We start from the raw sequence: 142,133 nt of genomic DNA on the forward strand, positions 1-142,133 counted from the left end.
CCATGTATGTTAAAGAAACTAGTTAATAGGCTTGACTCCTACAAAAAGATAGAGACGCTTAACAAGGTTGGTTTGAGTCTTGGTTCACTCAGTCTCCCTGGATGACTACCCTACTCTCTGCTACAGCTGGGCCATTATTAATAATTTTCTTGGTTTTAGTTTTTGGACCCTGTGTGACTGAGACAACAGTACCAGTCAGTTAGGACAACTGGGGAGGCCAAATACAAGACTTGATATCAAAATTCTAAGATTAGAATTATTTAGTAGAAGGAGAAGGGAATGAAAGGAGAATTATACGAATTCTAGGTTTGGAGATACAAAATTAAAAGAATAAACCCCAAAAGGCCACAGATACAAAATTAAAAGAATAAACCCCAAAAGGTCACAGACCGAGGGCTAAGCCCTACAGCCAGGACTAGCAGGCCATAAAGATAAAGGAGCACAGGAAACACTGTCTAGGCAGGACTGGCAAGCCATAAAGATAAGGAAAGGAATGCAGAACAGACCAGGAGTACTGGATCTGACTCACAGGCCACCTGGCAGGAAGAGATAAGCCCCCAGCCCCCGACATCCAGGACACCCCAAACCTGCCAATGTGTGTAGCTATACTTTATTACCTCATCAGGTGAAATAGCCAATCATATGTGAACATGTCTATGTGCCTCGTTTGAATCCACCAATCCCTGTAACTATGCATCTGCTTCTGTACGCCCGCTTCTGCTTCCCCAATTCCTATAAAAGCCCCATGCTGGAGCTGCTGGGCGCGCAAGTCCTCCGAAGAGACTGTGTGCCCGCAGGTACCTGTGTTTTCCAATAAACCCTCTTGCTGATTGCATCCGAGTGGACTCGGCTCGGTCATTGGGCGCTTAGGACTCCTCCTGAGGGAAAGGTCCTCTTTGGGGGTCTTTCAGTACAATGTCCAATTTTCTGAGGAACTGCTAGACTGATTTCCAGAGTGGTTGTACCAGCTTGCAATCCCACCAACAATGGAGGAGTATTCCTCTTTCTCTACATCACCACCAACATCTGTTGTCACCTGAGTTTTTTATATTAGCCATTCTGACTAGTGTGGGTTGTAATCTCAGGGTTATTTTGATTTACATTTCCCTGATGATTAATGATGTTGAACATTTCTTTAAGTGTTTCTCAGTCATTAGAGATTCCTCGGTTGAGAATTCTTTGTTTTGCTCTGTGCCCCACTCTTTTATAAGGTTCTCTGGAGTCTACCTTCTTGAGTTCTTTGTATATATTTGATATTGTAGCCCTCTATCAGATGTTGAATTGGTAAAGATCTTTTCCCAATCTGTTAGTTGCCATTTTCTCCTATTTACAGTGTATTTTGTCTTACAAAAGCTTTGCAATTTTATGAGGTTTCATCTGTCAATTGTTGATCTTAGAGCCTAAGCCACTGCTGTCCTGTTCAGGAAATTTTTGCCTGTGCCCAAGTGTTCGAGGCTTTTCTCCACTTTCTCTTCTATTAGATTCAGTGTATCTAGTTTCATGTGGAGGTCCTTGATCCACTTGGGCTTGAGATTTGTACAAGGCAATATGGATGGATCAATTTCGTTCTACATGCTGACCTCCAGTTGAACCAGCACCATTTTTTGAAAATGCTCTCCTTTTTCCATTGAATGGTTTTAGCTCCTTTGTCAAAGATCAACTGACCGTAGGTGTGTAGGCCCATTTCTGGGTCTTCAATTCTTTTCTATTGATCTGACTGTCTCTGTACCAATATCTTATAGTTTTTATCACTACTACTCTGTAATACTGCTTGAGGTCAGGGATAGGGATTCCCCCTGGAAGTTCTTTTATTGTTGAGAACAGTTTGTTTGCTATCCGGGTTTTTTGCTTTTCCAAATGAATATGCAAATTGCTCTGTCTAACTCTATGAAAAATTGAGTTGGAATTTTGATGGGGATTGTATTGAATCTGTAGATTGCTTTTGGTAAAATGGCCATTTTTACTATATTACCAATCCATGAAAATGGAAGATCTTTCCATCTTCTGAGATCTTCTTCAATTTCTTTCTTCAGAGACTTGAAGTTCTTGTCATACAGATATTTCACTTGCTTGGTTAGAGTTACACCAAGGAATTTTATATTGTTTGTGACTATTGTGAAGGGTGTCATTTCCCTAATTTCTTTCTCAGCCTATTTATCCTTTGAGTATAGGAAGGCTATTGATTTTTTTGAGTTAATTTTATATTCAACCACTTTGCTGAAGTTGTTTATCAGCTGTAGGAGTTCTCTGGTGGAATTTTTGGGATCACATAAGTATACTATCTTATCATCTGAAAATAGTGATATTTTGACTTCTTCCTTTCAAATTTGTATCCCTTTGACCTCCTTTTGTTATCTAATCACTCTGGCTAGAAATAAGAGTACTACACTGAATAGGTAGGGAGAGAGTGGGCAGCCTTGTCTAGTCCCTAATTTTAGTGTGATTACTTCAAGTTTCTCTCCATTTAGTTTGATATTGGCTACTTGTTTGCTATATATTGCTTTTACTATATTTAGGTATAAGCCTTGAATTCCTGATTTTTCCAAGACTTTTATCATAAAGGGGTGTTGGATTTTATCAAATGCTTTCTCAGCCTCTAATAAGATGATCATGCTTTTTTCCCTTTGAGTTTGTTTACATAGTGTATTATATTGATGGGTTTCCATATATTGAACCATCCCTGCATTCCTAGGATAAAGCCTACTTGATTATGGTGAATGATCCTTTGGATTTTTCTTGGATTCAGTTTGCGAGAATTTATTGAGAATTTTTACATTCATATTCACAAGGGAAATTGGTCTGAAGTTCTTTTTCTTTGAGAAATGCACAAAACAATGAAAGAATTTTAAAAGCAGTAAAGGAAAAAGGTCAAGTAACATATAAAGGCAGACTTATTAGAATTACACCACACTTGGCACCAGAGACTATGAAAGCCAGAAGATCCTGGGGAGATGTCATACAGACACTAAGGGAACACAAATGCTAGCCCAGGCTACTATATCCAGAAAAACTCTCAAATAACATAGATGGAGAAACCAAGATATTCCATGACAAAACCAAATTTACACAATATCTTTCCACAAATCCAGCCCTACAAAGTGTAATAGATGGAAAAACTCCAACACAAGGAGGAGAGCTACACCCTAGAAAAAGGAAGGAAGTAATCTTCTTCCAACAAACCCAAAATAAGAAAGCCACATAAACATAATTCTACCTCTAACAATAAAATAATAGGAAGCAACAATCGCTTTTCCTTATATCTCTTAACAACAATGGACTCAATTCCCCAATAAAAAGACATAGACAAACTGACTGGATATGTAAACGGGACCCAGCATTTGCTGCATACAGAAAATGCTCCTCAGTGACAAAGACAGACACTACGTCAAAGTAAAAGGTTGGAAAAAAATTTCCAACCAAATAGTCCCAAGAAACAAGCTGAAGTAGCCATTCTAATATCAAATAAAATTGACTTTCAACCAAAAGTTATCAAAAACGATATGGAAGGACACTTCATACTCACCAAGGGAAGTCTACCAAGATGAACTCTCAATTCTGAACATCTATGCCCCAATTATACAGACACTCACATTCATAAAAGAAACATTACTAAAGCTCAAAAAATGCATTGCACCACACATAATAATAGTGGGAGACTTGAACACCCCACTACAAAAGTCTATACGCAATCAAACTGGAAAATCTGAATGAAATGGACAATTTTCTAGATAGATACTGGGTACTAAAGTTAAAACAGGATCAGATAAACCATATAAACAGTCCCATAACCCCTAAAGAAATTAGAAGCAGTCATTAAAAAGTCTCCCAACTAAAAAAGCCAGTACCAGATGGGTTTAGTGCAGAATTCTATCTGACCTTCAAAAAAGACGTAATACCAAAGTATTTTCAAAGTATTCCACAAAATAGAAACAGAAGGAATACTACCCCAATTTGTTCTATGAAGCCACAATTACATTTATACCTAAACCACACAAAGACCCAACAAACAAAGAGAACTGCAGACCAGTTTCTCTTATGAATAGCAATGCAAAAATACTCAATAACCATCTTGCAAACTCAATCCTAGAACATATCAACACAATCATCCATCATGATCAAGTAGACTTCATCCCAGGGCTGCAGGGATGGTTCGATATACGGAAATCCATCAAAATGATCCACTACATAAACTCAAAGAAAAAGAAACATGATCCTTTCATTAGATGCTGAGGAAGCATTTGATAGTAAGTGCTTTAAAAGAAGGCCTTTAACAAAACTGGAATGGGACTCTACAAACAGTATTATGGAGCCCGCATTAACCCTTTCTTGGTAATAGTAGGCAATCACTGATCTAAATCTCTTAAAAATAGAAAGCTTGCAAATTCTGTCATTTTGCACGCCATCCTACACATCAATTACAAAGTTGTAAGTAGAAATCTGGAAGTCCAGTCCCTGATCTTCTGAAGGAACATTAGTGACTGTGCCCACGGCCTTCCTTTCTCTCTTCTTCTTTACGTTTCTATGACATTGGAACTATTTGTGCATTGGTTTATTTGGCTAAAATCATTGTAATTTCCCATTTGAAATATCCTTAAAGTAGAAGAATTTAATTACAACAGATGACTAGGACCCTACTTATTATAACAAATGTGCCATGATAACAAGTCTAAAAGAGTTATATGAAATTTTTGTCATTATCTTTACTATTCTTCTAAAAGTTTTCAAAAACATATGTTTTTTAAACACCGCAGTATTTCTCAAGTATACTTTATTTGTAAATTGGACTCAGCTGTGGCACACAGCTTAATATATGCTAGTCAGTCAGCTAGTCAGAATGAAACATAAACACACATGATTATTTCAGTTATGCAGAAAACACAATTATTAATACTCAACACCTTTTCTTTTTATTTAGTTATTTATGAAGATTCTCACTGTGTAGCTAAGGTTGGCCTCAAACTCATGATCATCCTGCCTCACCTTCCCCAGTGCTGAAATCATAAATGTGTGCCACCATTCCCATCACATCATTCTTTCTTGATTTAAAAAAAAAGTGTTAGCAGTTTAGGTATGAAAGAATATTTTTCTCAGTTTAATGGAGGCTGTTTATAAAACATTCATAGTTCATTATATCAATGGAGAACAAAGAACATCTCTCTGCAAAGATGTACAAGGCAGGAAAGTCAAGTTATCATTTTTATTTTGTATACCACTGGAAATAGTAATGGAAGCAATCCGATAATAAAGAGAAATAAAAGATACCAAAACCAGAGAAAAGGAAGTGCAATTATTGTCCTTTGTAAATGCTACAATTATTGAGGTAAAAAAAAAATCCCACTAAAATAATCTGTTAGAATCAACATGGAAACATAGTAAACAGTCAGTTACGAAACCGATCTATAAAGACCAATAACATTTCTCTTCACAAATAACAACCTATGTGAGAGAGAAACTAAGGAAACCATTTCATTTACAACAACATTTACAAAGTGGGAATGGGATAAGGAGGTAAAATCACGATGATATGTTCCCTCCCTCCTGTGAAGATTGCTATTATAGAACAGAAGAGAGTCAGGCTTGGTAACACATGTCTGTAAACCCAGGATTTAGCAGACTGAGTCAGTAGGGGAGTAAATTCCAGCCCTGAACAACAAAGATGAGCTAACAAATGTTGACAAGGGCAGAGGAAGAAATAAACTCTTTTTTTTGGGTATACACCACAGGAGCTGTCACTTCCAGCTATGAGGACATGCTCACTCTCAAGGTCATTGCGTCATTATTTACAAAGGTAAGGTACAAAAACACAGTACATGTCCATTAATAGATATAGATGTATTACATATATACATCAGACTTTATGTGTTTTATATATCACATAGAAAAGAGATATAGTTGATGTATGTGTATATATAAGTATATACATGGAATATTACCCAACCTTAAAAAGAAAGCCATTTGCCACAAAGCGGAGGGACATAAATGACTTCATGCTATAAGAACCAAATCTGGATCCTAGAAGAAAACTACTGCATGAGGACACTATCTCCGAAAGATTTCACAAAGACTCAGATATGCATAAAGGGAGAATAACATAGTGGATATAATAAAACCACAGTTGAGGGGGGTGTGAAATAGAGACAGTTTAATGAATTCAAAATAGTAGATGTAGGTCAAACAAGTCTAGAACCCTGAAATGCGTGACATGAGAACCAGAGGGATGCTGAGTATTTAGACCATTATGACGAGCTAGTGTACCTGGCAACCACACCCTACCTTCCTCTGGCATGACTCTGCTATTACTCACATGAACGTCTGCTCCATTTAGAAGGCTTTGCCCAAGGAATTGATCACAGTCATTCTGACATTACAAAAAGTGGACCAATCTGAAAAAAAGTTATGCTAAGAAACAGAAAAACAGAAAGAGAAAAATAGACCCAAATAACAGTTTGAGTCTCAGCGTCTAGGGAAGCTTTCCCTTGGATGTCCCACATCTGGTCTGTGGCAAACATTCCCAGTACTATTGCTCAGGAGGTACTGGAAAGGGAGAGTGAGCAACATGGCCACCTCGACATTCCTGTGGTCAGGGCTGCTAGCAGACTGCTGTTACCACTTAGGATTTCCATGTGATCATCGGATAACAGCCAGCCGTTTCCTTAACCACAGAGGACACATATCAAGTTCCTCATGCCATCTGCTAAATCTTCTTTGTCTTGATTTGAGAAGAAGAAGGAAATACTTGCCTACCCGCCCCTAAAGAGATAAGACTTAGCATAACCCTCCCCCCAAAAATCCCTGCAAATACTGGAGCCATGTCCACTTCCTACCCTTTGATGGACTTAGGGTAGGCGAGTGGTTTCAGAATGTATCCGGGTCCTTGGCTACTCCTTGGGAAGTTAAGTTGCACAGAAACTTAACTGCTTGCTCCCTCAGAGTGCAGAAGCAGTCATATTTCTGTGTCTCGGCAGAAACATCAATTCTGACATTTTGTTGTGTGTGAGTGAGCTCCACCATCTCATATTTTGTGAAGAAAAAAAAATTGGATACTGTTTCAGTGTCTCCAACATTTTCTCAGAATTCAAAATGAAAGAGATGATCCGAGGATAATCATAGGTAAGAAGAACCAAGCCCATACTTTTATTATATGATGAACTTTGAAGGGTTTAGAGGAAAGATGATTAAGGTATATAAAATTAAGGATAAAGAAATTATAGTCTCTTAAAAGTAAATACCCAGCTATATTCTTCACATTGAAGAACGATTACAGATTATACCCCAGGGGATGGTGTCATGCTGATTCATGTAAATTCATGACAAGTTTGACTTGGCTAGCAAGGCAGATGAACCTAAGTCTTGGCAGAAGGAGTTATTAGATATTTTAAAGGATAATGGAAAATGATAGGTTTTTTGGGGTGAGGTTTTTGATGTCTTTTTTTAAACAGAAGAACCTGGTTTTTTTTTTCCAGATAATTTGGCCAAATCTTTCTCTACAATAAGCATGTAGATATTTCCATAGACTGTGAACTCTCTGAACATATGACTGTTGAGTCTATCATTCCTCCACCTTTTCCCTGGTCCCCTATGCTGTTTCTCACAGTTTTGTTTAGACAACAGAATGTCTCCAGAAGAAAGCGTTACCAATAGTAGTTTCCACCTTCTGTTTAGAACAAGGAGAGACACATTTTGAACCCATAACTGAAGTACAGCTGGGCGCGCCTAGGTTTGAGGTTTTGAAAGACCTTGAAATGTTTCCTCCCCTGTGCCACCCACAGAATTTCCTGAATTTGATTTTAATATCCTCTAGAATCCTGTAGTTAAAGAGAAAAGCTTCAAAGGTTCTGAGAGTCTGCTGGTTTCTGGAAGGTTTTTATTGGCTGTGAGTTATGATTGAAATTATCTATTTGCTATTCAGTTTAATATGTTAAGAGAGATTTCTAAATGGGCTGCCTCAGGTTTTGTGGGGCTGACTAGAATAATAATGTAAAAACTGCATGGCAATGTAGGAGACAAAAGATAAGGTCAAGGGAAAACTGCTCGATAATTGTGTAAAAAAAATTAAGAAATATTTTAGTGTTTTAGTCAAATATTCTCCCCCTTCTTCAGCTCTGGAAATTGTTGCCTTTGTGTTTTCCAAGCACAAGGAATGAATTCTAACATGTGTATACATAAAATATACATACATACCACATACATATTCATCTCTGTCACATGAGGCATAGCTTCACATTTCAGGGAAAGAGAAAAATACTTTTGGAGAAGAAAATCAATATTTGCATATAGATAAATACATTTCCATAAAATTCCCAGCTTGCTGTTTGTCTCAGCATCCTGAGGCCCTTCAGTGAATAGATGGTCAGAACTACATTCTTCTTCATCTCAGGAACTGTGCTGTGGTTTATTCTACAGGTAGAATGTGAAACATGTTGAATATCCTTAGTGCAAAAGTCTTCGCGTGTAGGAATCCCAGTATGCATCCCTGCCTTGGCAGACCCAAACAAGACTCATAGGAGAGGACATTTTAAGCAAACTGTGATAAGCTATTGGCTGAGAAGATTATATGGTTCAATCTGATATTTCTGCAAGAGCTAATTCAAAGAGCCAAGGCATCATTCCAGCAGACAGAGTTGAAAAGAGGCTTATCTGTATAACTCATCTTTCCTGTGTGAGATTGGCTTCTATAGCCATAGGCTTGTGAGCTTGTCAGACAGCTGGTCTGGCTAATGATGACCCTGGGGAGGCAACACCCATGATCTACATTTCTCCATCCCTGTTTGCAAAATAGCCAGATTAGTCCTAGAAATAGTCTGAGAAGAAAACTACTTTCCCAGGATGTGTGTTGTTCAATCCTCTGGTCAGCAACACCCTTGAGTAAAGTGACAATAATTCATTGTCTACACACCAGAATTGTACTGGAGATGAACAATGGAAGCATGGGATTCCTTACAGCCTGAAGACATGAGAAAATGAAAGTATAGCTTTCATGTTGCTTTTCACTAAGACGCAAATGTCCCAAGCTGCCTTTCTGGACTGTGGCTGCCTCTCTGGACTGTGGCTGCCTCTTTTGTAAATGCAGTAGGTTAGTCCCCCTTCCTGTGATTAATTTTGATTGTCCACTGGTGCTTAGGTTGAGAAATGCATAAGAGATTAGAAAATCATACTTTGGGAAGTGCTTGAGAGAGTATTATAGAGGCAAGGGGCAAGTGGGACAGAAAGGCAGCCAACACCAGTGTCTAGGAGGTACATCTAGAACAAGAGCAGGAGGAGGAAGCCAGCCAGTATGGTCCTTCTCTCTGCTCCATTTCTCTGTTGCTAAGAGATGAGCAGCTGCCCGTCATATGTTCTTGTCACCATGATGTTCTACCTGGCCAGCAATACAGTCAAGTGGCCATGGACTGATACCTCAGAAACTGTGAGCCGAAATCAACCTTTCCTCAAACTGTTGCTTCTCAGGTGTTCTTCACCTAACCAGAAAAGACTGCTATGGTTTGGAAATGCCTTCTACAAGTTCATGCTTTGAACATTTGGCTCCAGCTGGTAGTGCTTTTTGGAGAAGTTTTATACCTTTGGGACGACAGGGCTTAGGAGAAGGAAGTCACCAGAGATGTAGGGAATTCTTGGGGTATGATATCCCTGGGCAGTGTCTGGCTGCTTATCTACACTTTGGTCTACCATTATGTGAACAGCCTCAACCCTATGCTCCCACCACTATAAACTGAGGTGACCTACCACCTCTTCCCTATCTCGATAGATGGAAAAGATGAACCAAAATAAATTTGTCTTTGAGAAATTGTCACAGTAGCACAAAAGTAGCTCAATTCCTGCTCCCAAAGAGGATTTTGCTTCCCAACTGAACAATCTCTGATCCAGTGCACATCCATCCTTTGATCTCTTCACTTCCACTTTCCTTTCCTAGTGCTAGCCAACAGGCTCTACATCTAGGAAGACCCTCTTCAAAACCAAAAGCCATATAAATTCTCTGGATATGCAATGTAATTGCCTTCACTGTTTCAACTCTATCTTGAATTGGAAACTAAACATTCAAGCTATTAAATACTAAACTTATCAAACTGTATTTTACATTCCAAAGTATAGCAGTAAGATTTATTTATTCTGCTAACTTTCCAACTTTCTTTTCATCCCCGCCCCCCTTTACTAAACATGTTCTGTTTAACCACACCTGTCATGGAGACTGAACTGCCACAAAATCCCTTATTTAACACCCGAGAGCAGATTTGTTCTGCCTGTACTCTATTGAGCTGTTTTTCTTGGAAGCTGACTCCATCTGAGGTTTCTACTAATGAATTTTCCTCATCATTCTCTACTAACTTGAAGCAGTTAAATGTCTTTTTAATTATTTCCTCTCTTGAATTCTCTGGCACTACTTCTATGCCTTCATGATTGCCTTTTTATTTCCTTCACTGATTCAACTATCTCTTACTTTCACTAAGATTTTACTATATAACAGTTACTCTAAAAACTAACCTGCTTCTATGTCTTCTATGTTGATGACACTTAATAGTTACTTGTGGCCTTCTAGTTGTAGTGATGTGAATGAGAATGACTTCCATAAGCTCATATGGTTGCATGCATGATTCAAAGTTCATGGAACTGATTGGGAAGGACTAAAAGGTGTGGCCTTGTTGGAAGAGGCATGTTACTAAGGGTAGGTTTTGAGGTCTTAAAAGTCTACACAATTATCTATCTATCTATCTATCTATCTATCTATCTATCTATCTATCTATCTACCTATCTACCTATCTTTCTATCCCTCTGACTCTCTGTTTCTCTTCTGTGTCTCTGTCCGTCTCTTTCTTTCTGTGTCTCTGTCTCTGTCTCTGTCTCTATCTGTGTGTGTGTGTGTGTGTGTGTGTGTGTGTGTGTGTGTGTGTGTGTGTGTGTGTGTGTGTCATGGTTGTTGTCTCAACATGCAGCCTGCCTGCTGTTATGCTCCTTGCCAGGATGGTCCTGAACTTACCCTCTGACACTTAAGTAAGACCTAAATTAAATGATTCCTTTTGTAAGTTGCCTTGGTTATGATGCATTATTACAGCAGTAGCAAAGTAACTAAGACACTACTCTAAAGCCCTAACAAAACTCAAAGACTTGGCTGCTGAAGTTTTCTCATTAGATACTATGTTCTCATTATCTTTCTAGCCCTCAAGCCAATTACTCTACAGCCTTTCCTTTTTAAGATTTCTCTCTATATATCTGTCTTTCTCCTTCCCTCCCCCCCCTCTCTGTCTCTCTCTGTCTCTCTCTCTCTGTCTCTCTCTCTGTCTCTCTCTGTCTCTGTCTCTCTCCCCCCCCCCCACCAGAGAGGCCAGAAGTGGATGTCAGATCCTCTGGTGCTGGAGATATGGGCAGTTATAAGCGTCCTGATGCAGATAATGAGAACTAAATTCAGGTTCACTGGAAGGTTCACCAATTAGCCATCTCTCCAGGCCAGCCAATCCTTATTGTTTCCTATGTGATGAATACAAACACTATCATAGGGACATGGAAACATTCGCTATACACTTTAGCTAATAAAGATGAACATATAGTCTTTTTTTTTAAAATTTCAGACACAATATGAGGAACTAGGAACACAATGATAAAACATACCCCTTAATTGGTTTACCACAGGACACTCTCTATGACATTGCTTATTTGCTTGTTTTCCCCATGATCTCTTCAAGTGAGACTCAAAATACGTTTTCTGGAACTATCCTCTGAGATAGTTCTGAGATAGATAACACTGAGAAAAGCCACACACTCATACTTAAAATCTCAACTACTATGTCACTTTTTTCATTTATTGGTTTCTATGTTCTGTCAAATATTCTTCACAATGTTCCTCTATATATTATATATATTACTATTATATACAATCATATTATTAATATGTAATTATATATTATTAATTTATATTATTTATATACATATATAAATACTATATATTAACTGGATGTCAAGCAATCAAAAAGAAGCACACATTAAGTCACTAAGCCACCTTTCATCACCCATCTGCATTTTATAAGATGCCACATGGAGTTTGAAATGGGTTCAAAAATCTTTTGTGAATCTTTCTATAAAATAATTTTTACTACATTTATCTATTTATTTATAGGATGAGGTCATGTACACGTGAGTGTGGAGGCCAGAGGACAACATGCATGTATCTTACACGAGACAGTTCACTTCTCCTGCACAGGAAAACCGGGAATGGAACTCATGTCATCAGGCCTTGTTGCAAGCACTCTTACCCAGTGAGCTATCTCGTCAGCCCCATGGTGAATCTGCATTCCACCACTTATTGGGTAGGTGACCTCAGATAAGTTATTTAGTGGTTCATGCCTCAATATCCTTATTAGTAATCTGCACGTTCTTTTCTACTCTTTTGTTCCTGTAGACATAAGAATAAAGTAGAACCATGTGTGTGAAGATGTGTGGTATTGTTATACCACAATAACGGATATCACCTGATATTATGGCTAAATTTCATTTTTGTTGTTACTATCCCTATTGATATTGCTGCTACCTGTCAAACAGTACCAAGGACAGGAGAAATGGGCTAGTAGACAAGGAATCTGAATCTTTCAGAGAAGGAGCAGGCGGGATGTGTTGGTCAGATTCCTTCAGGCATAAGTACGATAAAGGAGGTCTGGGATAAGCAGATCAGAGCAAAAACATAGGTCAGGAAGCTATTTTAAATCACAGCATGAGAACAGAGAATCTGGAAAGGGGATTTGGTCAGAGAATGAACTAAGTAAGCACCACAGATCAGATCATGGAATCAAACTTGAATGGAAAAAAAATAACAGAAAATAAGCCAGCACTGTTTATTGGAATAGAGACCAAAAAAACAAAAAAAACAAAAACAACCAGGACAATTTTCCAAGGGGTTTTATGTTCCCTCTGTCCTGCCTACTTTTAAAGCCATTGTTAACTTCTATTGTGCCATCAATCAGTTCTAGGAAGAGTAATGTCTAATTCCACAGGTCCAGCTACTGTCGTGTTTAAACTGGGAGTTTCTCAGCACTATTCTGGAGACCATCAGTCATGTAAGATACTATGCATCTGTGCCCCCTTGATGCTCCCTTGGTGTCGTCCCACACACTATGGCACTGACCATGTTGGTTCTCCCACATGGATTTTCTTCGTCCCTTGAATCATGTAAATGGGAGGTATCTTTAAAGGTATCCCCTTCATCCTTTCTTCCAAAGCTCATTTCCGTCTAATGCCACCTCTGACTTATAATCCACCAGTTTGTTTAACCACAGACAGGGATGTAGTTTGCCCTCTGCTGAAAAGCCTGTACCACAAATCACTCCAAGTACACTGTGGTGAAAAGAAAAAATGAGCCTGTGTTTGAGTTCAGATTCAAATTTATCACTCATGGTATTTTTTAAGTTGTCTTCCCAAAATATCAATTGCCTCTTCTGTAACATTTAAGGACTAATCTACTACAGAAATGCTACAGACATTTGGAAATTTGTCTCCCTTCCTCCATTATATTCCTAGACTTGAAAAATCCCTGCCTATTATATGACCACCCTATTAAAAAGAGTTCTTAGGAACCCATTCCAGAGTTGATGACAAAGAACCCACTTGGTTCACTTGCCTGCTACTGACTTCACACACCAAGAAGCCTGCATGCTATCTTGTGACTGCAGTGAATGGCAGAGAGGAATTCTAGAGCCCATCCCATGTCTCCCCAGTTTCTCCCACCCCACTACACTAATGAGAGACCATATGGTGTCCTGAACCCCCACTTCCAGATAGAAAACCCCAGAGTAGCCTCCTCCCCATGTATTGCCTCCTGAGATTGGTGTGGTGTCCTGTCCCTGCCCCCATGGAGCACCACCTTCTCCCATTGTGACCCCTTTTTTACCCAATGCCACCTGTGAACCCTCTATGGATCCCCCCACCCAGACTTCTAATGGTACAAAAGGTTTACTCTTGGAACCAGATGTTGTTTTTACCTATAGCTAGCTGAGCTGGGAGCTCTGTTGACACCCTATTTCCACACCAACACAGAGGTGCCCTAGGATTGAATGACAAGCACCATTCGGCTGGACTACAACTTAACAAGTTGGGGTAATAGCAAACAAAGATCCGAGTGTGGAATCAATGAAAGTAAAGCCACATGTCCTTACCAAGAGACACCACCAAGGACTTGACTCAAAACTCCTAAGTCATGTTGCAAATACACAGCAGTATAAATAGTAAAGATGATGTTTTAAACTCGGTAGTGTCCCCAGAAGAAGCACAGAAAAAAAATGTGATGGCACTCCACTTAAAAATTCATGAAATATAGGATAATCACTCTGAAATTTTGTCTTTTCTGAACAAATTTTTTTGTTATAGGAAGAAATGTAGATAGAAGCATAAATGTAGTATGTGTGATATATGTTTTTGTTGTATTTAAATATGTATGTATATGTATTCCAGTAAAGGTTTATATGCAATCACGTGTGGCTGGCTAAATTAACTTTAGGGGCTGAGCCTGCTGGTTTCTGATCTCGGGAGAGAAATACTTCCCAAGCTTAGGTGGCTCTCAGAATTATATGTGGCACCAGTTAAAATTTTTGATTTTTTTCATCATGAAACTTTTTAAGTATTTTAATTTTGGACACTGTCAAGCATATATTTATTGTGAGCTTGTAAAAATATTTGCATTGGTCTGAGATGTATCTCAGTAATAAAGCATTTGCTTCATCTACACAAGGCTCTGAGTTTGATAATCCAGCACTGCAGAAAGTTTGTATTTAAGCTATTTTAATTTCTGTCTTTAGAGTAATTACATGTTTGATTATCTTTTATATTTAACTACCTACAGAGATTGACATTTTTATATTATTTATATTTTAAAAGGCTTACGAAAAATATAGGCATATAAGAAAGGCAGCCAACACATTCAAATTCCCATTACAATGTATCTAATGCAGTTTTTAAGTCACTTAAAGCAACTGCCATTAGTCCATTATAAACAATGGCATTTCATCTTGTGTATTTTTAAAGTGCTAAATAAAATTAAACCATTTTCAAGTAGTATGTCCTTAGAATCTAAAGGTCCCTTTTTTAAAAGCAACAAAGGAACCTGGATATTTTTCCTAACTAGCAGAATGTCCCAGTTGTAAACATTTACCAAGTAGCCTTGTGTTTTTGTTTAATTGTAACCATGTCTGTGCTATTGTTTACAAATGCTTTCCTTCTGCATAGCCAGTGCCTTGTTCAATGGGGTGTATGAATGGGATTCTCAGGGATTTTATTCAGTATCTTTTTTTAAACAGAATAGGAGGTAAGTTATTCCCTTGAGTTTGTCCCTGTTTATTTTGTTTGATTTTTTTATTTTAAATTTTATCTATTTAGAATTGTTTGTTGGGTTTGTTGCTGCTGTTGTTGCTGACTAACCTAACGTATATAATCTTATAAAGATGGATTTTGCTATGGTATAATTTTTCCATAATATAATTCAGATTGAGAGCCTGAATCTCTAAATCAACCATTTTTTGTACTATAATCTGAATTTCACTGTCAATTTTTAACCATCTTCCTCTGCCCCATACCCAATAAACCTACAGCATAACACCTCCTGTCCACTGAACCCACTGGCTTTGCAATGCTCATTTCCCTTCTTCCTAGCCTCATTTCCATAGTCCACCCCTAAGTCACTTCCTCACATGACCCTCAGTCCCCCTGTCCCACCCGACTTGTTGAAATTTTTTTTTAGAAATATTGCTTATCTTTATTGTTTTCAGATATGTTGGGGTTTTTTCCCATCTTTATTAACTTGAGTATTTCTTATTTACATTTCGATTGTTATTCTCCTTCCCAGTTTCCAGGGCCAACATCCCCCTAATCCCTCTTTAGCTAAATCTTAGTCTGCCTGGTCCACGTAGCTGAATAATCTCGCTTCAAGTCATGACCAGCTCTAGGTGGGTTCTCCATTCTGTCTGATGGTCTTATCAAACCATCGTTCTGTCCTATGAGGTAACTGGATCATAATTTCCTTTCAATCTCCCTCCTGTTTAACTTCACCCTTAGCTGATAAGCTTGCCACGGTGATTATTTTGAATCCTGAATTAACTAGTGTTATTTCTCTGTGTGATCATATCCAGTAGCTCTTCTTTCCCATTGGAAATAGCACATCCCTTACCATGACCTGTGTGATCGGCCCGCCTCACCTGTATCTCCCCTCCATTGTTTCTCCTAACTTACTGTCTTCCTTGTCATTCTGCTTAAAGCACCAAGCAATCTTACACCCCTGAACATTTCTACTTTCTGCTTCCTCTTCCTAGACACGCTTTGCTGGATATATTGACATGACTCTCTCCTTTGCTGCCCTTTATCTTTGTCTAAATATTACCTTCCCATTGAGGCTGTCCTTTGCCATTATGTACAAGTATGGATCCCCTCTTCCATGAAACTTCCTTTCTCCATATTACTTGGCTTCATATGGATACCATATGCTTTGCTTATTTATTTTGTTTATTGTCTATACCTACATACTAGAATGTAAACCATTTATAAGTGAGGCTGTGTCCCTGTTTTAGGGTTGTTGAAATTCCAGTACCTAGAATGATATCTGATACAAAGAGGGTAGTTAATAAACATCCATTAAACGGATGGATTATGTATGTATGTATGTATGTATGTATGTATGTATGTATGCATGTATAGATAGAATGATGGATAGATGTATGTATATATGTATGTATAGATGGAAGGATGGATGGAAGAATGGATGGATGGGTGGGTGGATAGATAGATGAATAAATGGATATATGTATGCATAGATGGATGTATGTATAGATGGATGGATGGATGGATGGATGGATGGATGGATGGATGGATGGATGGATGGATAGAGCACCTTTATGAAAGGTGCTGAGTATAAACCTTACCTATTGGTTGGCTAGTTCATGTCAGGGTGCCGGTTCAATCACTAACAATGATCATTAAATCCAAATTTATATTTTATTATCAAAAAAGAAAAGTTGATGAAATTTGTAACAATGATATTGACCTGATAAGGCTGAGGAGGAATAGCCAGTGCTGTGCCTGACAGGAGCACCTGAGGGCACTGCCCAGCACCAAACAAAGAAGCTACTGTATCCCACTTTCAGTGCATAGCTCAAAAGGAAAGGTTTGCCCTTTGTCCTTTTAGAAAATCATGAGACACTCAAAAATTGTCAGAACTATGAACGTTGTGTATGCCCAAATCCCACTGACTAATGATACAAAAGCACCCACAAATGCCCTCCATGTTTCTTAAGTTAAATAGTACCTCTGGGCAGGATAGATAGATGAAGATAGATAGATAGATAGATAGATAGATAGATAGATAGATAGATAGATAGATAGATAGATAATTGATAGATAGATAGACAGTAGATATGTAGCTAGATTAATTTATCATTTAATCAATAAATAAAATCAATATTTGTTATGCCATTATTCATCAAAAGTACTTTTATCTATTTGGGTCAAGTTATATAGATCACTGTCATTAATGCATTGTAAGGTGTTCAATTAGTGATTATAATTGAGTAGTGACTTAGGAAATATTTTTTTTGTGGGGCAGGCTCTGAATGGGTGTTCCTTCAGTCTCTGTTTTAATCTTTGCCTCCCTATTCCCTGCCAAGGGTATTCTTGTTCCCCTTTTAAAGGAGGAGTGAAGCATTCACATTTTGATCATCCGTCTTGAGTTTCATGTGTTCTAGGCATCTAGGGTAATTCAACCATTTGGGCTAATAGCCACTTATCAATGAGTGCATACCATCTGTGTTTTTCTGTGATTGGGTTACCTCACTCAGGGTGATATTTTCCAGTTCCAACCATTTGCCTACGAATTTCATAAAGCCGTTGTTTTTGATAGCTGAGTAATATTCCATTGTGTAGATGTACCACATTTTCTGTATCCATTCCTCTATTGAAGGGCATCTGGGTTCTTTCCAGCTTCTGGCTATTATAAATAAGGCTGCTATGAACATAGTGGAGCAAGGAAATATTTTAATTAAAATATAAGTTTGCAGGCTAGAGATATGGCTCAGTGCATAAAGTACTTGCTAAGCAAGTGTGAGGACTAAGGTTAGATTCCCGGCACCCACATAAAGCTGGAAGGTCATGGCACTCCATTTGTTATTCCAACCTCTGAGGTAGAGATAGGGGATCCCCACGGCAAGGTCACTACCAAGAATAGCCAAATGGCTGAGCTCCTGGGTTCAGCAAGAGCCCATGTCTCAGTAAGTAAAGTAAAGACAAACCAAGGAAGAGAGCAGATTTCAAAGTCTACCTTCCACACTGAAACACACACATGTATGTGCACTTGCACACAGTGAAATGACACTCATGATAACATGCATACATACATACACATATACATACAAAAATTAAGAAAAATGCTTTCAATTTCCCCTTGCAAGGGTTATTAAGTAATATAAATGTAACATAAATTATTGGGTTTATAAATCATGTTTAAATTCCCTATTCTGTCTCAGTACTCAGAATAAGAAAGCAGAAAAGCACTGAAAAATATTCAATAAATTCAAACCATTAAAATGAAATCTGCCCCCCCCCGAAAGTTTGAAAAGATTTATGGTAAAAATATTGGTTCGACATTAAGTCAATAAAATTAACCTTTCATGACTCTGTTGGAAAACACTACAAAATTTAATGATCCTGTAATAGAAGGGACTTGTGGGTTCTTATAAGTTTATTAGCACTAAATTCAAACACAAGCATGGTCTTGCTCAACTTGTGGTATCACCTTTTATCATCGTCCAATTAGTTCACTAGAATTTTTAATATGGAGACATCACTATAAGCTAACAAAAATCTATGTAAGAGTTTGTTACTGTTTTTGTTTTTACTGTCTTGCAAGCTCAGTCTGTCTTTGGTAACAATGCTGGGTTGCAGTTGATAGCCAGAGATGTAAAACTGAATCCAATTAGTTACCTAAGTATTGTCTGTTAATTCCAGAACATGCAGAGCTACGGTGGGTAGGAAGGTAGAGAGTGATAAATGGAGGCACAGCTCTCTCTTCTTACAGCACTGGCATATGGAGGCCAGAATTCAGCTACCATCTTCCACTATTTCATTTTCTTTTTTTTTTTTCACTATTTCATTTTCTAAACAGATGTTTCAGTTCTACAAACCTGTACCTAGAGCAGTGCTTAGATGTTCCCGGTTTCTCTAGTAGGCTATAAGTGCCTTTCGATTGGGATCATGATGGAATCGTCATCATAAATCCCACAAAACCACCTTAATTAGACCTATCGATGCACATGGTCCCAACGTAGTACTTTAATCCTAGTTGGCACTTAATAAACAGCACTGGCTGTTTAAACGGCTGAGTAACAGTGAACAAGCATTAAATACTATGGAAAGTCTTGATAGCAGAATTGGGGAATCACTCCTACATAACAGAACAACCTTGTGGGAAGGGGTCTTCTGTCCTTGTTGACTAATTGCAATGCTGTGTTAATTTCAGAAAAAAATGAGCATCCCTGCCAGGTCCTGAATTTACTGCTTCAAAGCTTGTAAAATAGAAAATGAAAGTCCAGAATTTTAATGAGCTTGTTTTAAGCACAAGCTGTGTTGGCTACTATATGGCATTTTTTTTTTTTTTGGTTCTTTTTTTTTTTTTCCGGAGCTGGGGACCGAACCCAGGGCCTTGCGCTTCTTAGGCAAGGGCTCTACCACTGAGCTAAATCCCCAACCCCACACTATATGGCATTTTTATTAGTCGTGACTCTAAAGTAGGAAGGGACTGGGGTCCAAAAGACTTCTTTAAGTAGAAAGACTGAATTTTGCAACTGAATTTTAGTTTGAAAATAAGTATGTAAAAAAAAAAGACCTTCCCATTTACTAATGCTAATTGTGATTATTTGAATGAGAACGGGCCCCCATTGGCTTGTACGTGTGAATATTTGACTCCCAGTTGGTGGGCTGTTGGGGAAGGATTAGGTGTGACCCGGTTGAAGGAGGTGTGTAATTGGGGATGGGCTTTGAAGTTTCAAAGGCTCACAGCAGGCAGAGTCTTCTCCCTCACTCTGACTGCATCTTTCAAATCCAGTATTGCTCTCAGCTACTGCTCTAGCATCACGTGAGCTGCCGTGCTCTCAGCCATCATCACGGACTAGCCTTGACATGCCAAGCAAACCCCCAATCAAATGCTTTCTTTCATAAGTGTCGGTGTTCCTTCTCAGCAATAGTACAGCAACTAAGACACTAATCAAGCTTACACTGTGCATATACTTCTATTATTACTAATATTGCTGTCATGTACTGCAATGTACTGATATACAATACCAAATTATGTTGTCTGTAAAGTTATGATAAACTCTACCAAAATATTTTCCAAAATATGATTCTTGGAATTTAAAACAAAAAAAAATGTGGAATCCAAAGCTTCATCCACAAGAATCTTGGGAATCTGGTTTTAATATTCTCCTAAGAGGCTTCTTGTTGAATCTTTTCCATAGAACATGGCTATCAATAAGACCAGGTTCCTATAAAAAAAAAGTCATTCATAATTTCTAAAAAAAAAAAAAATCGTAGGACACATTCTCTACCACCAAAGTACCTTCTTTTTGCAGTAAAGGCTCCCCAACTTTATGTTCCCAGAAAAGTTCTTAAGCTAAGAAAAATTGCTCCTGGGAAAAAAAGGAAAGGAGTGTGCTCTCTAGAGATGTGGATAGAGGCTATGGCTGGCAGAGAGTGTATTCAACTCTAGTGTCTGTCTCAGAAACTAAAGACTACAGGAGTACTTCTTGTGCCCACTCATTTCTCTACCACTACTATATTGGCTACTCTTCTGTGGCTGTGAGAAAATGCCATCACCAAGAGTAACTTGATGAGGAGTTTATTTTGGTGTACAGTTCCAGAGAGTTGGTGTCCATCATAGCAGAGAAGTGAGCTGAGCATTCAACAACATACAAGAAACAGAGGAAGACTGGAAATGGGACAAGACTTATCTCTGAGCTAGTCCCAAGTTCATACTTCCTCCAGCACTTAAAGTCAGGGACCACGACAAGCTCTATCTGTCCCTTTTTCTGTCTGTCTGTCTGTCTATCCATCTATCTATTATCTATTACCTATTTATCATGTATCTCTCTTTTTAATCTATCTACCTATCTAGCTATCTCTCATTAGCACAACCCCATCCAAGCTACCTATTTCTCTACTCTCTACAGCTGACCTTTACAAATTCTCTCTTCTCCCAGCCTCACTAAAAAAATTCACAGCCTCAGAGTTTTCTGTCCCTGAAGCCTGAGGTTAAATGCCTGCCTGATTTCTTATTATCATTATGCAAAATAAATGAATAGGTGCTGGAGGTGCGACTCAGAGCTAAGAGCACTCGCTGCTCTTGCAGAGAACCCAGAAGTCCCAGCTCCCTCATAGTGGCTTACAACCATCTTTAACTTCAACTCCAACCCTATTCTGGCATCCACAAACACTAGGCATGTACACGGAAAACATACAGACTGACAAACAGACACATAAAATAGAAATAAAATAAATGGTAGCTAAAAAGCCTCCCCTATCTGCATTGTCTAACCCCTTATAGGTAGAATAGACAGATAAAAATATAGACAATTACCTTCAGCAAATATTTTTAGCTTAATGTGCCTCAAATATCATAGGAGACATATCTGTACCTTATTTGTTTAACATTCTTCCTGTACTTCTTATTTGTGAAATACGCTAGCTCTGACTGGGGCAAAGGGAAGTAGACAATAGTCAAGTGGCATGGTAAACATTTGTGTGCACAGAGGTCTGCAGTGAGAACCATCTACATGTGAGGAAGTCCCAACCAAGCTACCTATTCTCTACTATCTGCAGCTGACCTTGATTACAAATGCTCTCCTTTCCCAGCCTGCATTTTTCCCAGTAAAAAATATATGGTCTGGACTCCTCTGGACATGTCACCTCAGAAGCAGAGGATCTACCAGAGAGGGAATAGACTAGAACCCTTCTCAAAGAACAAAATGAAACAAACAAAACTATTGATAAAATAATTCTTTAAAAATGAGAACAAAGAAATGATAAGAAAACATGGAAAGGAGAGGAAAGTTATTTCTTGCTGAAGTACAGTCAAAAATGATTTTGAACTAAGGCAGAAGGGGTGATGAATACCCTTAATCCCAGTACTGGAGAGACTAAGGAGGGGATACCAGGAGTTTGAGACTATCCATGGCTACAGAGCAAGATGTTATATACATACATGTGTGTGTGTGTGTGTTTTATATACATTACATATGTGTTATATATATTTTATATGATTTGTATATATGTTTTCTGTTTTGAGTGTGTTTACATATGCTTTATATATGTTATATATGTATACATATACATGTGTATAAATATTTTATATTTATATTATTTATATATATATATTTGCATGTATACATTTTGACCAATATCTGCTTCCCTAGACCACTTTAAAGACAGCAATCATCAATATCTGACTAAAAAGAACATATATAATTGTGAACATATATGTCAACTTATTTATTTAAGCAGTTCCTCTTTCCTAGAACACGTATTTGTGAATAATCTAGAATAATCCATTCTGGTGGAAGCTGGCTCTAGTATTTCCTTTTTGCTGGAGAAGGAGCCCACAGCCCTGGGAATGCCAGGCAAACACTTTACCTGGAAGTTACATCCTCAGTCCTTGATTTTTAAAGACAGCATTTCCCTTTGTACTCCAAGATGTGTGCTTTTGCCTTTCCCCCACATCCCAAGCACTGGGGTTGTAGGCATAAGCCACCAGACCTGACTTGTTCTCTTCCTCTTTAGAGTATTGGAATGCAGCCTCCATGCCCCTCAGGTCTCAAGGTTCCATAGCATCATGTGTGTTGTTCTCAGCAGCAGGATGTCAGTGAAGAACCAGTGGATGGATGGACATACATAATCTCCCTCTCTCTCTGTGTCTCTGTCTCTGTCTCTGTCTCTCTGTCTCTCTCTCTCTCTGTCCCTCCCTCTGTGTGCTTTAGAGCAGAGGTTATAAACCTGTGGGTTGTGACCTCTTCGTGACCCCTTACACAGGGGTAACCTAAAAACACGGTGTTTAGACAGGGTTCTCTAGAGTCACAGAACTTATGGAATGTCTCTATATATTAAGAGTGATTTTTGGAATGACTGCCCTCTCCCACCCCCCAAAAAAGGAGGTTCCAACAGATGTGATGGCAAGTAAGCCTATGCAGGTGAAGAAGAAGAAGAGTCCCTCCTTCTATTGTCCTTATGCAGGCCTCCAGCAGAAGCTATGACCCAGATTAAAAAATCCATAGGCAAATGGAGGGAACTGGAAAATATCATCCTGAGTGAGGTAACCCAATCACAGAAAAACACACATGGTATGCACTCATTGATGAAGTGGCTATTAGGGATTGGGGATTTAGCTCAGTGGTAGGGGTTCGGTCCTCAGCTCCAAAAAAAAAAAAAAAAAAAAAAAAAAAAAAAAAAAGATAAGTGGCTATTAGCCCAAATGCTTGAATTGCCCTAGATACACAGAACACATGAAACTCAAGAAGGATGACCAAAATGTGAATGCTTCACTCCTTCTTTAAAAGGGGAACGAGAATACCCTTGGGAAGGAATAGAGAGGCAAAGATTAAAACAGAGACAGAAGGAACACCCATTCAGAGCCTGCCCCACATGTGGCCCATACATATACAGCCACCCAATTAGACAAGATGGATGAAGCAAAGAAATGCAGGCTGACAGGAACCGGATGTAGATCTCTCCTGAGAGACACAGCCAGAATACAGCAAATACAGAGGCGAATGCCAGCAGCAAACCACTGAACTGAGAACGGGACCCCCGTTGAAGGAATCAGAGAAAGGACTGGAAGAGCTTGAAGGGTCTCGAGACCCCATATGAACAACAATGCCAACAAACCAGAGCTTCCAGGGACTAAGCCACTACCCAAAGACTATACATGGACTGACCCTGGGCTCCTACCTCATAGGTAGCAATGAATAGCCTAGTAAGAGCACCAGTGGAAGGGGAAGACCTTGGTCCTGCCAAGACTGAATCCCCAGTGAACGGGATTCTTGTGGGGAGGGCGGCAATGGGGGGAGGATGGGGAGGGGAACACCCATATAGAAGGGGAGGGGGAGGGGCTAGGGGGATGTTGGCCTGGAAACCAGGAAAGGGAATAACAATCGAAATTTAAATAAGAAATACTCAAGTTAATAAAAAAAAAAAATAGAGGGGGTTGGGGATTTAGCTCAGTGGTAGAGTGCTTGCCTAGCAAGTGCAAGGCCCTGGGTTCGGTCCCCAGCTCCGAAAAAAAAATAAATAAATAAAATAAAATAAAATAAAAAAATAGAAAAAAAAATAAATAAAGGCAGGAACATGGCAGCATCCAGGCAGGCATGGTGCAGGAGGAGCTGAGAGTTCTAGATCTTCATCTGAAGGCTGCTAGCAGAATACTGACTTCCAGGCAGCTAGAATCAGGGTCTGAAAGCCCACATCCAGTAGTGACACACTTACTCCAACAAGGCCATACCTCTCCTAGTAGGGCAACTCCCTGGGCCAGATATATTCAAATCATCACACCCTGCTTCCATGAAGCAGCTATAGAAGAACATTCTCAGTATCAATTTCAGGCCTCCACATTTACATGCATACAAAAGGGCAGGTAGGCATACAGGCACGAGCACATGCACACAAACACACACACACACACACACACACACACACACACACACATGAGCACACAAAGAGGAAAAATATTAGAAGAACATAAATCACATAAAAAGAAAAGGGAAAGGTGTACTTAAAGGTTACTTACCAAAAATTTTGGAAGAAGTCAAAGCATCCTTATTTGCGGATGAACATGGTTGCTTACATAAAAGAGTCCCTAACAACTCTACCAGAAAACTCATAAAACAGCAAAGTGTTGGAATATAAAATTAACACACAAAAATACATATAAAACCACACAAAAATCGGTAGCGTACCTATATGGCAATATCAAACTGATGAGGAAGAAATCAAGGAAATAGTTCCTTTCACTATTACCTTAAAAATACCTTGGGAAGGGCTGGAGAGATGGCTCAGCGGTTAAGAACACCTGACTGCTCTTCCAGAGGTACTGAGTTCAATTCCCAGCAACCACATGGTGGCTCACAACCATCTGTAAAGAGATCCGATGCCCTCTTCTGGTGTATCTGAAGACAGCTACAGTGTACTTATATATAATAAATGAATAAATAAATCTTTAAAAAAATACCTTGGGAAAAAATCAAGAAAATTAAATACCTCTACAATGAAAACTTTACATATTCAAGATAGAAAGTGAAGAGTCTAAAAATGAAAAGTCATTCCATGCTCAAATATCGGAAGAATTAATATTGTAAAAATGGCTACCTGCCTTAGTTTGGGTTTCGATTGCTGCAATGAAAACACCATGAATTTTGCAGGCAAATGGATGGATCTTGAGACTATCGTCCTGAGTGAGGTAACCCAGACGTACCAGGACATGCATGCTATGTCCTCACTGATAAGTGGATATTAGCCATCAAATACAGAATACTCATACTACACACCACAGACCCAAAGAAGCTAAACAAGAAGAAAGGCACAAGAAAGAATGCTTGGATCTCATTTAGAAGGGGGAATAAAATAGTCATGAGACAGATGGACGGAAGGAACTGGAAGGGAGAAGGATGGGGATGAGAATGGAGAGGGTTCGTGATCAGGTGTGGGGAAGGACAGGAGAGATGGCCAGATGGCCATGAAAATGAAAGGAAATCTGAACTTGACTGGAGTTGGGGGGTGGGGACCATCTCTAGGATGAGACAGACACCTGGGATAGGAGAATTGCCTAAGAATTGATTAATGGGGGTAACCCTAACTGTGACTCCCAACATTGGGAATATGGAACTTGAAGAGGCTACTTTCTGTGGCCAGGCAGGAACCCCAGTGGATCAAAAGAGACACCAACAAAACCTTCAACCCAAATTTATCCTGTCTACAAGAAATGCAGGCCTGGAGGAATGGAGCAGAGACCGAGGGAATGGCCAACTAACAACCCATCCAACCTGAGACCCATCCCATGTGCAAGCACCAATCCCTGACACCATTATGCTTGCAGACAGGGACATGCTGTCCTCTGAGAAGTTCCACCCAGCAGCGGACTCAGACAGATGCAGATACTCACAGCCACACAATGGATGGAGTTTGGGGACTTTCATGGAAGAACAGGAGGAAGGATTGCAGCCTTTGAGGTGATATGATAATACCTCCACAGGAAGACCAACAGAGTCAACTAACCTGGACCCTTGGGGCTCTCAGTCTGAACCATCAACCAAAGAAGATACATGTGGGTCCTGAACAACTGGAGTAGGGCCTACCCCAAAGCTGCTGCCTGCATGTGGATATGTTCTTCTAGATGGGCTGCCTTGTCTGGCCTCAGTGGGAGAGGAAGTGCCTAGCCTTGCAGAGACTTGAAGTGAGGTGAGGGTGGGATATCCAGAGGGGAACTCCACCTGCTCAGAGGAGAAGAAGGGGGATGGGGAAGGATTGTAGAAGGGGGAGACTGGGAATGGAGCAGTGAGCGGACTGTAAAGCGAATAAGTAAAAAGTAAAGTTACGTTTAAAACACCAAAAAAAAAAAAATGTGGACCACCATGCTGTTCTTTATTTGCAACTTGGCCTGTCCTAGGCTGGCTTTGAGCTTAGACATCTGCTTGCCTCTGTCTCCTGGGACTAAAGGCATGAACTACCTTGCCTGAGCCTAAATTTTTCATGGCCACTGTGCCTCAAGATCTGGATCAAAAGTCTGTGTCTTCCAGTCTCAAGATCTGGATCACAGGTGTGCACTCCACTTCGGGATTGTAGTTCATTCTAGAAATAGTCAAGTTGACAACTGGGAATAGCCATCACACATTGAAAAATGCAGATATTTACATTATGATCCATAGGAATACCAAAATTACAGTTATGAGGTAGCGATAAAAAATATTTTATGGTTGGGTATAACCACAACATAAGGAACAGCATAAAAAAGGGCCAAGGCAATGGGAAACACGGGTTTAAAGGGTAGCAGGATGATCTTCTGAAAAACACTGGAGATCTACACTTAGCAAAGGTCCAATCCGCCCCCGGTTGAGCCACATTTGGAGTTACTGTTTTCAATTAACTTGACTCCCACAACTTTTTCTTTTAAACACAAGATGGATAACATTATGAAAAAAAATATACTGGACCTGGTACAAATTGTTAGCCAAACTGGCTCTTTCAGAGCATCCTGACCTTGGCCAAGGTGTGTCAGGCATGTTTTCAGTTTTTTTTTTAACATAAAAGCATTTGGTGCCTGAGACAGTCACTATGTCAACACTGCTGACAATTTGCTTCTTCTCCACACTCTAATTTTTATGTAAATCACAAAAAAGAAAATAAGGGCCATTTCTATAGGCACACACACACACACACACACACACACACACACACACACACCAGTAGTGAATATCATGATAATGAAGAATGAATTATTTGTATCTGACACCCTTCAAAAATGTCTAATATAAGAATACAACCCTATGAACATTTACCCTCACTTATCTTCCTTGATAGTGGGCTAATTGCCTAGATAAATAATTTACAAAAGTGACTCGTACGAGTAGAGTTAATTTACCTTGCTGTCCATCATGGATCCCCCATCACCTCCAAGATCTGACTCAGACACCCAGCCCGTCTGCCCTTCCTTATCTCTCCTGACTGTTTTACTTCCCCATCTCCTCACAGTGACCTAGAAGCTTTTTGAAAACACAGATGTTTGGCCCCAGTGTTGAGAATTTTGTTCAGTAGATGTGTGATAAGACTCGGGCCTTTGAATTTTAAGTTATGAGTTGGAATTTTAAGAAATGTTTCAGATGTCTCTGTCACAAGTGAATTGCACGTCGCCCTCAGAGGAACGCTGTTTAAAGTAAGTAATAGGAATACCTGATACGTGGATATATTTTACATGACAGATTTTTTAACAAGGAAAAAACACAAAATATGTTTATTTCTGATATTTTTAAAATACATGAACCAATTACTCTATTCATATGTGAAGTTACAAAAATAAACACATGGGCCATTTCTAAAATGTCCACCAAATTGATTTCTGAAGTAACTGCCAGAGTGACTTAGTACTTTACCTAAGTATTCAAACTTCAACTGTGGTGTTTTCAAAACTATGGGTCGTATACTAAACTAACAAAGTATTGGCCAAATAATCTGAAAAATAGAGAGTAATAATATAGATAGGTATTACCCTCTGATTCATAAGAATAAATCACAGAGCAAGTTCGATGGGGAAGGGGAGGGAACCAGCCACTGCCTGCCAGATATCTCAGAGTCACAAGTCATGTTTCAAAGTCAAATTTTGGTCAAGACAGTTTCTTATGTGAGCTATCCATGCCTCAGTTGATTTAATTCCCAAAGCCAGACTCCTTGAGTGGAATTTGGAATCAAAGACCCTAACTTTTGTTTCTTACTTTACTAAATGAACTGTGAGACATTTTATAAATCAGCTCTCCTCTTTTTTATACAACCCCATCCCTAAGGTAGGACTAATCTTTGCCAATAACCTTGAGATTTAAAAAAAAAAAAAAGATACCATAATCGTATCTCTAAGCAAACTTGAGACTCCAGGAAGTAAGTCACTATAACTGAAAGTGTAATTATCTGAAAGTTTTCCCTATTGCAGTCTCCATACAGTTCATATTGCAAACATAAATATTGAAGAGGACCGTTCTTATCATTAACATTAATAAATATTTATTGAGGTGCCTATCGGGTATTTGGTAATAATGCACCAGTCAGCAGTCTTACATCAATATTGAAATAGATTCACATTGCAAAGAAATATATAACTTAAATTAGAGTGTCAAAAATTGGAGAGTGGCCAGGCTCTCCACTGGGACAAAAAGAATTTGAACATATAAAGATTGCCTGGCTACTTGAAAACTGGACAAAGATCTCAACGGCTAAGCTGAGCCACTTCCTCGGTTGCCAATCCCACCAGCATCACTTTGAAATTTCTTCTATAACGTGATATAGCTGTAATCCCCAGTGATCTTGAATGCGTGCTCCTTAAAATTCAGGACTTTCTTCTCTAAGCCTAGGAGCCACCGCGCTCTGCATGGCAATCCTCTAAGCCTCACACCCCAAAGGGCTCATAATTTTCATAAAACCTCAAGCCTCCCCACTGAGAATCCTTTACTTAGGAATCTAGACTTGGTTTCTTAGATTAGGGACTCTTTTAACCAATTTGTAGAGACTTAGTGAAGAGAAGAAATAACAGGTTGCAAAGCCAGGAACTGAGAGTCAAGGATTCAAAACCCCCTTCCACCTTTCATTTATTCTGGGAGTCAAGATGGTGAGTTCAGTTCTCTGGTACTCTTTTTTTTTATTCTCATCTAGAAAATGGAAAGATGAGTCTAACATGCTTTGATCTGAAGCTTGCTCCATGAGGGGGATACATTTGTAAAGGTCTTTAGGAAATACAAAGTGCTGTGTGTATCAGTGCAGGGTACAAGCCCTAGATTGGGATTAAATTATTTTCTATAATATACTCTGTAGGTCTTCTTGTAGTGTCCTTGACCCCTCTAGTTTGTTTGAGAATTTTATTTCAAAAATAAAGAAGTGTAAAAAACACACACACACACAGAGTTCAGTCCACGCAAGACTAGAATGGCTACTTTCTTTCGTTTTTCACTTCTGTTGGACACTTAACGTCCTCCCTAAGGAAGTAGTTTTAACACTGATTTTAAATGCCTTTGTGCTCCTGTTTCAAGAGATCCTGGAATTGGCTTTCCCCCTTAGCTTTCTATCTGAGCGGCTGAGGACTTCGGGTGAGTCACCTGATAGTGAAACATCTCAGTGTGGCTTGTTGCCCAAGGAAGATGCATTCAGTCCAGGAACAGTAGAGAAACATCCCTCTTCCTACAATTCGGGTGTGTCCTTCGCCTTTTATTACAGACTTGGGGCCCTCTCAACACATTACTTTTTTTCTTGTCAAGTTAGAATAGCTGCTCTCAAGGGATTGGAGTTGGAAGTTGGCTTATTCACTTAACATCTCAGAAGCTTTTCCTCTCTGGGTTATTTTCTGAGAATAATTCATTTATTTTGTGAACCGCAGTTTACAAAATATGGGTTCTTATATTTGTTGTACATGTACACTCAGTGCAGACAAGAAAGGAATAATGGTTTAATTCAATCATACATACCTAAGTATAAATTTATATATTTATAAAGCAATAGATGGCTGCCCTGGGTCCAAGTATTGAAAAGACAGTTGTTCTCCTGCACTTTGAAATTTTACAGCAATCCAAGGTATTTGTAACATGTTGCTTTACCAATTCTGAAGTAAACTAAAAGAATAAAATATCAAAATAAAATAGAATTTTAAGCTATATATTATTGTCTTAGTCCCCTTTGGCCAATCCAGAAATACTAGATGAATTCTTTACAGTAATTTTTATAGGAAAAAATGGTAGAAAACACTACATAAAATCCACAGCAATAAATTTTAAATGAGACCAAAACTTTAAACGTTGGTTATTTAATTTAACAGCCCCATGAGGTATGTAGCACTGTTACTGTTACTCTGTCTTTTGGACAGAGAAGTGAAAGGTCAGAAGTGTCATTGTCTATTTAGTAACAAATGATAAAACTAAAAAAGTCTAGGTCAAGCTTTCTGTATCATACAAAATGTTTATGTCAATTACTAAAAAATGGGAAATAAGTTTGGAAGATAGAAAGGAGGCAAGATCATTCCAGAGCAGCTGTTGTTCAGGTTTGAAAGAAATGGTTTTGTTTTCTTGGTTGTTGATTGTTTAGTATTTAGAGATAATCAGACTAAACTGGGGTGTGTGTGTGTGTGTGTGTGTGTGTGTGTGTGTGTGTGTAAGGAAAAGAGAGCATATCAATCTGGCTGTTACAAATAATCAGGAACAACATTGAGCAGGAGAAGTTTAAAATAAAAATATTTATGATAAAGGAGTAACCATAAAGATGTAAAAGAATTTTCAAGGAAACAATATGTCTGATGGAACTACAGCTGAAAGAACGTGGGGGTAGGCCCTCTCCTCTTTGGAGTGGAGTAAAGATCTCATTGAAGGAAAGATAGTTTCAGGCCACTGGTTAGTAATGACACTAATTCCAATACTCAAACCTTAATCACCAGGTAGCAAAAAAGAGTGCTCCAAGGATCAGGAAAGCCAGTGCTGGTAGATATACAAAGAAAGAGAATTCGAGTACAACCTTTATTAGTAGGCCTGGACCACACAGGATCCACAGTTACAGGAAATGACCTGAAGTATAACAGGGTTGAATAGCAGATGAGTTGGAAGAAATCATAGTGCCACTGCCAGAATGAGGTCCTGCAGTGCCAAGGTACACCAAGAGCTACAGCCTGCTAATCAATGGTCCAGGTCAGGACTGCCGCTCTCAAAGGGACTGTGTATTTGGGGGATCAACTGAAACAGAGTAAAAGCAGATGGTCCCAACATACGCTGACCAGTAGTAGACTCCTCATCAGAATCAGAGAATGATAAAGTGTAGCACAGGAACTAGGAAGTAAAGATATGTCCTCCTAGAACAACACCCACAGCCCCCACCAGCAACATCCATAGTCAACGTTTAACGTCATTCTTACAACTGACAAATACCTACAGAGTCCAAGCCATGATACCAGGGCAGGTATGGAGGTATGGTAGCTAAGTTTCATCCTTCTCTTCATATGAACGACAATATAGATAGCCACTTGTTGAAAGCATGGTTTAGTCAGAATCCTATGGCTATATATCTGAACTCACATAACCATGACCTTCCCTTCATTTCTTTAAAACATGTTCTGTTGCATTTTATTTATAATTCCAGTGTACTATCCTGGCTCACCTGGCTTTCTACTTCTCCCTTTTCTGAGGGAAGACAAATAGGACAAGGAAATGGAGACAGTCAGGGGGAGACAGCATGTGGAGAAACAGAGACTCCTCTTCCAACATTCCCTCACAGACCAGGATTTTCAAAGCAACCAGGACTTCAGTTAAACTTGTAATCCACTGAGTGAGTGATTCTCTTGCCTGGTCAACAAATACTTTTGCCTCAAATAGAGGGATCAAAACACTTCTCCATTGATCTCTTTAAGTTTATTCCCACTCATTCAGGGAATGAAAGAGACCAAAGGGAAAGAGGGGATTAAGGTAGTATACTCTTCACAGAGCCAGCATTGAAAAAAACATGTTCTTGCTCATAGTCTGTAAATAAAGGACTGTCTTGTGTAAGCTTCTCCACCCAGAATGTATTTATATGGATTTTAAAAAGCGCTTTAATGTTTAATGTTCTAAAGGTCCCTGATGAGGGAATAAAGTCCAAAGGAGGAAGAAAAAAAAACCCAAATGGAATAAAACTGAGTTCTCCCATCTCCCATGCAGTGTACTGTTCTGTCCACACACCGTCAATCCATCTGCTTTCTTTTCTTTTTAAAGTAATTCATCCTTTACTCTATGAGTTTATCCTAAAAATTTTAATACTTAACTAATTAAACATCATCTTATTATCCAATAAAACAATACATCTGATGCTGGGGATCACCCACTCCTAGTGGATTCGACAATGCCATGCTCTCTCTTAATTTCGTTCTGACTTTACCTCTTTCTACAGCCCCTTCTCTCTTCACTCTTCTCTCTCCCCAGTCATAATTCTGTGGTTTCAGTTGCCACCTACATTCAGAAGCTGTGAACCTGTTCTCACTCCTACACCAACCTTCTAAAGAGCAGACCCACTTATCCCACTGACTCTAGACACACTCTGAGTGCACCCTATCCACCTCATACAAAACGAAGTCTTCATTTTGCTTCCCAACTACTTTCTGCTTCTTTATTCTTAATCCAGAAACCCACACCATCGTCTCCTTGCTATCAAGCTAGAGACATTTTAGAAAATGTTGAGATCCAGCTCAAGGGGAGGCCCTGAGGCCTGACACCATTACTGAGGCTACAGAGTGCTCACAAAAAGGGACCTATCATGGCTGCCCTCTGAAAGACCCAACAAGCAGCTGAAAGAGTCAGATGCAGATATTTACATCCAACCAATGCACAGAAGCTGCTGACCTCTCTGGTTGAATTAGGGGAAAGCTGGAGGAAGCCCAGGGGGAGGGCAACCCTGTAGGTGGACCAGCAGTCTCAACAACCTGGACCCCTGAGATTTTTCAGACACTGGGTCAGACATCGTACACCAGCTGAGATGAGGCCTCCAACACATGTACAGCAGAGGACTGCCAGGTCTGGACTCAGTCAAAGAAGATGCACCTAACCCTCAAGAGACTGGAGGCCCCAGAGAGTGGGAAGTTCTGGTAGGGTGGGGGTGGGAGGGAAGAGGACATTTTCATGGAGACCAGGGCAGGGAGATCGGGAGGACAAGATATAGGATATGAAACAGTCAGAGGGTGGATCAGGACGGGGATAAAATCTGGACTGTAAAAAATGATTAAATGAAATTATTTAAAAAGCAATAAATTACGTTTAAAAGTAAAAAAGGAAGGAAGGAAGAAAACACTCCTATTCATCCTTCCCTTTCTCCTCCTGCAGGAAATTCTGTGTCCTCAGTATTTCTGAGACATACTTCCCCCTCTCTAGCTTTCCTGAAACTCCCCTAACCTATGGCAGATTCTGTCACACAATTCTCTTTCCATACATTCTCTACACACCAATGACACTCTTAAAAACCAGAAATTGCATCATTTAGTTTTATGGTGAGAAAGGTTAAAGTCCCAATTTAACATATATCTTGCCCAATGTCTCTTCACACTGGTTCTGTCGCCGACATCTCCAGAGTGTCTTCTCTCTTGTTGCTAAGCGTTTGATATTCCACTGACTCCTCACCCCATCCCCCCTTCTACTGTGTATCCAATCTGTTCCTATTCAGGTTATGATTAAATGCTTCATTCCATGGAGATCTTCTTTGGAGCCTCTGATTTGTACTTTAATCTATGTTGTGGCTTCTGAGCATCCTATGCTCCTCTCAGTCTAAGCAGGTGCCACACATCATTTTTTTTTCTTGACTATGTATTAAAATCTAGTCTAAGGTAGAATTTGATTCTCCAACCTAAATATAAACCTTAACACATTTTGACAAGTGTATTCGTTGCATCAAGATAGAGGACATTTCCATGAGCTCTCAAATCTCTGCTGTGCTTCAATCCAATCAAGCTTCTTCCCATGCCTCTGATTTCAGATTAGTTCTGATCTACCTTTCTCTGAAATACCGTAGAGACAGAATCCTATAGTACCCAGGAAGTCACTTGCTGACAGGTCTGTTAACATAATAGAATGCTTTTGAAATTGTCCACGTTGCGTGTAGCAGTAATTGTTTATCTCTTCCCTTTTTAGTTGAATGTGTATGTGCGTGTGTATTATAATCACATGTGCGAACATGTGGACATGGAGGCCAAAAGTTGATGTCAGAACCCTGCCTTAATTTCTCTTCCACCTTAGGAGTTTTTGAGGCAGAGTCTCTCAGTTTAACCCAGAGTTCTCTGGTGTGGCTAGTCTCTCTCAACAGTCAGCAGTCTGCTGTAAAGATCTCCTGTTTCTGCCTTACAGGTGAGCCACTGAGCCCACCTCTCATTTGCAGGGTCCTGAAGATCTGGGCTCCCTTCTGGCTTTTCCATTGTTGTCTAGCATTCCATTGTGATGTGCCCATCTCTTTATTTACACATCTGTTTTTTCCAAACTGTTTGCTTCCTGTTTGGGACTATTAGAAACAAAGTTGCTGCACATATTTGCTTTAAAGTCTTTATACACACACGTGCGCGTGCTCGCACACACACACACACACACACACACACACACACACACACAGAGAGAGAGAGAGAGAGAGGACAGAGAGAGAGAGAGAGAGAGAGAGAGAGAGAGAGAGAGAGAGAGAGAGCGCTCAGGAGGTTGAAGCAAGAGGATAGAGAGTTTGAAGCCAGCCTGGGTTACACAGCAAGACCCTGTCTCATATATTCTTTCTTCCCATTTTAATTGATTATTTTCTTTATTTACATTTCAAATGTTATCCCCCTCCACAAGTCCCCTATTCCATCCTCCCTCCCCCTGCCTCTATGAGGGTGCTCACCTACCCACCTACCCACTCCTGCCTCAGTGCCCGAGCATTCCCCTACCCTGGGCCATCAAGCCTCCACAGGACCAAGCCTGCCGGTGATGCCACATAAGGCAGTTGTCTGCTACATATACAGCTGGAGCCATGGGCCTCCCTGCCCCACCCCACCCCATATGTACTCTTTGGTTGGTGGTTTAGTCCCTGGGAGCTTTGAGGGGCCTGGTTAGTTGATATTATTGTTCTTCCTATGGGGTTACAAACCCCTTCAATTCCTACATACTTCTTCATTGGGGTCCCCAAGGTTAGTCCGATGTTTGGCTGTGTACATCTGCATCTGTATTTGCCACACTCTGGCAGAGCCTCTCAGGGGACAGCTATACTGGGCTCCTGTCAGTAAGCACTTATTGGCATCAGCAATAGTGTCTGGGTGTGGTGTCTGCAGATGGGATGGATTCCTAGGTGGGACACTCTCTGGATGGCCTTTCCTTCAGTCTCTGCTCCACTCTTTGTCCCTGCATTTCCTTTAGACAGGAGCAATTCTGGATTAATATTTTTGAGGTAGATGGGTGGCCCTATCCCTCAATGGGCGCTGTGTTTTTGATCATTGTGTGTAAATAGTACCCCTTTTCTTGTACACTGCTTTATTTCTATCATTGGTTTAGACAGTGTCCTGACTGGCCTTGAATTTATCATTCCCGAGTGTCCTTCCAGACTAGTGTTATCGTCCGGTGCTGCCATGATTCACTGGTTTGTTTTGTTTTTTTAATGCTGAAACATGTTCTTTTTTTTTTTTTAAATCTGTATACTCACTTTAGGCTTCCTAAAGTTTAAAACTACCTCTCATCAATTTTAATTCCTCCATAGTTTAGAAATTTCTCTAGCACTTATAGACTATTTCTATATCTCAGAGGTACAGATTTAAACCGACTCTACTACGTCTCAGTTGACAAGTGCTGGCCTAGCTAAGATCTACATGTTCCAGAAGGATGACTCCGTTGATCCAGAAACTTAATTGATCCTGATCTTATGGCAAATAACAAACTTGGCAGTAGTGCAGCCAATGTAGACCTAGACCATAATGGCGGAGAGTAAGAGGAGGAGGAACTGTAATTTAGGATTCTGAATGAGGTCAAAGGGAGGCCATGAGTTTGATGTTACCCATTCTTGATAAAGATGATGAGAGTGCTTGGCAGGAGCTTGAAAAACGGTAGGGAGTGGTTGAGTGTGCCAAGAATATAGAGAAGGAAAAGAAAGCTAAGGATATAGCCCCAGGTAACGGCCAAATTGGAGGATATAAGAAGGAATGGGCAGAGAAACAGCCTTAAGGGAAAATAAAGGACAAAATACTTGGGAAAATGCTAAACTCTGCAACATCCAAGAAGACTGGAGAGCAGAGAACTCCAAGATGCATTAACTCAGCAAAGGCACGGAAAACAACTGAAAAGATTCTTGTCTGGGGATCAGTGAGTGGAAATCCACAAATCACTGTCTGACTCACAGTTTCCCAAATGCCACACAGACTCCTCCATATCAACCAAAGAAGATGAGGGGAGAAGTGACCGGAAATCAGTCAGACAGTGCAGGGACCTCTAGAAGAAGGGAGTTTATCAGAAAAACACAACCACTGTTTTTCTAATATTGCTGCGGATGCTTACAAAAACCACTCCTTGAAGTTGAAAAGCATTCTGAATATACTTCGTTTTGTGGATTTGGAAGCAGTACCCCCAGAGAGACTTTTGTTTAAAGAGGAGCAGAGCCAAAAAAAAAAAAATCATGATTGCATAAGAAGCCAAATATAATCTTCCCTTTTGCTGGCAGTCACTGGGCATCCTCTGAAGTTACGGTCAGAAGCCTTTAATTGATAAAGCTTTGATATCATAAAAGGTCACCATGGATTAGTCAGGCCTGTTGTGAAACACACTGTGCTCTTCACAAACATTAGCAATTAACTGTGATAAATAACTGTGACTTGCCCCTTTCAAACACGACAGTCTTGAAGTCCATTACCTGCAGTAAACAGCAGTTGGAATTAGCCTTTATTATAAACTTTTCAGTTGCCTTCTATGCCATTCTGAAGCTCATCTGGCTTTCCCCCCTTTTATGTCCCCATTTACACTGGGGTCCATTGATACTACCCACATGATAAGAGAATTACATTTTAAAATAAGCATGTTGTATCATAAATACGGCGTGTGTGAGACCCTTCCATTTTTGTAAACCTGTTTGATTAAATTATTCCTCCTGTTAAACGCAAGACCTTTCATTGTCTTAATGATTTATTTCAATTCAGTCCAACTGGCATTCTGCTGGAACACGTCTTACTCCCATTCCAATTTTGTTCATAATAAATGTGTTACAGTTCTTCCACTGGCAGTCAGGGAAACTTCGTACAAAAGTGGCATTTATTTGCAGTTACAACAGAGCCAAGTAATACATACTCTCTTTGACAGTTTGGAGTATCTGTTTTCCAGCATTCATCTGGAGCTGTTATTGGAACCATTAAAATTATTTTTTCCCAGTTTTTAAAGGCCCGAGACACATTAATTTATCGTGATGGATGGTATAGTGTGTTCATGTAAAAGAAAAACAAGTGTTACATAAAACATGATCAAACTGTCCACCACCTTTCCTTTATGTTCACTCTGACTCTAATGTTTCATTCTCCAATGAAACGGACAAGCAGTAAAAAAGGAATAATTCCCCCACTTGGTTTATTCTTTACTTTTCACGCCCCTTATCACACCGGGTGATGCCATTTTTGATCTGGAGGGAGAGTGAAACTTCTGCTTTCACCCAAAAGTAAACACAGATGGTCTGATGATAGCAGAGAAGTTTAGGACCGAATGCCTCATTTAAACAGGCCTGTTTAATACCACATTTCATTAAATGTGGCCTGTCTTAAAGCAGGCAGGCACTCCTTCAAGGAGCCAATCTTTATCTTTATTGGAACTGGAGTGAGTAGCTTGTCTGTCACTGTTGACGGCATTGCCCTTTTTGTACAAGGGCAGCCATGAAAGCCGAGGAACAGATGGCTTTCTTCAGCCCAACCAGATCCATCCAGCTGACAAGCAGACTGCATTCAAACGTTCCTTCCTGCCAACCCACAGCAGGACTTTTCTAAGCAGTTTGCCATAGAAACAATGTTACCCACATCCATTCTATTCTTTGGAAAAGGTGTGAGGCCTGCTTCACTCATCACATACACGGTTGTGTTAATAATTTAACAGGATCAGAATGCACTTGTGCTAAATAATACCATAATCAAAGACTGTATACTGATGCATCCGTAGGAGCTCATTGACAAGGCTAGCCTCTTTATACTTAGAACATTTCTTTCTGGTAATTCCTCTGAGTTTCTCTCTTGGCACTAGGTGACAGGGCCCCCAAATGCAAGCCACTGGTGCCAGCCACTGTTACCTGGAGTCAGAATGTTATAGTTTGGCCTGAAATGTGCCACCAAGAACCACATATTACTTTCTCGGTTACCAGCCTGTGGCACTATTGGAAGGTACTAGAAACTTCGAGAATTGGGCATAATAGAAGAAACTGGGTCACACTAGAATGCCTGATAACTTCTCTTTCTGTTTGTTTCCCGGTTGCCATGAGGCAAACAAGTCCCCTCTACTGTACTCCTGCCTTGATCTGTTGGGCTTCCGTGGTTTCAAAACAACAGGCTCAAGCAACCGCGGACTAAAACCATGTTGATTTTCTCACCATTTTGTCAGGCTGCATGTTGAGAGAAAACTGACTAGCACAGTGAACACCAGCTTTATACAAGGATTCACTCAAGGGGTAACTTGTAAGGCTTGGGGTTTGTGGAGCAAAAGTATGAGACGGGGTTCAGGAAGTTCGACAGATTATGCTGCCAGTGCACACATCTAGCATTAATGGATCCCGTGCATCAGCTTCCCCGTCTTCCACCAGCCCCAGGTTGTTTGGGTTCCCCTTTCAACACGACTACTCTCGGCCACTTTTACCAAGGGTTTTCTCTACCTTCCAATGACCACACCACACACCAGCAGCCTCAGGCTGCTCCTTTCTTCCAAAGTCTCCTAAGCAGTGCTGCAGCTGCTAACAAAAGCAACCAAGAGATAAAAGACCTCTCCTACTAAATTTACCTTCCGCGGCCTTCTGTTTCTAATTTAGACTAAGCCGAGAGACACAAGCACACACCTGGATAGAAACAAAAGGTTTTGAAGGGCCGAATGAGGGAATGAGGTATGAATTTGTTTTACAAGCATAGAGGGAAGTCACATTAAGCAGATATGTTCTATTCAGGAATATATATTAAGCAAATATGCCATATATATATTCCTACCAGCTAGAGAAATCAAGGTACTACAACTCATGTTTAGAAGATAACTTTACTCCTTTTACACACACTCTAAAACAGGGGGCAGAGTGGTACCCTGAAAGTGGTTAATCTTTCTTACTCACGCCATCGTGTTCACAAAGGTGACGGTCTTTGCCTAAGATCAGCTTCCCATTCAAATGTGGGACACAGCATCTCCCTGTCCAGGATACTGCGCAATGGCTTCTGGGACATTTTTAAGTATTCGTGTCTGCATCATTATGTCCCAGCTCAACCCCCAGTCTTCCTACAGAGGGAGGAAGAGTGAGATCTATCGTTCATAGCACTGTTTCCTTGGCCTGTTAGCTATGAGAAGGTCTTCCACACCTGCTTCCCTCATCAAACACCAACATCTCCCATGCCTTCCTCCCTAGCAATATCTAATCCTAGGACATAAATCTAGATGGCAGAGGTTTGTTTCAGAGATTAAGGAATCTCCACCATAGTCCTCGCTGTGTTGCAAGTTGGTCCTGTAGAGGCAGTTTACAATAGGCTGAAACTAGGAAACCCAGAATCAGAACATACTCTTCTGGGAATGGTGGAAAGGTCAAAGATCTATGTCCATTATCGACCCTGACTGGGGTATTTCAGAGGAACTGCCAGTCTTGGCTCTTGGATAGTTTTGTAAGCCTGCTGTAAAGGCCATTGGCTATGGGTACTGAGGATGTATGAGGGGCTTCAACAGAGAACATTCCAGTCCCTGCACAAAACTCAAGTCCAAGGGGATCAAAGACCTCAACATAAAACTGGATATACTAGATCTAACAGAAGAATAGTGAGGAATAACCTTTAGGACATTGGCATAGGAGTCAGCTTCCTAAGAAGAACACAAACAGAGCAGGCATTAACATCAATTCTTGATAAATAGGACCTCATGAAGCAGAAGAGGTTCTGTAAGGTGAAGGGAACCATTGAAAGGGCAAAATGGCAGCCTACAGAATGGGAAAAGATCTTCAGCAACCCTACATCTGACATAGGGCTAATATTCAAAATATATAAAGAACTCAAGAAATTAGACATCCACAAACCAAATAATCCAATAGAAAACTGAAGTGCAGAGCTAAACAGAGAGTTCTGAGCAGAGGAAATCTCAAATGGCCCTTTAAGAAATGTTCAAAATCCTTAGTAATCAGTGAAACATAAATCAAAAGGACTATGAGATTTCACCTTACACCTAACAGAACAAAACTCAAGTGAAAGCACATGTTGGCAAGGATGTGGAGCAAGGGGAACACTTCTCCATTGCTGATGGGAATACAAACCTGTAAAACCACTTTAAAAATCAATGTGGTGGTTTCTCAGGAAACTTGGAATAGTTCTGCCTCAAGATCCAGCTATAAAACACCCGGGCATATACGCAGAAGATGCTCTATCATACCACAAGTATACAAGCACCACTATGTCCTTAGCAGCTTTATTCACAATAGCCGGAAAACAGAAGCAACCCAGATCCCCCTCAGTCAAGGAATGGATACAGAAAATATGGTTCATTTACAGAATGGAATACTACTCAGCTGTTAAAAATAAGGACATCATGAATTTTGCAGGCAAATGGATGGAATTAGAAAATATCATCCTCAGAGAGGTAACCCAGACCCAAAAGGACATGCATGGTGTATACTCACTGATAAGTGGATATTAGCCATAAAGTACAGGATGCCCATGGACCCAAAGAAGCTAAACAGGAAGAAAAGTCCAAACGAACATGTTTGAGTCTCACTTAGAAAAGGGAACAAAATAATCATAGGAAGCAGATAGAGGGAGGGAATTGGGTGGAAAAGGGGATGGGAAGGGGAAAGAGGGAGTGTTTAGGATCAGGTGTAGGCAGAGTCAGGAGAGAGGGCCAGAGGGCCAAAAGAATGAATGGAAATCGGCAGCTGGAAGGAGAGGGGAGGGGCATCTTTAGGACATGCCAGAAACCTGGGATGGGGAAGACTCCCAGAAGACTATGGAGGTGACTTTAGCTGAGACTTCTAACAGTTGCTATATGGAACCCGATGTGACCACCTTCTGTAGCCTGGCAGGACCCAGTGGAGATATAAGACACCAACCCACTCACAAAACTTTTGAACAAAAATGTGCTCTTTCTAGAAAAAAATGCAGGAACAAAGATGGAGCAGAGATGGAGGGAACAGCCAGCCAATAATGGGCTCAACTGTAGACCCATCCCAAGGACAAGTACCAATCCCTGACACTATTAATGATACTCTATTATGCTTACAGACAGAAGCCTTGCATAACTGTTCTCTGAGAGGCTCCACTCAGCATGTGACTGAAACACATGCAGAGACACCCCCCTCCCCCAAGCCAAACACTGGATGGAGCTCAAGGAGTCTTATGGAAGAGTTGGGAGAAGGATTGAGAGCCCCAGAAGGGATATGTACTCCACAGGAAGACAAAGAGAGTCAGCTAATGTGGACCCTTGGGGGCTCTCAGAGAATGAGCCACCAATCAAAGATCATACCCTGGCTGGACCTAAGGCCCCTGAATATATGTAATAGATGTGCAGCTGTCTCTAAAGCTGGTGCCTGTCTGTGGATTCTGTTCCACTAACTGAGCTGCCTTAGTCTGGCCTCAGTGAGAGAGGATGTACCCAACCCTGCAGAGACTTGATGTGCCAGGGTTGGGAGGATGCCCAGGAGGGGCCTCCACTCTCTCAGAGAAGAGGAAGGGGAATGGGGGAAAGCACTGTGTAAGAGGAGGATCAGGAGGAGGGGACAGTGATCAGGATGTTTAGTGAATAAATAAATAAGTTAATAGAAAAAGAAACAAAAAAGACTATTGGATATAGGGCTCCCACAGAGAACACACCGGATCTAGGAGATGAGAGTTTTATGATCCCAGTTTTCTTTTCACCCTTCTTTTCTGTTTTAAAGGCAACATCTAAACAAGCTCACAACCACTCTAAGCAGGTCAATAAATGATTAATATAGATTATTTTAACAAATTCTCACAAGTCAGTGAAATAGAATATTATACCAATTTATAGATGAAGAAATTATGGCTTCATTTTCAGAGAAAGTTATTACATGAATTTATGGTTGCAAATAATTTATAGTTATAAAGAGAATATTAAAAAATAAATCAAGGCTGGGGAACTAGCTCAGTGAATGGTGTTTACTGCCAAGCACGAGGACCTGAGCTTGATTCCTAGAAGCCACATAAAAAGAGAAGAAGAATAGCATGGGCTTATAATACCCCAGCCCTGGGGAGGGAGGGGGTTGTTATCTCTATGTCCATTGTAACCCAAATGCTGAGTTTCCAGTCTCAGTCAGGGACCTGTCTCAAAACAAAACAACAAAAACCAACCAACCAAAAAACAACAACAAAACAAAACAAAAAGAACAATACCCAAGGTTGACTTCTGACCACACATCTACATTTCCATACTGACTCTATAGCAATTTTTAAACAACACAAAATATAAGCTAAAACACAATATTAAGAAACAGGCAAAACCCTCTTTTTTAGAACTCAGGGAACCATGCAGAAAATGAGGTAGAACGAGTATATAAGCCAGAGGGAATGGAGGACATTAAAGAAACAACATGATCATGCCCATATGAACTCACAGAGACTGAGGCAGCATGCACAGGACCCTCACAGGCCTAACCACATGGGGCACTGGAGCTGAAAAAAGTGGATGCATGTCCCCATCCCTAACCCAGAAGCACTCAACAATTGATAACAACTTGCAACTGTGTGTGTGTGTGTGTGTGTGTGTGTGTGTGTGTGTCCGTCCACATGAGTTCAGGTGTCCACTGAGACTATAAGAGCATCAGATCCCCGAAAGTTGTAATTACAAACAGTTGTGAGCTGGAATCAAAATCAGATCTTCTGTAAGACCAGAAAATGCTCTTAATTTCTGAGGCATAAATAGACTCTATAATTCTCTCTCTCTCTCTCTCTCTCTCTCTCTCTCTCTCTCTCTCTCTCTCTCTCTGTCTTCCTTTCTTGTATGTATTTATCTGGTTTTGATATGAGGGTAATATTGGTTCATGCAATTTTTTATTGAACTTTGTCCCTATCTATTTTATGGAATGGTCTGAGAAGCATTGGTGCTAGTTACTACTTAATGGTCTTAGTCAATATTCTATGACTGTGAAGAAACACCATGACCAAGTAATTCTTATGAAAGAAAGCATTTCATTGGGGGCTTGTTAACAGTTTCAGAGATTTAGTCCCTTTCATCGTGGTAGACAACATGGTGGTGCACTTGATGCTGGAGAGTAGCTGAGAGCTACATCCTGGTCTTCAGGTGGAGGGAGGGGGGAGGTGTTGGGAAGGGGGAGTAGGTCTGGCATGAGCTTTTGAAACCTTAAAACCCATCTCAAGTGGCACATTTCCTCCAAGAAGCCACACCCCCTACTCTAATCCTTCTCAAATAGTGCCACTCCCCAGTGACCTAGCACTCAAATATATGACACTAAAGGAGCTGTTCTTACGCAAGCCACCACATTTGACTCCTAGTGGAACCACCTCCCCTGGTGGGCTGAGATCTAAGAGTTTGAGCTGGCCCACTCTAATACCTACCCCATCTATGAGCTGCTAGGGCACATGAAGGAGCCAGTCCTGAAGAATTTAATTCTTCCATGACACAGGGCAACAGTAGGATATCCAAGAGGAGTCCAGGTGATGATCCAGTATTGATGGTAAGCAAAAGCCAGAGGCCTCAAACCAGACAAAAAAGTTATGCAAATAAAAATGTTTGGACAAAAGGGTATACTGTGTGACACCGTGACACATGGCATCTTCCACAGTGAGATTGATTTTTCTATTTTCTTTGGGGGGAGATTTCAAGGGTAGAGGGTAGATATGACTGGGGTTGGAAATGGGTGGGGTTGAGGTGCATGATGTGAAATTCACAAATAATCAATAAAAGTGTGGGGAAAACACATCCTATGCAAAATGCTTATTTTAAAACAAGTACAGCATCTTATATACTAGTTCCAGGGAAAAATAGGACAGAGTCAGCAGAAAGCTATCACACAATTGGATAAAGTCAGCAGGAGGCTAATCAAGCAATGTTGCAGGAGAGAATGAATAGCAGGCATCTAAAGACTGTCATAGACCAAGCATGCAGCAGCCTTGGGACTGACAATTCCAGTCTCCTCAGGAGGGAAGGCCAACTTCTCAGGAAGCATAACCATAACTCCTTCCAGATCCTGGCCACCATCCCCAGATTGGCCTTGACAAGTCTGACCCTGGGCAAAGACACAGAACTGTTTCCTTTCTTCAGCCTCTGAGAAAGCCTGGGATCAGTCAGGCTCTCAAAGAGAAGTGAATAGCTTCTGCATAGCGAAGAAAAAGTCAAATGAAGAGACAGCCTAGGATGAAATAGAATCTGTATCACTAAAGATCTGGCAGAGCAATAATTTAGAATCTATAAAGAATAAAAAATACTAAATAAAATTGAGCAACGTAATAAATGGGCTAATTAAATGAACACTCTCCATAAGATAAAATACAAATGACCAGTAAACATATGGAAAAAGCATCCAGCCTCACTAACAATCAGAGGAATGGAAATTTAAAACTCCATGCAAGGACAAGAGTTGTATCTCTGTTGGTAGGAATGCCTGGCATTTCCAAAGCACGAATCCAATCCCCAACACCACATAAATCAAGTGTTGTGGCTCATGCCTATAATCCCAACATTTGGGAGGTTAGAGGCAAGAAGGTAGGAAGTTCAAGGTCACCTGTGGATACAGAGAATGTTCAAGTCCAGACCGGGATACACGAGATCGTGTCTCAAAGACAAATAGACAAACATCCTCAGTTCCATCTCACTCTAGCCAGAGTGTCAATCATTAGCAAAAGTAATAAATGAATTAAAATGACAATGAATGCTGGTGAGGAGATGGACGCAGGGGACCTTCTGTACTGCAGGTGGGAACGTAAACCAGTCTAATCACTATGGGAACTAATATGGAAGTTCCCCAAAACATTAAAAATCTACCTCATGACCTAGGTGTACCGTTCCTAGGTATTTACCTAAAATTCTCCAAACCAACATATTACAAAGATGCTTGCACAGTGGTGTTTATTGCAGCAACATTCCCAATACCCAAGAATTATGGACCAACCTATGTATTCAACAGCAGAGGCTTGAGTAAGGAGAATGTATCATGGATACACAATCAAAATTTTTCAGCCATAAAGAAGAAAATTATGTTATTTGAAAGAAGATGGATATAGCCAGAGTAGCGTAGAGATTTTGTACAGAAAAATAAAATTGTGTGTGTATATATGACATGAAAATAGAAGCAAAACCATCTAGGAGAGTAAAGGGGACTATGGGAGGGGAGGGAGAATCTGCAAATACAGTATACACATGGATAAAAATGTCCTCATGTAACACAGCACCATGAACAATGAATACAAACAATGAAAAATAGGCTAAACAGAAATAAACTCCTAATCTTACTGTGAGTTAATGACTCCTGATGTGTGATGATGGGAACTTCGATACAGAAATTGAAGAACAAAGCTACTTGGTGTTGAAGGCAGATCGAATAACGGTATACGGGACCTGTCTGGTGCGTTAACGACATGGATGAGACCCAAACTAGACTGTTTCATTGGTTTCTGTTGAGATGTATGAATTTGCATGAGATGGATTTAAGACCTGTTTGTATTAAAGTCATCACCAGACACATGCCAAGTCAGTGGAAACACCAATGTCAAAATTATTGTATATGGATATCTCAAGTCTGTTCACACCTTACAAGATTAAAAATTATTATCATTTGTTCTTTTATTTTTCCAGGGTTCAGTGAACAGCCTAAGAAGATGTAGTATTTCCCTCTGGATGTCAAAGTAGAAGCAAGCTTACTGGCCATTACAAAAGGTTTCCTAAGCTTACGGTTCTCTATGTACTATGTGTGCAATGTTACCTGGCCTCTTCACATTGCCCTGGAAGACATAGGATTCAGGGAAGTAATACAAATCCTAAGTCTCCTATAGTTATGATTGTGTATTCAGTTCTCAGCCTCTGACCCAGGGTCCTCATATTTCCTGACATCAGTGGTGGGCTACTTTATTATCTTGCAAATATGCTAGAAATCTCAGCCCATTCACCGTACTTGACAAACACCTAGAAATTGCATTTTGAAAATCTTATAGTACCCAAAGCCAAAAGCCAGTCACCAGGAGTGCTGATGCACCTCAGAACAGAGGTGAGATCACCACTTCTGCTCCTAGTGACCCAGGACACTGAGGAGGCCTCAGGACATACAAACCAGGAGCAGTCTGGGACAGGACTTTTCCTGTTTCTGTCTGTGCCTGGAGCTGAACTGGTCACACAGATCTCTTAACCCAAACCCCATTGGTGAGAGAGCTGAACTCTCAGAAGTGCACACATTCCTGAAAGCTCAGGGGAGACCTCCACTTCTGCTCATACACTCCTGGCCCACAATGAACCCACTTCTGGGCACAGGAAGCTAGGAGTAGTCAGTGGCAGGACCCTTCCAGTTTCTACCTGAGAACAGAGCTGAAAGCCAGTCGCCAGGAGCTCTGACACACCTGAGAGCAGAGGTAAGACCAACTCTTCTGCTCCAAGCCACCCACCTGGAGGCCTCAGGACACACAAACCCATGAGCAGTCTGGTACAAGACATTTCCAGTTTCTGCCTTTGTCCAAGGCTGAATCAGTACCACAGATCTCTGTACCCAAATCGGGCTGAAAGAAAACAGGTCTACAGGAGTGCTGACACACAGGCTTACAAGAGGGTCAAGTCTCTGTCAGAGACAGCAATACAAGCTAACACCAGAGCCAACCTGATAGTGAGAGGCAAGCTCAAGAAACAAAGCAAAAGGAACCAAGACAATTTGGCATCATCAGAGTTCTCCCACCCAAGCAAATACTGCATATCCAAACACACCAGAAAAGCAAGATTTGGATTTAAAATCGCATCTCATGATAATGATAGAGGAGTTTAAAAAGGACATAAATAACTCCCTTAAAGAAATACAGGACAACACAGGTAAACAAGTAGAAGCCCTTAAGGAGGAAACAAAATTCCCTTAAAGAATTACAGGAAAACAATTAAACAAGTGAAGTAATTGAACAAAACCATCCAGGACCTAAAAATGGGAATAGAAACAATAAAGAAATCACAAAGGGAGACAAACCTGGAGATAGAAAACCTAGGGAAGAGATCAGGAGTCCTAGATGCAAGCATCACCAACAGAATACAAGAGATAGAAGAGAGAATCTCAGGGGCAGATGATACCATAGAAAACATTGATACAACCATCAAAGATAATATAAAATGGAAAAATCTCCTAACCCAAAACATCCAGGAAATCCAGGACACAATGAGAAGATCACACCTAAGGATAATAGGTATAGAAGAGAGTGAAGACTCCCAACATAAAGGGCCAGTAAATATCTTCAAAATTATAGACTAAAACTTCCTTAACCTAAAGAAAGAGATGCCCATAAACATACAAGAAGCATACAGAACTCCAAATAGATTGGACCAGAAAAGAAATTCCTCCCATCACATAATAGTCAAATCACCAAATGCATAAAACAAAGAAAGAATATTAAAAGAAGTAAGGGGAAAAGGTCAAGTAACATATAAAGAGAGATGACAAACATAATTCCACCTCTAATTGCAAAAATAACAGGAAACAACAATCACTATATCTTAATATCTCTTAACATCAACAGACTCAATTCCACAATATAACGACATAGACTTTGTAAAGAGGACCCAGCATTTTGCTGCATACAGGAAACACAACTCAGTGACAAAGACAGACAATAGCTTAGAGTAAAAGGCTGGAAAACAATTATCCAAGCAAGTGGTCCCAAGAAACAAGCTGGGTCACCATTCTAATATTGAATAAAATCAACTTTCAACCAAAAGTTATCAAAAAAGATAAGGATGGACACTTCATATTCATCAAAGGAAAAAAATCCACCAAGATGAACCCAATCTGAATATCTGTGCTCCAAATACAATGGCACCTACCTTCATAAAAGAAACCTTACTATAGCTCAAAGCACTTATTGCACTTCACACAATAATAGTGGGAGATTTCAACAGCACACTCCCATCAATGGACAGATCATGGAAACAGAAACTAAACAGAGACACAGTGAAACTAACAACAGAAGTTATGAACCAAATGGATTTAACAGATATTTATAGAACATTTCATCCTAAAACAAAAGAATATACCTTCTTCTCAGCACCTAGTGGTACCGTATCCAAAATTGACCATATAGTCAGTTACTAAATAGGCTTTCACAGATACAAGAAGATTGAAATAATTGCATGAATCCTATCAGATCACCACCGACTAAGGCTGGTCTTCAATAACAACAGAAACGACAGAAAGCTCACATAGACATGGAAGTTGAACAACGCTTCACTAAATGATAATTTGGTCATGGAAGAAATAAAGAAATTAAAGACTTTTTAAGAATTTATTGAAAATGAAGGCACAACATACCCAAACTTATGGGACACAGTGAAAGCAGAGATAAGAGGAAAACTCACAGCTCTGAGTGCCTCCAAAAGCAAAATGGAGAGAGCATATACTAGCAGCTTGACAGCACATCTAAAAGCTCTAGAACAAAATTAAACAAATACACCCAAGAGAAGGAGAAGGTGGGAAACAATCAAACTCAGGTCTGAAATCAACCAAGTAGAAACAAAAAGAACAATACAAAGAGTCAACAAAACCAGGAGTTGGTTCTTTGAGAAAATAAAAAAGATAGATAAACCCTTAGCCAAATTAACCAGACGACACAGAGTATGTATCCAAATTAACAAAATCAGAAATTAAATGGGAGACATAATAGAATCTGAGGAAATTCAAAAAATCATGACATCCAACTACCAAAGTCCATATTCAACAAAACTGGAAAATATGGATGAAATGGACAATTTTCTAGACAGACACCAGGTACCAAAGTTAAATCAGGATCAGATAAACCATCTAAAAAGTCCTGTAACTCCTAAAAATAGAAGCAGTTATTAAAAGCCTCCTTACCAAAAAAAAAAAAAAAAAAAAAAAAAAACCACACAGAAAAAAGAAAGAAAAAGAAAAAAAAGAAAAAGAAAAGAAAAGCCCAATACCAAATGGGTTTAGTGCAGAATTCTATCAGACCTTCATAAAAGACCTAATACCAATACTGTCCAAACTATTCCACAAAATAGGAACAGAAGAAACACTACCCAATTCCTTCTATGAAGCCACAATTATACTTATACCTAAACCACACAAAGAGAACTTCAGACCAATTTCCCTTATGAATATCAATGCAAAAATACTCAATAAAATTCTCGCAAACTGAATCCAAGAACATGTCAAAATGATTTTCCATCATGATCAAGTAGGCTTCATCCCACAGATACACGGACGGTTCAATATATAGAAACCTATCAACAAAATCAACTATATAAACAAACTCAAAGAGAAAAACTACATGATCATTTCAACACCCTTTCATTTTACAAGTCGTGGAAAGATCAGGAATTCGAGGTCCATACCTAAACATAGTAAAAACAATATTCAGCAAACCAGTAGTCAACATCAGAAACTTGAAGTAATCCCACTAAAATCAGGGACTAGACAAGGCTGTCTGCTGTTTATTTATTCAATATAGTGCTAGATATCCTAGCCAGAGAAATTAAACAACAAAAGGAGGTCAAAGGGATACAAACTGGAAAGGAAGAAGTCAAAATATCACTATTTGCAGATGATATGATAGTATATTTAAGTGACCCCAAAAGTTCCACCAGAGAACTACTAAAGCTGATAAACAACTTCAGCAAAGTGGCTGGGTATAAAATTAACTCAAACAAACCAGTAACCTTCCTCTACTCAAAGGATAAACAGGCTGAGAAAGAAATTAAGGAAATGACACCCTTCACAATAGTCCCAAATAATATAAAATACCTTGGAGTGACTAATCAAGCAAGTGAAAGATCTGTATGACAAGAACTTCAAGTCTCCGAAGAAAGAAATTGAAGAAGATCTCAGAAGATGGAAAGATCTCCCATGCTCATGGATTGGCAGTATTAATATAGTAAAAATGGCCATTTTGCCAAAAGCAATCTGCATATTCAATGCAATCCCCATCAAAATTACAACTCAATTCTTCATAGAGTTAGAAAGACCAAGTAAAAGAAAAAAGAAAGAACAATTTGCAAATTCATCTGGAATAACAAAAAAACCCAAGGTAGTGAGAACTATCCTCAACAATAAAAGCACTTCTAGGAGAATTACCATCCCTGACCACAAGCTGTCTTACAGAGCAATAGTGGTAAAAACTGTATGGTATTGGTACAGAGACAAGGAGGTAGATCAATTGAACAGAATTGAAAGAACCAGAAATGAACCCACACAACTTTGACTTGATCTTTAACAAAGGAGCTACAACTATCCAATGGGGAAAAAAAAAATAGCATTTTCAACAAATGGTGCTGGTTCAACTGGAGGTCAGCATGTAGAAGAACGCAGATGGATCCATGCTTATCACCCTGTACAAAGCTTAAGTCCGTGTGGATCAAGGACCTCCATATAAAACCAGATACACTCAAATTAATAGAAGAAAATGTGGGGAAGATCTTTGAACACACGGGCACTGGGGAAATTTTCCTGAACAGAACACCAATGGCTTATGCTCTAAGACCAAGAATTGACAAATGGGACCTCATAAAACTGCAAAGCTTCTGTAAGGCAAAGGACACTGTTGTTAGGACAAAAGTGCAACCAACAGATTGGGAAAAGATCTTTACCAATGCTACATCCGATAGAGGGTTAACATCCAATATATACAAAGAATTCAAGAAGTTAGACTCCAGAGAGTCAAATAACCCTATTAAAAATGGGGTGCAGAGTTAAACAAAGAATTCTCAGCTGAGGAGTATTGAATGCCTGAGAAGTACCTAAAGAATGGTTCAGCATCCTTAGTCATCAGGGAAATACAAATCAAAACAACCCTGAGATACCACCTCACACCAGTCAGAATGGCTAAGATCAAAAACTCAGGTGACAACAGATGCTAAGAGAGGATGTGGAAAAAGAGGAACACTCCTCCATCGTTGGTGGGAATGCAAGCTGGTAAAACTACTCTGGAAATCAGTCTTGAGATGCCTCAAAAAATTGGATATAGTACTATCCGAGGACCCAGTTATATTTCTCCTTGGCTTATACTCAAATGATGCTCCAACATATAAGAAGGGCACATGCTCCACTATGTTCATAGAAGTCTTATTTATATTAGCCAGAAGCTGGAAAGAACCCAGATGCCCTTCAAGAGAGGGATGGATACAGAAAATGTGGTACATCTACACAATGGAATACTACTCAGCTGTCAAAAACAATGACTTCATGAAATCCATAGGCAAAGGGATGGAACTACAAAATATCATCCTGAGTGAGGTAACCCAATCACAAATAAACACACATAGCATATACTCACAGATAAGTTAATATTAGCCCAAAAGCTCAAATTACCCAAGATACAATCCACAGACCACATGACGCTCAAGAAGCAGGACTACCAAAGTGCAGATGCTTCAGTCCTTCTTAAAAGAGGGAATATAAATATTCATAGGAGGAAATACAGAAACGAAGTTTGGAGCAAAGACTGAGGGAATGACCATTCAGATGCTGCCCCACCTGGGGATCCAGAGCATATGAATACAGCCACCACAAGACAATATTGATAAAACCAAGAAGTGTATGCTGACAGGAGCCTGATATAGCTGTCTCTTGAAATGCTTAGTCAGAGTATGAATAATACAGAGGCGAATGCTCGCAGCCAACAATTGAACTGAGAACAGGGCCCCTATTGGAGGAGTTAGGGAAAGGATTGAAGGAGCTGAAGGGGCTCACAACCCCATAAGAACAACAATATCAATCAACCAGAGCTCCCAGGGAGTAAACTACTACCTAAAGTGTACACATGGACAGACCTATGACTCCAGCTGCGTGTGTAGCAGAGGATGGCCTTGTTGGACACCAATTGGAGGAGAAGCCCTTGGTCCTGTCAAGGCTGGACACCCCCTCCCCAGTGTAGGGGAATGTCAGGGCAGGAAGTAGGATAGTTGGGGAGGGAAAACACCCTCATAGAAGAAGGTGGTCAGGGGATGGGATAGGGAGCGTTTGGATGGGAAACAGGGAAAGGGAATAACATTAGAAATGTAAATAAAAACAAATATTCAATTTTTAAAAAAGAAAGAAAAGAAACAAAAAGAAAAGAAAATCTTACATATGGACTGGAAAAATGGCTCAGTGGGTACAGTGTTTGTTCGATAAGCATGAGGATTACCAATGTCCAGCACCATTACACTGACAATGTATTGATTTTCTTTCTTTTATGTATTTTCCATGTCTGTCAGCCTTGTGCAGGTATACAATGCATCATGACCATATTCATCACAGCCTCTGGCTCTCTGTAGGCCGTGTGTTGAGCATCAGGTGCTTTCTTTGCAAGGCAGATGCTTCACTCTTAGTTCCAACTCGGCCATTTTCTCTCACATGTCAATCCTCCTGTGGAGGGTTGTTTAGTAACCACCCAGAGTTAAATATGACAGTCATCAAAGCCACTGTTAGAAATGGCATGGAAAAACACAAAATCACACGGATTGTTACTTTTTATGTCTTCAGAATAATCGAGAGATCAAATTTGTTTTATAATTGGCCTACTTTATAAATAACATTTATTTTCAAAACAAAATTTGATTCCCTCACTTCATATGTAACAACTGGAATCTTTATTTATTTATTTTTTTAGATAGAACCTCTTTGAGGAGTAAAAGATTAATTAAGGATCAGATTACCTGGGGCTAGAGATGGCTCAGCGGTTAAGAGCACTGGCTGCTCTTCCAGAGGTCCTGAGTTCAATTCCCAGCAACCACATGGTGATTCACAACCATCTGTAAAGGGATCTGATGCCCTCTTCTGGCGTGTCTGAAGACAGCGGCAGTGTGCTCATATACATTAAATAAATAAATCTTAAAAAAAAAAAAAAAAAAGGATCAGATAATTCAAGAAAACATCAGTCCATGTCGAGTTTTGTATATAGGCACACAATAAATGCCATAATCATATGGCATATTTAGTTTTAAATGTCCAAGTTAAATAAGGATGGACATTGTGGAATTTGTACCTAAATAAGCACAAAGACAGTGCTGTGTATCTTTAAAATTTCTAATTTAATCAAAATATACTGACATTATCTCCTCTCCCACTCCTCTGTAGCTCCTCCCATGCTTAGTCCTCAAATTTATGGCCTCCTTTTCTTTAATTATTATTGTTACATATGTATGTGAGTGATCCTTTACTACAGCATACCGAGTCTATTTAGTGTTACTTGCATGTATGTTTTCAGAGCTGACCTCTTGGCATTGAATAACCAATAATTAGGGGCTCATCCCTGGGGAAGACTAATTCTCTGTCAGCAGTCAGTAACTACCCATAGCTCTTGCTTCAGGGGTGAGGTCCTGTGGCCACTCCCCCCATCCATGTTGGCATGTCAACAAGCCTTGTCATTGCTTGGGACTTGTTTAGGGCAGCTATTTTATTGAGATTCCGTGGGCATAGCTTCTTTGTCATATCTGGAAGACAATGGTGTGTATTTTGAGACCTTAAGAAGGCATAGCAGGTATTTTAAAGTCAAGATGAAAAAATGTAAAAAAAAAAATCCTAAATTATATCATTTCAGAACTGTACAGTGAAGAAATGGTATTTGGGTGAGGGAGAGATGGCTTAGCCATTATGAGTACTGGCTGCTCTTCCAGAGATTCAGAGTTCAATTTCCAGCAAACACATGGTGACTCAGAACCATCTATAATGTGATCTGATGCCCTCTTGTGGCAAGCAAGTGTACATGTTCTCATATACATAAATTTAATTAATTAAGAAACAGTATTTGTTAAAAAGCAACAAGCAGGTATTAAACTAAAGAAAAGAATTAATTTCCTTTCCTCCAGCCTGAGGGTGACAGAACCTATAGATGAAACAACCGTCTTCGTATCTATGGACTATGGAAAGTTCCTTCAGTTTGAATCATCAGCCAGACTTGCAGGTATCTATCTGCCTTTGGAAAATGTATGACCAAACTGTTGTCTACAGTTCCCCCTACAGCTCTTCAAGTTCTATACACAAGTAATCACGGGATGATTAGGACATAATTTTCATTTTTTATCAGTCTATACTTTATCAGTGATCCATAATTTCTATAATTAACTTTGTTACCCATGGCTCACACATTAAAGCGAACTTCAAATTCAGTGAAGTGTATCACGTGACACTCAGCTGATAAGCTCAAACGGTGTATGCTGTGTGCATGTGAAGTGTAGGCATAGGGCTTCCATCAAAATAGCAGGCCCTTGGAAGAGGCGAGCTACACACATACAGTTCCAATTGGGATGAGCTAGCCCTGTGTGCATGATTCAGTGGGAGGCACTCGAGTTAATATTCATATGGTAATGTGACACAGCAGGGAAGCAAAGAGGGGAATGTCCCCAACCAGGGGTTCATAGAAAAAGAACCAAGAATGTGGTCTCATTTCATTTACTAACTCAAGAAACACTGGTCCAGCACAAGATCGAGGTCCTCTTGAAAGCCCGTGTTTTCTACGGGCAGAAAGGGGAAAGTCTAACTGTCCACCTCCTGGACTAGGGAGGGCAAAGCAGGCCTGCATTGCTCACTTGGTAAATTCCAGCCACTGATCCTAGTGAGTGCAGAAAGCTCTTCGCTATGAAAATGAAACCCTAGGTGTGCTGTCCCTGCTGTCTTCTCCGCAGCTTCTTCCACCGGGGGTCACAACCCCACATGGGGGTCGCACATGAATACTGTGTAAATTTTGGAAACAACAAAAAAGTAATACAAAATCAAATATATAACGAATTCTGGCAGTGCTCACCTGAGTAACAACTGCGCTTCAGGGACTTGGTCCTGAGGGCACGCAGTGTTCACTATGCAAGTCGAGTTCCGTCGTACAATATACGTCATCGTACAGTGATCACCATTGGCCGATGATGCCTCAGCTGAACACTACTGTATGTTATGAACTGCAGTGCTTCGATGTCCATAAGGCTTTCTGCTCTTATGAAAATATAACAGTTACAGCTTTTGGTATTTTCCAGTTGTTCTTCTTCAGCAAGCATCACATTAGTGGACCTTTGGGACTCTTTTCTTAGAATGCTTGATTTTTAAAAACGCTGAGTTCCTGACTTGGGTTTCAGGCTTTAAAAGTCCTTAAATTAATTTTAGCTTACGAATGGGGCAGAATTTCTAGCAACGTCTACAATGGCTTTACACATCCTTTTGTTGTTTTATTTACAGCATTGACAATTAGAAAATCAACACGTCAATCGAGCCTAAACAGCACTGAATATGCTCTGGGTTCTTCAGCTCCAAACAGCCAAGATCTAATTGTGTACAAGTAATCAGGTATATTCACAGTATGCAAACTTGCTTCCAATCATCAATAATTGGGAAATTTGTATGCATCACAAAGAATTCTTTCAAGATAAAGTTTTGTGACTATTAGCAAATGTTTCATTTATATGCTTATTTTATATACATATATAGGGTTATGTAAAAATTTCTCAAGTGAAGAAGGGTTTAAGTAGAGAAAGATTCTGAAGCCCTGGTCTAACCTATGTCACAGTGACTTGAGTACAGGTTGTTAACAGTCAGGTGAGGGCACAGGTTTAAGCAGTACTCTTGAGTGCTCCATTTAAAATAAAAGTAAACTCTGGGATATGAATATGCATCTGTCAATATTTGTTTTGATTGCACTCAAACCCTATTATTTAAATGTTAAACTTGCCTGACAGTCAGTATCCGTTCATCCCCCAACCATGTCTTTAAAACCCCAATGGTTGCATAATATACTCTGCCCATCCTATATAATCTTAGGCCCTTAAAACTACTGTTGCTATACCATCTCTGCTAGCCCAGGCACAATCTCCAGAGAACAGGAATGTTCTCTTGTGGTGCTACAGGGCAGAGGTTGGATACTGGTCTCCCAGGGCTAACGGGAGAATGCTGCTGTGTCCTTTCCACTTTGTAGAGGTCACCTACATCCCTTACCTGTGGCTCTTCCTCATAGAAGGCAGAAATAGCAGACAAGTCTCTCTTATACCGCATCCCTCTCACCTCTTATACTTCCTGCTTCCATTTTTAATGACTGTATGATTGTGGGTGGCCCACAAAACAATTCAAGATAATCTCCCCTTCTTAAGACATTTAAAATAAACTTTTTTGAGACAGATTCTCAAGACTGTGAACCTGGCTGCTCGCAATACTACTGCCTCAGCCTTCCAGGTGCTGAGATTCTTAACCACGTTTAAATTTAATACCAGTGTGCCAATGTACCACATTTTCATGCTTTTGGAAACTAACATGTTAACATCTTTGTACTGTCAATACTGTTACCCCTGAATAAAAGAAATCAGAATAGACAAACCCATAGGTAATTCTGTCAGGGGAGGACACTATTTATTCAAATGTAAGGCGTAAAACAATGGAAACTCACATTTTACTATTTTTACTGCCATTACACTCTGAAACTGAACTATAATTAGCTAGCTATATTGAGATAAAAAAAGATCTTGGGATTGAAAATGTGAAAAGACAGAACTAACACATATAAAACCATCAACCTTTCTGTGCTGGACATCTGACCCAGAGTCCACATGCTGAGAATGCTGTGTCTCCAATCCAAATCTGTTGACTGTTAAGTATAAACAGAAACTACAAAAGCACATTCTGTGAACTCTTTCTATAAGCTCTTCTGCTGTAGAATTCAGGAACTACTGCTACTGCTACTGCTACTGCTACTACTGAACAGCTAAAGCCTACACAATGTAACAGATTGTGGACTGTTAGGTTGACTTAAACTAAGAAGCGATAGTTAGGACTATATTTGAGCATACTAACTGTGAGCTCTTTGAGTTATAAAACAAAGAATCCACAGAATCATTATACATGAATCTGTGGTGAAAAAGCAAATATCTTGGGCCAGCAAAAGGCTCACCGGATGAAGACACTTTGCTTCCAAGCCTGATGACTAAGTTTGTCCCTGGAACCTACTCAGCAGAAAGAGATCCAACTCGTAAAAGATCTCCTAAACGTACACAGGTGCTCTGCATTGTACATGCATGTGAGCAAGCACACACACACACACACACACACACACACACACACACGGGGGGGGGGCTATAAATGCTCACAAAACACATATACAATAAATGTAGTCATATATTTTTAAATATTTATTTAAAAAATTAATCTCTCCTGTTTGAAAAGTCCAAACTGGAACCAGCACTCTACTTGTCAGATTCCTGGTGACTCCGCCTGCACTGGCCTACCCACTTAATCTCTTCAGTTTAGCTTCATATCGTCTCTGACTCCAGGACAGCAGAGCAATGCTTGAGGTGCTCACGTCATATCCAGCATGTGCCAACTCTCTGATGCGAGTTTTTAAAGTATGTATGCTCAAGTCTAATACCCTTGAAGTTTCAAGTATTTGTGAAGTACTGATTTTCTCTTCTAAGAGGCAGTCTATTTTATCATTGAACTTTTTCTCTGACAAGAAGATCATATTCAGATAGCTTAGGACAAACTTCTGTACCTCCTCCTCAGTGCATCCGAGAGAGAGCAGCCTCTTTGATGTTTGTATAGTTTCTTTTGGTACAGTCCTTGGAAAGGTCTAAGATTCTGGCTCCTGGACCACATACCAGAAGCAGCAGGTCCTCTCTGACTAAGTTGAAAGTTGACTGTAAAAATTCAATGTTAATTTTCACACGTTTGGTACTCTGAATTAAGACGGAAGGATTTTTACTAATTACCTTCCAGACAAAAATTTGTGGGAACGTTGTGACGTAAGGATATGCTGGTTTCCTGCAAATATTCAACCATTTGTTTATTCAAATTCAGACTGTTGGAGAAGGTCCTGGGAGCACTGGTCAACAGTCGGCAGAGGCATTTATGAGTCAAGCCAACAGAGCAGAGGAACTTTATGTTATTCTCTAAGTTTAGGTTGTTATTAGACAGAAAGAAGGATTCAGGAGAACACTCCAAACTATTTACAATTTCAAGGTCTGATGCCATAATCTCTCTCCACAGATCCCACCGTTTTGAAAGACTTTCAGGAGTGCGTGTTATGGCTCGTGGATATCTTGATATGATGCTACCAATCACTTTGTCACTTGCTCTTTGAATAGAAGGAACATCTTCAGCTCCTGCTCATTCGTAAAACTCCAGGCTGTCCTCTGCCATGTCGAGATCAACTGGCATTGATGAGTAAGTCCCCATTTTCCAAAGACTCCCCGTCTTTACTGTCACATTCCACACTAAAGGGCCTGAATGAAATCGACTTGAGGAAAACTTCTGCTGAATATTGGGGCACCCACCTCTTAAATCAAAGAGAAAGGTCTTTCTCACACTCTATATCCAGGGTTGTTTCCCTTTGTGCTTTCTTTATTGCTTCTATTTCCATTTTTAATTCCTTCACCTGTTTGATTGTGTTTTCCTGGAATTCTTTCAGGGATTTTTGGGATTCCTCTCTGTAGGCTTCTACTTGTTCTCTAAGGGAGTTCTTTATGTCTTTCTTTAAGTCCTCCAGCATCATGATCAAATGTGATTTTGAAATTAGATCTTGGTTTTCTGGTGTGTTTGGATATTCAGTGTTTGCTTTGGTGGAAGAATTGACCTCCGATGATGCCATGTAGTCTTGGTTTCTCTTGCTTGGGTTCTTGCGCTTGCCTCTCGCCATCAGGTTTTCTCTGGTGTTACCTTGTTCTGCTATTTCTGACAGTGGGTAGACCGTCCTATAGGCCTGTGTGTCAGGAGTGCTGTAGACCTGTTTTCCTGTTTTCTTTCAGCCAGTTATGGGAACACAGTGTTCTGCTTTCGGGCCTGTAGTCTTTCCTGTCTACTGGTCTTCAGCTGTTCCTGTGGGCCTGTGTCCTGAGTCCACCAGGCAGGCCGCTTGGAGCAGAAAAGTTGGTCTTACCTGTGGTCCCCCGGCTCAAGTTGCTCATGGGAGGCTGCTTTTGAGCTCTCCGTGAGGGCGGCAACCACCTTTTCCAGGAGCCCCCGGGCACCAGGGTTCCAGATGGCCTTAGGTGTTTTCCTCTGGAGTCAGAAATGTGGGCAGAGTGTAGTCTCTTCTGGCTTTCCAGGTGTGTCTGCCCCTCTGAAGGTTTAGCTCTCCCTCCCACGGGATTTGGGTGCAGAGAACTGTTGACCGGGTCCCTTCAGGTCTGGGCGGTCCTTTCTCACACTCTAGATGGTTCTTGGTGCCATAATCATGGGATAGTCCAAAGCTTTTCAAATCCTGAGTAAGACAAATATAATGTTAACATATACTATTATGGGAATGCATATGTTAAATAACCAGTGACAAAGCTAGGATCCTGGAGAAAGCATCCGCCCCTCCAGCTCTCCTGGTGGTGCAGGCATCCCCGGCCTCACTGTTCCTGTGGATTCCTATGGACTTAAGGCTCCTCCTCTGTCACTACAGAGAAGCAGAACAGCACCATGCTGTCCCTAATTGTACTGCCCCTGTATTCTTCTTTTTATTGCACTATGCCTGCTTTGACTCCCCAGAATCAGTTCTCCCCTCCATCTCTTTTCATTTCTGGTTTCATTGGTTTCTGACATATTTGGTTTGTTCCTAATAAATGGCACTTTCATTACCCTTTGCCTTTCAACTTGCCAGATGTCTGAACTGACCCTGCCCACAAACACTAGATTGCTTCTGCCTACCTTAATCTCAAACTCTTAACTGTAGCCCTGGAAAATCTCACTTCAGATAGTTTAATTTACAGCTTTAATGTCTTTTGTATATTTATAATACCCTTTAAATGGATCACATTGATTATACATGTGTGTATATATGCATATATAATTATTTATATATTACACAAATCTCTGAAAAACAACTTACAACATCAATCTCTACCTTAGTTTACCAAACTGTTTCCTTGGTTGCAATGCAGTAACTGTAAACTCATTTCCATCTGCAAAATGATACAGTTCAGGGGATGGAGTGTAATTCAGAGGTAGATCAGTGGTACAGCATATATCCTTAGCATGCATAAGGACTTAAATTCGATCCTCAATGCCAGAAAGGAGGAAGAAGAATTAACTTTCTAATTCAAAGTTGTTAGATCTTAAACCTGGGACAAGAGTTTGCCAAGAACACAAGCTGTTCATTAAATATATCAGAGCTGACCTGGCTCTCAGGTTCTCCCATCATCCCTCAGTCCCTAACCTGTTACAGGGTCCTCCTGGCTAGCATATCCCACCCCTACCCTGAACTCTCCAGCCCAGAGACTGGGCTGCCCTTCCCCCAGCTATATATAATCTAGCCATAATGGCAACAGCAGTCCTTTTGGTCCTTTTTGCCCTTTGGCCTCTTGGCTGCTGCTCAAGGGTCCTCTCTCTTCCTGTCCCCTCCTCTTTCCTCACATGGCCCAACTCAGTCTGCCACTCATGTCCACTCTAGATTCTTCTAGATGCCTCTGGTTGTTCCCTCGTGTCTACAGTAACCCTTCTCCTCCACCAAACTCAGGAATGGCCAAGTGGTCCTTTTAAGTGGTTTTTTTTGTTGTTGTTGTTTTGTTTTGGTTTTTTAGCCAATGGTGTGGCCCCAGTAGAACAAGCATTCCTACAACAAACATAATCAAATGAATACAGGCAACACTAACTAAATTTAATGGCTGAGAGAGAGATGTTGTTGTAAAAATATATAAAATAAAACGGTAATGTTGGTCTTTTGCCCCGCTGGGTCTACACCTCGGTGCCCAAGATATCTGCTAGCTATCTTGGCGGAAACACATCCTAGCAGCACACTTTCTTACACTCAAACCCTCACATAAAAGAACACACAACACAACAATCTTTGACCCAATGGTAAGATATAATTGCCCACTTGAACATACAAAGCCTGGTACCATCCATCCCTTGAGAACATTAATAACAACCTGTAAATCCACAGAACAGAATCTTAACATCACCTGCCATCTTGTCCTGCCACGACTTCTCTCCTCTCTCCCTCCTGTCTCTTCCTCTCTCCCTAGTCTCCTCCTCTTCCTTCAAATTTCTCTCCTGCCCATCCTTCCTTCTCCTCCAATAACAGGCCCCCTTCTATCCTGTACCTGCCCCTCACCAGTACTTTACAAATTCAATGGGGAGGTGGATCTGGTGAAGTCATCTGAGTTCTGAGTCCTTGACTAGGCAGCTGTCCTTGGGGGAGTGGAACTGGCATCAAAATACAGTAACTTCAGGGCTAACCACAACATTTCACCCTTTTTGTCCAGTTAAAAAGCCTTCACTTATATATTGAGTACAATTATCATTCTACAATTTATAAAGCATTTGATATACTCAACACCCAGTCCACCACTACATCAGTTAAACAGAACATTCCATTCCATTCCAGCTTAAGAAAGGCTTAAAATTTACATCTTGGCTAGCTTGTATACTACTGGATAACTATCCAATGAAATATGTATATTTAGAGCTAAACAGCCTGATAGGCTATTAAAGTCTTCAACCCCGTCAGAAATCTGTGAATGACCAAATATCTATACACAAAGGAAGCCTAACACAGCTTCCAGAACTGAGTGGTTGTAGAGACAAATCTCCACTAGCACAGTCCCCTGTTAGCAACATGTGAGCACAAGTCTTCAGCCTTCTGGCCCAAAATCAACTGACAGACTCTTGAAATGCAGATTTTGAAGGGCTGATCACTCAGTCTTGGCAGAGTTTATCAGTCAACTATTCTGCATAATTTGTCCTTTTCTGGACAGTATTAGTCTGCAAATGAAACAGGCAGTTTTGTCTAGTGGCTGCCTAGCCACAAAATATTGCCTCACCTGGAGGTAGAGATGTTCACAATCTTCATTAACTCCACCAAAGGGTAACTGTTAGGAGCAGATATGTCTCAACAAAAGATAAATAACTTTAAATCTCAAATTTTGTGGATTTCTGACGTTTTTGAAAACCACCTATCTATATGAGACAATCTGGACTGTTGTCCCCATATCCTAAATTTTATCTTGAAAGTTCTCTCACAAAGTCAGTAATATGTTTGCTATTTGGCCATTAACTCACATGTGTAATCAACTCATAAGTTTGTAATGACATCAATAGAAGGACTGGCTCTAAACCTTGTATTTTTAATCTCTTTTAACCAATAAATTCTATATCAAAACAAAGATATGATTTTAGCTTAGTTAACAAATAAGATTACGACTCTATAACTCAATCTACCTAATTCCTCCCTGTTAAATTACAATCATTTCTAAATTTCTCATAAAAACAACTTTAGAATAACCACTTCCAGCCCCCCAAAGTCCAGGGAATTGGGGAGATGACTCCTCCATAACTTCTTCAAGCTATACAAGGGTGTTGAGATATCCTTAGGGGTAGGGGGTAGGAGAATGAAGCAAATGCTGTAGCAGGATGTGTCCTGACTGGACCCAGCTGAAAGTCCTTGAGAGTAGGAATCCAAGTAGGCACACTCTGTAAAACACAACTCTCAAGACAAAAGTTTAGAATCGAGATATCTTTTTGTTTGATTCTCCTGAATAAATTTTTTCAGGCGGTCTACCTCTATCAAATCTGATCAGTATGACTCTGTGATGTTTCCAGAGCCTAATCACATTTTTTAAAAGCACAAAGACAAAATCTTTCTCCCAAAATACCGTGTTCCTTAGTCTGTAACCAGAAAAGCTTGTATCCTGCACCCTCTCCCAGAGTAACAATATAACCATAAAACTCAAAGTCACACTCATCATGAAGACTGAACAATTTTTTTTAAAAAGGAAGTAAGCTAAACAATGTGCCTGAGAGGCTTTTGTACTCTACGATATCAGGAAATTAACCCAAAATTCCCGTGGAGCCCACTTTAAGAGAATCCGAGCTTCCTGCTGTGGTAAATATCAAAAGTAACCACAAACCCTCGCTAGCCGGCATCAACGAGCCATATGGCCTTCAGCGGTGTAATTCATAAAACAAACCAAATACCTTTTATCAATTCCAGTATCAATAAGCAACACATCAAACCAGAACTTTAGCCAAAAAATATCTCAATCTGTTAAGCTCTCTACCCGGAGCCACAGATTTTTCTTTAACCTTAATAACTTCTACAATATATGCCTGCATTCACTCTCCCTGGTGTTACAGACATTTCATCACAACTCTCTACTTGGAGGTAGTGACTAATTTTCCCTATCTAAATTCTGAACCATGGATGAAAATCCCAACCTGATTCAGGTAATCTCTTTACTCTCTTCTTTCTAAAATTAAACTCAATCACCTTTTAATAATACCTGTAATTAAGAAGTAGCTTGTCTAACTAGGATTTCAACCCAAAATTCCCGGGGAGCCCACGTTAAAAAGAATATGAGTATCCTGAAAGACTTTCTAAACAACTTTCTTTAAAAAGCAGCTTTTAATCTCTAACTCTCTGATCTGCCATTACTTCTCACACAGCAGAGGACCTACAGACTTCCAGCTCAGGTGGCTTCCCCATTTCTTTGTTTGAATTCCCGTGCTTAAGATATCACATGACTTAACATGGCGCCGGCCTCCTCTTACTTAGAAAATAAAAACTTTCTCTCAACTCTCAGGATTACAAGTGGATTCTTGCTCATCACCTTGGCTCGCCATCTGTTGTTGTAAAAATATATAAAATAAAACGGTAATGTTGGTCTTTTGCCCCGCTGGGTCTACACCTCGGTGCCCAAGATATCTGCTAGCTATCTTGGCAGAAACACATCCTAGCTGAACACTTTCTTACACTCAAACCCTCACATAAAAGAACACACAACACAACAATCTTTGACCCAATTGGTAAGATATAATTGCCCACTTGAACATACAAAGCCTGGTACCATCCATCCCTTGAGAACATTAATAACAACCTGTAAATACACAGAACAGAATCTTAACATCACCTGCCATCTTGTCCTGCCACTACTCTCTCCTCTCTCCCTCCTGTCTCTTCCTCTCTCCCTAGTCTCCTCCTCTTCCTTCAAATTTCTCTCCTGCCCATCCTTCCTTCTCCTCCAATAACAGGCCCCCTTCTATCCTGTACCTGCCCCTCACCAGTACTTTACAAATTCAATGGAGAGGTGGTTCTGGTGAAGTCATCTGAGTTCTGAGTCCTTGACTAGGCAGCTGTCCTTGGGGGAGTGGAATTAGCATCAAAATACAGTAACTTCAGGGCTAACCACAACAGAGAGAGACTGAGAGAGAACACAAAGTTGAATAGTTATGGAATGGGATGTGCATCTAGGAGAAGTTAAGGGAGTGGTTATGAATTTGATCAAAATACACTGTATTAAATTCTCAAGTAATTAATAAAAATATACGTACTAAAAAGAGAAAGAAAGAAAGAAAGAAAGAAAGAAAGGAAGGAAGGAAGAAAGAAAGAAAGAAAGCTCTAGCTTGCACAATTCAACCTTTTCCCTTCCAGATGCTCATGAGTGACCTCTGCTGCATAACAGGCCAGAACACTACCACATTATAATCAGCCAAGTTTCATAACAAGCTTTATAAATAAGCATGCAAAATTATCCAATACGGTGTAAGGAGAGAACACAGTATAAACTCTCAACTGTACTAGTCTTATTCTGTGAGGATTTCTATTTTATAACGTATACATCATTGAATAATAAATCTAAAATCAGTCACTAATGTCACATATATTAAGCCTATCAGCTTGGAGATTACTACCCAAGACAGTGCATTCTCTTCAGATGATTAGCACCATGGTAAATGATAACCATGCCACAGAGTATTCAAGAGAAATTCCAATACCGATGAACCAAAATGAGCCAAAGGTTTGCTCCAGGACAGGTGTGTGTGTGTGTGTGTGTGTGTGTGTGTGTGTGTGTGTGTGTGTGTATGTAACTATTACAATTTCTGCTAGATCTATCACAAGTAAATTTTGTTTTTCTTGATATAACTTATCCTCCAAATAAATATTTTCTAAATGAATCAACGCATACCAAAGTGAACTGAGTATCTATGCAGTCCCCCAAATAGCCCTCCTCTGATTGATATCATTAGTGATAAGCACCCATGAGGATTTTTTCTCTTCCTCACAAACTCAACTTCACTCAAAACAGTAACACAGCAATCTTGTGCTGACCATCCTCACCAATTCTGGTCTCATTGTCCTTGCTGTCTTTTTATTACTTTTAATTGACATAATAAATAATAGAACATCTATCCACCTATCTATATCTTCCCAAAGTCCATGTCACACGCATGCAAGTATATATATATATATATATATATATATATATATATATATATACATATATATATATATACATATATATATATATTTCATTAGAAACATGTCCTACTGTTTTTCCTCATAATTCTCACACTTCCTTTCTCAGTAGACCCTTCCTCCCCACAGTACTTACTACTTTCATATCAAACTCAAACTCACGCATGAGCACACTCACAGGTGCGCTACAACATGCACGTTTCTGAATCAAATCATCTCTTCTTTCAGAAAAGGTCATTTTCTTGAATCCAAGCTGTATTTGCAAGTAATTGTATAAATACAATGCCCTTTTAAAAACAGCTTGTTGAGCTGAATTTGTAAACTCTGGCAAGTTAACTAGCCCAAGACAATTTTTTAAAAAAGGAAATCTCAAACAATTGCCTTCAATCTTCCTCTAAAATAAACCGTTTTCTTAAGGAACGTTAAATTTAGCGAATGCCATCAACATCTGGTGATTGTTATTAGTAAGGTTGAAGGAGAAAGACTTCTGTCCCTCTCTGTCCCGCAGTTGATAAGTGAACAACAGGCTTTTAAAGAAAACACAATCATTGCATTGGGGTGCCACAATCAGCTAATTTTTGATGCAGCATTTAAGGGGAGAGGTTCGTTCGGTGTGTTTGTTTGTTTTTAAGAAGTACATTTCTGCATCGGATATGTCATTAAGAAGAGAGACTTTGGATATCTCCCTGAAAAGGCAGGGACCAGACGATTCAACCACCATACTTCTAATCTGGAAAAGAAAAAGGCAAAAATATCGCCAGTGTAGTAGAGAATAAAGAGATCCAGGCTAGACACCTCCACATCATTTTTGTGAGATGCACAACCTCTAGCAAACTAAAGATCTGTTAGTCAGAATGAAAACATAAGGGCAACAAAAGACCTTTATCCACCGACTGGGAGCGGGAGGTGGGGTAGGGAATCACAAACGTTTCACATACATTATTTCCTAATAATGCTGTATATATACAACAACCTAAGTTGGGGGCGCTATCCCTAAAGTTACAAATTCTGACACAATGCCGAGTGCCTTTGCGGTATGAATAGTAGACAGCTTGAGTCTAAACTCAAAACCACCGTAATTCCACATCGAAGCCTCTCCCCTCCAGGGAAATTCTGCAATGGCCTTTAGCAGTAGCACTGTCTGGCAGACACATGCAACCCGCTTACAAACACTACAGCGGCTCCCCAACCCCAGCCTGAACCCAACCTTGTATTTGCTTCCCGTGCAAAGCTCGCGGTCCACGCCGTTTACTTCCGCCTCTGGACGCCAAGGGGGGGGGGGGATAGAAAGGCGGAAGTAATGACTCACTTCCGGCCTCTGGCCGGGCGCAGGGACAACGTCATTGACTCTGCGCGGCGAGCTTAAATCCTAGCTAGTCTGACCGCAGGCGCCCAGCAGGGGGCGGCGAGACACTGCTGAGGATGCGGAGACTCCTCTGTGGAGCTCATTCGGGACCACAGGGCACAGCCAACGTTTTCTGCAGGCTGGGACTGACACTCTTGTCTGTATCAGGGAACAGGTTCGGTTTTGATCTCAGTCTTTCTCTGGTTGTTTTCTAGACCATTTTTTCCCCCAAGTACTTTTGCATTTTTCTGTTTGGTTTAGTATTTGTAAGAATAAAGATTTCAATTTGAGAATTTAAGTTATTAATAATCAGTTTACCCAGAAAGTGAAACTGCTGGTCACAGTTTATTCCTAGCCTATGTGTATTTATCCAGTAGCTATTTATTGACCCTGTAGGTTCCAGGCCACGTACAAGTTCACCAGTATCAGAAAAGCAAGACTGACAATCTCTGCTTTCTGGACCATAACTCCTGTAGTCTCACTTCTGTCTGAGTATTCTCTCCTCAGCATGCCCCACGGATTTTCTTTTATGAACACCAGGAGGTGGCTTAAGTCCCCATGAACGTGATGTCAATGAGGAAAAGGTATAGCTGAGATTTTGGAGAGTTTGGGAGACAAGAAGATGAAGAGTAGGTAGTTAAAGATGAGGAGCAAAGAAGAGGAAAAGAGAACTGGGAGCAGTATGGAAGACTTTCCCAAGATGCCGTTCTGGGTTCTCATCCTCCTTTACTTTATTAAAATGATGATTAAGCCAACTTTGTATCAAAGTTGTGCTGCTATGCAAATATCTTTTACCATTTCCATATTAAAAGGATGGTGTGGCATGCGATGATGCTTGTGACTTTAAATGACCACTCTTGGGCTAATATATACAAAGAACTCGAGGAGTTAGACCGCAGAGAATCAAATAACCCTATTAAAAATGGGGAACAGAGCTAAACAAAGAATTCTCAAGTGAGGAATATCGAATGGCTGAGAAGCACCTAAGGAAATGTTCAACATCCTTAGTCATCAGGGAAATGCAAATCAAAACAACCCGGAGGATCCACCTCACACCAGTCAGAATGGCTAAGAACAGAAACTCAGGTGACAGCAGATGCTGGCGAGGATGTGGAGAAAGAGGAACACTCCTCCATTGTTGGTGGGATTGCAGACTGGTACAACCATTGTGGAAATCAGTCTGGAGGTTACTCAAAAAATTGGACATAGTATTACCTGCGGACCCAGCTATACCACTCCTGGCCATATACCCAAATGATGCTCCAACATATAACAAGGACGCATGCTCCACTATGTTCATAGCAGCCTTATTTATTATAGCCAGAAGCTGGAAAGTACCCAGATGTCTCTCAACAGAGGAATGGATACAGAAATGTGGTACATCTACACAATGGTATACTACTCAGCTATTTTAAAAAATGACTTCATGAAATTCATAGGCAAATGGGTGGAACTAGAAAATATCATCCTGAGTGAGGTAACCCAATCTCTCTCTCTCTCTCTCTCTCTCTCTCTCTCTCTCTCTCTCTCTCTCTCACACACACACACACACACACACACACACACACACACACACACACACACAATCAGCACATGGCATGCACTCAGTGATAAGTGGATATTAGCCCAAAAGCATGAATTACCCAATCCACAGACCACATGAAGCTCAAGAAGGGCGACGAAAGTGCAGATGCTTCAGTCCTTGTTAGAAGCAGAGAACAAAAATACTCATAGGAAGAAATACAGAGACAAAGTTTGGAGCAGAAACTCAAGGAAAGGTCATCCAGAGCCTGCCCACCTGGGGATCAATCCCATATACATACAGCTACCAAACCCAGACAATATTACTGATGCCAAGAAGTGCTTGCTGTCAGGCGCCTGATATAGCTGACTTCTGAGAGGCTCTGCCAGAGCATGGCAATTACAGAGACAATTGCTTGCAGCCAACAATTGAACTGAGAACAGGGTCCCCATTGTAGGAGTTAGAGAAAGTGTTGAAGGAGCTGAAGGGGCTTACAGCCCCACAAGAACAACACCAATCAACCAGAGCTCCCATGGACTAAACCACCATCCAAAGAGTACACATGGACAGACCCATGGCTCCAGCTGCATAGGGAGCAGAGGATGGCCTTGTTGGGCACCAATGGGAGGAGAAGCCCTTGGTCCTGCCAAGGCCTGAACCCAGAGTGTAGCAGAATGTCAGGGTGGGCAGGCAGGAAGTGGTGGGCAGATGGGTAGGGGAACACCCTCATAGAAGAAGGGGGAGGGGGAAGGGGTAGGAGGATTATGGACAGGAAACTGGGAAATGTAAATGTAAATAATGAAATGAAATGTAAATAAAAATCTACTAAAGAAATAAAAATAAATGACCTCACTTGAGAGGAGGTGAGTAAGTAGTTTACAATGAGAAAAATCCCTCCCTCAATTTAGACTTAAAACACTTGGGAATTAGATTCAATGTGTAGTTCAAATGCCACATCTATGCTATCTTCAGAATTGTCCCTGTCATCTTTTTTTTTTTTATTAACTTGAGTAATTCTTATTTACATTTCCAATGTTATTCCCTTTCCCGGTTTCTGGGCCAACATCCCCCTAACCCTCCCCCTCTCCTTCTTTATGAATGTTCCCCTCCCCATCCTTCCCCCATTACCACCCTCCCCCCAACAATCACGTTCACTGGGGGGTTCAGTCTTGCCAGGACCAAGGGCTTCCCCTTCCACTGGTGCTCTTACTAGGCTATTCATTGCTACCTATGAGATCAGAGTCCAGGGTCAGTCCATGTATATAGCCTTTGGGTAGTGGCTTAGTCCCTGGAAGCTCTGGTTGCTTGGCATTGTTGTTCATATGGGGTCTCAAGCCCCTTCAAGCTCTTCCAGTCCTTTCTCTGATTCCTTCAACGGGGGTCCTATTCTCAGTTCAGTGGTTTGCTGCTGGCATTCGCATCTGTATTTGTGGTATTCTGGCTGTGTCTCTCAGGAGAGATCTACATCCAGGCTCCTGTCGGCCTGCACTTCTTTGCTTCATCCATCTTGTCTAATTGGGTGGCTGTATATGTATCAGTCACATGTGGGGCAGGCTCTGAATGGGTGTTCCTCCTGCCTCTGTTTTAATCTTTGCCTCTCTATTCCCTGCCAAGGGTATTCTTCTTCCCCTTTTAAAGAAGGAGTGAAGCTTTCACATTTTGATCATCCGTCTTGAGTTTCATCTAGGGTACTGTACATCTAGGGTAATTCAAGCATTTGGACTAATTGCCACTTATCAATGAGTGCATAACATGTGTGTTTTTCTGTGATTGGGTTACCTCACTCAGGATGATATTGTCCAGTTCCAACCATTTGCCTATGAATTTCACGAAGTCATTATTTTTGATAGCTGAGTAATATTCCATTGTGTAGATGTACCACATTTCCTGTATCCATTCCTCTGTTGAAGGGCATCTGGGTTCTTTCCAGCTTCTGGCTACTATAAATAAGGCTGCTATGAACATAGTGGAGCATGTGTCTTTTTTATATGTTGGGGCATCCTTTGGGTATATGCCCAAGAGAGGTATAGCTGGGTCCTCAGGTAGTTCAATGTCCAATTTTCTGAGGAACCTCCAGACTGATTTCCAGAATGGTTGTACCAGTCTCCAACCCCATCAACAATGGAGGAGTGTTCCTCTTTCTCCACATCCTCGCCAGCATTTGCTGTCACCTGAGTATTTGATCTTAGCCATTCTCACTGGTGTGCGGTGAAATCTCAGGGTTGTTTTGATTTGCATTTCCCTTATGACTAAAGATGTTGAACATTTCCTTAGGTGTTTCTCAGCCATTCGGCATTCCTCAGCTGTGAATTCTTTGTTTAGCTCTGTTCCCCATTTTTAATAGGGTTATTTGTCTCCCTGCGGTCTAACTTCTTGAGTTCTTTGCATATTTTGATTATAAGGCCTCTATCTGTTGTAGGATTGGTAAAGATCTTTTCCCAGTCTGTTGGTTGCCATTTTGTCCTAACCCCAGTGTCTTTTGCCTTATAGAATCTTTGCAGTTTTATGACATCCCATTTGTCCATTCTTGATCTTAGAGCATAAGCCGTTGCTGTTTTGTTCAGGAAATTTTTTCCAGTGCCCATATGTGCCAGATGCTGCCCCAGTTTTTCTTCTATTAATTTGAGTGTATCTGGTTTGATGTGGAGGTCCTTGACCCACTTGGACTTAAGCTTTGTACAGGGTGATAAGCATGGATCGATCTGCACTCTTCTACATGTTGTCCTCCAGTTGAACCAGCACCATTTGCTGAAAATGCTATCTTTTTTCCATTGGATGGTTTTGGCTACTTTGTCAAAAATCAAGTGACCATAGCTGTGTGGGTTCATTTCTGGGTCTTCAATTCTATTCCATTGGTCTATCTGTCTGTCTCTGTATCAATACCATGCAGTTTTTATCACTATTGCTCTGTAATACTGCTTGAGTTCAGGGATAGTGATTCCCCCTGACTTCCTTTTATTGTTGAGGATAGTTTTAGCTATCCTGGGTTTTTTGTTATTCCAGATGAATTTGCAAATTGTTCTGTCTAACTCTTTGAAGAATTGGATTGGTATTTTGATGGGGATTACATTGAATCTGTAGATCGCTTTTGGTAAAATGGCCATTTTTACTATATTAATCCTGCCAATCCATGAGCATGGGGGATCTTTCCATCTTCTGAGGTATTCGATTTCTTTCTTCAGCGGCTCGAAGTTCTTATCATACAGATCTTTTACTTGCTTGGTTAAAGTCACACCAAGGTACTTTATATTATTTGGGACTATTATGAAGGGTGTCGTTTCCCTAAATTCTTTCTCGGCTTGTTTATCTTTTGTGTAGAGGAAGGCTACTGATTTATTTGAGTTAATTTTATACCCAGCCACTTTGCTGAAGTTGTTTATCAGCTTTAGTAGTTCTCTGGGGAAACTTTTGGGATCACTTAAATATACTATCATATCATCTGCAAATAGTGATATTTTGACTTCTTCTTTTCCGATCTGTATCCCCTTGATCTCCTTTTGTTGTCTGATTGCTCTGGCTAGAACTTCAAGAACTATATTGAATAAGTAGGGAGAGAGTGGGCAGCCTTGTCTAGTCCCTGATTTTAATGGGATTGCTTCAAGTTTCTCTCCATTTAGTTTAATGTTAGCAACTGGTTTGCTGTATATGGCTTTTACTACGTTTATGTATGGGCCTTGAATTCCTATTCTTTCCAGGACTTTTATCATGAAGGGGTGTTGAATTTTGTCAAAAGCTTTCTCAGCATCTAATGAAATGATCATGTGGTTCTGTTCTTTCAGTTTGTTTATATAATGGATCACGTTGATAGTTTTCTGTATATTAAACCATCCCTGCATGCCTGGCATGAAGCCTACTTGACCATGGTGGATGATTGTTTTGATGTGCTCTTGGATTCGGTTTGCCAGAATTTTATTGAGTATCTTTGCGTCGATATTCATAAGGGAAATTGGTCTAAAGTTCTCTTTCTTTGTTGGGTCTTTGTGTGGGTTAGGTATAAGAGTAATTGTGGCTTCATAGAAGGAATTCGGTAGGGCTCCATCTGTTTCAATTTTGTGGGATAGTTTGGATAGTATTGGTATGAAGTCTTCTCTGAAGGTCTGATAGAATTCTGCACTAAACCCGTCTGGACCTGGGCTCGTTTTCGTTGGGAGACTTTTAATGACTGCTTCTATTTCCTTAGGAGTTATGGGGTTGTTTAACTGGTTTATCTGTTTCTGATTTAACTTCAGTACCTTGTATCTGTCTAGGAAATTGTCCATTTCCTGCAGATTTTCAAGTTTTGTTGAATATAGGCTTTTGTAATAAGGTCTGATGATTTTTTTGAATTTCCTCTGATTCTGTAGTTATGTCTCCCTTTTCATTTCTGATTTTGTTAATTTGGACACACTCTCTGTATCCTCTCGTTAGTCTGGCTAAGGGTTTATCTATCTTGTTGATTTTCTCAAAGAACCAACTTTTGGTTCTGTTGATTCTTTCTATGGTCCTTTTTGTTTCTACTTGGTTGATTTCAGCTCTGAATTTGACTATTTCCTGCATTCTACTCCTCCTCGGTGTATTTGCTTCTTTTTTTTCTAGGGCTTTTTGGTGTGCTGTCAAGCTGGTGACATATGCTCTTTCCCGTTTCTTTCTGTAGGCACTCAGAGCTATGAGTTTTCCTCTTAGCACAGCTTCCATTGTGTCCCATAAGTTTGGGTATGTTGTACCTTCATTTTCATTAAATTCTAAGAAGTCTTTAATTTCTTTCTTTAGTTCTTCCTTGACCAGGTTATCGTTGAGTAGAGCAGTGTTCAACTTCCACGTATATGTGGGTGTTCTTCCCTTATTGTTATTGTTATAGGCCGCCGTGGTCTGATAGCACACATGGGATTATTTCTATCTTTCTGTACCTGTTGAGGCCCGTTTTTTGACCAATTATATGGTCAATTTTGGAGAAAGTACCGTGAGGAGCTGAGAAGAATGTATATCCTTTTGCTTTAGGATAGAATATTCTATAAATATCTGTTAAGTCCATTTGGCTCATGACTTCTCTTAGTCTGTCTACGTTTCTGTTTAATTTCTGTTTCCATGATCTGTCCATTGATGAGAGTGGGGTGTTGAAATCTCCTACTCTTATTGTGTGAGGTGCAATGTGTGTTTTGAGCTTTAGTAAGGTTTCTTTTACGTATGTAGGTGCCCTTGTATTTGGGGCATAGATATTTAGGATTGAGAGTTCATCTTGGTGGATTTTTCCTTTGATGATTATGAGGTGTCCTTCCTTATCTTTTTTGATGACTTTTAGTGAAAATTGATTTTATTTGATATTAGAATGGCTACTCCAGCTTGCTTCTTCCGACCATTTGCTTGGAAAATTGTTTTCCAGCCTTTCACTCTGAGGTAGTGTCTGTCTTTGTCTCTGAGGTGTGTTTCCTGTAGGCAGCAGAATGCAGGGTCCTCATTGAGTATCCAGTTTGTTAATCTATGTCTTTTTATTGGGGAGTTGAGGCCATTGATGTTGAGAGATATTAAGGAATAGTGATTATTGCTTCCTATTATATTCATATTTGGATGTGAGGTTATCTTTGTGTGCTTTTCTTCTCTTTGTTTTGTTGCCAAGATGATTAGTTTCTTGCTTTTTCTAGGGTGTAGCTTGCCTCCTTATGTTGGGCTTTACCATTTATTATCCTTTGTAGCGCTGGATTTGTAGAAAGATATTGTGTAAATTTGGTTTTGTCATGGAATATCTTGGTTTCTCCATCTATGTTAATTGAGAGTTTTGCAAGATACAGTAACCTGGGCTGGCATTTGTGTTCTCTTAGGGTCTGTATGACATCTGTCCAGGATCTTCTGGCTTTCATAGTCTCTGGTGAAAAGTCTGGTGTGATTCTGATAGGTCTGCCTTTATATGTTACTTGACCTTTTTCCCTTACTGCTTTTAATATTCTTTCTTTATTTTGTGCGTTTGGTGTTTTGACTATTATGTGACGGGAGGAGTTTCTTTTCTGGTCCAATCTATTTGGAGTTCTGTAGGCTTCTTGTATGCTTATGAGTATCTCTTTCTTTAGGTTAGGGAAGTTTTGTTCTATGATTTTGTTGAAGATATTTACTGGTCCTTTGAGCTGGAAGTCTTCACTCTCTTCTATACTTATTATCCTTAGGTTTGATCTTCTCATTGAGTCCTGGATTTCCTGTATGTTTTGGAACAGTAGCTTTTTCTGCTTTACATTATCTTTGACAGTTGAGGCGATGATTTCTATGGAATCTTCTGCTCCTGAGATTCTCTCTTCCATCTCTTGTATTCTGTTGGTGATGGTTGTATCTACGGTTCCTTGTCTCTTCCTTTGGTTTTCTATATCCAGGGTTGTTTCCATGTGTTCTTTCTTGATTGCTTCTATTTCCATTTTTAATTCCTTCAACTGTTTGATTGTGTTTTCCTGGAATTCTTTCAGGGATTTTTGTGATTCCTCTCTGTAGGCTTCTACTTGTTTATTTATGTTTTCCTGTGTTTCGCTAAGGGAGTTCTTCACGTCTTTCTTGAAGTCCTCCAGCATCATGCTCAAATATGATTTTGAATCTAGATCTTGCTTTTCTGGTGAGTTTGGATATTCAGTGTTTGCTTTGGTGGGAGAATTGGGCTGCGATGATGCCATGTAGTCTTGGTTTCTGTTGCTTGGGTTCCTGTGCTTGCCTCTCGCCATCAGATTATCTTTAGTGTTACTTTGTTCTGCTATTTCTGACAGTGGCTAGACTGTCCTATAAGCCTGTGGTGTGTCAGGAGTGCTGTAGACCTGTTTTCCTGTTTTCTTTCAGCCAGTTATGGGGAAAGAGTGTTCTGCTTTCGGGAGTGTAGTTTTTCCTATCTACAAGTCTTCAGCTGTTCCTGTGGGCCTGTGTCTTGAGTTCACCAGGCAGGTCGCTTGCAGCAGAAAAGTTGGTCTTACCTGTGGTCCTGAGGCTCAAGTTTGCTCGTGGGGTGTTGCTTATGAGCTCTCCACGGCGGCAGCAACCAGGAGGACCTGCGCCACCCTTTCCGGGAGCCCGAGAGCACCAGGGTCCCAGATGGCATTTGGTGTTTTCCTCTGGAGTCAGAGATGTGGGCAGAGTGTAGTCTCTTCTGGTTTCCCAGGCGTGTCTGCCTCTCTGAAGGTTTAGCTCTCCCTCCCACGGGATTTGGGTGCAGAGAACTATTTATCTGGTCCGTCCCTTCAGGTTCCAGCGGTGTCTCAGACGCAGGGGACCTGCTGCTCCTGTCGCTTCAGTCCTTCATATAAGAGGGAATAAAAATATTCACAGGAGGAAATACAGAAACAAAGTTTGGAGCAAAGACTGAGGGAATGACCATTCAGATCCTGCCCCACCTGGGGATCCAGAATATGAATACAGCCACCAAACCTGGACAATATTGATGAAGCCAAGAAGTGCATGCTGATAGGAGTCTGATATAGCTGTCTCTTGAGATGCTCAGTCAGAGTATGATTAATACTCGCAGCCACCAATTGATCTGAGAACCGGGCCCCTATTGGAGGAGTTAGGGAAAGGATTGAAGGAGCTGAAGAGGCTCACAACCCCATAAGAACAACAATATCAACCAACCAGAGCTCCCAGGGAGTAAACTACTACCTACAGTGTACACATGGACAGACCTATGGCTCCAGCTGCGTGTGTAGCAGAGGATGGCCTTATTGGACACCAATTGGAGGAGAAGCCCTTGGTCCTGCCAAGGCTGGATACCCCCTCCCCAGTGTAGGGGAATGTCAGGGCAGGAAGTATGGTAGTTGGGGAGGGAAAACACCCTCATAGAAGAAGGTGGTCAGGGGATGGGATAGGGAGCTTTTAGATGGGAAACAGGGAAAGGGAATAACATTTGAAATGTAAATAAAAACAAATACCCAATTAAAAAAAGAAACAAAAGAAAAGAAAATCTTACATACGGACTGGGAAAGCGGCTCAGTGGGTAAAGTGTTTGTTAGATACGTGTGAGGATTACCGATGTCCAGCACCATTACACTGACAATGTATTGATTTTCTTTCCTTTATGTATTTTCCATGTCTGTCCGCCTTGTGCAGGTATACAATGCATCGTGACCATATTCATCACCTCACCCTGTCTCCCTCCCCACTCTCACTGTTCTCATCCTTGCTCCCAGTCTCCCTCCCTACACCAGGATGAGTAGAAACAAGGTGGAATTCCCTAGACAAGCCTAGAGAATAATAGAGAATGTGTGGTGACTTCCTGAACCCAGGCTAGGCCTCCTGGGAGGCCAGGTCTAATCACCAACCACTGTGGGTCAATGTTCTCAGGTTTCAAATTTACCTAAAAACAGCCCATGATAGTGTATGGTGGAGATAGACGATCGTCACACGTTTCTAAAACTACATTTAAAACATTTATTAATTTCGTTCCATTTCCTTGCTGTAATGACTAAAGCAGCAATAGGCATTGGACTGTATGTGTATAGGCATGGAGTCCTCTGGGTGTGCCAGGAAAGAACTGACTGGAGCCTATTAGTCCCATTTTAACTTCTTGAGGAATCTCCAACCTGATTTCCATAATCGCTTTCTTAGTTTTCATTCCCATCTGTAGTGAGTAAGGGATCCTGTTGCTTTAAAGAGAACAGATACATAATATTCTAGTTGTTCATCAACGGATGAGTGGATAGTGAACATATATAAAGTCAAAGTTTCTTCAATGTGGAAGAAAATGAAATCACAAAGTTTGTAGGAAAATAGATGTATACAGATCTATGTGTAAACAAGTATGTGTACATGTAATTGAAACATTTAGAAAGGAAAACAGAAGAGTGACGTCAGAGGATGGAGAAGAATGGAAGGGAGATAAATTCATAAAAGAGGATTTGAAGTTAACTGCTTTTCTAGTTTTAACTACCAGGATTTTTTCTTTTTATGGCAGATAAGCACTAAAAATGCGCCTGAAAACGAAAGTTAAAGCCCTAAGTGAGGCTGCAGTTCAGAATTTAACACTAGAGAAGCTCCCTGAGATGCAGTGTATAAAGCCCTAAGTGAGGCTGCAGTTTCAGAATTTAACACTAGAGGAGCTCACTGAGGTGCAGTGTATAAAGCCCTACGTGAGGCTGCAGTCTCAGAATTGAACACTAGAGGAGCTCACTGAGGTACAGGGTTTGGAATGAGCCAGCGTTTGCTTCCAGGGCTTCATTACTTAGCTTCATGATGTCTGCATTTGTGAGTTCATCGCAATTAAACAACTTTTATAATGCAATTCCTAAGAATACTGTTGAATACCGTGGTACAGAATTGATACTTAACATACATGTTCAACACCTTTTAAGTTAAATTTGGCAAGAAAATTGATTATATGTATTTTCTCCATGTAACATTATTTCACGAAGGACCAGAGAATTATATGCCTCCATGTTAACAAGTGTTTTCTCCAGGACTGAGATTATGAAGATTTTCATGTGTCTATTTTTCTGTATTTTTCCAATTTCTGTATTCATGTTGTTATTTTGAATTCAGGAAAAAAATGTTATTTTTACACATAAAAAGCTATCAAAGCTACCTTTGAACTCTTGCAGGCTCCTAACGCCCTCAACTATGATGCTGTGTCAGAGTGTGGTGATCCCCTAAATACAAATGATCTGCAAAGGACAATGCTTTGACTTAGGTTTCCACGCGTATGATGATACAAAAGTGAGACACATTCAGCAGGAACCAGGTCCGGAAGTCTGAATCGCGATCTTTTCCCAGGCTAACAATGTGGGCCATGCAATGCCCAGCAGCAGCAGCAGCCCCAGACCGCAGTCGGCCACGTGATCACTCGGCTTCACATCCGGTGAAGCCATGGGTCCACTAGGTTAGGTGAACTATTTGCATTTTTAACTTACTATATCATTTTGGGGCAATAACTCAAGTGTAAGTCAGAGGGCATCTGCATCACACTGGGAAAGGAAAGGGGTGTGTGTCAAGGGAATTTAAATGTCCCAGTTGATGAAGCCATCACTGAGTCATTCCTTGCTGGATGACTCTAGGAAGAAAATAAAGGAGCCGGGGAGCACATGGCACCATTGACCTAAGAAGCTGCTAATTCCAGCTTAAAGAGCACAGGAGTGTGAGCGGATAGAACCTTCTAGGCCGATGACTGTTCTGTTCCAGTCCACTGACAAACCTTCACTTGTGGGGGAGAGTGTAAACCAATGGTCAACCCACTGAGAGTACGCAGCAGGCCCGGAAGACACGGCACAACTTCATCACAGCCTCTGGCTCTCTGTAGGCCGTGTGTTGAGCATGGGGTGCTTTCTTTGCAAGGCAGATGCTTCACTCTTAGTTCCAACTCGGCCATTACTCTCACGTGTCAATCCTCCTGTGGAGGGTTGTTTAGTAACCACCCAGAGTTAAATATGACAGTCATCAAAGCCACTCTTAGAAATGGCATGGAAAAACGCAAAAGCACATGGATTGTTACTTTTTATGTCTTCAGAATAATCGAGAGATCAAATTTGTTTTATAATTGGCCTACTTTATAAATAACATTTATTTTCACAACAAAATTTGATTCCCTCACTTCATATGTAACAACTGGAATCTTTATTTTTTTAGATAGAACCTCTTTGAGGAGTAAAAGATTAATTAAGGATCAGATTACCTGGGGCTAGAGATGGCTCAGCGGTTAAGAGCACTGGCTGCTCTTCCAGAGGTCCTGAGTTCAATTCCCAGCAACCACATGGTGATTCACAACCATCTGTAAAGGGATCTGATGCCCTCTTCTGGCGTGTCTGAAGACAGCGGCAGTGTGCTCATATACATTAAATAAATAAATCTTAAAAACAAAAAAAAAAAAAAGGATCAGATTACCTGCCATAATTCAAGAAAACATCAGTCCATGTCGAGTTTTGTATATAGGCACACAATAAATGCCATAATCATATGGCATATTTAGTTTTAAATGTCCAAGTTAAATAAGGATGGACATTGTGGAATTTGTACCTAAATAAGCACAAAGACAGTGCTGTGTATCTTTAAAATTTCTAATTTAATCAAAATATACTGACATTATCTCCTCTCCCACTCCTCTGTAGCTCCTCCCATGCTTAGTCCTCAAATTTATGGCCTCCTTTTCTTTAATTATTATTGTTACATATGTATGTGAGTGATCCTTTACTACAGCATACCGAGTCTATTTAGTGTTACTTGCATGTATGTTTTCAGAGCTGACCTCTTGGCATTGAATAACCAATAATTAGGGGCTCATCCCTGGGGAAGACTAATTCTCTGTCAGCAGTCAGTAACTACCCATAGCTCTTGCTTCAGGGGTGAGGTCCTGTGGCCACTCCCCCCATCCATGTTGGCATGTCAACAAGCCTTGTCATTGCTTGGGACTTGTTTAGGGCAGCTATTTTATTGAGATTCCGTGGGCATAGCTTCTTTGTCATATCTGGAAGACAATGGTGTGTATTTTGAGACCTTAAGAAGGCATAGCAGGTATTTTAAAGTCAAGATGAAAAAATGTAAAAAAAAAAATCCTAAATTATATCATTTCAGAACTGTACAGTGAAGAAATGGTATTTGGGTGAGGGAGAGATGGCTTAGCCATTATGAGTACTGGCTGCTCTTCCAGAGATTCAGAGTTCAATTTCCAGCAAACACATGGTGACTCAGAACCATCTATAATGTGATCTGATGCCCTCTTGTGGCAAGCAAGTGTACATGTTCTCATATACATAAATTTAATTAATTAAGAAACAGTATTTGTTAAAAAGCAACAAGCAGGTATTAAACTAAAGAAAAGAATTAATTTCCTTTCCTCCAGCCTGAGGGTGACAGAACCTATAGATGAAACAACCGTCTTCGTATCTATGGACTATGGAAAGTTCCTTCAGTTTGAATCATCAGCCAGACTTGCAGGTATCTATCTGCCTTTGGAAAATGTATGACCAAACTGTTGTCTACAGTTCCCCCTACAGCTCTTCAAGTTCTATACACAAGTAATCACGGGATGATTAGGACATAATTTTCATTTTTTATCAGTCTATACTTTATCAGTGATCCATAATTTCTATAATTAACTTTGTTACCCATGGCTCACACATTAAAGCGAACTTCAAATTCAGTGAAGTGTATCACGTGACACTCAGCTGATAAGCTCAAACGGTGTATGCTGTGTGCATGTGAAGTGTAGGCATAGGGCTTCCATCAAAATAGCAGGCCCTTGGAAGAGGCGAGCTACACACATACAGTTCCAATTGGGATGAGCTAGCCCTGTGTGCATGATTCAGTGGGAGGCACTCGAGTTAATATTCATATGGTAATGTGACACAGCAGGGAAGCAAAGAGGGGAATGTCCCCAACCAGGGGTTCATAGAAAAAGAACCAAGAATGTGGTCTCATTTCATTTACTAACTCAAGAAACACTGGTCCAGCACAAGATCGAGGTCCTCTTGAAAGCCCGTGTTTTCTACGGGCAGAAAGGGGAAAGTCTAACTGTCCACCTCCTGGACTAGGGAGGGCAAAGCAGGCCTGCATTGCTCACTTGGTAAATTCCAGCCACTGATCCTAGTGAGTGCAGAAAGCTCTTCGCTATGAAAATGAAACCCTAGGTGTGCTGTCCCTGCTGTCTTCTCCGCAGCTTCTTCCACCGGGGGTCACAACCCCACATGGGGGTCGCACATGAATACTGTGTAAATTTTGGAAACAACAAAAAAGTAATACAAAATCAAATATATAACGAATTCTGGCAGTGCTCACCTGAGTAACAACTGCGCTTCAGGGACTTGGTCCTGAGGGCACGCAGTGTTCACTATGCAAGTCGAGTTCCGTCGTACAATATACGTCATCGTACAGTGATCACCATTGGCCGATGATGCCTCAGCTGAACACTACTGTATGTTATGAACTGCAGTGCTTCGATGTCCATAAGGCTTTCTGCTCTTATGAAAATATAACAGTTACAGCTTTTGGTATTTTCCAGTTGTTCTTCTTCAGCAAGCATCACATTAGTGGACCTTTGGGACTCTTTTCTTAGAATGCTTGATTTTTAAAAACGCTGAGTTCCTGACTTGGGTTTCAGGCTTTAAAAGTCCTTAAATTAATTTTAGCTTACGAATGGGGCAGAATTTCTAGCAACGTCTACAATGGCTTTACACATCCTTTTGTTGTTTTATTTACAGCATTGACAATTAGAAAATCAACACGTCAATCGAGCCTAAACAGCACTGAATATGCTCTGGGTTCTTCAGCTCCAAACAGCCAAGATCTAATTGTGTACAAGTAATCAGGTATATTCACAGTATGCAAACTTGCTTCCAATCATCAATAATTGGGAAATTTGTATGCATCACAAAGAATTCTTTCAAGATAAAGTTTTGTGACTATTAGCAAATGTTTCATTTATATGCTTATTTTATATACATATACAGGGTTATGTAAAAATTTCTCAAGTGAAGAAGGGTTTAAGTAGAGAAAGATTCTGAAGCCCTGGTCTAACTTATGTCACAGTGACTTGAGTACAGGTTGTTAACAGTCAGGTGAGGGCACAGGTTTAAGCAGTACTCTTGAGTGCTCCATTTAAAATAAAAGTAAACTCTGGGATATGAATATGCATCTGTCAATATTTGTTTTGATTGCACTCAAACCCTATTATTTAAATGTTAAACTTGCCTGACAGTCAGTATCCGTTCATCCCCCAACCATGTCTTTAAAACCCCAATGGTTGCATAATATACTCTGCCCATCCTATATAATCTTAGGCCCTTAAAACTACTGTTGCTATACCATCTCTGCTAGCCCAGGCACAATCTCCAGAGAACAGGAATGTTCTCTTGTGGTGCTACAGGGCAGAGGTTGGATACTGGTCTCCCAGGGCTAACGGGAGAATGCTGCTGTGTCCTTTCCACTTTGTAGAGGTCACCTACATCCCTTACCTGTGGCTCTTCCTCATAGAAGGCAGAAATAGCAGACAAGTCTCTCTTATACCGCATCCCTCTCACCTCTTATACTTCCTGCTTCCATTTTTAATGACTGTATGATTGTGGGTGGCCCACAAAACAATTCAAGATAATCTCCCCTTCTTAAGACATTTAAAATAAACTTTTTTGAGACAGATTCTCAAGACTGTGAACCTGGCTGCTCGCAATACTACTGCCTCAGCCTTCCAGGTGCTGAGATTCTTAACCACGTTTAAATTTAATACCAGTGTGCCAATGTACCACATTTTCATGCTTTTGGAAACTAACATGTTAACATCTTTGTACTGTCAATACTGTTACCCCTGTATAAAAGAAATCAGAATAGACAAACCCATAGGTAATTCTGTCAGGGGAGGACACTATTTATTCAAATGTAAGGCGTAAAACAATGGAAACTCACATTTTACTATTTTTACTGCCATTACACTCTGAAACTGAACTATAATTAGCTAGCTATATTGAGATAAAAAAAGATCTTGGGATTGAAAATGTGAAAAGACAGAACTAACACATATAAAACCATCAACCTTTCTGTGCTGGACATCTGACCCAGAGTCCACATGCTGAGAATGCTGTGTCTCCAATCCAAATCTGTTGACTGTTAAGTATAAACAGAAACTACAAAAGCACATTCTGTGAACTCTTTCTATAAGCTCTTCTGCTGTAGAATTCAGGAACTACTGCTACTGCTACTGCTACTACTGAACAGCTAAAGCCTACACAATGTAACAGATTGTGGACTGTTAGGTTGACTTAAACTAAGAAGCGATAGTTAGGACTATATTTGAGCATACTAACTGTGAGCTCTTTGAGTTATAAAACAAAGAATCCACAGAATCATTATACATGAATCTGTGGTGAAAAAGCAAATATCTTGGGCCAGCAAAAGGCTCACCGGATGAAGACACTTTGCTTCCAAGCCTGATGACTAAGTTTGTCCCTGGAACCTACTCAGCAGAAAGAGATCCAACTCGTAAAAGATCTCCTAAACGTACACAGGTGCTCTGCATTGTACATGCATGTGAGCAAGCACACACACACACACACACACACACACACACACACACGGGGGGGGGCTATAAATGCTCACAAAACACATATACAATAAATGTCATATATTTTTAAATATTTATTTAAAAAATTAATCTCTCCTGTTTGAAAAGTCCAAACTGGAACCAGCACTCTACTTGTCAGATTCCTGGTGACTCCGCCTGCACTGGCCTACCCACTTAATCTCTTCAGTTTAGCTTCATATCGTCTCTGACTCCAGGACAGCAGAGCAATGCTTGAGGTGCTCACGTCATATCCAGCATGTGCCAACTCTCTGATGCGAGTTTTTAAAGTATGTATGCTCAAGTCTAATACCCTTGAAGTTTCAAGTATTTGTGAAGTACTGATTTTCTCTTCTAAGAGGCAGTCTATTTTATCATTGAACTTTTTCTCTGACAAGAAGATCATATTCAGATAGCTTAGGACAAACTTCTGTACCTCCTCCTCAGTGCATCCGAGAGAGAGCAGCCTCTTTGATGTTTGTATAGTTTCTTTTGGTACAGTCCTTGGAAAGGTCTAAGATTCTGGCTCCTGGACCACATACCAGAAGCAGCAGGTCCTCTCTGACTAAGTTGAAAGTTGACTGTAAAAATTCAATGTTAATTTTCACACGTTTGGTACTCTGAATTAAGACGGAAGGATTTTTACTAATTACCTTCCAGACAAAAATTTGTGGGAACGTTGTGACGTAAGGATATGCTGGTTTCCTGCAAATATTCAACCATTTGTTTATTCAAATTCAGACTGTTGGAGAAGGTCCTGGGAGCACTGGTCAACAGTCGGCAGAGGCATTTATGAGTCAAGCCAACAGAGCAGAGGAACTTTATGTTATTCTCTAAGTTTAGGTTGTTATTAGACAGAAAGAAGGATTCAGGAGAACACTCCAAACTATTTACAATTTCAAGGTCTGATGCCATAATCTCTCTCCACAGATCCCACCGTTTTGAAAGACTTTCAGGAGTGCGTGTTATGGCTCGTGGATATCTTGATATGATGCTACCAATCACTTTGTCACTTGCTCTTTGAATAGAAGGAACATCTTCAGCTCCTGCTCATTCGTAAAACTCCAGGCTGTCCTCTGCCATGTCGAGATCAACTGGCATTGATGAGTAAGTCCCCATTTTCCAAAGACTCCCCGTCTTTACTGTCACATTCCACACTAAAGGGCCTGAATGAAATCGACTTGAGGAAAACTTCTGCTGAATATTGGGGCACCCACCTCTTAAATCAAAGAGAAAGGTCTTTCTCACACTCTATATCCAGGGTTATTTCCCTTTGTGCTTTCTTTATTGCTTCTATTTCCATTTTTAATTCCTTCACCTGTTTGATTGTGTTTTCCTGGAATTCTTTCAGGGATTTTTGGGATTCCTCTCTGTTGGCTTGAGCTTGTTTAATTATGTTTTCCTGGAATTCTTTCAGGGATTTTTGCGATTCCTCTCTGTAGGCTTCTACTTGTTTATTTATGTTTTCCTGGATTTCTTTAAGGGATTTTTGTGATTCCTCTCTGTTGGCTTGAGCTTGTTTAATTATGATTTCCTGGAATTCTTTCAGGGATTTTTGCGATTCCTCTCTGTAGGCTTCTACTTGTTTATTTATATCTTCCTCCATTTCTCTAAGGGAGTTCTTTATGTCTTTCTTTAAGTCCTCCAGCATCATGATCAAATGTGATTTTGAAATTAGATCTTGGTTTTCTGGTGTGTTTGGATATTCAGTGTTTGCTTTGGTGGAAGAATTGACCTCCGATGATGCCATGTAGTCTTGGTTTCTCTTGCTTGGGTTCTTGCGCTTGCCTCTCGCCATCAGGTTTTCTCTGGTGTTACCTTGTTCTGCTATTTCTGACAGTGGGTAGACCGTCCTATAGGCCTGTGTGTCAGGAGTGCTGTAGACCTGTTTTCCTGTTTTCTTTCAGCCAGTTATGGGAACACAGTGTTCTGCTTTCGGGCCTGTAGTCTTTCCTGTCTACTGGTCTTCAGCTGTTCCTGTGGGCCTGTGTCCTGAGTCCACCAGGCAGGCCGCTTGGAGCAGAAAAGTTGGTCTGACCTGTGGTCCCCCGGCTCAAGTTGCTCATGGGAGGCTGCTTTTGAGCTCTCCGTGAGGGCGGCAACCACCTTTTCCAGGAGCCCCCGGGCACCAGGGTTCCAGATGGCCTTAGGTGTTTTCCTCTGGAGTCAGAAATGTGGGCAGAGTGTAGTCTCTTCTGGCTTCCCAGGTGTGTCTGCCCCTCTGAAGGTTTAGCTCTCCCTCCCACGGGATTTGGGTGCAGAGAACTGTTGACCGGGTCCCTTCAGGTCTGGGCGGTCCTTTCTCACACTCTAGATGGTTCTTGGTGCCATAATCATGGGATAGTCCAAAGCTTTTCAAGTCCTGAGTAAGATAAATATACTGTTAACATATAATATTATGTGAATGCGTATGTTAAATAACCAGTGACAATGCTAGGATCCTGGAGAAAGCATCCGCCCCTCCAGCTCTCCTGGTGCTGCAGGCATCCCAGGCCTCACTGTTTCTGTTGATCCCTATGGACTTAAGGCTCCCCCTCTGTCACTACAGAGAACAGCACCATGCTGTCCCTAACTGTACTGCCCCTGTATTCTTCTTTTTATTGCACTCTGCCTGCTTTGACTCCCCAGAATCAGTTCTCCCCTCCATCTCTTCTCATTTCTGGTTTCTTTGGTTTCTGACATATTTGGTTTGTTCCTAATAAATGGCACTTTCAGTACCATTTGCCTTTCAACTTGCCAGATGTCTGAACTGACCCTGCCCACAAACACTAGATTGCTTCTGCCTACCTTAATCTCAAACTCTAACTGTAGCTCTGAAAAATCTCACTTCAGATAGTTTAATTTACAGCGTTAATGTCTTTTGTATATTTATAATACCCTTTAAATGGATCACACTGATTATATGTGATGTGTGTATATATGCATATATAATTATTTATATATTACACAAATCTCTGAAAAACAGCTTACAACATCAATCTCTACCTTAGTTTACCAAACTGTTTCCTTGGTTGCCATGCAATAATTGTAAACTCATTTCCATCTTCAAAATGATACAGTTGAGGGGATGGAGTGTAATTCAGAGGTAGATCAGTGGTACAGCATATATCCTTAGCATGCATAAGGACTTAAATTTGATCCTCAATGATAGAAAGGAGGAAGAGGATTTAATTTTCTAATTCAAAGTTGTTAGATCTTAAACCTGGGACAAGAGTTTGCCAAGAACGCAAGCTGTTCATTAAACATATCAGAGCTGACCTGGCTCTCAGGTTCTCCCATCATCCCTCAGTCCCTAACCTGTTACAGGGTCCTCCTGGCTAGCATATCCCACCCCTACCCTGAACTCTCTAGCCCACAGACTGGGCTGCCCTTCCCCCAGCTATATATAATCTAGCCATAATGGCAACAGCAGTCCTTTTGGTCCTTTTTTGCCCTTTGGCCTCTTGGCTACTGCTCAAGAGTCCTCTCTCTTCCTGTCCCCTCCTCTTTCCTCACATGGCCCAACTCAGTCTGCCACTCATGTCCACTCTAGATTCTTCTAGATGCCTCTGGTTGTTCCCTCATGTCTACAGTAACCCTTCTCCTCCACCAAACTCAGGAATGGCCATGTGGTCGTTTTAAGTGTGTTTTTTTTTGTTGTTTTTTGTTTTTTGGTTTTTTTTTTAGCCAATCGTGTGCCCCCCAATAGAACAAGCATACCTATGACAAACATATAATCAAATGAATACAGGCAACACTAACTAAATTTAATGGCTGAGAGAGAGATGTTGTAAAAATATATAAAATAAAACGGTGATGTTGGTCTTTTACCCCGCTGGGTCTACACCTCGGTGCCCAAGATATCTGCTAGCTATCTTGGCAGAAACACATCCTAGCTGAACACTTTCTTACACTCAAACCCTCACATAAAAGAACACACAACACAACAATCTTTGACCCAATTGGTAAGATATAATTGCCCACTTGAACATACAAAGCCCGGTACCATCCATCCCTTAGGAACATTAATAACAACCTGTAAATACACAGAACAGAATCTTAACATCACCTGCCATCTTGTCCTGCCACGACTTCTCTCCTCTCTCTTCCTCTCTCCCTAGTCTCCTCCTCTTCCTTCAAATTTCTCTCCCGCCCATCCTTCCTTCTCCTCCAATAACAGGCCCCCTTCTATCCTGTACCTGCCCCTCACCAGTACTTTACAAATTCAATGGGGAGGTGGTTCTGGTGAAGTCACCAGAGTTCTGAGTCCTTGACTAGGCAGCTGTCCTTGGGGGAGTGGAATTAGCATCAAAATACAGTAACTTCAGGGCTAACCACAACAGTTCACCCTTTTGTCCAATTAAAAAGCCTTCACTTATACATTGAGTACAATTACCGTTCTACAATTTATAAAGCATTTGATATACTCAACACCCAGTCATCACTCTATCAGTTACACAGACCATTCCGTTCCATTCCAGCTTAAGAAAGGCTAAAATCTACATCTTGGCTAGCTTGTATACTACCTGATAACTATCCAATGAAATATGTATATTCAGAGCTAAACAGCCTGATAGGCTATTAAAGTCTTCAACCCCGTCAGAAATCTGGGAATGACCAAATATCTATACACAAAGGAAGCCTAATATGGCTTCCAGAACTGAGAGGTTGTAGAGACAAATCTCCACTAGCACAGTCCCCTGTTAGCAACATGTGAGCACAAGTCTTCAGCCTTCTGGCCCAAAATCAACTGACAGACTCTTGAAATGCAGATTTTGAAGGGCTGATCACTCAGTCTTGGCAGAGTTTATTAGTCAACTATTCTGCATAATTTGTCCTTTTCTGGACAGTATTAGTCTGCAGATGAAACAGGCAGTTTTGTCTAGTGGCTGCCTAGCCACAAAGTATTGCCTCACCTGGAGGTAGAGATGTTCACAATCTTCATTAAGTCCACCAAAGGGTAACTGTTAGGAGCAGATATGTCTCAACAAAACATAAATAACTTTAAATCTCAAATTTTGTGGATTTCTGACGTTTTTGAAAACCACCTATCTATATGAGACAATCTGGACTGTTGTCCCCATATCCTAAATTTTATCTTGAAAGTTCTCTCACAAAGTCAGTATTATGTTTGCTATTTGGCCCTTAACTCACATGTGTAATCAACTCATAAGTTTGTAATGACATCAATAGAAGGACTGGCTCTAAACCTTGTACTTTTAATCTCTTTTAACCAATAAATTCTATATCAAAACAAAGATATGATTTTAGCTTAGTTAACAAATAAGATTACGACTCTATACCTCAATCTACCTAATTCCTCCCTGTTAAATTACAATCATTTCTAAATTTCTCATAAAAACAACTTTAGAATAACCACTTCCAGTCCCCCAAAGTCCAGGGAATTGGGGCGATGACTCCTCCATAACTTCTTCAAGCTATACAAGGATGTTGAGATATCCTTAGGGGTAGGGGGTATGAAGAATGAAGCAAATGCTGTAGCAGGATGTGTCCTGACTGGACCCAGCTGAAAGTCCTTGAGAGCAGGAATCCAAGTAGGCTCGCTCTGTAAAACACAACTCTCAAGACAAAAGTATAGAATCGAGATATCTTTTTGTTTGATTCTCCTGAATGAATTTTTCAGGCGGTCTACCTCTATCAAATCTGATCAGTATGACTCTGTGATGGTTCCAGAGCCTAATCACATTTTTTAAAAGCACAAAGACAAAATCTTTCTCCCAAAATACCGTGTTCCTTAGTCTGTAACCAGAAAAGCTTGTATCCTGCACCCTCTCCCAGAGTAACGATATAATCATAAAACTCATCATGAAGACTGAATAATTTTTTTTAAAAAGGAAGTAAGCTGGGGCTGGGGATTTAGCTCAGTGGTAGAGCGCTTACCTAGGAAGCGCAAGGCCCTGGGTTCAGTCCCCAGCTCCGAAAAAAAGAACCAAAAATAAATAAATAAATAAATAAAAAGGAAGTAAGCTAAACAATGAGCCTGATAGGCTTTTGTACGCTATAATATCAGGAAATTAACCCAAAATTCCCGTGGAGTCTACGTTAAGAGAATCCAAGCTTCCTGCTGTGGTAATTATCAAAAGTAACCACAAATCCTCGCTAGCCGGCATCAATGAGCCATATGGCCTTTAGAGGTGTAATTCATAAAACAAACCAAATACTTTTATCAATTCCAGTATCAATAAGCAACACATCAAACCAGAATTTTAGCCCAAAATATCTCAATCTGTTAAGCTCTCTACCCGGAGCCACAGATTTTTCTTTAACCTTCATAACTTCTAAAATATATGCCTGCATTCACTCTCCTTGGTGTAACAGACATTTCATCACAACTCTCTACTTGGAGTTAGTGACTAATTTTTCCCTATCTAAGCTCCCAACCATAGACGAAAATCTCCACGTGATTCGGGTAATCTCTTTACTCTCCTTAAAACAAACTTAAACACCTTCTATCAATTCTAATACCAACAAACAACTTAAAACTCGGGAATTTAACCGAAAATATATCCCCCTGTTAAGCTCTCTACCCGGAGCCACAGATTTTTCTTTAACCTTAATAACTTCTACAATGTATGCCTGCATTCACTCTCCCTGGTGTTACAGACATTTCATCACAACTCTCTACTTGGAGGTAGTGACTAATTTTTCCCTATCTAAATTCTGAACCATGGATGAAAATCCCAACCTGATTCAGGTAATCTCTTTACTCTCTTCTTTCTAAAAGCAAACTCAATCACCTTTTAATAATACCTGTAATCAAGAAGTAGCTTGTCTAACTAGGATTTCAACCCAAAATTCCCGTGGAGTGCACGTTAAAAAGAATATGAGTATCCTGAAAGACTTTCTAAACAACTTTCTTTAAAAAGCAGCTTTTAATCTATAACTCTCTGATCTGCCATTACTTCTCACACAGCAGAGGAACTACAGACTGCCAGCGCAGGTGGCTTCCCCATTTCTTTGTTTGAATTCCCTCGCTTAAGATATCACATGACTTAACATGGCGCCGGCCTCCTCTTACTTAGAAAATAAAAACTTTCTCTCAACTCTCAGGATTACTAGTGGATTCTTGCCAATCACTTTGGCTCGCCATCTGTTGTTGTAAAAATATATAAAATAAAACGGTAATGTTGGTCTTTTGCCCCGCTGGGTCTACCCCTCGGTGCCCAAGATATCTGCTAGCTATCTTGGCGGAAACACATCCTAGCTGCACACTTTCTTACACTCAAACCCTCACATAAAAGAACACACAACACAACAACCTTTGACCCAATGGTAAGATATAATCGCCCACTTGAACATACAAAGCCTGGTACCATCCATCCCTTGAGAACATTAATAACAACCTGTAAATACACAGAACAGAATCTTAACATCACCTGCCATCTTGTCCTGCCACGACTTCTCTCCTCTCTCCCTCCGGTCTCTTCCTCTCTCCCTAGTCTCCTCCTCTTCCTTCAAATTTCTCTCCTGCCCATCCTTCCTTCTCCTCCAATAACAGGCCCCCTTCTATCCTGTACCTGACCCTCACCAGTACTTTACAAAAGTCCTTGACTAGGCAGCTGTCCTTGGGGGAGTGGAATTAGCATCAAAATACAGTAACTTCAGGGCTAACCACAACAGAGAGAGACTGAGAGAGAACACAAAGTTGAATAGTTATGGAATGGGATGTGCATCTAGGAGAAGTTAACGGAGTGGTTATGAATTTGATCAAAATACACTGTATTAAATTCTCAAGTAATTAATAAAAATATACGTACTAAAAAGAGAAAGAAAGAAAGAAAGAAAGAAAGAAAGAAAGAAAGAAAGAAAGAAAGAAAGCTCTAGCTTGCACAATTCAACCTTTTCCCTTCCAGATGCTCATGAGTGACCTCTGCTGCATAACAGGCCAGAACACTACCACATTATAATCAGCCAAGTTTCATAACAAGCTTTATAAATAAGCATGCAAAATTATCCAATACGGTGTAAGGAGAGAACACAGTATAAACTCTCAACTGTACTAGTCTTATTCTGTGAGGATTTCTATTTTATAACGTATACATCATTGAATAATAAATCTAAAATCAGTCACTAATGGCACATATATTAAGCCTATCAGCTTGGAGATTACTACCCAAGACAGTGCATTCTCTTCAGATGATTAGCACCATGGTAAATGATAACCATGCCACAGAATATTCAAGAGAAATTCCAATACCGATGAACCAAAATGAGCCAAAGGTTTGCTCCAGGACAGGTGTGTGTGTGTGTGTGTGTGTGTGTGTGTGTAACTATTACAATTTCTGCTAGATCTATCACAAGTAAATTTTGTTTTTCTTGATATAACTTATCCTCCAAATAAATATTTTCTAAATGAATCAACGCATACCAAAGTGAACTGAGCATCTATGCAGTCCCCCAAATAGCCCTCCTCTGATTGATATCATTAGTGATAAGCACCCATGAGGATTTTTTCTCTTCCTCACAAACTCAACTTCACTCAAAACAGTAACACAGCAATCTTGTGCTGACCATCCTCACCAATTCTGGTCTCATTGTCCTTGCTGTCTTTTTATTACTTTTAATTGACATAACAAATAATAGAACATCTATCTACCTATCTATATCTTCCCAAAGTCCATGTCACACGCATGCAAGTATATATATATACATATATATATATATATATATACATATATATACATATATATATATATATTTCATTAGAAACATGTCCTACTGTTTTTCCTCATAATTCTCACACTTCCTTTCTCAGTAGACCCTTCCTCCCCACAGTACTTACTACTTTCATATCAAACTCAAACTCACGCATGAGCGCACTCACAGGTGCGCTACAACATGCACGTTTCTGAATCAAATCATCTCTTCTTTCAGAAAAGGTCATTTTCTTGAATCCAAGCTGTATTTGCAAGTAATTGTATAAATACAATGCCCTTTTAAAAACAGTTTGTTGAGCTGAATTTGTAAACTCTGGCAAGTTAACTAGCCCAAGACAATTTTTTAAAAAAGGAAATCTCAAACAATTGCCTTCAATCTTCCTCTAAAATAAACCGTTTTCTTAAGGAACGTTAAATTTAGCGAATGCCATCAACATCTGGTGATTGTTATTAGTAAGGTTGAAGGAGAAAGACTTCTGTCCCTCTCTGTCCCGCAGTTGGTAAGTGAACAACAGGCTTTTAAAGAAAACACAATCATTGCATTGGGGTGCCACAATCAGCTAATTTTTGATGCAGCATTTAAGGGGAGAGGTTCGTTCGGTGTGTTTGTTTGTTTTTAAGAAGTACATTTCTGCATCGGATATGTCATTAAGAAGAGAGACTCTGGATATCTCCCTGAAAAGGCAGGGACCAGACGATTCAACCACCATACTTCTAATCTGGAAAAGAAAAAGGCAAAAATATCGCCAGTGTAGTAGAGAATAAAGAGATCCAGGCTAGACACCTCCACATCATTTTTGTGAGATGCACAACCTCTAGCAAACTAAAGATCTGTTAGTCAGAATGAAAACATAAGGGCAACAAAAGACCTTTATCCACCGACTGGGAGCGGGGGTGGGGGTGGGGTGGGGGGGTGGGGTAGGGAATCACAAACGTTTCACATACATTATTTCCTAATAATGCTGTATATATACAACAACCTAAGTTGGGGGCGCTATCCCTAAAGTTACAAATTCTGACACAATGCCGAGTGCCTTTGCGGTATGAATAGTAGACAGCTTGAGTCTAAACTCAAAACCACCGTAATTCCACATCGAAGCCTCTCCCCTCCAGGGAAATTCTGCAATGGCCTTTAGCAGTAGCACTGTCTGGCAGACACATGCAACCCGCTTACAAACACTACAGCGGCTCCCCAACCCCAGCCTGAACCCAACCTTGTATTTGCTTCCCGTGCAAAGCTCGCGGTCCACGCCGTTTACTTCCGCCTCTGGACGCCAAGGGGGGGGGGGATAGAAAGGCGGAAGTAATGACTCACTTCCGGCCTCTGGCCGGGCGCAGGGACAACGTCATTGACTCTGCGCGGCGAGCTTAAATCCTAGCTAGTCTGACCGCAGGCGCCCAGCAGGGGGCGGCGAGACACTGCTGAGGATGCGGAGACTCCTCTGTGGAGCTCATTCGGGACCACAGGGCACAGCCAACGTTTTCTGCAGGCTGGGACTGACACTCTTGTCTGTATCAGGGAACAGGTTCGGTTTTGATCTCAGTCTTTCTCTGGTTGTTTTCTAGACCATTTTTTCCCCCAAGTACTTTTGCATTTTTCTGTTTGGTTTAGTATTTGTAAGAATAAAGATTTCAATTTGAGAATTTAAGTTATTAATAATCAGTTTACCCAGAAAGTGAAACTGCTGGTCACAGTTTATTCCTAGCCTATGTGTATTTATCCAGTAGCTATTTATTGACCCTGTAGGTTCCAGGCCACTTACAAGTTCACCAGTATCAGAAAAGCAAGACTGACAATCTCTGCTTTCTGGACCATAACTCCTGTAGTCTCACTTCTGTCTGAGTATTCTCTCCTCAGCATGCCCCAGGGATTTTCTTTTATGAACACCAGGAGGTGGCTTAAGTCTCCATGAACGTGATGTCAATGAGGAAAAGGTATCGCTGAGATTTTGGAGAGTTTGGGAGACAGGAAGATGAAGGGTAGGTAGTGAAAGATGAGGAGCAAAGAAGAGGAAAAGAGAACTGGGAGGAGTATGGTAGACTTTCCCAAGATGCCGTTCTAGGTTCTCATCCTCCTTTAGTTTATTAAAATGATGATTAAGCCAACTTCGTATCAAAGTTGTGCTGCTATGCAAATATCTTTTACCATTTCCATATTAAAAGGATGGTGTGACATGTGATGATGCTTGTGACTTTAAATGACCACTCTTGGGTTATATATAGAAAGAACTCGAAGAGTTAGACCACAGAGAATCAAATAACCCTATTAAAAATGGGGAACAGAGCTAAACAAAGAATTCTCAAGTGAGGAATATCGAAAGGCTGAGAAGCACCTAAGGAAATGTTCAATCGCTTCTCGGCCTTTTGCTAAGATCAAGTGTAGGAAATGTTCAACATTCTTAGTCATCAGGGAAACGCAAATCAAAACAACCCGGAGGTTCCACCTCACACCAGTCAGAATGGCTAAGAACAAAAACTCAGGTGACAGCAGATGCTGGCGAGGATGTGGAGAAAGAGGGACACTCCTCCATTGTTGGTGGGATTGCAGACTGGTACAACCATTCTGGAAATCAGTCTGGAGGTTACTCAGAAAATTGGCCATAGTACTACCTGAGAACCCAGCTATACCACTCCTGGCCATATACCCAAATGATGCTCCAACATATAACAAGGACGCATGCTCCACTATGTTCATAGCAGCCTTATTTATTATACCCAGAAGCTGGAAAGTACCCAGATGTCCCTCAACAGAGGAATGGATACAGAAATGTGGTACATCTACACAATGCTATACTACTCAGCTATTTAAAAAAATGACTTCATGAAATTCATAGGCAAATGGGTGGAACTAGAAAATATCATCCTGAGTGAGGTAACCCAATCTCTCTCTCTCTGTCTCTCTGTCTCTCTCTCTCTGTCTCTCTGTCTCTCTGTCTCTCTCTGTCTGTCTGTCTGTCTGTCTGTCTGTCTCTCTCTCTCTCTCTCTCTCTCTCTCTCACACACACACACACACACACACACACACACAATCAGCACATGGCATGCACTCAGTGATAAGTGGATATTAGCCCAAAAGCATGAATTACCCAATCCACAGACCACATGAAGCTCAAGAAGGGCGACGAAAGTGCAGATGCTTCAGTCCTTGTTAGAAGCAGAGAACAAAAATACTCATAGGAGGAAATACAGAGACAAAGTTTGGAGCAGAAACTCAAGGAAAGGTCATCCAGAGCCTGCCCACCTGGGGATCAAGCCCATATACATACAGCTACCAAACCCAGACAATATTACTGATGCCAAGAAGTGCTTGCTGTCAGGCGCCTGATATACCTAACTCCTGAGAGGCTCTGCCAGAGCATGACAATTACAGAGACAATTGCTTGCAGCCAACAATTGAACTGAGAACAGGGTCCCCATTGTAGGAGTTAGAGAAAGTGTTGAAGGAGCTGAAGGGGCTTACAACCCCACAAGAACAACACCAACCAACCAGAGCTCCCATGGACTAAACCACCATCCAAAGAGTCCACATGGACAGACCCATGGGTCCAGCTGCCTAGGGAGCAGAGGATGGCCTTGTTGGGCACCAATGGGAGGAGAAGCCCTTGGTCCTGCCGAGGCCTGAACCCAGAGTGTAGCAGAATGTCAGGGTGGGCAGGCAGGAAGTGGTGGGCAGATGGGTAGGGGAACACCCTCATAGAAGAAGGGGGAGGGGGAAGGGGTAGGAGGATTATGGACAGGAAACTGGGAAATGTAAATGTAAATAATGAAATGAAATGTAAATAAAAATCTACTAAAGAAATAAAAATAAATGACCTCACTTGAGAGGAGGTGAGTAAGAAGTTTACAACGAGACAAATCCCTCCCTCAATTTAGACTTAAAACACTTGGGAATTAGATTCAATGTGTAGTTCAAATGCCACATCTATGCTATCTTCAGAATTGTCCCTGTCATCTTATAGCCAAAGATTAATAATAATGAAATAATTAGTAATATTGACGATTGTGCTGTATATGCCTGCCTCACTAGCTTTTCATTGGAAGTTCCCAGACTTTGCCACTCATATTGGAGTCTCAACAAACCCAATTACAGTCAGAAAGGAATTAGCCCTCCATTCCTCTAAGAGAATCCACAGGTAAAATACCACCATCCATAGACCCCAGGAGTCAATAAACAAATGTCCTTTCTACTTCCTCCTCAATTACACAAATCTTACATCTTCCCGTAGTTATACTCAGGGTCTGTGGAGGGATTTTAATCCAGCAACATGGCTACTCTAGCTAGAAACAGGCATGCCTTTAACACGTATCTTAAATTCCTCTGGCTGGAATACAAATATGCCCTTATTATGCACCATTACTCCCAAACAATGAAGGTAAAGTTAGTTCTTAGAAGGAAGCAGCCATGTTTGAAAGTGGTGCCAAATTAAGTGGCAGACAAAGTGAGGAATCAGAGAAAAAATTGACAGAATAGGATATGCACAACTCTCATGGGAACAAGGAAAGAGAGATAACTTAAGAGAGGAGGCAGTTTTACTAGGAGAGTTTTACAGAGACAGGTTGAAGAGGGAAAAAGCTAGACACAGGTAAAGACAGATTAAGCTAGAGGATGAGAAGGAACCAGAAGATCAAAATGGATTTCTAGAATTACTTTGAAGCCAAGCAAAGCAATTCAGGCAGAAGTGAGAAAGCCAGATTGAATCAGTCAGCTTAGAGGGGGTTTGAGCCAGAGCAGCAGCTTTGAATCAGCCAGCCAGAGTTTAGAAAGAAGTAGAAAGGGTGAGCTTATTCAGCAGTAAGTCTCAGAGGCTGAAAATATTCTAGGCCTAGATAAATTGTACAGACAAAAGTTTGCAGGACAAGGCCCTGAGGGTTACTATTGTGATGAAATACCCTTAACCAAAATAACTTGAGGAGGAAAGGGATTTATTGGATTATTCTTCCACATCACTGTTCATCACCAAAGGAAGTTCTGACAGGAAGTCAGACAAAACGGGAACTTGAGCCAGGAGCTGATGCCAGAGGTCATGGAGAAGTATTGCATACTGGCCTGCTCTTCATAAATTGCTCAACCTGTTTTCTTGTAGGAACTAGGAACTCCAGCCCAGGGATGGCACCATCCATAATGGGCTGGCCCTTCCCCATCAACCACTTATTGTGAAAATGCTGGACTTGTCTACAGCCAGATCTTATAGAGGCATTTTCTCAATCAAGGCTCCATCCTCTCTGACTGTTAGGGCCTAGATAAAATATTAAGGCCTAGATGGAATATTAAGGCATAGGTAAAATGTTAGGGCCTGGTAACAGTTACCTGGCTAGCCTGCCATTGTAGGGAAACTTTCTCATATGTTTCTTCTGTTACTAGGAACCTTTCCAATTCCAAGAATGATTACATATTCTGTTATATTCTGTGCCCTTGGAAACCAATCATGGCCCTTGGAACTGTTGTGTATCATTACCTACAATAAGCCTGGACCTGAACCGACCACCCAACAGCATTTCCTACACCTGTGTATAAGCTTTTATGGTATACACTGCCCCTGGAATAGACCCCAACCTAAGAGAGACACCTGCATATAAGGAATCATTTGGAATACAACTTTCATTTTGAGTAATGATCAAGTTTAAGTTCCCAAGACCTACCTGAGAATTGACATCCTACTTGGTAGAAAACAAGTACGTGGGTAACTGACATCCTGATGGGCAAATTCAGACATGAATATTAGACAAGGCAAGCCCCCTGCCACAATTGAATATCCCAACCAAAGAGAACAGGATAAATGTACAATGACATGTTCCTAAGGAAATTCCCTATCCCTAAATCCTGATTGGTGGAATAACTTGGCACAGATGTATGTGGATTTTAGGATTAAAAACAATGTAGGATGTTAACTCAGTGTCACATTACATTTCCCAAATCTGGACTGTGGCTCTGATTGATCAGTACTGGAGTGTATGCTCAAAAGCAATCCTAGTCTGGGTGAAATTGGTGTTCGTGTGGTTGGTAAGGTGATTTCTGGACCCCAACACTGATAACTACGTTGTGTTGAGTAGACATAGAACTAATTGGTACAGTCACCAAGGGGACATAGGTCTCTACCAGGGAAGTTGACTGTGGATGTTTTGTTTGCGTATGAGAATTCTACATAGAGTTCTGGTTGATTAAAACTGTAAAGTTGTCCAGTGAGTTTCCAGCAGTTAAGATCCTGCAAACTAACAAAAAATCAAACTGAATTTCCTTCCCTTATAATGACTTCACAGTCCTAAAGATCTTACTCCAGTCAACTTACTTACTCTGAAAAGTGCCTAACTAAATCTAGAGAGACTCCTTGAGTCATATTTCCTATTACAACAAAAACTTGTGGCAAAGAACAGGGGAATGGCTTAGGAAATTGGCTGCCTGCAGACCTGAAGGAGTCCTGTATTCCCATGGGAGTTAGGCTGACAACAAAACAGGACAGAAGTGGCCAAGACAAACAGAATAATCCTAGAGATCCTAGACAGCCATATGAGTTTAAATGCCTGTGGGATGTTTTGATCTTACAGAACAACACTTTTAATCAATTACCATGGAGTCATTTCAATCTTGACAGAGAATTTGTCTCAGCAGAGTTGGAAAGCAAATGCTCAGAAGGATGGCATCTTCCTTGTCCAAAACTGTTTACAGTATGTTTTAAAAGTCCATCAGTAAAGATGCATTCCTCATTATTATAGTGTGGTAGTTTCAGCTTGAGATGATTTGAAAGAGGAAATATTAATTAAGCTATTGATGGGAAATTTTTTTTACAAAGAACCAGACAGTTATTATCTAGTGATTGCTCATTTCTATATGATTTGCTCTATTCCTGTTTCATATTTTATCCTCCTTCATGTTTTACTATTGTCTACCCCCTTCGTGTGTGTGTGTGTGTGTGTGTGTGTGTGTGTGTGTACTCATCTGTGTACCTTTACACTTATCTGCATGCAAATGCCCTAGGGACAGGGGAGGGGTGCAAGAAAGGGTATCAGATTTCCAAACCAAATTGTTTCACATTTCTGTATAGGAATAGTGATCCCCATTTCTACATTTTGAGCGTTTTGTTAAATCTTTGTAATTCTAAATCCATCCCATCTGTATTTAAATGGCTTTAGTTCACGTACGTCTGACTCCTTACTGTTCGACAGCAGCTCCTTGTAGACCCGGTACCTTACTCATCCTTGTAGAATCCAATCACCAACTGTCCTCTCTTCCTCTGCCTCTGCTAACTACACATGCCCCTGGTGCACAGCGGCCCAGAGTGGTCGGCCTTCCACTCGAGTAATTTACATCTAAAAGCATCAAAGAAAAATGAAGGCACTTACAGACTTTACATATACATATCAGTAAGACCATGACTCACACTATTGAATTGACCGACTCCATTTTCTTTTTTCTGAATGGTCCCCAGAACTTTAGGATCCTCTGTTTTTGTCCCAGTTCAACTGTGTTCTGCCCTCTCTCCACACTGTCATCTCTAACACTACCATGCCTATCAACAGAATAATTTTTCATCTCGGCCCCTCCATTGTTGGAATAGTGGGGAATGCTTCACTATGGCAAACCCATTTTCCCAATAAGACACTTTACAATCCTGGTTTTCAGAGAGAGTATACACAAAGAGCTTAAATAATTAGTCGTACATCATGCAGCTAGAATGCAAGTAGAAACTACACCCATACTATATGAAACCAGAGTCTCAGCGCAGACCCAAATTCTACTAATCCCTACAGCACTTAATACAATGCCTTCCCTACTGAGTGCATCAAAATGTTAACTGGAGTAAAATGGAGCCATGTTTTTTTTTTTTTTTTTTTTTTTTTTTTTAGAATTCAGTAACATGAGAATTTGGAGAGAAAAGAACAAATCCACAGTTGTCCAGTTAAAGCAAGCTATATTTTGGGATGCACAAGGACTGACCAGCTGGCTGTCTCATCCTAAGTAGGGATTAGAGAGAGCAGCCCATCATCCTCTTGAAGTCTCTTTTATACAGAGATAGGTGTCACATGGGTGAGAAAGCAGGCTGTTACATGTTATTCGAAGGACACAATGAAAAGGAAGGGACAAGGGTAAGGATTACATCATGGGAATGGGCTTAGTGTAAGTTGAAAAACCTTTCTAGTTTGCATCAGACTTATGAAAAAGGAATTTATTCTTAATTACAAATGGAAACACTAATTGCAAGGAATTAACACAGGCCAGCCAGGAACATATTTTTGACTGTCCTAACTGCAAACCAAACCCTTAACCTGCAAGCTGTATTGTTTGTGTTTTGCTCTCCCACTAACTTCCGAGGTGTATTCTTCTTATTTGGGTTTCAAAATATTCAAATCTAATATACATAATTAACATTTTGTTCTATTTTCATGCATATCTGCAGCTTTCTAGTTTTTTACTAGTTTTGAGTCATGTATTATCTCTGAAACTCAGTTTGTTCGTGTTTCATTTAACCATGAGTTGGCTATTCAATGCTTTTGCACCAACTGTGTGGTGAAAAGAAAAATAAGGATACAAGAGAAATAGCCCTGCTAGTTCACGCCAGCTTTGGGGAAACAATCAGAAACACAGTTTTCTGTATTACGGACAGGGCAGACTGCTCAGAAGTATTTCTGCACAGGCTTCACTGTGAATCCCAGTGAAGAGCCCTTGCTTGGCTTCTATGACCTATCATGGAGACTACAGAACACTATGGCTTGATTGCAACTTAACTCTCCCTGAGTGGAAGTACTTTCCTGTGATTAAAAGAGCTGAATATCTATCTACATTAGGGAGATTTTGGTTTGCGTATCTTTCAGGCATCCACACCACTTCCTGGAATTAGTGGATGCTGTGCACTGCATACCTTGGTATCCTCTCCTTTGTGATTGCTGTGGTATGAGTCTGTTCTCCAAATTCCATGTATTGGGAGAGTAAGACCCAATGCAATGGTGCTGAGAGGCAGGATCTTTGCAAGGTGATAGTGTCACAAGGTCTAGCACTTCGTGAATGGAGTAATTCCAATATCTTTTTTTAATGGAATATTTTTTATTTTCATTTCAAATGTTACTCCATTTCCTGGTTTCCCGTCCATAAATTCCCTACCCTATCCTCCCTCCCCCTTCTTCTCTGAGGGTATTCCCTCACCCAACTACCCCCATTTCCACCTCCCTGCCCTAACATTCCCCTACACTGGGGGAGGGGGAGTCCAGCCTTGGCAGGACCAAAGGCTTCTCCTCCCATTGGTGCCCAACAAGGCCATCCTCTGCTACACATGCAGCTAGAGCCATGGGTCAGTCCATGTGTACTCTTTGGGTAGTGGTTTAGTCCCTGGGAGCTCTGGTTGTTTGGTATTGTTGTTCTTATGGGGCTGCAAGCCCCTTCAGCTCCTTTAATCCTTTCTATAACGCCTCCAATGGGGACCCTGTTTTCAGCTCAGTGGTTTCCTGCAAACATTTGCCTCTGCATTTGTCACGCTCTGGCTGAGCCTCTCAGGAGACAGCTATATCAGGCTCCTGTCAGCATGCACTTATTGGTATCAGCAATATTGTCTGAGTTTGGTAGCTGTATATATATGGGCTGGTTACCCAAGTGGGGCAGGCTCTGAATGGCCATTCCTTCAGGCTCTGATCCAAACTTTTTCTCTGTATTTCCTCCTATGAATATTTTTGTCCCCCTTTTTAAGAAGGAGTGAAGCATCCACACGTTGGTCATCCTTTTTGAGCTTCATGTGGTCTGTGAATTGTATCTTGGGTAATTTGAGCTTTTGGACTAATATCCAATTATCACTGAATGCATACCATGTGTGTTTTTCTGTGATTGGATTACCTCACTCAGGATAATATTTTCTAGTGCCATCCATTTGCCTATGAATTTCATAAAGTCATTGTTTTTAAACAGCTGAGTAGTACTCCACTGTGTAGATGTACCACATTTTCTGTACCCATTCCTCTGTTGAAGGGTATCTAGGTTCTTTCCAGCTTCTGGCTATTATAAATAAGGCTGCTATGAACGTAGTGGAGCACGTGTCTGTGTTATATGTTGGGGCATCATTTGGAAATATGCCCAGGAGTGGTACAGCTGGGTCCTCAGGTAGTACAGTGTCCAATTTTCTGAGGAACCTGCAGACTGGTTTCTAGAGTAGTTGTACAAGCTTGCAATCCCATCAACAATGGAGGGGTGTTCTGCTTTCTCCACATCCTTGCCAGCATCTGCTGTCACCTGAGTTTTTGACCTTAGCCATTCTGACTGGTGTGAGGTGGAATCTCAGGGTTTCTTGGGTTTACATTTCCCTGATGACTAAGGATGTCGAACATTTCTTTAGGTGTTTCTCAGCCATTCCTCAGCTGAGAATTCTTTGTTTAGCTCTGCACCACATTTTTTTTTTTTTTGGTTCTTTTTTTTTTTTCGGAGCTGGGGACCGAACCCAGGGCCTTGCGCTTCCTAGGTAAGTGGTCTACCACTGAGCTAAATCCCCAGCCCCCCTGCACCACATTTTTAATAGGGCTATTTTGCTCTCTGAAGTCTAACTTCTTGAGTTCTTTGTATACATTGGATATTAGCCCTCTATCAGATGTAGGATTGGTAAAAATCTTTTCCCAATCTGTTGGTTGCCATTTTGTCCTATTGACAGTGTCCTTTGTTTTACAGCTTTGCAGTTTTATGAGGTCCCCTTTGTCGATTCTTGATCTTAGAGCATAAGCCATTGGTCTTTTGTTCAGGAAATTTTCCCCAGTGTCCATGTGCTCAAGGCTCTTCCCCAACTTTTTCTTCTATTAGTTTGAGTGTATCTGACTTTATGTGGAAGTCCTTGATCCACTTGGACTTAAGCTTTATATTGAGTGATAAGAATGGGTTGATTTGGGCTTGAGAGATGGCTCAGCGGTTAAGAGCACCCGACTACTCTTCCAGAGGTCCTGAGTTCAATTCCCAGCAACCACATGGTGGCTCACAACCATCTGTAAAGAGATCCGATGCCCTCTTCTGGTGTATCTGAAGACAGCTACAGTGTACATATATAATAAATGAATAAATCTTTAAAAAAAAAAGAATGGGTCGATTTGCATTTTTCTACATGCTGACCTCCATCCAGTTGAACCAGCACCATTTGTTGAAAATGCTATCTTTTTTCCACTGGATGATTTTAGCCTCTTTGTCAAAGATCAAGTGATCATAGGCATGTGGGTTCATTTCTGAGTCTTCAATTCTATTCCATTGATCTACCCACCTGTCTTTCTGTCTTTGTACTAGTTTTTAAATGGCTTTGTCAAATGGAGGGAGTGTGGTTCCCCTAAAAAGACAAGTTTCTCTCTCTCTCCTTTTTCTTTTCTCCTTCCATCCTTCTTGCCTTCAATCATGGAATGACATGGTAGGAAAGCCCTTTCCAGATACCAGGACATAGATGCTGAATTTTCTAGTGTGCAGAACCTGGAGACAAAAATGTGTTCTCTTTTTGTGGATATAGAATACCCACTATATGATATTCTGTCCTGTAATATGACTCAGACAGTACTATAAATGCTCTCCCGATGACCGCTGAAAGAACATGGCTGTCCTGAGTTGTAGGGCAGAGGCCTGAGCTTATTTGTTCTCTATTTCTTTGTCTGCTGTTTTCCAGTGACAACTGTCAGAAACAAATAAAATAAAATTTTTGAGTGGGAAGGGAAATTAGAGTTAGAAGAAAGGAAATTAGAGTTGGCATCAAAAATCGTTTTATTCCATTTCTTCCAGAAGCAGAGACCACAGGACAAAATTCTGCTAGCTCAAAGTGACTAGGATTGAAGTGAAAGTAACTGGGATGTGACCAGGCTCTGGCTTCTCAGGTCCTCCTGCCCCTCTTCTGTGGGATATGACCAGGCCTTGGTCTTGCTTCCCTGCCCCCGTGTGACCATTTGTATTAGAGCATCTAGATAAGGCAAACAAATCACTCAGGACAGGACTGTGACACCCATCTGATGGCATGTGGCTTTCGTGAATCCATCAGTCACAGGACTAGAGATATTGAATTTAGAAAAACAGTACTTTTGTATATGCCATGTAAAATTAAAAAATCTGCTAGCAGTGAAGAAGTTGTTGTTTTTTAAACTCTTTATAGGAACTGTTCTGAAAATGTCAGCCGTTCAGAAAACCTAGAAGTACAAAGATCAGGAAAGATTCAGGGAAAGAATTCAATTATTGCAAATACTTTTGACATTTCAAAATTTTCAAAGTCACTGCTATATCCCAGTCCCTTGGCTTGTCATGTAGAGAAGACTTCTCTAACATGTAGAAAGACAGAAATCTGAGCACAGTTCACTTTCCTAAGAAACAAGATGGCTGCAGCTTTCACACGGTAACACACTGATTAGGCAGAAAAACATGGAATGAGGATTTTCTTATCAGAAGTGGGTACTTGAGAGCACACTGGAATAGTGATGGTTGGGGGGAGGCATCGCCATGTTAATTCCATGGTGGGTTTCACTTTCTTTGGGAAGCTTACCTAGCCTTGCTACTTATTACCCATAAGTTTATCTGTGAGGAAAAGGTGACCTAAATTTGTCATTTATTCCAAGGATTATTATTATGATTTGGAATGAATGGTGTCGACAAGTATAAATATATGTGCCTATTTTGAGCATCTTTCGTTTAAAGCCCATGATCCAAAGGACATCAATTCAGTGTTCTATCTGACACCAAAGAGTGTGTCATAGACCTTAGGAAGTGTAATTTTGATGTCTTCCTGTCAAAAATAGCTTTGACCTGTAAAATTTTTATTTTCTAATAAAATAATGCCAGTACATAGACCTTCTTCTTCAAATTCTGTGAGTTTTATGACTCTGAGGCCATGTGGCTGTTGCTATGTGGTATACAGAGAAAAATGGGAAAGGTCTAGTTGTAATAAAAAGTAAAATAGTGGAGGGGAAGCAAAGGAAAGGAAAATCAAGTCGAGATCAAAGGTGGGGTAGAAATGTCAATGGAAAAATAGGAGAGTCCAAATCGTCTTGAATATTTTATAGAGAGGTTCAGTGTGAGCTTAATCACCCAAAGGGCACACCACAGGGATCAGTGTTCAAAACGAGCAACAGCTGTTGGATGTCAACAGACAATGTCTCTGTGGGTGGAGAGCATTTCAGGTGAAAGACTATGTCTTCAGGTGGTCGCTGGTCCTTTGGGTAAATCTTTGATGAGCAATAAAATCTTTCCCATCCTTAGAGAATGATTAGAGCAACCCAACCACTTTCTGGTGATGGTACTTCACAGTGAGTATGTGAGGCAATTTAATTAGCTAATGGCCATTTACAGAACTTCTTCTGGATGTAAGTCCCTAAGATGTGTCATAGAGCTTACCCACAGGAGTTTATAACTGGAGACAACTCTGACTGACCAGGGCCTTTGAGCAGCTCTGGTTGTGTGGGGAGGAATGATGGTTTTTCAGGATGAGACCTCCTCCAAGATGTCTTCTCTGTCTCCTCACTTTCTGAAGTGTTTGTGGCCCATTGCTCTGATGAGCGCTTTCTCCACTGTCCAGAGTTTGTCCTCATGATGTTTATCATCACCTGAAGCTTCTATGTGCAAATTTTTCTTTACTTGTTTTTTGTCTTCCTATGATAAGAAATTCTAGGAAATTCAAGATGGATTTATTTTCTCCACTACAGTTATCCTCAATGCCAAGAACAGAACCTGGCACAGTGAGTGGCAGGCACTCAAAAATGCATCCAGTGGTGTCCCAGACACAATATTTAATTAAAGAACTCAAATAAAGAGGGCATATATAATTGTAGTAATCAGAAAATGTAGAAGCCACATAATAGAGAGGGAGGCTCTCTCATCCATTCCTTCAATAATATTTATCCTTCCTTGTTTTTTCCACTTATTGTTTTGCCTGCTGTCTTTGGTCTTTAGACCACTACTGCCTACTACAGGAATTATTTCTACTACTGGTTGTCACCTTTTGTTTGGTCAGCTTTGTCTAAGGTACCTTATTTCAGCTCTGGTGCCTTTCTGACTAGGAACACATTCTTTGCTGTCAGGTGGATGTACATGCCCAGTATCAGGGACTCATTCTCAGCTGTTTTCTACTTTAACTAACATCACACTAGCATTTCTGGTGATGGCCTCAGTCCTCATTATGACTTGAACCTTAAATGGAAGCTCATATTCCAAAGTTGTACTGTTTTAAAGGTCATGGGGATATGAAAATGGACCTGAGTGGAAGAAGCAAATCACTAAAGGTGTTCTTAGAAGGTGACACCAGCCCAGGTTCCAAGATCACTCTTTACTGCCTGGTTGACCTCAATCAAGGCATTTCTCCCATGTGCTGTGCCTCCATGAACAACCCATCCCTCCCAGCTATGACGTACTGCATTCCTTTTATGTAGTCTCTGTTTCAGTCAGATATTTATCACAGAGACATCAAAAGTAACTGATACAATCTCAGACTTGACTTTTGATATTCATTATTAGCTCCCAATCCAGTCAACATCTTTGATACTCTCTTGGCCTGCCTACTGGTTTCTTCGGCCTCACTAGCTGAATTGTTCTTGCTGTTCTCCAATTGCAGTAAAATAAATGCAACCAGAGATAGTAGCAGCTGCATACAACCCCAGAGCAGCGACTTTGTCTGCAGATGTTTCTGGTCATGGAAACTAGGTCAGGGGAAGGGATGCTGGCCTCAAACAGTATAACTCAAGTGTCTATGAAAACTCTTAAGGCACACGGGACAGTTCCCACCCTAAAGATATCATCCAGCCCCGAGATGTCAGCATCGCTGAAACTGAGAAACTCTCAGGGGCAATTGTCTTAGATTGCATCTAGGGCAAATAAAAAATAGTAAGATTAATTCAAATGAAAATAATGTGTAGCTCTTGTTCTCTCGGGTTCTTTGGCTCATCTCTTGCTCTTGCCTTCCTGTCCCTACTCTCCTCCCTTCCCCTCCCCCCTCAATATGTGCTCATGGCTACGTTCAACTCCTCTACTTCCCCTCTCTGTATCTCTCTGCCTTTCTCTGCCCTACTACCTCTTCAGTCCCTCCCCATGCCTTGAAAAATTCTATTCTATAAAAAAGAAAACGATTTTAAATCAATTAGGAAGAAGAACACCAAAATTCGGAAGATGATGTATAGCAAATGAACATGCTTTAACACCAAAAATAACTGTACTAATTTTCACTTACATCAATGTATTTAATAGGTTTCCCAGCCCTCCCAGTAGCTCTGGGAATTTGATAGTTTTGAATAACAAAGAAATAATGCATAGAGACTATGAAGACTCTCTTAGAGACACCATCCAAACAAAGATTTGTGGATTTTTACCCTCTGAAAACAACAGCTGCTTCCCTGTACCTTGAAAAAAAACACCACACAGGGCTATTCACACAGCTTAACTGGAGCTAAAATGGCAGAAAATAAGGGCAGGAACCAAAGCCACTGTCACAAAGAAATAACTCTTCCCATCTCTACTTGGTATTTAAAAATAGGAGAGAAAGCGCATGGCTTGAATCTGAGATAATGCTCAACGCTTTGTGAAGGCTCTCCCAGAGCGTCGCCTAAGAAACAAATTGGCCCTCGCCTACAAAGGTTTCTTTTTTGTATTCTTGAAAATTCATTTTTAATGGCTTGTGTGGCATCAGTTATGCCCCTGAGCTGTAATGAAGCTCTCTGCAAGTCACCACACGCACATCAGAAATGAATCTCACCAGAGAGGAAAGCGCATGAACGTTAATAGGTTTTAATCCAAGGTAAGCAAACCTAGTGAGCTGCCACCATGTGCTTTTAAAAATCTAAATGTCATGAAATTTTCATCAGTTTTTCCTCGTCTGCAAATCAGTTTGGGTCCAGAGACAGCCAAGGAAGGATCAGAAAGGGAAATCTCAAATGCACACAGCTGCCCAGGAGCTCACCTTGAGGAGCTTGCGAGCGCCATGCAGGCAAAACCAAGTAATAATTGATGGGGCACAGGGGACGCTGGCAGCTGTGGCAAGCAGACATGTGAAAAGCCGGTGCGGCCGACTTTGTCTTGCGATGTGTTTGATCGTATCTTCATGTACGGGGTGAAAGGGGGCGACTGAACCTGAGATTCTCTGTTAGATGGGCTCGCGGGGTCCACTGAAGTACAGTGGCAGTGGATGCGCTGCCTGCTTCTCGCACTTATCAGACAGTTCCAGAGACTCCGCTGCTAAACATCTGTGTGAGGTTGCACTTTGCACGATGCCTCAGCAGCCTTTGATAGATGACACTCTGTATATTGAAGCAAAACAAATCAGCTTTTCAACTAGTGAGACTTTGCATATGTGGGAGTCTAGGGTTTAAGTTAGTATTTTCGTCCTTTTGCAGGTGGATAACAGTAACATGGGAATCTAGACTCAGGGACTCTTCCTTAGGATTCGGGGGCCAAGGCTACTGGTCCCACTTGCAAGTGTCTTGTACATATATGCTTGTGGTTGTTAATTGCTCTGGTTAACTGCAGAGAGCATCCTGACCCGTGAGATAGGATCTTTTCTCTCTCCCCAACGGCAGACTATGTTCTAGTGCTACTGCAACTCATGCACTAAAGCAAGTGATGCAAGTCCTAAGGGTCTGGAAAGCCAAACTTAAGTCAGTCACGTCTTCAGGTTTGTCCTGAGACATCGCTGCACAGCTTGCGTGTGTGAGGCGTGACTGTGAGAGCTTTATGTCTTTAATACTCGATGGTCCCGATGGAGGAGGCCCTCTCATCACACCTGATTCAAGGCAGCCAGCAGAGGCATGGAGAAGCTAAGTAATTTGCCCAAGGCCACACAGCTCATGGGAGGCATAGCTACAATTTGAACCCAGGCAGTCTACTGTGGAGAGGTTTGGGGGCTGCTTCTAGAAACTGGGCAGGAATTTGACACTGGGCCAGGACAGGGAAGGAGTCTGACTTTAGGGTAATGTGGATTCATCTTTCTTCATCTCCAATAAAGTTTTTTTTTTCTTTTCTTTTTTTCGGAGCTGGGGACCGAACCCAGGGCCTTGCGCTTGCTAGGCAAGCGCTCTACCACTGAGCTAAATCCCCAACCCCTCCAATAAACTTTTAATACCCTATTATGAAGCTGTTGCTGTGTTAATATAGAATCATAGGATAGAGTCACAAAAGTATTTTGGGAAACAATCTGATGAAATATTTATCCCTTATCCCAAACAGCAATGAAATTGATCATTACAGGATACTGATATTTGACCTATGCATGTGCAAATTTTTCAGACAAAATTGATAATCCTTATCTAAAACACAAGTTATTACAATTTACCTCTATGCATGCTTTTGTATTTCTTGTTAATTCATGCATGCAGCCTATAGGAAATGTGCTTACTGCATTTATAGATGGCTCATCTAATGGGAAGGCAGCACATGCAGTTGGATCAGATGTTCATTCTCTTGAGTTCCCCCCGCTTCAGCACAACGAATTGAAATATGTGCTGTAGCTGCTGTCTTTGAAATGCTGAAAAATCAAGCTTCAAATTTGTATACTGATAGCCAATATATAGTTCATGCTTTATAGTTGCTTGAAACTGTTCCTATTTTAGATACTGCTAAATTCTCAAATTTTTCAATTATTTATGTAAATACACCCCAGTTTAAGAGAACATACTGTCCCTTACTGTATAGGACATTTAAGAGCTCACAGGTCCTCACCATTTAGTGAGTACAATGCCACAGCAGATTTGTATACCGGCAGATTATAGGCCTTACATAGGAACAGTTGGCCAAACAATTCTTTACGTCATCAAAATAGTAATAGCTTGAGACACCAATTTGGTATTTCTATAGAACGTGCACATCAAATTGTAAAGACTTGTCCTCAGTGTCCTCTGTTTCTTTCTGTACTACATAATGGTGTTAATCCCCAAGGATTCATACCTAATCAATTATGGCAAATTGTTGTTAATCATATTTCCAATTTTGGAATATTTAAATATGTACATGTGACTAATTGATAGCTTCTTAGACTTTCTTCTTGCGACTACTTTAATAGGGGAAGCAACTAAAAATAAAATTAGTCATTGGCTACACTGTTTCTCTATGTTGGATATTCTAAATCAGATTAGGACAGATAATGGGGATTGCATTGAATCTGTAGACTGCCTTTGGTAGATGGCCACAGATTTAATGCAATCCCTATCAAAGTCCCAAAACAATTCTTCAAAGATATGGAAAGGGCAATTCTCAAATTCATCTAGAAAGGCAAAAAAAAAAAAAAACAGAATAGCGAAAACAATTCTTAACAATAAAAGAACGGCTGGGGTTATCACCATCCCTAACCTCAAGCTCTATTACAGAGAAATAGTGATTAAAAACTGCGTGATATTGGTACAGAGACAGACAGGTTGATCAATGAAATAGAACTGAAGACCCAGAAATAAAACCACATGCTTGTGCACACTTGATATTTGACAAAGAAGCCAAAAATATATAATGGAAAACAGAAAGCATCTTCAATAAATGGTGCTGGTCTAACTGGTTGTCTGTATGTAGAAAAATGAATATAGACCTATGTTTGTCACCCTGCACAAAGCTCAAGTCAAAGGGGATCAAGGACCTCAACATAAAACCAGGTACACTGAATCTAACAGAAAAGATAGTGGGAAAGAGCTTTGAACTCATTGGCACAGAGGGAAATTTCCTAAACAGAACTCCAATGGCTCATGCTTTAAGATCAAGAATTGATAAATGGGACCTCATGAAACTGGAAAGCTTCTGTAAGGCAAAGGACATAGTCAATAAGACAAATCAACATCCTACATATGCAGCAGAGGACTCCCGGGTCTGGGTTCAGTCAGAGAAGATGTGCCTAATCATCAAGAGCCTGGAGGTCCGAGGAAGTGTAGAGGTCTTGTGGGGTGGGTGGAGTGGGGATATCCTTGTTGAGACTGGGGGGAGGAAGTTAGATATGGGATGTGTAACAGTCGGGGGATGGACCAGGAGGGGAATAAAATCTGGAGTGAAAAATAAATAAATAAATATTTTTTTAAAAAAAAGAACATATATTAAAGGAATCCATAATTATAATCTGCAATCAAATAAATTGTTTCTGTTTATTTATTCAAAAAAGACAGATAATGGAACTGTTATTGCAGTCAAACATTTGAGACTTTCTGTCAATAATTTAATATTATCCATATTACTGGAATTCCTTAAACTCCTCAAGAACAAGGTACTGTGGAATTTTAAAACAATATCTTCATAAAATAAAAAGGGGGAGTTATATTCCTATACCCCATAAATTTGTTTAAATAATGTTCTTTTTATTCAAAAATTTAAAAATTTGGATGCCAAGGAACTCTTTTCTGAGGATCTTTGGCATCTTACAATTAGGCATACCTATACCAAGGTGAAATGAAAGGGTCCACTTATTGGCATGTGGCATGATCCCTATCTGGTATTAATATGGGGAAGAGGGCATGCTTGTATTTTTTCTGCAGGATGCTTAAGGAGCATGCTAGCTGCCAGAGTGACTGGTGAGACATGCTGATGCTGGGACAAAGAATGGTGCTGACCATTGGACAAGCTCCCTTGCTTCAAGCTTTTAGACCTCGTGGAACAGAGAACTGGAGACTATGGAAACTGCCTTTGAAAAATTAATCAAATAGAGAAGTTATATTGACCTTTCTATTTCCTTTAATGTCACCAGTTTATCTGACTCAATCATAGACTGGTCTAGAAATCAATCCAATAGTGGAAATAACAGTCTTCATTTGGAAGGCTGGTTCTGGACATTTTTAGAGACATATTTGGAAGTTAGCTGGAGTCCTTTATAAAGATATGTTAGCAATAGATAAAATTGGAACAGGATCTGGATTTTGAACAAGTGTTAGTGAATTCGTTAAGACTCCTAATCTTGTCTTAATTGGCCACATTAAAATTACTTTTGTTTCTTTTATGGTATTTGATGTAAGTTGTGCTGATTGCACACTTTCTAATTGTGTTAGTGTTAGTGCAATCTGACATGTCTGTTATGGTGGTCCTATTAACTAGCTTGTATTTCATTGCCTGTGAGTATTACACGACCTTGGTAGTCTGAAAAAAATCTTGTAAATACTGAAAGAAGTGAGTCAGGCTTTAAGCAGAAGAAAGAATGTTGTGAGCTTGATTATTGCTAGTACGGCAGCTTTAGTTACATTAATAGCTAGCATTAATAGCTGCTTTTGCAATTGCTTTGACACAAGAAGTTAAGACAGCTACTTTTGTTAATCATTTAGCAAAAAAAATGTTACTAATGTTCTGAATGTTCAACAGGATTTAGATAGGCATTTAGAACAATGGGTTGACGGTCTTTATGATACTATTCAGATTATTAGAGAGGGGGTTCAGAGTTTAAGTGTAAGAAGCCATCTTGAGTGTCATGCTAAATACCAATGGGTTTGTGTTACTTCTAAAGTTTACAGTGATAGTCACTGTAATTGGGGAAAAGTTCAGAGATGCTTGCAGAGTGTTTGGCATAATTCTAAGACCTCTTTAGATGTTTAAACTTTACATACTGAGATTATGAATTTAAAGAATGCTGCTCCATTGAGATTTGATGCTGCAGATATGCTGATAATGTATATTCTACAACAGGTAATGAAGGCATTCTTGTCAGAACAACCTAAGACAGTCTTATTTATGAAATATAAAAGGGGGAGATGTGGAGAGCTTTGGGGGCTGCTTCTAGAAATTTGACAGGAATTTGACATTGGACGAGGCCAAAGCAGTAGGCTTCAGGCAGGAATTTGATATTGGACTAAAATAAAGAAGTAGGCTTCAGAGAAGAATTTAGCTTTGGGCAAGGACAGGGAAGTAGGCTCAGGTATCTTGGTCATCCTGATAAACCCCTGGAAACAGTGATCAGGGGACTTTGTTTATTGTCTTGTTTGTTCCTTGACTATTTGTGTTTATTGCATTCCTTGTTGCTTAACCTAGAACTGACCTTATTATTTGCATGCAATTAAAATAGGATAAAAGCACACTGGGGAAAAACAAACCCACTTCAGCTTCAGAACTGACTGGAGTCATGTTATAGTTTTGTTTATTTGCCTTTTTCTTTTTAATCCTTGCTCCCTTCCTGGAGAATCCATTGACTGACTGAGCTGGCTTGGTTGGTCTATCTTTTGAGTCTTTGTGTACTCACTCTGCTGTGCTACTTTGCTTCCTGAAGCAAGCAGAGTGAATGCTCCCACTTAATATTGAGTCGAAGATGTTGTAGCACCCTCCCATTTCATTTTCCTATTATCAAAGTCTATGAGTAGTTTGCAGCTACCCACAGAGGAATCGCAATGGACTAGATTAGATTAGACTAGACTAGTTGACTCAAGTGTACTCCATTGCCCTCTGCAAACTTGCCTCACACTTAGCTACTGCTGTATTATTCATGGTACTATCCATAGTTTGTTCAAGTTGAAGGTACTGGTGAGTCTTGCATGTAGTGCCAAGTTCTGCTACCCTGGATTATGCACGATATGCCGGGACCATCAACAGTTATTCTAAATGACAGGTCTTCAATTTGTGACTTGAAAAAGCAGGATGAATAAAAAGAGAAGGAGTCAGAGGTCTCCTCTGGAGGAATAAGTCTCAGATTTTCATGTATTTATGAATATCTAAGTGACCTTGTTGAAATCTAGATTCTCTATTGATTGATGTTGATTTTATATGCTGCAATTGAGAGGAGAAGCTCACCAAGGTGCTAAGCCTTCATTTCCTGGAAGATCAATGGCGTTTAGCTTTCTTGGAAAAGACTGACACCTAGCTAGCTTTTTTCAAACATTATACAAAGTTAATTGGGGCTGGGAAAGGTTCCAACTTCCAGTGTTATCTTGTCCTTGCTGCCAATGAGAGCAGACAACCCATACAAATCTCAGTCCCATTTGACCATGGCTAGCCATAATTAAAAAAATAAGAACTCCAGGTTTACCAGGAGTTTTTTAGCACCAAAATTGGTGCAGCTGCAAATTCTCCAAGTGCACCAAAATAGCACCAAGTGCAGATTTTCCAGAGAGGGAATTCTTCAATATTCAGACACTCTAAAAACATTTCTCACCATCAACTGATCGATCCAAACATAATAAAGGCTTTGCAAAACATTTCACTCAAAGCCAGACACAAAGGTTTTCAGTTAAATCCAGACATAGAAGCTTTACTCTACGGATCACCACAGTTCCCACCTACAAGTCTAAGGTGGGGCTGGAAAGTCTGTTTTTCTGACTTTGAGGAGTTGCTGAGCCAAAGACCATATTTCATTATTGTTTTGAATTTTTAAAAAAATATTTTAATGTTATACATGGATATAATTTGTTTTGATCAAATATGTCCCCTACTCGTTCTCTTCTATCTTTCCCCATCCTCCCTACTACTCTCCTCTCCCAATTTCATATACTGTCTTTGTAAGAATTCGCTGAAATACCCCCACATAATAAGGCCACAGAGACCGGAATCGCTGCAATCCACAAGAGGTTTATTGTTCAAACGAACATTGGGGTCCCCCAGCACACAGGCAAGAGGAGACCCCGAGCTCACAAAGCACACACTTTTTATAAACATTTTGGTGGGGAATTCAATAGTTGCCTGAGTTGGATGGCTGCGATTGGTTACCCTGAGCAACACTTAAAATTATTGGTCAACTCGAATGGAAAGGTTGTCTCCTTCATTTGGCCCTGTCCTGCCCATCTTGTGGAATTTGTGGTGTTTCTTGGCATTGTCTTTTCTTTGAGTCCCTTCCCTCTCTGTCCTCTCCCTAGGCAGGGTGGTTCCCTGTTTAGGCCATTTCCTAATCTGTCCTTCACCCAGGCAGTCCTGGGCAGAATGGAAGGTTTCAGTCTGGCTGTGAGCTTTGGGGAGCTGGCCTGCTATTTCTGACAGGGTTCTCACATTTTCATAACTCATCAAATCCACATAATGTGGCCAGTATCCAGGGCAATCCCCTGGAACATGGGCAGTCTATCAGTGGCTACATCTGAAGTAAACGTGTTCTCCCATTTCTATAGTCTGGAGCTATAAAGTTAAGTATTTATGATGTAGTTTAATATTGCTTTTGTTTAGCTGAATAATGGTGAGAAGTTCTCTCCTTGGGCCTATGGCTTATATATATGGCCATGGGTTCTTAGGCCAATTAATAGTGCTGGACCATGTTGTTTTGGTTAGCCACAACACATTTGTGCCACTATGTGCACATATTATACACATCCTTGACCAGAGTTCAAATACAAAAATCTGCTGGACTTGGCTGATAACATCACCATAACTTGGAAGCATTTTAGAAAGGCAGTCTTCAATTTTACTGTAGGACTATTTTACCAGAATCTACATTATAACAAAATGTCCAGATGATTTAATTTACACAATAATTGTTTGAAAAATACTAGTTCATTAATTCTTCAAACAGTGAAAGCACATGTACACAGTATACTTGTGTGTACACAATTCAAACACAATAGAAATGAACTGGTTATAGTGGGAACGGGTATAGAATCAATATAAAAAAAGCGCTTACTAAAGATATTATTCAAATCTTTCAAATATTTATTTTATTTGCATCACTTCAATTAATGAAAAGTCCTTGAAATTTTCCTATTAGCTTATTTTACAAAATTTGTACAGTATTTCCTTTCAGAAGAACTATTCAACTCCAGTTCTTTTCCTTTAGGGAGTGATGTACACCAAAACATTGGAACAGTTAGAATTTGGAAGAAAGCCAGGAGTCTTTCACACTGGCATCTCCACCTCTAGATGGCAGACTACTGTGATCTTGGTCACTTACAGATTGCAGTACGGTGCTTTCATCCAGACTTGGGATGACTACCACCTTGCCCTCTGAGAGATGTTCTGAAACTCATGCCCAACTTTGACCCTTCCTGTGTTAGTGTTTTGGCTATTATGGAGGGCAAAGTAATGTGGGTCTAACCTTTCCCCTCAACAGAACTAGGTGCTTCTCATAGAAGTTTTGGAATGGGGTGTAGAAGAGTGAACTCAGGTTTGCTGAGGTGCCAAAGGACAGACCGTAGGGACTGAGAATTCATCTCAGGAAGGGAGGGAGATGGTAGGAGACAGGACTTTGCTAAATCTTCACACCTCCCATGATTCATCTTCACATTGACTCACTAATTTACACATCAGGATCAGTATAAGAATTTTAAAATGGTAACTATAGCTTTGAGCTGTTAATACAGGACCTTTCTGAATATGGGGTCCTGTTCAAGTGCAATGGTCACATGCCCCTGAAGCCAGACTTGACTCTGGAAACCAGAATCTTTGCATTTGAGGAATTTATTGAGAGTTTAGCATACTTTGTCTGTCTAAACCTAAATCATGCAGATGATATTCATAGGATCTAACAAAGTGCCATCTTCAGTTCTGGGCCTAGATCAGCACCAGCAGCAACATGACACAAGAACCCATTGGGAACAGATCTTGCCCCCAGTGAAAGTAGGGTCTCTAGGTGTAGAATCTAGAAGCCTGTGGTTCTAAGCTCTCCTGTGGATTCTTGTTCTGTCTTTTTGTAGTGCTGGGACTTGAACCTAGGCCCTTGTGCATGAAAGGCAAGTACTACTTACTCAGCTGCAGACCTTGCCTCTCTTCTAGAGAATCTAAAGTGTTCCATGTTTTGGGAAGGGACAGGAGAAAGGTACAGAGGGTCAGGAAATTGAATAGAAATATGTAGTAGTGGGGGAAAGGGAACTGAGGATATCCACAAGAAAGTCCCACATGCCAGGAAAATAAGAGGTTCCTAGGACCCAACAGGGATGACATTAGTCAAAATACCCAAAAAAAGGGGAGAGAGAGCCTGTGAAGACCACCTCCAGTACATAGGCACAGCCCCCCAGTTGAGGGATGGGCCTCCCACCCATCTCAAATTTTTAACCCAGAATTGTTTCTGTCTAAAGGAAAGGCACAGACAAAATTGGAGAAGAGACTGAAGGAAAGGTCACCAGAGACAGCCCCACCTAGGGATCTATCCAATCTGCAGAGACAAAATCCCAACACTATTACTGATGCCAAGAAATGCTTGCTGACAGGAGACCTGATATGGATGGCTCCTGGTATGGATGTCCCCTGAAAGGTTCTGCCAGCAACTGACTAATAAAGATGCAGATACTCACAGCCAACCATCAAACTGATCCTGGGGACCCCAATGGAAGAGCGAGAGGAAGGAGTTAGGGAGCTAAAGAGGATTGCAACCTTACAGAGAGAACAATAGCAACCAGCCTGACCACTCAGAGCTCCCAGGGACTAAACCACCAACCAAAGAGTACACATGGAGGGATCCATGGCTCCAGCTACATATGTAGCAGAGGATGGCCTTATCTGGACTCAACATAAGGGGAGGCCCTTGGTCCTGTGGAGGCTTGAAATACAGACACACAGAATCACAGACACACATATGCACAGAATCACAGACATAGATAGGCAGATACAGATACACAGGCACACATATAGACACATATATAACACACACATCAAGTCACAGACACACACACACACACACACACACACACACACTCCATATTTTAAAACGGTCTTTCATTATATATATTTTCTACCTTTTACTTAAAACTAACTTAATTTCAGTGTAAAACAAATTCTTTCTTGGGCACTCTCTCCTCTTACTGGGTTTTCAGGACTTGTGCTTGGTCCTCTGGGGGCTTCAGTTCGGGGCCGGAAGTTCACTTCTTTCCAGGATGAGCTGTTGTGCTAACCATACAATATGAGGATTTCGTGGGCTTTCTTCCTCTTAGCTCCCACATGCTTTTAAAATCAATAATGTGCAAAGTAAAAAGGCCTTCTTTCAGGAAATATTTGTGAGGTAGATCCATTTTCCTCTGCATTCTGAGCCGAGCAAAGGCTGGCTCTAAGCCTGGTGACGAGAGGATGACGCTGTATTGGTTTTCTGCCTGCTACTTGCTCCATCATCGCATCCCTTGTAGGGAGAACAGAATTATCCTTGCTCAGATTATCCTTGCTTTTCCTGTGTTTGTGTCTGAAAACCAACTCCAGGCTACTTGTATTCGTCTTATTGAATAATAAATGAAGATCAAGGTCTGTTTGGCTCTGAATACAAGCTAACTTGAGTGCGAGTTAAATGTCAAGGACAACAATCTTTTCCTGTAAGCATGGACTGCTTTTCGGTTAGTGAAGAACCAACTAAACAAAAGCAAGAGAAAACTAACCCAAACCCCAAACGGCTTAGTCTTAAAGAACAGTCTGTTTGGAGACTTGGGTCCCCACTGGTTTGCATCTGGATGCCATTAGTGCTGCAGAACTTTGATGCTAAGGGCTTAGCACGCGTACACCCAGTTCTCCCTGGTATCGATTTCCTCCACACTGATTCAGTGTCGGCCTCTTGGCATTTCTCTACTGCTGCTAGCAGCTCAGCTCTGGCCCCAAAGGGCTTTATTTAATGAAACGTAGGGCTTAGGCTGTGAGAAGCTTGCCCCAGGAACTGAAGTTGCAGATGTCCCAATGGAGAAAATAAGTCTCGGGAACCACCAAGGGGTGAGGCCATGATGCAGAACCTGAACCAAGGCATTTGTTTTAAAAAGACAAGGTTCAGCAGCGTTCCAGTGCCTGTGGAGAGTCAACAGGAGCTGAAAGATCAACCGCTTACATGAAATACGTACAGAAGTCATACTGGGAGAGGAAGCAGGAAGAGGAGGGGCCACACGTTGTAACTCTGGAGAAATCTGTCTGGCTATATATTAGAACTGAGTACAGACATCAGGGCCCTTAGGGAGAGGTAGTGGAAATGTGTTTTTAAATACAGTTTTATCTTAGAGTAGTTTTATGTTTACAGGAAAATCGTGACAGTGGAAGAGAGAATTCCCGAGTGCCCTGTACATGGTTTCTCCCCTTGGTAACATTGTGAATGAGTATGCTACATTTCTTCCTCTTAATATGCTATGTTGACACAGCATTTGTGGTGGCTCGAATGGAAAATGTCCCCCATAGGCTAAGGTATCTGAACACTTAACTCCCAGTTGCTGGCACTGTTGGAGGGAGGTTTAAGAGTTGTGATCTTGCTGGAGAAAATACCTCGCTAGGGCAGGCTTTGAGATATTCTAATCTTCCAATTTGTTCTCCCTATTTTTCAGGGGTGGTAAAGACTGTGATCTCTTAGCTCTCTCCTCCTGTGGCCATACCTCCCTGTCCCATGTCTTCTTGTCATGTTGGATTCTTACTCTCTACAATGGTAAGTCAAAATAAACTCTCTTCCTTAAGTTGGTTTTGGTCATCGTTTTTGTTACAGTCAAAGAAAAGTAGCTAATACCTTAATAGAAACTAAAACCCCAAATGTTATTCAGATTTCCTTAGTTTCCTTAGTGTACTTTTCTGGTCCAGGTAACCATCAGTGTGACACTTAGTCTATTTTGATTAACTCAACAGAACCCAAAGACCATCAGGAGCCAATTCTGAAGCAAACACATAAGCAACTTTATTACAAGTTTGGGAGCAAGGACTTTCACCATCATCTTTGTGGAGGAGGGTCAGAAGTGAGAGCTCTAGTCTAGGGGTTCAAGGTATTTATTATGGTTACAGCAAACTTGGGGGAATTTTCATATGCGTCAGCAAGTTAATACTTTAAAAACTGTATTTTTAAAACTGTGTAATCTGTAGGAAACAAACATGGGGCAAAATCACCTGACAAGCAGGATAGCCAGGTTATCTATTTTCTTCAGGATGTCTTAGGTTATCTCTGTGTACCTTGACCCTGCTGTTGTAGCCTGATTGGCTGTTGATAAGGGGGGTGCAATAGGATGGCTGTTCTGTTTATGCAATCTCAAAAACTGAGTTGGTTGAGATTTAAAAAGTATCATGTCTCCTGGGCTGGGATAGTTTTCCAAACATTCCTTGTTTTTGATGAGCTTGACAACTTTCAAAGAACTGGTCGAGGACTGGGAAAGTGCTCTTCAACTGGAGGAGCAGGATTTATCTCCTGCTTTTCTCATGACTAGATTAGGGTTAGTGTTATTGTAAGGGGAAGATGGTGCAGCTAAAGTGAACCGATAAATGTGTCAAATGGTGATATTAAAAAGAAAAAAAACACTTTTGCATTTTACAGAAGTGTTAAAGATGTACTAAACAGGAATGAACCTGGCGGGATAGAAAACATATTTGAACCTTCTTGTTACAAACTGAAAAGAATTTCAATGCCACAAGAAATTTACCTACAACAGAACTGAGGCCTGGGTAAGAATCTGAAATGGTCTCACTAAGATCACCTACTTAGCAGGAACCATGAAATAAGGGAGATTCAGTTCTCCACGAGCTGTGCTTGTGTTATGGTACCTTTCTGCAAGTCTAAACTTCAGGGTGACTTTCTGGTCCTCACTGATCTGTCAAAATATTGATTTGTATAAAGCCAGTACAAAAATCAAGATAATTGTAGCTCCTTGGACCTATGTTGTGTAAAGTCTTCACTTCAGTATCACAGGGTTGTGTAGTCTGAACAAGCATTATGACTTCAGGTATTCTTGCCTCAAAAATAGTTTCTATAGCAAGATCAGCCAATGCTTAGCATAGGAAGCGCCAACCTCAACCATTGGAGGGGCTGTGATGAACATGAGCACTGGGCTGGGGGATGCGTCGAGTGTGTGGTCGTGCAATGCTCTCTGGGTTGTTAAGGTCACTTTAAGATTGTGGAGAAAAAAACCCCGTGGGAGAGAGACCTCACCGCCTGGTCAGGTGGGCACTCCCGAGGCTGCAGAGCAGAGGAGACCACCAACACTGCCCACCCCTGCCCACATCCCTGGCCCAAGAGGAAACTGTATAAGGCCTCTGGGTTCCCGTAGGGGAGGGCCCAGGAGCGGCAGGACCCCTGCGCCTGAGACACCGCCAGAACCTGAAGGAAACAGACAGGATAAACAGTTCTCTTGAAAGACCCCAGCTTAGCAGCAGTAACGCCATTTTGCAAGGCTGTACTTAAGATGACTGGTTCAGAGAAAGGTTAGAACACTGAGTACACAGCGGCTGCCAAGCAGCATGTGTTTGGTTGAAGGCCTGGCAACAGGACGACTGCGGTTGAGCACCTGACAATGAGAAAAGCCCCGGGAGAGGTCCCACACCCTGGTGGGGGGCCGAGTCAGCCGTTATGTTCCAAGAAGGTAGCTAGGAAACTTGCCCCCGGGCTGAACCCTTGGGGGGCCGAGTCAGCCGTTATGTTTCAGGAAGGTAGCTAGGAAACTTGCCCCCGGGCTGAACCCTTACCACATTAGAATCCACCAATTATATCCCTGTAACCATGCATCTGCTTCTGTATGCTTGCTTCTGCTCCCCAAAATCCTAGAAAAAGCCCATCCTTGGTTCCGTGGGGCGCGCCAGTCCCCCGAGTGACTGAAGCGCCGACAGGTGCCTGTGCCTGTGTATCCCGACAATAAACCAAATCCTCTTGCTGATTGCATCCTGTGGTGTCTCGGTCTGGTCATTAGAGTTGGAGGGTCTCCATCCCGAGGTAAAGTTCTCCCTGAGAGCTTTTCACTCTGCACTCAAATCCCGTGGGAGGGAGAGCTAAACCTACAGAGAGGCAGACACGCCTGGGAAACCAGAATAGACTGCACTCTGCATACATCCAGACGCCAGAGGAAAACACCAACCGCCGTCTGGAACCCGGGTGCACGGACGCTCCCGGAAAGAGCGGCGCAGATCTTCCCAGTTGCTGCCGCCTCGGAGAGGACTTAGGCAGTACCCCACGAGCAAACTTGACCCTCGGAACCACAGGTAATACCAACTTTTCCGCTGCAAGAAACCTGCCTGGTGAACTCAGGACACACAGAGGCAAAATTCCTCTAGGACCGGGCACTCCCTGTGTTTACCGGAAGTCCCACACCCTCGGATCCCGGCCCGTAGCAGCTCTCTGCTCCCAAACCCCGTGGGAGAGAGACCTCACTGCCTGGTCTGGTGGGCACTCGAGAGGCTGCAGAGCGGAGGAGACCACCAACACTGCCCACCCCTGCCCACATTCCTGGCCCAAGAGGAAACTGTATAAGGCCTCTGGGTTCCTGTAGGTGAGGGCCCAGGAGCGGCAGGACCCCTGCGCCTGAGACACCGCCGGAACCTGAAGGAAACAGACCAGATAAACAGTTCTCTGCACCCAAATCCCGTGGGAGGGAGAGCTAAACCTACAGAGAGGCAGACACGCCTGGGAACCCAGAAGAGACTGCACTCTGCACACACATGTCGGACGCCAGAGGAAAACACCAAACGCCATCTGGAACCCTAGTGCATGGAAGCTCCCGGAAAGGACGGCACATATCTTCCTGGTTGCTGCTGCCACAGAGAGCTCATGGGCATCACCCCGAGAGCAAACTTGAGCCTTGGGACCACAGGTAAGACCAACTTTTCTGCTGCAAGTGACCTGCCTGGTGAACTCAAGACACAGGCCCACAGGAACAGCTGAAGACCTGTAGAGAGGAAAAACTACACGCCCGAAAGCAGAACACTCTGTCCCCATAACTGGCTGAAAGAAAACAGGAAAACAGGTCTACAGCACTCCTGACACACAGGCTTATAGGACAGTCTAGCCACTGTCAGAAATAGCAGAACAAAGTAACACTAGAGATAATCTGATGGCGAGAGGCAAGCGCAGGAACCCAAGCAACAGAAACCAAGACTACATGGCATCATCGGAGCCCAATTCTCCCACCAAAGCAAACACAGAATATCCAAACACACCAGAAAAGCAAGATCTAGTTTCAAAATCATTTTTGATCATGATGCTGGAGGACTTCAAGAAAGACGTGAAGAACTCCCTTAGAGAACAAGTAGAAGCCTACAGAGAGGAATCGCAAAAATGCCTGAAAGAATTCCAGGAAAACATAAATAAACAAGTAGAAACCCATAGAGAGGAGACACAAAAATCCCTGAAAGAATTCCAGGAAAACATAAATAAACAAGTAGAAACCCATAGAGAGGAGACACAAAAATCCCTGAAAGAATTCCAGGAAAACACAATCAAACAGTTGAAGGAATTAAAAATGGAAATAGAAGCAATCAAGAAAGAACACATGGAAACAACCCTGGATATAGAAAATCAAAAGAAGAGACAAGGAGCTGTAGATACATGCTTCACCAACAGAATACAAGAGATGGAAGAGAGAATCTCAGGAGCAGAAGATTCCATAGAAATCATTGACTCAACTGTCAAAGATAATGTAAAGCAGAAAAAGCTACTGCTCCAAAACATACAGGAAATCCAGGACTCAATGAGAAGATCAAACCTAAGGATAATAGGTATAGAAGAGAGTGAAGACTCCCAGCTCAAAGGACCAGTAAATATCTTCAACAAAATCATAGAAGAAAACTTCCCTAACCTAAAAAGAGAGATACCCATAGGCATACAAGAAGCCTACAGAACTCCAAATAGATTGGACCAGAAAAGAAACATCTCCCATCACATAATAGTCAAAACACCAAATGCAAAAAATAAAGAAAGAATATTAAAAGCAGTAAGGGAAAAAGGTCAAGTAACATATAAAGGCAGACCTATCAGAATCACACCAGACTTTTCGCCAGAGACTATGAAAGCCAGAAGATCCTGGACTGATGTCATACAGACCCTAAGAGAACACAAATGCCAGCCCAGGTTACTGTATCCTGCAAAACTCTCAATTAACATAGATGGAGAAACCAAGATATTCCATGACAAAACCAAATTTACACAATATCTTTCTACAAATCCAGCACTAGAAAGGATAATAAATGGTAAAGCCCAACATAAGGAGGCAAGCTATACCCTAGAAGAAGCAAGAAACTAATCATCTTGGCAACAAAACAAAGAGAAGAAAAGCACACAAACATAACCTCACATCCAAATATGAATATAACAGGAAGCAATAATCACTATTCCTTAATATCTCTCAACATCAATGGCCTCAACTCCCCAATAAAAAGATATAGATTAACAAACTGGATATGCAACGAGGACCCTGCATTCTGCTGCCTGCAGGAAACACACCTCAGAGATAAAGACAGACACTACCTCAGAGTGAAAGGCTGGAAAACAACTTTCCAAGCAAATGGTCAGAAAAAGCAAGCTGGAGTAGCCATTCTAATATCAAATAAAATCAATTTTCAACTAAAAGTCATCAAAAAAGAAAGGAAGGACACTTCATATTCATCAAAGGAAAAATCCACCAAGATGAACTCTCAATCCTAAATATCTATGCCCCAAATACAAGGGCACCTAAATACGTAAAAGAAACCTTACTAAAGCTCAAAACACACATTGCACCTCACACAATAATAGTGGGAGATTTCAACACCCCACTCTCATCAATGGACAGATCATGGAAACAGAAATTAAACAGAGACGTAGACAGACTAAGAGAAGTCATGAGCCAAATGGACTTAACGGATATTTATAGAACATTCTATCCTAAAGCAAAAGGATATACCTTCTTCTCAGCTCCTCATGGTACTTTCTCCAAAATTGACCATATAGTTGGTCAAAAAACAGGCCTCAACAGGTACAGAAAGATAGAAATAATCCCATGTGTGCTATCAGACCACCACGGCCTAAAACTGGTCTTCAATAACAATAAGGGAAGAACGCCCACATATACGTGGAAATTGAACAATGCTCTACTCAGTGATAACCTAGTCAAGGAAGAAATAAAGAAAGAAATTAAAAACTTTTTAGAATTTAATGAAAATGAAGGTACAACATACCCAAACTTATGGGACACAATGAAAGCTGTGCTAAGAGGAAAACTCATAGCGCTGTGTGCCTGCAGAAAGAAACAGGAAAGAGCATATGTCAGCAGCTTGACAGCACACCTAAAAGCTCTAGAGCAAAAAGAAGCAAATACACCGAGGAGGAGTAGAAGGCAGGAAATAATCAAACTCAGAGCTGAAATCAACCAAGTAGAAACAAAAAGGACCATAGAAAGAATCAACAGAACCAAAAGTTGGTTCTTTGAGAAAATCAACAAGATAGATAAACCCTTAGCCAGACTAACGAGAGGACCCAGAGAGTGTGTCCAAATTAACAAAATCAGAAATGAAAAGGGAGACATAACTACAGATTCAGAAGAAATTCAAAAAATCATCAGATCTTACTATAAAAACCTATATTCAACAAAACTTGAAAATCTGCAGGAAATGGACAATTTCCTAGACAGATACCAGGTACCGAAGTTAAATCAGGAACAGATAAACCAGTTAAACAACCCCATAACTCCTAAGGAAATAGAAGCAGTCATTAAAGGTCTCACAAAAAGAGCCCAGGTCCAGACGGGTTGAGTGCAGAATCCTATCAAACCGTCATAGAAGACCTCATACCAATATTATCCAAACTATTCCACAAAATTGAAACAGATGGATCACTCCCGAATTCCTTCTATGAAGCCACAATTACTCTTATACCTAAACCACACAAAGACACAACAAAGAAAGAGAACTTCAGACCAATTTCCCTTATGAATATCGACGCAAAAATACTCAATAAAATTCTGGCAAACCGAATCCAAGAGCACATCAAAACAATCATCCACCATGATCAAGTAGGCTTCATCCCAGGCATGCAGGGATGGTTTAATATACGGAAAACCATCAACGTGATCCATTATATAAACAAACTGAAAGAACAGAACCACATGATCATTTCATTAGATGCTGAGAAAGCATTTGACAAAATTCAACACCCCTTCATGATAAAAGTCCTGGAAAGAATAGGAATTCAAGGCCCATACCTAAACATAGTAAAAGCCATATACAGCAAACCAGTTGCTAACATTAAACTAAATGGAGAGAAACTTGAAGCAATCCCACTAAAATCAGGGACTAGACAAGGCTGCCCACTCTCTCCCTACTTATTCAATATAGTTCTTGAAGTTCTAGCCAGAGCAATCAGACAACAAAAGGAGGTCAAGGGGATACAGATCGGAAAAGAAGAAGTCAAAATATCACTATTTGCAGACGATATGATAGTATATTTAAGTGATCCCAAAAGTTCCACCAGAGAACTACTAAAGCTGATAAACAACTTCAGCAAAGTGGCTGGGTATAAAATTAACTCAAATAAACCAGTAGCCTTCCTCTACACAAAAGAGAAACAAGCTGAGAAAGAAATTAGGGAAACGACACCCTTCATAATAGACCCAAATAATATAAAGTACCTCGGTGTGACTTTAACCAAGCAAGTAAAAGATCTGTACAATAAGAACATCAAGACACTGAGGAAAGAAATTGAAGAAGACCTCAGAAGATGGAAAGATCTCCCATGCTCATGGATTGGCAGGATTAATATAGTAAAAATGGCCATTTTACCAAAAGCAATCTACAGATTCAATGCAATCCCCATCAAAATACCAATCCAATTCTTCAAAGAGTTAGACAGAACAATTTGCAAATTCATCTGGAACAACAAAAAACCCAGGATAGCTAAAGCTATCCTCAACAATAAAAGGACTTCAGGGGGAATCACTATCCCTGAACTCAAGCAGTATTACAGAGCAATAGTGATAAAAACTGCATGGTATTGGTACAGAGACAGACAGATAGACCAATGGAATAGAATTGAAGACCCAGAAATGAACCCACACACCTATGGCCACTTGATTTTTGACAAAGGAGCCAAAACCATCCAATGGAAAAAAGATAGCATTTTCAGCAAATGGTGCTGGTTCAACTGGAGGGCAACATGTAGAAGAATGCAGATTGATCCATGCTTATCACCGTGTACAAAGCTTAAGTCCAAGTGGATCAAGGACCTCCACATCAAACCTGATACACTCAAACTAATAGAAGAAAAACTAGGGAAGCATCTGGAACACATGGGCACTGGAAAAAATTTCCTGAACAAAACACCAATGGCTTGTGCTCTAAGATCAATAATCAACAAATGGGATCTCATAAAACTGCAAAGCTTCTGTAAGGCAAAGGACACTGTGGTTAGGACAAATCGGCAACCAACAGATTGGGAAAAGATCTTTACCAATCCTACAACAGATAGAGGCCTTATATCCAAAATATACAAAGAACTCAAGAAGTTAGACCGCAGGGAGACAAATAACCCTATTAAAAAATGGGGTTCAGAGCTAAACAAAGAATTCACAGCTGAGGAATGCCGAATGGCTGAGAAACACCTAAAGAAATGTTCAACATCTTTAGTCATAAGAGAAATGCAAATCAAAACAACCCTGAGATTTCACCTCACACCAGTGAGAATGGCTAAGATCAAAAACTCAGGTGACAGCAGATGCTGGCGAGGATGCGGAGTAAGAGGAACACTTCTCCATTGTTGGTGGGATTGCAAACTGGTACAACCATTCTGGAAATCAGTCTGGAGGTTCCTCAGAAAATTGGACATTGAACTGCCTGAGTATCCAGCTATACCTCTCTTGGGCATATACCCAAAAGATGCCCCAACATATAAAAAAGACATGTGCTCCACTATGTTCATCGCAGCCTTATTTATAATAGCCAGAAGCTGCAAAGAACCCAGATGCCCTTCAACAGAGGAATGGATATAGAAAATGTGGTACATCTACACAATGGAATATTACTCAGCTATCAAAAACAACGAGTTTATGAAATTCGTAGGCAAATGGTTGGAACTGGAAAATATCGTCCTGAGTGAGCTAACCCAATCACAGAAAGACATACATGGTATGCACTCACTGATAAGTGGCTATTAGCCCAAATGTTTCAATTACCCTCGATGCCTAGAACAAATGAAACTCAAGACAGATGATCAAAATGTGAATGCTTCACTCCTTCTCTAAAAGGGGAACAAGAATACCCTTGGCAGGGAAGAGAGAGGCAAAGATTAAAACAGAGACTGAAGGAACACCCATTCAGAGTCTGCCCCACATGTGGCCTATGCATATACAGTCATCCAATTAGACAAGATGGATGAAGCAAAGAAGTGCAGACCGACAGGAGCAGGATGTAGATCGCTCCTGAGAGACACAGCCAGAATACAGCAAATACAGAGGCGAATACCAGCAGCAAACCACTAAACTAAGAATAGGACCCCCGTTGAAGGAATCAGAGAAAGAACTGGAAGAGCTTGAAGGGGCTCGAGACCCCATATGAACAACAATGCTAAGCAACCAGAGCTTCCAGGGACTAAGCCCCTACCCAAAGACTATACATGGACTGAGCCTGGACTCTGACCTCATAGGTAGCAATGAATATCCTAGTAAGAGCACCAGTGGAAGGGGAAGCCCTGGGTCCTGCTAAGACTGAACCCCCAGTGAACTAGATTGTTGGGGGGAGTGGCAATGGGGGGAGGGTTAGGAGGGGAACACCCATAAGGAAGGGGAGGGGGGAGGGGGATGTTTGCCCGGAAACCAAAGAATTATTATTAAGTATTAAATAAATTTAAAAAAAAAGATTGTGGAGAAAAGACCTTAAAGGAAGTATATTAGATTGTTGGGGTTTCCAGAATGAAGTGTCACTACATGAGAGCTTAAGCAAAAGAAGCACATTCCGTCATAATGTGGAGGAAAGAGGCCGGAGATCAAAGGATCAGCAGGGCTTGATTCCTTGGGGGTCCCTCTCTTGGCCATGTTGATGGACATTCTTTCACTGAGACCTCATGTATGCTTTTCTTTACCTGTCTATGTCTTAATTAATCTCTGTAATACCAGTCATAGAGGATTAGGTCCCTCATGACCTCAATTAACCTTCAATAGGTAATTTTGTGAGGACACAGCTCTACCCATCCTTCCCTCCAGACTTGATTCTAGAAGGTGAAAATATTTGGAGCAGACTTTGGCTAGGCTATTTGAGAGGATTATAACAAGGAGGAAAATGTGAGAGAGAGCACTTCACACGGGAGCAAATGTGCTGTGTAACATGGGTTTGTCAGGAGCCCATTGCCAGGAGACACCTGTGGTGTTTGCACAGCTCTGCTGTCATTGTCCCCCTCAGCAGCCAGAAGGCTGATTTCCTGGTGATTTTTCACTTCATATTCTTTGCATCTGCCTTCCAAGGGATAGTTTAAATCCTGAATTAAAAAAATACCTCAGCCAGAGTGCTGATTTATTAACATATATTTAAAAGCACAATCACAGAGAGAACTGGATACTGTAGGTCCTTGACTGGCATGTGCTGTCTCTGTAGACTTACAGCCATCATGTGCCAATAAACAGGAGCTACATTATCATCAGAGGACAGCTTGCGTGCATGGATTGAATCTAGAATATACTTTTCTGTTTCGTGACCCTATGCTTCTTATTCTAGGCCGAGCAGTGCTGAGCAGCATGAAGACTGACCTCCGATTCTCTGTCTTTCCCTCCATCTCTTCCCCATCAAGTTCCACCAGCTCTGCTCTCAAGAGCATCTTTCAGTTTCCCCGGGGCAGAAGTGGATTCTCTTCTTCCCCCTCATCTGTAGCATTTTATGAACAGTTAGTATTTTGCATTCTGTGCTGTGATGACTTAATTTTTTCAGCAGTGGTTTCTGTGAAATCAGAAAGTTTGAGTGAAGAGACTCTTCTTTGTCACATTGAAGGCATAAGTGGCCAGCATTCAGTATCTACCAGACTGGTTATTGCAAGTAGTTTTATATGTGCCTGCTCTTGCTTTTGCTTTGGTGTTTTTAAGACATGGATTTCTAGAAGATACTCCATAAGGTATAACCTTGTACCAATGGCCGTGAGGTGAGAGGGGCAGTTTGGCGTGTTTCAGAAGAAAGCTTGCTCAAAGGTCAAAGCATCTGTTAAGCTTCTTTTCTTTTATTTGTTCCAAAATTTAAAAATTAATCTTGAAGTTTATTCAATGTTTAGATTTTTGTGGAGTATTTTCAGTTATTGTAACATTTCCATATCAGACCCAACACTCTCAAGAAAACTGACTCTTCCTCTCCCAGCAGCTATCAGTTACTAATAGACGCACATCTAATTGTGGGCTCTCATGTCCAGCCTCAGACTCTGGTGGGATTTAGTCTGACCCAAGCTTGCACAGGTCATGTGCAGGCTGTTCCAGGCACTGTCAGTTCATAGGCGCGGATGACACTGTTTCCCTGGAGTTGCCCACCACCTCTGGCTTGCACACTCTTTTTGCCCCATCTACCACAATGACCCCTGGGCTTTGGAAGGAGCAGGTGTGATATAGATGCCCCTACTTAGGGCTGAGCATTCCACAGTGTCTTATTCTCAACACCTTGGGCAGTGGTGGCTGCCCAGGTCAATTTGCAATTGAATGCACCTTTCACCAACCGGTTTGTCTTTGAGATTCTCTCCTGTCTGCTCCCTTTTCTCTACAGCAAGCATCTACACTCAGCATAAGGCCTTCTCTTCCTTCTTTAATTTGTTTTTCCCCTTCCTTTAGCCACTCATTGTTCTCTAATACCTGGTGCTCTCTTTTGAAAGAGCCCTGCTGAGTCCCATCTACCCGGGGGAAAATTCTATACTTCAAAATCCCCCTTATGAGCACCTATTTCTTTCTCACAGATCTCCCTAGCGATTTCCACGTTAAAAATCTCACTCTCTTGGAGATTGTGTATAAAAAACAAAAACAACATGATTAATAACTTTTCTGATACATGCTTTTTTGAGTGAACTCCTTACAGGATCATTTTTGAAAGGTGACGATTTATGATGCTCTCTCTCTCTCTCTCTCTCTCTCTCTCTCTCTCTCTCTCACACACACACACACACACACACACAATTGTGTTAACTCTGTATTTGCTAAAGGTTTCTCATTCTTAAGAAGGTATTTTAAAAACTCTTTTAAGGAACATCTTTCATATCTTACAGTTCAGAATCTCCCATGACTGAGTTCCTAAGATGCTGTACCTAGTCATTGTAGCCTTTGGGAAGACACAGTGCTTCACAGAGGAGTCATTAGCTCCTCGGCCTACAGACTCAATCTGAAGAACCTTTTCGTATCTCATAATTATATACATTCTGCAGCTTGCAAATGAACATGCTGATTTGACAGTGAGATAAGGAGGTTTATCAGCATCTGCACACATGCGGCATTAACACTAAAAGACACAACTTCATTAAAGCTCCCTGTGCTAATGAGAGCAAGGAGGTCATAGGTGTAGAAAAGGACATGAATAGATGTGGGCGTCAGGCTCATCTTTGAGAAGATGAGCTCATTCCACCCGACAGGTCCTGCTGTGTGCAAACAGCAGTGTCAAGAGAGTGCAGTTAACTGAACTAATATGTAGGCTGAGGACAGAGGCTGGGCCATAGAGAAACAATGTGAGTGCGTGATACTGGAAGGCTCCAGAGAGACCCACGAGATGTTGCTGACTGTCACGAAAGGAGACTGTGTTTCCAGGGTGGTGGAGAAAGAGTTCTTTCACCAGTGACTCTTTGCCTTTAGAGGCCAGTGTTTTCTAGGATGAAAAAACAATATAAAGTATCAACCTGTCCAAGATCCCCCAGGGAAACAACAAGGGTTGCCATAGTTACCATTATCCTTTCATAAAACATCCAAACCAGCAAACGGTGTAAAAGTGTTTGTGTAGTTGCCCAGAACAGGTAGGCAGGGAGGGCTGGGTGGGAGACAAGAGTCCTGAGCCAGTGTTAGGGGCTGCAGTCATGAGAATCCTGTTTCAAAGGAAGCAGAACTCAGGTTCTAGAAGCTGTGGAGATAGAAAATTGAGTCTGGGGGCTGGAGAGATGGCTCGGTGGTTAAGAACACTGACTGCTCTTCCAGAGGTCCTGAGTTCAATTTCCAGCAACCACATGGTGGCTCACAACCATCTGTAATAGGATCCAGTGTCCTCTTCTTCTGTTTGTCTGAAAACAGCTACAATGTACCCATATACAATACATACATACATACATACATACATACATACATACATACATACATACATACTTACCACAATAAAAAATCAAACTCGGTCTGGTCAGAGGCCACTCCATGTGGTTGGTATAAGGAAATACTTAGCACCCAGATTTGGCAATTCCTGAGTGTCTGCACACCAATCTCCAATCTTCGTGGCACTTCCAGACAAATGGAAGAATACCAGATAATTTTGTAAAGTGAAGTATGTGTTGATTTCTCTACTAGTCTTGGGCACTGAATGCTGAGATCTCACCCATGCTCAGGCCTGTCGTGGATTAGAGCTCCGTGAGAGATGGCATAGAACATTCCCCCTTCTACATTTCAGGTATTCACCCAGAAAAAAAGTTTAAGAGCTAGGGATGGTAGCACATGTCTGTCATCTTTAGCACCTCAGGATGGAGGCAGGAGGAAGGCCAGCTTCAGACCAGCAGGGGCTGCATATTGAGATTTTGTATCTTAAAAAAAAAGTTGGGGAAATGTGCACTACCATATACAGAGGTGATTGTAGAAATAATTCTGAAATTTTGCTGCAGGCTATATTTATACATTTCCTTCTGTTAGTCATGTTTCATGAAACATAACTACCTCTTTTGAATTTTTTTCTTTTGCCAGATATATGGGTAGAGCTAAAACTACCTTTTAAGGAAGCTTGCTTTGGGAGCAGTGAGACAGTTCAGTAGTAAAAGCCCTTGCTATTTGAGTAAGAGGACTGAAGTTTGGATCCTGAGAATCCACATACATGCTGAATGTGTAGCCTGCCTGTAATTACAGTCTTTGAAATTTCAACACTGTGGATTCCCAGAGCAAGCTGGCTACTGGGACTAGCCGTATCTGTGAGCTCTGAGTTTGATTGGGTGACCCTACATCAAAGCACAAGATGGAAAAGAGATTGAAGAAAAGTCCCTGTGCCAACCCTGGTCTCCATATGCCACATCTACATACACCCACACACATGAGAATATGAACCCTTGAAAGGGGGAAATATTTATTCTTGTAGGGCGTGAGCATGAGACAGGACTGAATAAAAGATAAAATTTCATGTTGAAAATAATCATGGTTTTTTAGTAATATAGGGGAATTGCTTTGCATTAAAACATGTTTGTTTGTTTGTTTGTTTGTTTGTTTGTTTGTTTAAAAAAACTGATGTCTGTAGATAAACTCTAAACTCCTTTAAATTCTTGGGCCACTGAGATGGTCGTGGACACAGAAGTTCTATTACTGGAACCCATAGAAAGAAGGTACGAGAAAACCAACCTCCAGTGAATATGAACACTTGAAAAGGAGAAAAGAAAATATTTATTCTTGTAGGGTATGAGCATAAGACAGGGACAGAATACAAGATAAATTTCATGTTGAAAATAATAATAGTATAGGGAAATTGCTTTGCATTAAAAACATGTTTGAAAAAAACATGTTTGGTGTCTATAGATTAAACTTCTTCAAATTCTAGGGCCAGTGAGATGGTAGTGGACACACAAGTTCTATTCCTGGAACCCATAGAAAGAAGGTAAGAGCAAACCAACCCCACAAAGTTGTCTACTGGTCTCCCCAGTGTGCACAGTGGCATGTGTTTCCCACCCTCACAAATGAATAAATGCATTTAAAAAATAAACTTAAATCTTTTCTACTTATACATCTGATAGAGGATTTATATATAGAGAATACAAAGAACTAAAGAAACTAAATAGGAAGTGAAACAGCCCAATCAATACATGTGTCAATGAAATCTGTATACTGTTATTAAAGGTGAAATGTACAATGGTCATTAAGTGTAATAAATGTGCAGCGTCATCAGCCATCAGAAGAATGCAAACTAAAACTACATTGAGGGCTGACAGGTCATTACTTGCCTTGCAAGTAAGAGGAACTGAATTCAGTACCCAGGAAAAAGGTTTGGATGTGTTGAACTTACTTGTAATCCCAGTGCTGAGAAGACAGACACAGGTAGACCTCTGGGGCTTTCTGACCGGCCAGCCATGCCTACTTGATGAGTTCCTGCCCATTAAGACATGTTGCCTAAAAGAAGACATCTACAGAAAGGGTTATTCTATGGTCCCTACATGCACACACACACACACACACACACACACACACACAAACAGCATGCGCATATAATGTGTGCACACACCTCCCTCTCAAATATACCCACATAGAGATTCCATTTTATCCTAGTCATAATGTCTGTCATTAAGAAAATGAATAAATGTTGATGAACATGCGAACAAAAGGCCCCCCCCATACAATGCTGGAGAGAAATGAACTAGTCCAGCTACTGTGGAAATCAGTATGAAGGTAGAGTACAGGCTTGAAGTGAGACCCAATGATTCTTTGAATTTTCTCAGTGTCTGTTATGTCTTCCCTTTCATTTCTGATTCTGTTAATTTGGATACTGCCCTTGTGCCCTTTAGTTAGATTGGCTAGAGTTTCGTCTATCTTGTTGTCTCTAAGAACCAGCGCTTGGTTTGGTTGATTTGTTGTAGTGTTTTCTTTATTTCTAGTTGATTGATTTCAGCCCTGAGTTTATTCCCTGATGTCTACTCCTCTTTTATTTGCTGGATCCTTCAGATGTACTTTTAGTTTGTTAGTAGGAAAACTCTCCACATCCATATTTGGACACTTAGTGCTGTTATCTTTCTTCTCAGCGCTGCATTCATTTGTGTCCCATACATTTGGGTATGTTTTGCACGCACTTTCATTGAATTCTAGAAAGTCTTTTAATTTCTTTATTTCTTTCCTGGCCCACTAGTCATTCAGTAGAGAGTTGCTCTGTTTCCATGGTGACGTAGGCTTTCTGTTGTTTCTGTTATTGTTGAAGTCCAGCTTTAATTCTTGGCAACCTGATAACATGACAGGTATTATTTCAATCTTCTTGTATCTGTTGAGGCTTTCTTTATGACAGACTATATGGTCAGTTTTGGAGAAGGTTCTGTGAGGTGCTGAGAAGAAGGTTTATATTCTTTTGTATTCGGGTGAAATGTTCTCCAGATATCCGTTCTGTCCATTTGAATCATAACATCTGTTAGTTTTGTTATTTCTCTGTTTAGTTTCTGTCTCATTGACCTGTCCACTGGTGAGAATGAGATATTGAAGTATCCCACTATTAAAGTGTGGAGTTCAATATGTGATTTAAGCTTTAGTAATGTTTTTCTTATGAATATGGGTACTCTTGCATTTGGGGCATCGATACTCTGAATTGAGATGTCCTCTTGGTAGATTTTTCCTTTGATGAATATGCAGTGTCCTTCTCTGTCTCTTTTGCTTTGGCTCAAAGTCTATTTTATTAGATATTAGAATGGCTACTCCAGCTTGTTTCTTAGGTCCATTTGCTTGGAAAATCTTTTCCCAGCCCTTTATAATGAGATAATGACTCACTTTCTGAGATGTGTTTCTTGTATGCAGCAGAATGATGGATTCTGTTTATGCATTCATTCTGTTAGCTTGTGTTTTTTTATTGTGGAATTGAGTCCATTGATGTTAAGATATATTAATTATCAATAATTGCTATTTCCTGTTTTTTTGATGTTGGTAGTGGTTGAGAGGTAGGTAGGTAGGTAGATAGATAGATCGATAGATAGATAGATAGATAGATAGATAGATAGATAGATAGATAGACAGACAGACAGAGAGAGAGTATGTGATTCTTCTTTTGATTTTAATGGTGAAAATTATTTATTCTTGTGTTTTCTTGTATGTAGTTAGCCTCATTAGGTTGAAGTTTTTCTTCTAGTATCCTTTGTAGGGCTGAGTTAGGAGAAAGATATTGTCTATATTTGGTTTTGTCATGGACTATCTTTGTTTCACCATCTATGGTGATTAAAATTTTTGATGGATATGGTAGCCTGTGTTGGCATCTGTGGTCTCTTGGGGTTTGCAATACCTCTAGTGATGCCCTTCTACATTTAGAATTTCAGATGAGAAATTGGGTAAAATTCTGATGGGTCTGCCTTTTGTGTTACTTGGCCTTCTACCCCTGATGCTTTTAAATTCTTTTTCTGTTCTATATATTTAGTGTTTTGATTGTTATGTGCTGGGAGAATTTTCTTTACTGGTCCAGTCTGTTTGAGGGTTTTGTAAGCTTCTCATACTTTTATAAGCATCTCTTCCCTAAGGTTAGGGAAATTTTCTTCTATAATTTTGTTGACAATGGCTTTTGGGCCTCTGAGCTGGAGTATTCTCCTCCTTCTATACCTATTATTCTTAGGTTTGATTCAAGATTTTCTGGATGTTTTGTATCATGAACTTTTTAGATTCTGCATTTCCTTTGATTAATATATTGATTTCTATTAGCATATCTTCTACATCTGAGATTCTCTCTTCCATCTCCTGTATTCTGTTGCTGATCCTTATATCTGTAGGTCCTGTTTGCTTTCCTAGGTTTTCCATCTGCATAATTGTCTTGGTTTGTGTTTTCTTTATTATTTCTATTTTCCTTTTCAGGTCTTGGACAGTTTTATTCATATCCTTCACCTGTTTGATTGTATTTTCCTGTATTTCTTTATATTTATTTGCTTCCTCTTTTAGTACCTCTACCTGTTTGAATGTATCTTTATGTATTTCCTTAAGGAATTAAGGAATTTATTCATGACCTCTTTAAAGGCCACCACCATCTTTATTGATTGGATTTAAGATCCTCTTTTTTGTGCTTCTGTGTCATTGGGTTATCCAAGGTTTGTTGTAGCAGGATAGCTGGGCTCTGGTGCTGCCATATTGTCCTGGGTCTTCTTGGTTGTGTTCTCACACTGTCCTTCAGGCATCTGGATTTCCACGTTGTTGTCTCGATGACTGTGATTGCATCAGGACTTTTCAAGAATGTGGGGGAGCCATGAGCCAGACAATGGAAGTCAGGGTACCTGAAACTTCTGACTGGGCCTCAGGCAGAACCATGTCCCAGTCAGACCCAACTAGGTTGGTGAGCATATATGATTGGGATGTGATTGGTAGGGCCTGGTTCCAAGCTGGTTAGTCTTGGGTTCCCCAAAGGTTTCTATGGAGAAGCAGAATGCTCTTGGCATCCTGCAAGTCTCCTCCTAACTAAAGAATGAGTTCAGACCTAAACAATAGGGCTCAAGTGACCCAGTCCCCTTTGCTGATCAATATTCTTACACATATCTATGTCTGTCTACTCCAGGAATCACAGCTGATAGAATTCGGAATTTATTGGCATGTTGGTCAATAAGTTACTGAAGTTAACCTTCATTTAACGAATCATCAGCAAGGCAGATACGCAGATGACAAGTGTTCAATTTTCAGAAATCTCTTTCCCGATCTGTCTCTCTTCCTTCTGTCTCACTAATTATTGATTTAATGTGTGAGCCCCTCCTCCTAACCCTTTAGCCATCACCCTTGAGAGTTCAGTCCTTTAGGGATGTTCTCATTAGAATCAATAATTCACCATGGCATATTATATAGTGCCCTGAATATCTATAAAGATGGTCTTTCATGTTGCACATCCTGGGGTGCTCAAGTAATTAATTTCGCTAGCTTTACAGAACAGTGCACTCTATTGTGAATGGTAAAATGTACTATGCACAGAGGCAAATATGCAGACATGGCTGGGAGGACAGGCTCTGTAGGGGAGCTTCCCTGGAGGATTTAATGCTGGAGTCAGGTAGTCAGGTCTTAGCTCTCTACAGAGCTGTAAAGTGTACTTGTGATGTGGAAACAATCAATGACCAATTGATCGAAATACTTTCTTTGGGTGTTTTCTTCTTCTAGCTTTTAAAAGTAAAAAAATTTCTTCAAAACAGTTTACTTGATGGCATTAAAAACCTTCCTTTGACATAAGCATTCCAAAGGCACAATAGTGGAGCACACCATCTGTTCCTTGCATCAATTCAAAGCTGTCAGGCTTTAAATAGCTATTCATATAAGGTTAAAGACATCCAATAAGTTCATATAAATGGGAGCCACCTGCTAATGGCCAATTTGGCTAAAAAAATGAAAAAGAAATATGTGTACATTAACATTTTAAATAGCAACACAGACTCAACTTTAGATTGGGTCACATGAGTAACAATTTAGATAAATAACAAGGACTTTTAAACAAAACAAGAAGCTTTAAACTTATATGCCCTGGTTAAGCGTAAGTAGTCCAGATTCAAATCCACTTTCTATAAGAAGCTGAGTAAGAGGCCTTGCCCCTTCCAGTTGAAGTGTTTTGCATTTCTTTCTATGATAATGGTTTAGCTTCCAATTAAAGAATCGGTTACCAATTGGAGCAGAAAAATTCAATAACCATCAAAGCAAGCAAGCAAACAAGGAAGGAAGGAAGAGAGAGAGAGAGAGGTGGAGGGAAGGAAGGAGGATTGGGAAATAAAGCTGGAGACACAGTAGCTATAGTTTCTACAGATTTAGCCTCACATATACACAGAAGGAAAAACAATGTCACTCCAGAGATCAAAGGTCTCTCGAAAGTACCAAAGGATCTCTGTCTTCTATATGGAGATCTGTCTTCCTGTAGACTTGACCATCGTTGGAGGCACTTGGGAATTTTGAGACTTTGCTTTCTTTTCTAGAGAACTAAGTGTCACCTCAATCAGATTGAGAAGTTTTTTCCCCCTTCTGATGCTCATTAGGGAATAATGACTTGTTTAACTAATGATGAAGTCATACGAGATTATAATCATTTTTGCACATCCAAGCTGTATCTGTATTATATTTGTGTTCTAGTTATCCACTGTTTCCTCCTGTGGTTAATATAAACATTGTATTTTGTAAACTGAACCAGTCCCATATTTAACATCAAATCATAGGCAAAGAAACACATTTTCTCTTGCACATTATACTGTTCTTGTCACTGAAAGTCCTTTGTCCCCAGACATCTATTTCTGAGTGCTATTCCTAAGAACCCAATTGGTACAATTTTTAGACTTAAAAAAAACTCTGTTCCCACTGGCTTCCATTGCTGTTCTGTGCAAAATTCCCCACTGAGTATTTGATGAATATACTCCTTGGGGACCCCATTTTTTTGTGAGTGGACTGGGTATCCACATGCCTTGTCAGAGGGAGGAAGATGATTTCCTCTGATAACACTCCCCTGGTACCTGAGTAGCTTACCTGAGTCCTTTATTTGGCGGTTCTGTTATGCTGGCACCGGGCCAGAGCACGGGGAAGAAAGGCTTGTGAGAACACTTTATTCCCTCTTGGGAAAAGTAAACAAGACTCGATGTCAGGAAGGGAAATTTTTCATATAGATAAAGGAGAGGAACATCTGCCCACCCTTCTTAATGGTTAAAACACATTTAACGATCCTCCTGTGTTCTGTTTCCTTGGGAGCTTGAATTATTCCAGAAAACTCTGATTTTTTGAAACAAGACCAGGCCCAGCTTTTTTAAAAGTGAAAATGGACTATTTTCCATTTCTCTGAAGATGAACAGGGCGTGGGAGGCTAAAAAGAAGGGGGTGCATTCAATGGGGTGCAGATTGGAGCATGTGAGGGTAGTTTCTGAAAAAAAGGCCCAAACTGAGCTATTCCAGATGAGGAACAGAAGGAGAAATGGTGATTACTAAATTGGTCAGATAAGGTAACTGATTTATCAGTAGATGTACGCCTATTGTACAGAACCTAGCGCTACTAAACCATCACATAGACCATACATCCTGATGTGGAAGGTGATGGGTGGTGGCGAAAGTTGGTCCAATCCTTGTTGACCTTTATCTTATCACACTTGCCTTTGCTCAATCCTAACATCTCTGGAGAGAGTGGGATTGCTCTCTCTTATGTGTGAAAAACAACTCCACCTCAGACTTCTGGGACTGTGCTCAGTACCATGACAGATGCTCAATAAATATTTCTGAATTACACAAAGAGAGGCATTTATTAATTCTAATGCAATAGTGTATATAGACCTCAGGAAAAGTCCTGGCAATCATATTGGAGGAAATATCTGTCTTTCCTTATGTTCTTTGTGAATAAAAGACAAATTTATTAGTAATCAAGGCACAAATATTATATTTTCTTCCCAGCCCCCTTTTTTCCAGACTCTAGTTAACCTGTTGGTGGAGGATGGGTATTGTTTCACCCTGTAGGGTGTCAGAGAGCCCGTGGTAGCCATTCACCACATTTCTATTCCTTAACAACTCAAATAATATAAATGGATTAACCTTTGACTTTGTTACTGTCTTATTTCACTTAACACAATGTCTTCATGGTTTGTCCATGTTGAGCATGTGTCAGAATCTTCCTTCTATTTAAGGCTGAATAATACTTCACTGTATATATGTGGATATGCTTTTTTTCATCCATGAATGTGAACTTTGAGGAACACATGGATTTAGTTTATAGCATCTCCAAAAGTTTTTCACGTCTTCATCTCTAGAAAATATGAATACTGTATTGTATTGTATTGCATTGTATTTTATAGTATATGACAAAAAATAAAGACTTTATAGATAGGATTCACTTAAGGAACTTGAGTTGGAGGGATTATCCTGAATGGATATTGCTCTGGCTTTTCCAGATAGGTCCTCAATAAAAACATCTTCATCTTTATGAGAGGGAAACAGCATTTCAGAAATCAGTTTAGTCTGACCTCAAACTAGTTATCCTCCTGATCTTCCTGGCTCTCATTTCCCTTTCTTAGAATGAACACTCTGAAGAGCATCCTTTCGTACAATCATTTTAGGTCTATTCTGGATAATTTGTGAACTATACATTCTGTGTACTTTATTATCTTTTGAAAGTCTATTTTTCTCTTCTCATTCCATTCCTCCACCCTGCCCCTCTTTTCCTTTCCACTTTCCCAACTTTTTGCTTCCCTCCCCCCCTCCCTCCCTCGCTTCCTCCTTCTTCTCTTCTTTGTCTTCCTTTGCTGTGCTAAGGATATACCTCTAGGCCTTGTACATGCTAGGCAGGTGATCCACCACTGAGCTACATTCTCAGCCTCCTATTGTTTTTGATGTTTGTTATTTTATTAATTCAAATAATAAAAATGTAAATACTTTAAAGCACAAAACAGATTTTAATATTTGTGATTACAAAATTATAGATATACCAGGTCCAGCTCCTTTTTTTTTTTATAATGAAGGGAGACTAGTTTCCATTTCCCCGAAGATAAACATGGTGAGGGGGACTAAAAATGCAGGGTCCAATGGAATACAGATTGGGGCATGTGATACACACACACACACACACAGACAGAGACAGACAGACAGACAGACACAGAGACAGAGACACAGAGACACAGAGAGAGATCTGGTTCATGAAACAAAATGGTAATTATACTATAATAAATCTAATTTTCTGGATATTCAAATGAAAATTTGATTTGTTGGGGATTTTTTGCATGTGAGATAAATCTCATTACTAGGCAGATTGAATGGCTTACTTCAAACAAAATTGCTATATAATTTCAGGTAATATAAGTTCAGATTTTAGAAATTTGTAGATAGTTTCAATTTCATCTCTTTAACTAATACTAATTTAATTTTTCCAAAGGAATATTCAGAAAACTGTTCCACTTTTAGAGAATTATTAATTCTGAAATCTTAAACATTATGAGTTTCAAAAATTATTTTAGTTTTGCTTGAAGAAAGAGAGGTGTGAAGAAGTGGGAAGTTGCGTAAAATCCTTTTTATCTGGTTTGGATGTCGGATGTTTGTAGGCTTCAGCCCACTTGGTTGTGTTATATCAAGCAGAATGAATAAATAATAGCAGAGGACTGTTTTTGGTCCTTCTAACCAAATTCTAGGAAAATAGGTACTTAACATTGTCATCTGAGATAAAATCCCATTCCTTTCACTTGGTCAGCATTTTCTCTGTGACAATTTTAATTATTTTAAGGACCCTAACATGCCTAGGGATAGAATCTGTTTAGAGGAAAACTACACAGAAAAAAACCCTAAGAGTTGGTGGCCCAGCTCTCTGGACAAGAAAATCTTATAAAAATAATTTCTGATCTTAGTAGCAACTTGTAAATACTGACCCATTGGCAAATGACACTGGCTAGATAGCCTTGATAAAAATCTCCCTGAGATGGAATCTCAGCATCAAAAAGACCTCTGGAAGCCTAACAATCATGTTTTATTTTATACATAATTGTTAGCTTATCATTTTCCAGTCATTACTGGAAATACAAATTAGAACTTAAGAAGCATTGTCTTGTAAGCTTTTAGCCTTAGATTCCCACAAATCTGTTTCCACCATACATTTCTGAAGGAGATAATTAAGGCTCCTTGGGATTCATTTACCTCTTGTCCCCTTGCCA

The 142,133-nt window shown here is 40.6% G+C and overlaps 2 pseudogenes; both read right to left on the reverse strand.

Moving 5' to 3' along the window:
- Positions 1-57,672: 57,672 nt before the first annotated feature.
- Positions 57,673-82,532, reverse strand: Mterf1-ps1 (mitochondrial transcription termination factor 1, pseudogene 1; annotated as a pseudogene).
- Positions 82,533-83,631: 1,099 nt separating this feature from the next.
- On the reverse strand, positions 83,632-108,238 carry Mterf1-ps2 (mitochondrial transcription termination factor 1, pseudogene 2; annotated as a pseudogene).
- Positions 108,239-142,133: the final 33,895 nt, after the last annotated feature.

Source organism: Rattus norvegicus, chromosome 4 (genome assembly GCF_036323735.1).
Source record: "Rattus norvegicus strain BN/NHsdMcwi chromosome 4, GRCr8, whole genome shotgun sequence".
NCBI classification, from domain to species: Eukaryota; Metazoa; Chordata; class Mammalia; order Rodentia; family Muridae; genus Rattus; species Rattus norvegicus.